The 144,179-nt window shown below is 39.0% G+C and overlaps 6 protein-coding genes and 4 pseudogenes across 27 annotated transcripts; 7 read left to right on the forward strand and 3 right to left on the reverse strand.

Annotated features, from left to right (window-relative positions):
• The first annotated feature begins 7,160 nt into the window (after nt 1-7,160).
• LOC147499265 (scopoletin 8-hydroxylase-like) lies at nt 7,161-14,594 on the forward strand (annotated as a pseudogene). Its single transcript, XR_015195767.1, has 3 exons — nt 7,161-7,683; nt 13,746-14,091; nt 14,237-14,594. The product of XR_015195767.1 is annotated as a scopoletin 8-hydroxylase-like (transcript).
• Nucleotides 14,595-23,421: 8,827 nt separating this feature from the next.
• On the forward strand, nt 23,422-30,558 carry LOC147499266 (sugar transporter ERD6-like 7). The gene is made up of 18 exons (XM_086561097.1): nt 23,422-23,803; nt 23,887-23,949; nt 24,568-24,657; nt 24,767-24,825; nt 27,069-27,134; nt 27,310-27,375; nt 27,466-27,541; nt 27,643-27,707; nt 27,797-27,889; nt 27,980-28,060; nt 28,679-28,763; nt 29,078-29,121; nt 29,202-29,264; nt 29,349-29,408; nt 29,492-29,545; nt 29,631-29,690; nt 29,789-29,903; nt 30,228-30,558. Exons 5-18 carry the CDS (start codon nt 27,114-27,116, stop codon nt 30,344-30,346), a joined length of 1,002 nt encoding a protein of 333 aa, XP_086417223.1. The 5' UTR covers nt 23,422-23,803; nt 23,887-23,949; nt 24,568-24,657; nt 24,767-24,825; nt 27,069-27,113; the 3' UTR covers nt 30,347-30,558.
• Nucleotides 30,559-32,691: 2,133 nt separating this feature from the next.
• On the forward strand, nt 32,692-51,173 carry LOC147499267 (sugar transporter ERD6-like 7; annotated as a pseudogene).
• Nucleotides 51,174-53,069: 1,896 nt separating this feature from the next.
• On the reverse strand, nt 53,070-61,519 carry LOC147499268 (uncharacterized). Of its 12 annotated transcripts, none has more exons than XR_015195772.1 (9): nt 60,545-61,519; nt 59,645-59,725; nt 59,356-59,433; nt 58,107-58,277; nt 57,087-57,236; nt 55,604-55,668; nt 54,300-54,441; nt 54,068-54,181; nt 53,070-53,976 (listed from the first exon to the last, which is right to left on the reverse strand). XR_015195772.1 is itself a non-coding variant. In XM_086561103.1 (9 exons), exons 1-2 carry the CDS (start codon nt 61,111-61,113, stop codon nt 59,674-59,676), a joined length of 333 nt encoding a protein of 110 aa, XP_086417229.1. In that variant the 5' UTR covers nt 61,114-61,519; the 3' UTR covers nt 53,070-53,976; nt 54,068-54,181; nt 54,300-54,441; nt 55,604-55,668; nt 57,087-57,236; nt 58,107-58,277; nt 59,356-59,433; nt 59,645-59,673. The 12 variants fall into 12 exon arrangements, 7 of the variants coding, with proteins under 7 accessions (XP_086417229.1, XP_086417226.1, XP_086417228.1 ...); XR_015195771.1 differs by having other exon boundaries at nt 59,356-59,529; XM_086561103.1 differs by having other exon boundaries at nt 60,833-61,519.
• An 896-nt stretch (nt 61,520-62,415) lies between these two features.
• LOC147499269 (sugar transporter ERD6-like 7) lies at nt 62,416-68,077 on the forward strand. 7 transcript variants are annotated; one of them, XM_086561109.1, is made up of 19 exons: nt 62,416-62,682; nt 63,504-63,766; nt 63,843-63,905; nt 64,648-64,737; nt 64,854-64,913; nt 65,069-65,134; nt 65,322-65,387; nt 65,476-65,551; nt 65,624-65,688; nt 65,791-65,883; nt 65,962-66,042; nt 66,236-66,320; nt 66,677-66,720; nt 66,804-66,866; nt 66,956-67,015; nt 67,098-67,151; nt 67,230-67,289; nt 67,386-67,500; nt 67,748-68,077. In XM_086561109.1, exons 2-19 carry the CDS (start codon nt 63,536-63,538, stop codon nt 67,864-67,866), a joined length of 1,491 nt encoding a protein of 496 aa, XP_086417235.1. In that variant the 5' UTR covers nt 62,416-62,682; nt 63,504-63,535; the 3' UTR covers nt 67,867-68,077. The 7 variants fall into 7 exon arrangements, 6 of the variants coding, with proteins under 6 accessions (XP_086417235.1, XP_086417231.1, XP_086417237.1 ...); XR_015195775.1 differs by having other exon boundaries at nt 62,534-62,682; nt 64,854-64,928; nt 67,098-67,158; XM_086561105.1 differs by having other exon boundaries at nt 62,534-62,682; nt 64,854-64,928.
• Nucleotides 68,078-81,640: 13,563 nt separating this feature from the next.
• On the forward strand, nt 81,641-104,625 carry LOC147499270 (sugar transporter ERD6-like 5). 4 transcript variants are annotated; one of them, XM_086561114.1, is made up of 18 exons: nt 81,641-81,954; nt 87,483-87,545; nt 101,006-101,095; nt 101,203-101,262; nt 101,393-101,458; nt 101,622-101,687; nt 101,774-101,849; nt 102,119-102,183; nt 102,261-102,353; nt 102,430-102,510; nt 102,598-102,682; nt 102,757-102,800; nt 102,890-102,952; nt 103,032-103,101; nt 103,216-103,269; nt 103,744-103,803; nt 103,984-104,098; nt 104,174-104,625. In XM_086561114.1, the coding sequence occupies exons 1-18, from the start codon at nt 81,823-81,825 to the stop codon at nt 104,244-104,246; spliced, it is 1,356 nt and encodes a 451-aa protein (XP_086417240.1). In that variant the 5' UTR covers nt 81,641-81,822; the 3' UTR covers nt 104,247-104,625. The 4 variants fall into 4 exon arrangements, with proteins under 4 accessions (XP_086417240.1, XP_086417241.1, XP_086417239.1 ...); XM_086561113.1 differs by having other exon boundaries at nt 81,694-81,954; nt 103,754-103,803; nt 104,174-104,488; XM_086561112.1 differs by having other exon boundaries at nt 81,699-81,954; nt 103,042-103,101.
• Nucleotides 83,245-85,935, reverse strand: LOC147499271 (E3 ubiquitin-protein ligase UPL1 pseudogene; annotated as a pseudogene).
• Nucleotides 90,398-91,785, forward strand: LOC147499272 (uncharacterized). The gene is made up of 2 exons (XM_086559113.1): nt 90,398-90,889; nt 90,980-91,785. The coding sequence occupies exons 1-2, from the start codon at nt 90,554-90,556 to the stop codon at nt 91,562-91,564; spliced, it is 921 nt and encodes a 306-aa protein (XP_086415239.1). The 5' UTR covers nt 90,398-90,553; the 3' UTR covers nt 91,565-91,785.
• Nucleotides 104,626-106,484: 1,859 nt separating the features above from the next.
• LOC147499273 (uncharacterized) lies at nt 106,485-107,593 on the forward strand. The gene has a single exon (XM_086561116.1). It carries the CDS (start codon nt 106,659-106,661, stop codon nt 107,217-107,219), a length of 561 nt encoding a protein of 186 aa, XP_086417242.1. The 5' UTR covers nt 106,485-106,658; the 3' UTR covers nt 107,220-107,593.
• A 31,361-nt stretch (nt 107,594-138,954) lies between these two features.
• Nucleotides 138,955-144,179, reverse strand: part of LOC147499274 (polyadenylate-binding protein RBP47B'-like) — a 9,419-nt pseudogene continuing 4,194 nt past the window's right edge.

Below are 144,179 nucleotides of genomic sequence, written 5' to 3' on the forward strand. Positions count from 1 at the left end.
TGTAAAGAGGGAGACTAAAAAAATTAAATCACATAATCATCCAAGCATGCTTAGTAAACACGAAGTATCCTCTTACACTTTGCATCAATGAGGTTTAGAAATTACTGCCCAAGGTGTGCATACCCACCCTTTGGGGTGAAGGTGACGTGGGGTTGACAAAGTATTTGGTGTCTTGAGTGTCAACCCACCACTCGAGCTTTTCTTTACGGTTACAAGTTTAATCTAACTAAGACCCACAAGTCGGGTCAAAATGTTGGCAAAGTCAATAAGTTACAATTGATTGCCTTGGGGTCGCCTAAAACAAATTTGCTTTCATGGGCTTAAAACTATGAAAACGGTAACACGAAAATTTAACTACGCTTAACTAATTAACTATTCCGTAATGATTAATTTAAACAAAATGCGTAAAAGTTTGGAAAGTGTTCATCAAAGATTGGAACTTCAACCCCAAGTTGGGTTGTGATGTAATGCGATGGTACTACTCTTTTCGCGGCCTCGCGACATCCAACCGGGTCCAAGTTGGTTGAATCCCCAACTCTTGGTAAGTAAACTTAAACAAAAAAACTAACTTCCAAAACTTAAACTAATTTTGTATTTATCCTAATTAATTTTGTTTTGTTTTGTTTTGACTTATCTATATGATATTATCTTAATCTAATCATGCATAAACAACAATTAATGAAAACTAAAACATAAACATGCTACTAAACTAATTTTAATATTTAACTTTGCTGATGGATTACTAATTCATTTTAATTAATAAAACTTTTAATTTTAAAAAATGCTTTTTAATTGAATTTTGGTTTTGAAAACTCAAAACTTTGCAAATCTATCTACTTTTTATCTACTAACAATTATATTAAAAATACAGGGGGTATTAAAGTGGACTTCCACACGAAGATTCCATTGGACGAAATCTTCGTTTGAGAAAAAGGAGGTGCGGTCACGTGTCATTTGCGGGCGCGTGTGAACGGTTAATGGGGGCGTGTCGACATGTCGCGATCGCGATTACGCAGCCTTGGGCGCTGTGTGTGACAAAGCGCCGTGGGTTCTTTTTATCCGTTTGCGCTCGTTTTTCGACAGTAAGTTTTGGTGATTCGTCTCGTGCTATTCTTGGGCTCCGTTTGCGCAGAAATGTGCTGAAAACATACAAAAACGAAACATCAGTAATGAAATCAAGAAAATAAAAACTAAAAAAAATGAAATTAAGATTGAGAAGAAGGGTTCAATGAGTGTTGCTTTTCTCCATCTTCCCCTTCCCATTTGAGTCCATGACGGCGGCGCCATTTGTTGGTGATGGAATAGTGGTGTGTAGGGTGTTGTTCATCTTAAATTCTTATGGGGGGAGGAATGGTTTGATATATGGAAACAACTTTCTCTACTATTTTCTAGTCTCTCTTACTTTTTTGTTCCTAAGTTTTAATGGTGGAAACACTAATTCTTATCTTAAACTGGTTGAAATCTTAAACACATTCAATAGAGAAATATGGAATAAAATTGGTTTTAATTTGATGATTGTCTACCCACAAAGTTATACTCATTTGAACTAGTCAAATAAGTATGACTTGTGTTTAATGGGATTAATCAATATGAGATAAGTAGAGAAAACTTGTATATAAGAGAGGATGAAAAACGTGTATTGAAAGAACTAAGAACTTGTATTGAAAGATTAACAACTTGTATTGAAAACACTAAAGCTTGAAGAACATAAAAATGGAAAATAAGTAAATAACAAATTAAATTAAAATATTTTATCTAATTCTAATGACCAAAGATTAGCTTTAGGGTTTCTACTCCTAACAAACCAAATAGTTTGGATCCTAAAACATTGGATAACTAATTATCTACATCTCTTTGGTTTATATAGGGACGCCAATTACATATTTGTCCTTCTTTCTAGAAACAACCTTTAAGCTTTGTGGGCTTTTCCCTTAAGCCCATACAATTGAAGTCTTGATTTTGGCTTTAGGTCATTGAGTTAAGTAGCTTTCGGCTTTGAGTCCTTGAGTCTTTGATTTGACTTTTGACTTTTTAAGGCACTTTTGCTCCTAATTTGGAATCTTTCCAAGCAAACAGTAAATAGTAATTTTTTGCCCTAAAATGCACATATTAAAAATATCGTCTTAAATGGCATGTATCCTACAAATGGTAGCAAAAACTATAAGTTGTCTGTTCATTAAGTATAAGAATGACATAATTGAACTATTGTAAAGGTAATAAAATGCACATTTGGGGATCGATCATGGGTCCACGTCTTTGCGTCCTAGTGGTGGATCCGTAAGTCGATATTGCAAAATCTGGCCTGAGGGAAAGCTTGTCGTACTGATTGTCTGGGCAGCTTACTCGCAGAAATTGGAGTCCAGGTTTAAGAGATATGAGCTTCGGAAGTTGGATGTTTTTCTGCACGTAATTCCGTTCTGACATAATTATGTCATGTTTGAGTCCCCGGCTTTAATCCGGCTTTGTTGAGCTTCACATGGTCTGATTAGGAAGACTTCAGCTGTATATACTATTCATGTGCTTTAATGCATGTTTAACCATTATTTTTACATTAACTATAAAAACCTGCAAAAATATGAAAATCTAATTATTTCACGTGTTTATTAAACACATAATTAACCAAATTGCTTTATGTCTCTACGAGGTTTAATATTACGGTTTTGGGGTCTTTTATCAAGAAGTCCCTTTATGATCCTGGACACCACACCATTGTCTTTCCCTTCCACTAAAAGTTTGTTCATGACTTCCAAGAAATCCCATGGTTGTGCGGCAGTTTTTGAAGTTATCGGGGAGGTCTCCAATCACTATACCAAAACAGGATATTAGTAACACACACTATTTTTGGTTCCTAAATTTTTTTAGGCGTAACTAAATTCCTAATGTTTTCTGGGCGTTATATTTGTATATAAAATAGTACTGGCCCTTCACTAGCAAATGACTGACTGACTTTAGCAGTGCATCTTTTAAGTACAGCTTAACACTTGCTTAAGTGAAAAATTACCCAACCAATTATCCCTCCATAGATTGATACATTTGCCATTACCCACCACCCACCGTGAGTTGGGCTTTATCTCTTTTAGTCTCCATTTTATACCCTCCATACAAAACTAACTTACAAATTGGACTAACAAGGGTATTATTGAGGGTACACCGTTTGGAGCACTTATCAATCGGCTGAACAACTTTTTCCAATGGCAGAAGTGCACAACAAGTTAGTGGATCAGGAAAAACTGTTTTTCCAATCCATGATCCATTACTTTAACTTTGACTTGGTATTTTTATTCCATACCGAACATACTGAACAATGATAGGTTCAGTCGTTCAAATAATAATTATTACTCTAGCAAACTACTACTAGTTAAATCAAGGATGATCCTTACAAAGACATGGAAAACGACATTTTCAAAAGGTAAAGATATATATGGGCCACATCAAACTCACCTTATTGAACAACCTGTTATGCTTGTAAGAGTTTTTGTGGGCAACAACCCAAGTGAGAATCCCTGCAAAAGTTAAAGGGCATACAAACCAGAGAAGTTCCATGTTTTTTGAGCAGGTGAAGATGTGAAATAATTGATATATCAAGTATATAAGTTCAATTATGCACCTACAGGCTACAACTGAGATACAGAGGGAAGCGAAGCACTAGACAACCCAGTTATTCCATTTCTAAGGCAAGCGTCAAATGAACTTGTCAAAAAACCTGGAGTATTCGTACCTTTCACAATTATGAGTTTTCATAAAATTGGGATATGCTTTCATTTCATCATTTGATGTATCAGAAAATTAGTACTCTATGCCACGTGGCATATAATCGTCTGAGATATACCTCTTTAATTGCAACCATTAGTAATCGATCAACAAATGAAATAATTCGTCCACACGTATGACATTTAAAATGTAGGAATAATTTCGATGTAATGTAATGTAATATGTCGACAACGTATGACATATTAGACAGAGTGTGAGAGGTAAATCGTTTTTTAACTTTTCATTCTAATTATTTTTTGAAACATCCAAGGTGTAATAATTGTAAGAGTAAGTCCAATGGGGGCTATATGGACTGCTAAAGACAAATATAGCACCCAAACCACAAAAATATCATTCTAATAGGACTGTTAAAAGGGTCTTAAATTTGGAAGGAGTTAAAAACCCAGCCAAAGTTAAGACCTTCGCTAATGAACCGCTATATAATAAGTTCGAGAGATGGGCGGCATAGTTGGGCCGTCAGGTGTGTTAAATTTCGACTCGACGGTAGAAAGCAGGTCCGGTCCAAAAAATTCAACTTAAGTTACAAAATAATAGACGGATGGCAGAAACTATGTCGTCCGCATCATTTAGCGGATTGGTTTTTTTTATTTTGGGGTGCCAAATTTGGTTGGGCAAGCTAAAAGACCTATGTGACACCTTTTAGCAGCCCAATTTAGTAGCTCTCCATTGGACTTGCTCTAAGGGACATCCCATCAGTCAGGTGATGTGCACGCACGATAAATCCTTTAGCATAATGCGATCCCCAGACATACAAATGCCCATCGCACTCACCATATTGGAACACTTACATACTCAGCAGATCAGTGACTCGTCACTCGACTTAATCTCGTGACATCATCACATACTATTGTCATCATTACTAGCTTATCCTTAAGCCCCTTTCCCGCCGTAATAGATGCACCATTACAGCCATATACCATCATTACGGAGAACACCATCATTACATTTTATGCTAACTCAGATAGACCTACAACTGCTATCCACGTGTCTCTCACAGGCACCTGTCATCCATCTCGACCGCACATCTCTACATATCAGTACATGTTGTCACACCCGATACTCACTCTCAATGATTATAAAAGTCACCATTCGGATCTATGTGTGACTTGATTCCAATCTCACTAACGTTGCTAGATACATGACATCTTCTTACTTATGAAGAACAATCATTAACACCACACCAAACCATCCCCTCGTTATTATCCGAACTTAAGAGCTAAGAACTAAGTATTAATCCTTAGTGTAAATTTAGACATTTACAATAATATATACCATACATAACAAAAAATGGAAGAGAATTAAAGTCTCAAAAATTATACATACTTAAGCAAGTTGAGTCCCATTTGATACCTTGAACCATTGCTAGATAAATTTCCACCGATTGATGTGAATGTATCTTGCATTCCTGCACAATCTAATGGGAAGGGATGGATTACATAGCCGAATAACCTAGACTGCTTGGTGCATCACTCACCAAAAATCCCGGACACATAAGTTGAATACTTGAATAGGAAGGAGCGAGAACAGGGATACCAATATGAAGCCGAAGGTGTAAAAATGGAGCATTACATACATAAATAAATGGCAGTTACATAGGGTTTGGTCGATCCTACATCATAGTTGATATCGAAATATGCATTGTTACTAATCGAACCACCTTTTAAAAAATGACACTATTGCCTATTGGAAATTCTATAGGAAATCTACAACAAATTGAAGTAGGCTCGTTGCTTGACCAAAAAGATATTTGGACTAAAAGTGCAAGAGTCCGAATTTGTGGACAGACTTGTCCACAAACAGCAGATTTCTATTGGTTAAATCCATTTTCGGTCAGTTTAACAGTGTTTTTGGGCAGTAATACAATTTTTTTGGGCAGCCACTCCACCAATCAGAAGCTGAGGTCTTGTGGACAGCAAACAGTTGCTTGTCCACAAACTTATTCTGAAAGTGCAAACAAAGTTTCCACGTGCTCATTCAAATGGTAGCTTGGAACTTTGACAAATTTTGGGTATATACTTTCACCTCAATAATACTAGTTGGAATTGCTAAGAACAACATAAATTATTTAGGGTTATTTAGCTTTTGGCCCCTTTATATATGGATATTAGCGTTTGGCTCTTTTAAGTTGATTTATTCGTTTTTTGCCCCAGTTCTGTTAGTTGAATAGGTCAACTTTAACTACATCGTATCATATTTTCAAAATGGCATTTTTACCCTTCACGTGACTTGTATGTGAAATTCATAAATACCAGTTTTGTTTTATTTCGATCCTAAATTCCATTACAATTTTGTTTCGTTGATTTCATGCAATTTAAATGACCATGTGGTAAGTATCTAATTAAAAGAAAAAAATCAACGGTTTGGATGTTAGTTTTTACATATCATGAGAAGGTGTTAGTTTAAAATTAAGGTACTTAAACTACTAATTAACAATTACCCTAATAATTAGGGTTTGGGATTACTTGCAAAATTTGGGGGGGTTTTTTTTTTTTCCAATTACAGTTTATTTGTAAAGTTGAGCATAAATTAGCCAAAATTATGCCATATAAATTGGGATTTTTGTCAAACTAGGATTATATTGTGCATAATGTACATAAAATTAGCCCCAATTACATGTAACAAATTGGGGCTTCCATCAAATTAGGGTCTATTTTGCATATTGAACATAAATTGATTCTATTACGTGTAACAAATTGGGGTTTTGTCCAATTAGAGCTCTATTATGCAAAGTGAATATTATGGAGGTATGTTGGATTGTGGGATTTAAATATATTTAAAAAGTCATTCTATTTGAATATATTTTTTTTTTATCCTCTTTCAACAAAACTTTTAGGTTTTAACCCTCCTTTATTAATAGACTTTGGGAGCAACATTCAAAGCTTCAAGGGCTAGTTATCAACAATCGTTGGATGTTAACCTTAAGATTTAGACAAGTGTAAATTATATTTTGGTTTCAAAAAATAGTCACATATAAGGGGTATTTAGGGTATTTAGAAAGTATGAGGAGCAAAACTTAGGTTGAAGTTAAATTGACCCTGTCAATTAACGGAATTGGGGCCAAAAAGGGATAAACAAACTTACAAGAGCCAAATGCTAATTTCATATAAAATGGGGCAAAAGCTAATAAACCCAATTATTTACCTCTGTCAGTAAATTTAAAATGCCTTTGGGAGTATTTTTATGAGAGAAATATTTGTTTTGGACGAAGACGTTTGACCAATTTTTTATTTGTATTCCAACGTGTTTTCTGTAGATTCCTTTCGATGGTGACTTTTTTAGTGGAACTATTGATACGACTTTTTGTACGTAATTCGCTTGGAGCTCTTGGAGGAAAGAACTCTGGGAAAAAAAAAAAAAATCACTCAACATTCTACAGGAGTTAGATTAGATATTAGTTCACAAGACAAACGAAAACTCAATGGCACTGCCTATAGAGCTGTTCGACTTTGTAGTCAAAAAAGGAAATGGCGTGAAAGGCATGATCGATTCGGGACTATCAGAGGTCCCAGATCGATTTATTCAACCTGAACATGAGCGAATCAACAAGAAAAATATGGACTCGCATGTCGTGTCACTCTGACTGATCGATCTTTCTGAACTTGACGGCGCCAAACATGATCAAGTGGTGGAGACACTTGTGAAGTCCGCTGAAACTCTTGGATTCTTTCAAGTGGTGAACCATGGTTTGTCTATCCAATTACTTGAGGAGCTCAAGGATGCTGCGCATCAGTTCTTCAACCAACCTCCAGATAAGAAGTCAGTGTATCTGAATGGGGTAAGCCCAAGTCCATTGGTCAAATATGGCACAAGCTTTTTGCCAGAGAAAGAGAAAGTACTGCAGTGGAGGGACTATGTTAGCATGATTTATACCAGTGATGATGATGCTCTTAAACACTGGCCAGACCAGTGCAAGTAAGCTTTATTAAGAAGCACATCCTTTTTATGAGTTAATAATTATATATAATTTTAGATTGGTTTATTAGTCTAACTATTAACTATATTAAAGGAAAAAATGATTTTCTGGGCATAGCCAAAATTCAATACAATGGGCAACAAATTTTCTAAATTTTCTTTCAACACTTTGGCCAATGTGGTTTCCAATTTTAACAATTTGGGATTACGTATGTTGCCGTTCAAATTAGGTAATAGAATGAAAATTTTCTATTTTCTTAAATATATATCATTATACTTTATTTACAAAATGTTTTTAAGTCAATGTTATTAGACTCGGCAAGGGGATCGGGTTACTAGGTTGAATCGCACAAATAAATAGATATACATTAGTAGATTGTTCTGTGAATATTAACGTTGTTCTTGTTGGGGAAAACAATATCAATCGATCCCCTCTAAGATAGCTTGAATGAACATTCTATACTGCAATCGAAAAATCTAAACTTTCACTACAACCAATTTAGCAAGTCCAATTCTTTAAGCAATTAACAACTATCACAAACAAGTAATAATAATGCAAAGAAAGTAAAACATACCACAACACAAGATATAATGTGGTTCAACCAATGATACCTAATCCACAAGAGCAAATCCTTTATAAGATTGGGAATAAAGATTACAATCACTCTTCACAAGTCTCTCCAACATTTACAAGATCTCTTCTACAAATCTCTCTCCTTATAAGCTTTATCTCTTTTAGAGGGTTTTCTCTCAATTTTGGTCGCTCTCAAAATTGGTTTTTCTCACTTACGTGTTATACTAACATATGAAAATATTTATAGACTCCCAAGTTCCAATTTTGTTTCCTAAAAAAATTAGAACCCCAAGTCCAATAGGCAACTCCAATTGGTTTCCAAAACGAAACTAGTTTCCAATACTTCACGAGGTAAGGGACTGAACAATCTCCCCCTCCCGAACCATGAGGGATAATACTTCCACGCATTCCCAAATCAGTGGGAGGAGTGTGCCACCAATCCGGCGGTAGCACAACAAGCATCGAACTTGCCTTTGGGCAAAACCTTGGTCATCATATCCGACCCATTCTTGTCTGTATGGATCTTCTCTATGCACAATTGCTTCTCTTCGAGAACTTCTCTAATCCAATGATAACGCACATGTATGTGTTTAGATCTAGAATGAAAACTTGGATTCTTGTTCAACTGGATGGTGCTCTGACTGTCACACAGAACTACAAATTGTTTCTGCTTTAGCCCTAGTTCATTGAAGAACCTCTTCATCCATATCATCTCTTTATAACACTCAGTGGCTGCAATATACTCGGCTTCTGTAGTGCAGAGGGCAACACATTTTTGTAACTTCGATTGCCAAGAAACTGATCCCCCTGCAAATGTAAACAGATAACCGGAAGTAGACTTCATCGAGTCAACATCACCTGCCATGTCTGCATCTGTGTAGCCTTCAAGCAAGATTTTACTCCCACCAAAATACAAACATGCCTTGGAAGTGCCCTTGAGATATCTCAATATCCACTTAACACCTTCCCAATGCTCTTTATCCAGATTTGACAGAATTCGGCTTACAACACCAACAACGAAAGCAATACCCGGTTTTATACACACCATTGCATACATTAAGCTGCTTATTGCGGATGCATAAGAAATCTTTTCCATTTCATTCTGCTCATGCTCACCCTTTGGACACATACTTTTGGTCAAATGAATCGCCACCAAGGACAACCGACGGCATCGTTTTATCCATGTTGAATCTCTTCAACACCTTTTCAATGTAGTTTTCTTGTTAAAGCCACAACTTCCCACTCTTTCTGTCACGAGTGATCCGCATCCCAAGTATCTGCTTTGCTTAACCCAAATTCTTCATCTCAAAGGACTTACTCAAGTCTTTCTTTAGCTTGGATATCTTATTGATGTTCTGGCCAACTATCAATATATCATCCACATACAACAAGAGCACTATGAAATCCCCATCTAGAAATTTCTGAACAAACACACAATGGTCAGAAGCGAACTTTATGTAGCCATGCTTCACCATAAATGAATCAAACTTTATGTACCACTATCTCGGTGTGCCTGCTTCAACCCATACAAGCTCTTTTTCAGCTTGCATACCAGGTGCTCTTTGCCTTTGACCTCAAACCCCTCTGACTGGTCCATATAGACATCTTTTTCAAGATCTTCATGAAGAAAAGCTGTCTTGACATCTAGTTGCTCAACCTCTAGGTTCATTCTTACGGTCAGACCCAGTACAACCCTAATAGAAGTCATCTTAACTACAGAAGAGAAAATTTTATCAAAGCCAATACCTTTCCCTTGATTGAATCTCTTCACAACAAGGTGAGCTCTATGCCGTGGATGTGGATTATTCTCCTCATGCTTGACTTTGAAGATCCACTTATTTTTTAGAACTTTTCTTCTTTTCGGTTTTTCAACTAAGTCATAAGTGTGATTCTTATGCAAATAATCCATTTCATCGTGCATGGGCTTCAACCACTTCTCATTATCTGTACCTTCAAGAGCCTCTTGATAGTACATAGGTTATCCACCATCAGATAGTAAAACATACGTATGTGGTGGATACCTGGTGGAAGCTTGTCTCTCTCTGTCGGATCTCCTTACCCTATCTTCTTATGGCTTAGGAGGATGCACTTCTGCTTGCTCAGGTGGTGGTTCATGCACTTCATCTGTATCTTCTACATCAATAGGTTCTATCCCATCATAAGCAATAGGATCATCATCATGAGCTTCAAACCCCATGGTTCTCTCTGATTCTCAATGCCTTCTTAGACGTTCCACGCCAGAACTTCTAGATTTAAGTCAACAAGATCATTTGTGAAAGCTTCTAGCTTTCACCATTCTCAAAGTCCGCTATGGTTTGGTCTTCTAAAACACAACATCTCGACTTCGGATTACCTTCTTGTTGATCGGATCATAAAGTTTGTAGCCAAACTTCTCATCTTCATAACCCGGAAAAATGCACTTCTTGGCTTGTCATCAAACTTGGATCGCTTCATCCTGGGAATATGAACAAATGCCCCGCACCCAAATACCTCAAGTATCCATAATCAACATTTACGCTTGACCATACTTTCTCTAGATAATCACTATTCGAGAGGCTTCAAAGGTGATAGGTTGATCACATGTACGGTTTGCACATTGCTTTTACGCCGATAACTCCTTGATAACTTAGAGTGAGACAACATGCATCTCATTCTTTTTCTGCAGAATGGTCCGGTTTATCCTCTCGACTAGACCATTGTGGTTGCAGCCAGTATTGGAAACGGTTTGCTCATGATTTAATCCCATGACTCTTGCAATACTCTTCAAACGGCCTATTGTACTCACCCCCATTATCTGAGCGAATACACTTCAAATGCTTCCCTGTCTCTCTTTCCACCATGCTATAGAAAGTCTTGAACACACTGAGAACCTCATCTTTGGTCTTAAGACTATATGCCTATATCTTTCTTGACGCATCATCAATGAAAGTCAAGAAGTACAAAACTCCCCTGTGGGACATCACTTTCATAGGACCACATAAATCTATGTGTACTAGCTTAAGGACATTCTCATTTCTATGAGAAGAGAATCTTTAGAAAGACACCTTGTGTTGCTTTCCAACCAAATAATGAGTGCATCTATTTAAATACGTACCTTTTATGTTTGGCAAGGCCTTTTGCTTGGCAAGAACTTCTATGCCTTTTTCTTCCATATGACACAATCTCTTATGCCATAGTTTGGAGGAAGCTTCTTCTTCAGGTTGCAAGATTCAACTCTGCTTTTTACACAAACTATAGCCTCAGATCTTGTAAAGCGAGCAAGTTTTCTTTCCTTTTGGCTACTTCAATGGAACCTCCTTTCGGTTTTCATACCCCATTACCAAACGAGTTTTAAAAGTCATCATCATTTAACTTCCCAGCGGAAATTAGGCTTAGCCGGATGTCAGGGACATGTCTTACATCCTTGAGTGTCAAGGTGTAGCCAACATTGGTTTTTATATGAACATCCCCAATGCCTATTATCTTTGAGACGCCACTGTTACCTATCTTTACCTCACCAAATTCACCACAGCTGTAGGTAGTGAAGAATCCTCTGTGCGGGGTGAGGTGATAGGATGCTCCTGTATTTATCACCCACTCTGTATCCTAACTTGAGGTGCTAACACAGCACTCATTACAATCTGACACAATTCCCACTAGACCATCGTCTACTAGTGCGGTAGTATCTCGGCCCGTGCTTTTGTTCCTCTTTACCATGTCTTCATGTACACAGTTATTCTTCTCATCTCTCTTCAGTATTCTACACTCATACCTGAAGTGACCCTTGGTGGCACAATAGTAACATTGTCTATCTGTCTTAGGAGTTCTAGCTTTACCCCTAGATTTGCTTCTGTCATCATCTTTAGAATGAGATGGTTTTCTGCTCTTACCTCTTCCCCACTTCTCTGTGACAAGGATCTCTGAGTGAGAGGAGCTGCTTCATGAACCCCTTCTTGTTTCCTTATTCAACAATGCCCCGGTAGCCATCTCTATAGTAATTATTCCATCCTTAGCGGCTCCGCCAAAAGAAACTGCTAAAGTTTCCCAATTGTCGGGTAAAGAGTTTAATAGTAACAAAGCCTCAACTTCGTCACCCATATCAATCTTTGTCAACTGCAACTGATTGATGGTATTTTGTACTTCATTAAGATGCTCAGACATTGAGGAACCTTTTTTGTACCTCGTGTTAGCAAACTTTTTAATGATAAGTACCTTGTTTCCAGCTGACTTCCTCTCATAGAGGTCTTCGAGTTTCTTCCACAAGAAAAAAGCGGTAGTCTCTTGGGATACATGGTGGAAGACACTGTCATCAATCCACTGTCGAATGTACTCAATTGTTTTTCTATTAAGCTTGCTCCATTCAGCCACCGCTATTGCATCTGGTTTTACTCCTCCATTCTCAATGAGTTGTGCCAAGTCCTTGCAATAGAGAAAGTCTTCCATCCTGGTTTTCCAAATAGTGTAGTTATCTCTATTCAGACTAGTCATGTGAGTGTTTACAGAATGGTTCATCTCAACAAGCTATTTTAACTCAAACCTCCTCTCAGGAATTTTATCAAACACCTTTCGAGCAAGATTTGGATAACTATCTTTGTGATTAATCTAACCACGGCTATGATACCACTTGTTGGGGGAAAATGATACCTATCGATCCCCTCTAAGATAGCTTGAATGAACACTCTATATTCTAATCGAAAAATCTAAACTTTCACTACAACCAATTTAGCAAGCCCAACTCTCTAAGCAATCAACAACTATCACAAATAAGTAATAATAATGCAAAGAAAGTAAAATATACCACAACACAAGATGTAACGTGGTTCGGCCAATGATACCTAATCCACAAGAGCAAATCCTTTATAAGATTGGGAAGGAAGATTATAATCACTCCTCATAAGTCTCTCCAACACTTACTAGATCTCTCTTCTACAAATCTCTTTTCTTACAAGCTTTATCTCTTTGCAAGGGCTTTCTCTCAATTTTGGTTGCTCTTAAAATTGGTTTTCTCTCACTTCTATGTTATACTAACATATGAGAGTATTTATAGACTCAAGTTCCAATTTGGTTTCCTAAAAGAATTAGAACCCCAAGTCTAATAGGCAACTCCAATTGGTTTCCAAAACGAAACCGGTTTCAATACTTCACGAGGTGAGGGACCTAACAGTTCTTTCTCCAATGGTTAGTGGGTGTAGTATTATTTTCTCAAGATTCATAGGTTCTCCCACCAAACAACACTAATCTCTACCATAGTACAAAATATCGTGATATAACATAATATATCGCTATATATATCGAGATTTCAACAAAAGATATATAAAAAACAATGTTGCCCATTATGTGAATTTTTCCATATTTGGATGCCCATAAATTCATCTTTTCCAACTATCAATATGTTGGACCACACATCTATTTGTCAATATCTTATCTCATCTTAAGTATATTGAAACTACAAATATTTGTCAATATCTTATCTCATCTTAAGTATACTGAAACTACAAATATTGTGCAGGGGGGTGGCTCTTAAGTACCTACATGCATCAACCAAGATAGCAAAAACGATATTGGAAGTTTTAATGAAGGGTCTTGGAGTGACAATGGATACCTCAATGGCTGATGCATACATGGGGCTAAGGTTGGTGAATATGAACTTTTATCCAACTTGCCCTGCCCCAGAGTTAACAATTGGTGCTACTAGACACTCAGATATAGGCACACTAACTGTATTACTACAAGATGGTGTTGGTGGTTTATCTATCAAAGTAGAAGATAACGGAAATACTGGGAAGAAGGGAGAGTGGATAGAAATCCCACCTATTGATGGCGCATTAGTTATCAACATTGGTGATACATTGCAGGTGGGAATGATAATATCACAACCTAGGCGGTCCTCAATATTTAGTGCATGTGGACAATGGATTTGCTTTCAAAGGGTTTTGATATGTGTATTAATTTATGTACATAGACTTGATCTAATTTACGTTATTAAGTCTTGTCTTGCAGATACTAAGCAATGGAAGATACAAGAGTGCAGAACACCGAGTTCGAACAACGAGTACACATTCAAGAGTATCCATACCATTGTTCCTGGGACCAAGACCAGAGGTGAAAATAGGACCACTTCCCGAAGCAGTTGACAAGGACGGAGGGACCGAGTACAAAGAATGCTTGTTTGGGGAGTACAAGAACAATTTCTATGGGGAATTTCACTATGGCAAGAAGTATCCGGACTTTGCAAAGATCACTCAACCTTGAGGCTTGCTGGGCTTTGTACCTAGCAATGGAATAAGGTCCCCTTTGTGTTTGTTCAGAGTCTTCCATTATGTACAGTTATGATCCTCTGTATTTGGATCTTGTACTACCATCTTCTTCGTTCTAGCATAATAACAAGGGTTAACTAGTATTACCCCCACTAGATGACCCAATTAGGACCCCTAGATGGGAAATTAGGGTCTTCCCCCTAAACACACGGTCAACTTGGATTGACTGTTAACTTTCAAGTCAAGCAATTGAAAATGACATAAATGGCCCTCATTGTTTTCAAGAAGAAATGTTTAATTTTACTTAGGTGGGGGCAGTTGTCTCATTTTCAGTTATTTGACTTAAAAATTAACAATCAAACCAAGTTGACCGTGTGTTTAAGGGTGGGAGACCCTAATTTCCCATCTAGTGGAGGGGGGAATCCTAATTGGGTCATCTAGTGGGGTGATGGTGGTAATACTAGTTAACCCTAATAGCAACCCTATATGTAATAAAGTTTTCTTATAAATAAGCATCTCCTCAGTGCTTTCTGATCAAGATTATAAGAACAAGGTCAATTTAGAATATTTGTTGAGGGGGAAAAAATATAATTACATAATCTATCTAGATGATACTAACAACAAACTCATAGGATCATTTGGTGCAAAATTTTTTGCTAAGGGGTGTAGATGCGTGCAACATATTTTTTTGCACACAAGTAAGATTAGTTTTATTAAATGATCTAGAGGAAAAGTGTTACAATTATTAATGGACATGACAATTACAACCAAGTATTTCTTTCTCAAACGTATAGTAAGTCATGAAAGCTCCAAATTAACTCTCGTTCATTAAAGGTGGCTCCTCTTTTAGTTGCACCATTAGCATCAAATTTGGTTTCCTGCCATGTGTGAGTAAAGTTCCCAATCTTGCCCACCACTAACAGAGATGAGTAATGAAAAATCTTTATCTCTACATTATATGATAGCCGACTTTCCAGAACCCCCGATAAACACTCAAAACCGTAATACTTTCCCATGTAGAGACATAACATTTTGGTTAATTATGTGTTTAATAATCATTAGTGGGGCACCATTAGTGGGGCGATTGGGTCTTGAGATAGCTTAAGCTATTTCAATGTTTCAATACTCCTCCATTTTGTTGCTTTTAGTTAAAAACAAGTTTTTCCAAACAAACTTATCCTCTTCATCTTCATACTACCTTCCTTTTTAGGTAAATTCCTCCTCCGCTAACGGTGAGAGTTCTCGAAGGTCGGTGTTCCTCCAATGCTTTTGGGTCAAATCCTCCATCGATAACAAATGTGAGTTCTAAAAGCTTGGATTCGGAATTGCTTCTCCACTCTCTCTTTTCCCAGGTTCCAAAGCCTTTCAGGTTAAATTCCACACTGATACACAGTGCGTGTTTTGAAAAGGTTTACATCCATGGACCTTTACGAATTCGAGAAGCCCAATTAGATGTTGACAGACACACTGCCACAACATAATCTGTCAACCCACACCAAGAATGGCGCTGACGCAGCTCAAGCAGAAACTCTGAGAGTTTCATACGCGGATGCCGCAAAACATCAACTTCGGCAACCGGTGGAATTCTAGGAACTCCCAATCCCCGAAAATATGGGAGAATACCCAGCAATCACTATCCCAGAGAAAGCTTACGAAAAGGGTTTGTTGTTTTGCAAACACTTTTTGGTGGGAAGAATTGATTAGCAAAAAGTGTTGCTGGAGAGAGTTAGAGCCATTGCCTCACAAATTTGGAAACCAACAAGAGAATGGCTTATTACTCCCATTGGAAAAGGTTTTCTTTTTCTCCGCTTTTCGAATGCAGATGATCTAAACAGAGTCTGGGCGAAAGGATCATAGGACTATGATAAAATGCCTATGAGAATAAGCCAATGGACTACAAACTTCAATCTCGACAGCCAAAAGCAATCTCATGGCTTGGTTTGGATTAGATTGCCTGGCCTCGGTCAAGAATATTGGGAGCCAGAGGCACTGATGTCCATTGCTCGGGGAGTGGGGTACCCTATGCAAATCGATGAGAAAACCCTCAATAGAGAGTATGGATACTATGCCAACATTTTGGTTGACATGGACCTCTCCGAACTGATTTTGAATCAAATCTATGTCAGGACGAAGTATACCAACTTCTAGCAAACAGTCGAGGTGGGCAAACTACCAAAAATATGCACACATTGCAAAATTGTGGAACATTTGGTAACAGAATGTAGGAGGCTTAGAAATGATATGCAACATAACAAAGACAAGGGAAACAAGGATAAAGAGGTTGTAGTGGATGCCACTCCCCCCTTGGAAGTGATAGGAGAAAAACAATGCAGAAGACACGGAAAGAAAAAGAACACAAGAGAGTCCAGTAAGCAAGGGGAGTCCTTGTGGAGGGCGAAAAACTCTAACAAGCCCAAAGAAGTTCAGACACATAATCGGTTTGAGGGGCTTGAAGTGGACGAGATACACACTATTGAGGATAATGACCAACTTGTGGCTGTTCATGAGGACCAGGAACACATTCCAGCATAGAAATCTCCTGAGTTTACCACGGGGAAAGTAGCGGCGTTTTCCACTACAGAGAATTTTTCTTCAATAGGTGCGCTTGAAGATATCATTGCAGCAAAATTTTCTGCAGAGGGTGTGACTGAGCATATCACAGCAGTGAATATTTCTCCAGAGGGTGCTTCTGAGAAACTCTCTTTAGATGGCGCGAATGAGAATACTCCTACAGAGGGTGTGGATGCGCATACAAAAGTAGCGAATGATCAGTTGGTTGGCAGAATTGAGAATTTAGTAGTGGAACATGAGATAAACCCCCAAGCAGCAGGCGAGGTGGCTGATATGGGATTGTCTGAGACCGAGGCCTCTCTGGAAGAGCTCTTTGTGGCAAGAGGGATTGCAACTCTAGCAAAAAATGGGACTAAGGTTACTGCGGCAGCAACACCGTTTTTATCTAAAGTCGCGGGGATTCCGGCTTCGCTACTTCAAAAAGAACTTCCAACTAACATAGTGCCCAATTTTTGATCAAATCTTGAAGAGGCTGTCGGTTTACAAGTATTGAATACTCCTCCTATAGGTGAGATTTTCGCTTCCCCTCTGGCACATGGGCATTCCCCCAACATAGTGTCTAACTTTACCCATGAAGAGACTGTTGAGGCAAATTCTTTTACAGAGGATCCGGTTGTCAAATGGGGAGAAGATTTGGACCAAAAAGCTACTAACTTAACATCTCCTCCTGATAAGAGCATTACAGTCGATGGTTCGAATAGTCGAGGATTAGACTCCTATTCATCTACATTGACAGGACATGATGAGCCAACCATTCATTCCTCTGGAGATGGAAACATGTCCAAATTAATAAATAAGGCTAATTCTCTACTGAGATCGGTCAACTGGGCTGATTTTGCGGATGATGAGAATGAAGAGGTTGGTGAAGAACCATAGTAGACCATAGCAAAGAAAAAGCATAAGCCGCAATGGATGTTACAGGAGTACTTTCCTCCATCTACAAGGGAGAGGAAAAATAACTCAACATAATCAATGACGAATGTCCTATTTTGGAACATTCATGGAATGAGAAGAACATCTCCTAAGTTATACTTAGAAAAAAGCATACAGAAGTACAAGCCAGACATGATTGGTTTGGCGGAACCTGTTATAGCTCCCACTGTTACTCCTTCATGGCTGACTAACAAGAGCTACAATAATATTTTTGCTCATAACCACTCAGATAGCAAAACAGGCAATATCTGGGGTTTTTTGGAAGAACGACTTGGCGGTGAATGTGGTTGCCATTAATGACCAGTATATCACTATGAATATGAATCAGCATTTCATATCTTTTGTCCATGCCAAATGTTTCTACATACAAAGAAGAGCCTTATATGAAGAACTTGGGGTTATTGGTGCACTAAACACTTCTTGGATCGCAATTGGAGACTTCGACTCCATTACCACAAGAACTGAGAAAAAAAGTGGAAGGTACCTGAACCAAAGAGCAATGAATGAGTTTGTGGATTTCATAAACAATAATTCTATTTTGGACACGACCACTCTGGGTCATAGCTTCTCCTGGTGTAATAGGCAAATAGGGAAGAAGCGGATTTTGGCGAAGATAGACAGAGTACTCGTTAGTAATAGCTGGCTGCTGGCGAATCCTAACTGGAGATGTAAGATATTCTAACAACATTTAATAGCAAACGAAGATAAAATCTTTCTCCAAATGTTGGATGAGCATAATATAATCTTCCAATTTTTCTTCCACTTTTCCTTCTTGTCCATATTTTTTCATCCTTGTGCCAAACCTATTTAATTGGAAATTCGACATACGTGAGTTCCCTAGCATCTTCATATAAAGAGTTTGTATACATCCACTCTGTAAATATAGTTTTCTCGACATTTGGCCTTGTGACTACATCAACTGTGTGGTCTTTATCATGGAAGATAACCATATGTTCACCTTCTAAATGGTAGGAAAGTCTCTCTACAGCCGGTTCACAGAACTGAATTGGGAAATTAAATATTCGCCAACATGCTTTGTGAGCAGATACATATCTACAATCAAGATAAGTTTTGATTTCATCCACTTCTTGAATGGTAGATTGTTTCGCTGGTTTGACATTAGACAAATTCTCTTCAACCACAACTGTAGCCCTATCACTGCCTTTGTTTATGTACTTGAATAAATATTTCACCCCCGGTTGCAGATTTCTACATTGATATGAGCATCAAACTTTATGACCAAGTCTCTATTATAGGGCACTACGAAACCGTTGTTCAACTGAATCCCACTCTTTGTAGTTGTTCTTAAATCGTCTTTTCTTTTATACGCAACAAAACCGGCATCATCAAAAGAAGTTTCATTGCAAAATTTCTTTGGAAAATGCTTAGTACATTTTCCTTTTACCGTGCAAGGTGCATCACTCTTCAATAATCCACATGGCCCATGCATCATGAACTGAACAACATGTTCATATCCTACTGGATCAGTTATCTTATCAGGTAGTTCTGCTGAAATTATTTTATCAACATCGGCAATGGTAGTTGGTTTATCATCACGATGAAGAAACAATAGGATGTGCCATCACGATGAAGAAACAATAGGATGTGCGCAAGCGGCAATCCCCTCTTCTGAAATTCTACTGTGTATACCGCTGCAGGGAGGGGGAAATTATACATTTAATATAGTATGGTACCTTAAAAAGTGCGAGTGTAGAAAAAAGATATATATAAGAGAATCTATGATATACTTAAGAAGAACCGACCAAAGCTGACCTCGCTTTTAAGTCTTTCATAAGTGCATCCAGTTTCATCTTGTAAACGCGCGCAACAACATCTGGCTTATCCTCTGCCTTCTGTCCGTCTATACGTTTCAACCCCTCTTTTATTTCACGCCAATTTGGATTGCAGGTAAACGTAATAAAAAGATCTGGTGTGCCCGCCCACCTACAAATGGCAATGGCATCCTGATAATTCTATATCTTATATCGTGGACCACCTGTAAATGTTGAAGGCAAGGCAATTCTCTTCCCAACAAAAGCAGTTGTAGTGTCTCCTGCAACAACTGCATCCATTAGTCCACTGTATAGCTCTGCTCTGACTTTGGATTGATTATCTCTATACCAAAATAAGCGATCTTCTTCAATGCAAGCATAAGCATCTACAACATACTGTTGAAACAAACGACCTCCACGAATCAATGTCTGACCTTCTTCAAACCCTCAATGAATCCTATATGCATAGAATTCTCTCATCTTCGACCCTTTGACGCTTGGTAGTCCTTCTTCCACCAGTGTCACGATAAGGGATTTTGACTATAAACCCATCCTCCCCATAAGGAAACAGTAATGGATATTGCATAGCCATAAAACTTGGATACAAAACACTTATTCTTTTTAATCCGGTATCCTTTCTATCAACAATAATATCCCGTCCGTCGTTGTGTTCCAAACCGTTGCCCACCATAATAGCGGCAACCTCGGGGCGAAGTTGCAGTTATATTGCCTTGCATCCCTACTACGACTTCCAATAATCCACAGCCTAACATCTAAAAAATGACATTGTTGAAACCTGTCTCGTGCCATTCTAAAAGTTCGTGCAAGATGATTATTGTCATTTAATACCTTTATAAGACCTTTAACAATTTCAGGATCCAAGTTGCCCTCCCTGTCATCTTTTCTGAGTGAATTCAACCTGTTTTGTACCTCATTATGCATATCATGGATGTATAACTGTGCGAACTTGGGTTTATATCCTTCGCTTGGTAGTAAAGTACCAAGCCTATGATAATTATGACCTTTAAGCCGAAAGGCATAGGGTCCCGGGCCTTTATTTATCTTCCTATCAACCTCCCCACCCATTGATGTAAAAGCAAACATCATATTTTAAGCGCAAATATTCCTCTTGAATTCCTGCGTACTTCTCCCCCCGCCATATTCTAAAAGTTGACCCAAAAAGTGAGGTGGGTCTTTTAGTAAAGGTAACTAGAATTTTCCCGCTTGGCAACAAATCGAAAAAGATAGACAAGGTGGACGTTTCGACTTCTGGTTCCTTTCTTCATACCAGGCAAATGCTCCACAATGATGGCAGATTTGATCCATTGGTCCCAAATAATGCGTTTCCAACAGATGGCATATAATGAAAGTAAAAATTAAAGTCATATCTATGTTACCTATACATAACTCCATAACTAAAGAAAGAACATAACCCATTCATCATAACTGTGCCTCTTTCACTAATATGTGAACATCCATTAGACTGTTCATGGCGCAAGGTCACATTAACTTCATCATTTGCAACAGTGCAACCATGTGTCTGGCTTGTGGTTGTTGTAGTTGTGCCATCCTCACGAACAACAGTACGTGAATGCGAACAAACCTTAGGCGTAGAACGTTTAGAAATCGGTCGGGACCTTTTATTTAAATGTCGATTACATAGACACTCAATATTCCGCTTGTTGTATCTCTGCTGAAGAATCCTTCGACGAAGGAATCTCGACTTTCTCGCCTCCTCCCTGGTAACAATATTCATTCATTTGTGCCTGAACAAAATTAATATTAATAAATAAGGATATATCACAAATAATCGTAAGCTTTGGGTGATAGAATGACTGAACACACTTTTTTTTTTATAGAGTCTGTGTATGGATGTAAATGAAAATTAAGGGGAAGGAAAAAATAACATATTAGAAATCAGTGAGGGATCGAGTAGTTTCTACTCAAGTGTTGCAACGCTCGGGGAAGGAAATAGAGAGAGTGAGTGAAGCGGATGCGCTTTGCAGTTTTAATATAATGTTTTGCGAGGGAAGAAAACAGAGAGTGAGCAAAACGGTACGATTTAATAGAGAGTGAGTGAAATGGTACACTTTGCGGCTATTACTAAAAAAAATTTGCGAATTTCTCTCTTAATGTTTGTTAAGATGACGTGGCGCTATGAGAACACGGTAATTAAATGACAGCCCTTTAGTAGTGTTAATAGATTTGATAAGGACTAAGGAGGACTACTTTATTAAAATATTAGTATGTTGTATTTCTATGAACCTGCATGTTATATGAGCTCCACTTATACGAATTCTAAAAAAACTCCACTATGAAAAACAATGAAGCTGATTGTTAGTAGAGACAGTCTCCTCATAATATAAATCATTTTTAGAAAAAATTAGTAAATTTGAAGATGTCTTGATGTATCAATATAGTACTGTTGTGGCCTACTAAAAAAAATATATAGTATTGTTGTGTGTTCAAGTACAAACAAAAATATTGTTGCGTGTTTAAGTATTTTTGTTGTAAAACTAAAGTATGCTTGTGCCGTACGGAACAAATCGACTTCGCACTGCCTTCTGCGTTATCTTAAAAACCGGAGATTAGCACAATTAGAGGAGATGTAATCTGATGTTTGAGAGAGTGACAAAATTAAGTTTCAAAGCAACGTAGCGACGAGGGAAAAGTAAAAGGTGAAAATAGGAGAGAAGATCTTATGGGGTCACCTTTTTCTTTTTTCTTTTTTTTTTTGAGAAAGTTGAATACTTGAATACGACCCAAGAGATATCAGATTAGCCACGTTATAACAACAAGAGAGAATTGGAACCATAGGATGAGGGCCTGTCAGACCCCACACATCTCTATTTCACTTGGTTGGAATGTCGAATTAGTCCGACCATCTTTGATTTTTCTTCTTGTTAGTTGTGGTCCTACACTCCTACTACCCGCCGTACCACCTTGATAAATCATCCAGACGAAACAGACGCAAAATTGTGGACGGCAATACTTGCATGCTGCATTATACTGCAGTGAATTAGTGCTATATAGCTAATCTTACTAACATTACTGAATTAGTGAACAATTTACTAGATCAACTTTGTTATGTATGTCAAGTTTGTTCACCAACATCTTTTCGATCTCTCCCGGGTTTAAGGCTTTACGAAACAAATCCCACCCAAGGTAACATAATGCACATGTATGTAATAATAATCCATCAATAAAGAATTGAAACACCAGGCAAAATCAACTACGTACTCTATATAAATGACAAGACATCTATGCCGTAATCTTAAGCACATGCTAATCTTTCAAGCATCAACTTGTGATTACTCGTCAAAAAAAAACTTGTGATTAGAACAAATCATGTGCTAATTATATCATCCATATCCTCATACAGTCATACACACGAATTTTTTTCGAGATTCCACGACATAAATTTAGTCTTATCTGAATCATTTTTCTTAGATTAATATGGAAAAATCATAGTCCTGCTTAGAAAAAACATAGTAACATACGATATGATTTGATTCTGATTCCTAATGAACATGTGTTTACATAAAAAGGACAAAGATTCAAAAGAAATCCATGTGGAATTCATACTTTATAAGGACAAAATTAGTAAAATACCATTATTCTCACGTGCACAAATGACTGGTTGGCTCATTCTGTTGTAATGATTCCACAGTGACACGTACTATTTTCTCTCAAAAACACAACAATATAAAACAGGAAGAACGTAAAATGAGCCATCTCTTTCTTCCTGTCTTCGCATGCAGAAGTCCTTGATTCATTTCTGATATATCATATCACATATCTTCTTGTGCAAATTTTACATACGAAGCAATAAGTACATAGTCATGGCTGCCGATAAAGATGTTGAACAAGGTGACAACAGGTTAGAAGCAGAAATAAGAGAACCACTTATTCAAGAAAGAAAGATTGAACCACATGAAGAAGATGGGATTGAAGAAGAAAGTAAAGGAAGTGACTGGATGGTTTACTTGAGTACTTTTGTTGTTGTGTGGGGGTCTTTTGCATTTGGATCCTGTGTATGTTATCAGTCTCAGTTATAAGTTTGCATCTGTTGTTGTTATATTGTTTTTCTGTGAGCTGAGTTTCATAAGTTTTGTAGGCTGGTTATTCGTCGCCTACTCAAGCTGCAATCAGGGGTGATCTCAATCTTTCTTTAGGAGAGGTCAGTATCTTTCACTTGATAATGTAAAGTTTTTATGACTACTGATTGTGGTAATGGAATTCAGATATCTTTTTTGTGTCTTTATTAAATATGTGGTAGCACTGGCCTAGTTTTGTAATTGTAACAGAACTAGGTGAATTCGATCTGATTATGGAAAATATGCTCCGAAGGTCTGAATTCCGAGTATAAGGAACAAGCGAAAGTTTCTAGTGGGAATAATCTGGTTTAGTCAGACTTCGAAATGGAGGACAGAATTTGTCGATCATATTAATTAAAGTGAAATATGGACTACAATAAGTCCTGGTCTAGAGTCACTACTCAGCTGAAATTAGGCGAACTTGGTGTAGATTGAATACAATAAATGGTTATAAGGATTAAACAGAATGGATATAATCTAACCATGTATAATGGGAAATTGCAAACGAGCATATGCCTTAACAGGGAAATAGCATTAGTTAAAACCAAGAAATAGGATTCCTGTTTCTGACCCCAGAGTGGTAATAAGGCAATACTTATGATGATTTAGGAATGACAGCACCAGAATTTTTTTTGGTGAAAGCACATGTTATAAAACGCATTAAACTTTTCTCAATTTATTTATGTTTTCTTGTTTTGCAGTATTCAGTGTTTGGTTCCCTATTGCCAATTGGTGCAATGATTGGTGCAATCACAAGCGGACCTATAGCTGATTTCGTTGGTCGGAAAGGGGTAAGAAAAAAAATAGATCTAATGTATTCAAGTTCCTCATCACTAGCGTAGATGGAAATTTTGTGTTTATGAGATAATTATTCCTTTGTTTTTGTTGGAATGGAAGCAGGCATTGAGAACGGCATTTACTTTTGCGTTGCAGGATGGCTTTCCATATACTTTGCAAAGGTTAGCTGAACTTCTTCTTTAATGACTTCTTTAGTACATTACAAAATAATGCTATATTATGTTTAACATTATATTAGTTTTTGGAGTCGGTTACCTAAATATTTGAGTTTAAGGATTAGGCCTTAGATTAGAAGAGGGGGGCATCTGATTATGAACGCCATTATCTGGTTTGCTGTTAGTGTGAGTAGCATTTTGATGATAACGGAACCATCATGTATCTTGGCGAGGAAAAGAGTAGTGAAAAAAGAAGTGCAGCCATGGGAAGAGAGAAAAAAAAAGACAATTGGTGAAGCTGAAGCGATTTCAGTTTCTGGATATAGTTTGGAATATGGGGTTTGTGATGCTGGCAGTTCTAGGTTTGAAGATATCTATGATCAGAAGTGGGGAAAAAGTCTTTTCTGTTCCTTTGATGTCGTGGACCTTCGTGTCTGCTTTCCATTTCGTTTTTCATCTATTTACGAGTGACCCACCCACGGGAAGAAAATGGTAGTAGCATGACTTGTAACCAGGAAGATATGAGCGACGCCTGTGGTGATTATCTCCGTGGGTTTCAACAGGCTGTGGAGCAAACAAGAAGTGTTGCCAAACATCTGGCATCTGCAAAACACGATGTTGTTGCTCAGTAGGTGGATAATTGGATTGTACTGGGCACGCTGGCAGCCCAGACTTAACTCATGGATCACCTCAACTTTACTGGCTTTGTATTGTTCGTCTGGCATATGGCGTCTTCTTTGTCGTTTCTTCTGCTGTTGCCGGGCTTGCCGTTTGCTGTTGTCTTCCATTTTATTTTGCAATTGATATTATATTTAAGGATGTGAGTGTGTTGCCTCCTAATAAAGGATGAGTAAGTACTGAAGTTATTGGTGGTGAGCAAGCCATGGATTCTATTAAGCGAGAGGAAAGTGGGAATGTTGCTGGGACTAGTGCTGATAAACAGAAGATTGAGGAGAATGGAGTACCTGTCAAAGCACTTCTGCCTTTGGCACAGTGGAATGTGTAACCGGTCTGCTGTCCCATTCAACTACATTTGATCCTGTAATCCATAGCCTCAACTGACAAGGAGAAGGTTGAAATTGATGGTTTTTTCTTTGTCCAAAAGAATCTTGCACTATACAACCAGCTTTCTGAGATACATGGATCGGATCATTGGTTTCTGATTCTTTTTTGGGAGACTGAGTTGTGAAGGCTAGCTAGGTGAAGAGGTTGATGCAGACAGTGGTGGAGATCATCCTGTCAAGAGGTAGGGTACTAGGGTGTCTGATCATTGTTGGAAGAAATGGGAGCAGTCTTTGGTGTCTGCTGAAAATGTGAAGTTCAATGTTGGCTGGTTGAATTGAGTGCTCCTCTGATTAGAGTGAAGGCCCAGTATGATGCATATGTGCATTCACTCCATGCAGAACTTGATGCAGCTGAAGCAGCTCGGGATGCAGCTGTGGAGGCAGCTAAGGCAGCTGTGGCAGCTTTGGATGCATCCCATAGTCATCTGATTATGGCTCAGATTGCACTGGATGAGACTGAAGGAAAAGTGAAAGTAGTGCAGGGTGAAGTGACCAATCTGGGTGGAGTACCTTTGGCAGATTCTTTATTGTTTCTTCAAGTGTGGTGTCTCAACTCTTAAGTTGGCTGTTGTATAGTTAAGCATCACGAAAGCAAAGAACGTGTAGTTTGGAGTCATTTAGATAGACGTAGCACAGGTCATAGGGGAGGTTACAAGCTGTTAGTAATTCCTCGAACATATATGCCTATACATCTTTTGTCATCAGCACGGAGTGCAAAAATCTATTCAAAAAAGAAAATAAAAACTCAATGGTATAAAGATGTTTCCAGGATTGTTTTGTATCTTGGCAGAGAGACCCATTAGGAATCACACCATGGTGATCATTTCCTGTAGCCACTAAGATAGCCTTGAAAATGGAAAAATCTGTAGAAGGACTGGACATCTTCACCTGGTAGGAGTTGAATCCGAGACCTCTCAAAAACCAGTGACTCTGATACCATGTTAAATTGCCAATTTCTCTATAAGCTCGAACAATTTCAAACTTATGTGAAGGGTGAATTCTATTAATATATTAGAGGCTCATATATGTCAACACCTCTCTCAATTTGCAAACCCTGATATTAGCATTTAAAAAGGAAGGTCATTTGGCAAGCTTGTAACTCGATATCTGCATTTACTTTTAAGCAAGTTCTGTCATCTCCTCACATATGTCCTGACATATCTCCATGTTCTTACTCTTACAAAGGGAACCCTAGCACTCGACATTGGAAGACTTGCTACCGGATACGGAATGGGAGTCTTTTCTTATGTGGTAAGCTCTATATTTTTTTCAATTGATTGGTTCAGTTCAAATTTATTATTCGCCCAATGTAACTGCTTCAAGTAACATTAGAAAAGAATGAACTGATTGAGCAACACCACCAACCTCAAAACTTTGTGATACTTACATATCTCCAGATCACTCAAAAACTCTTCAACATAAACAGGTACCTGTGTTCATTGCTGAAATAGCACCTAAAAATCTTCGAGGAGGCCTGACGACGCTCAATCAGGTTTATATTACATAAATGAATGTATAATCACGCTTTATTGGCAGGAAAAAGTATATGATGACATGTACATGCCTATTACCTCTTCTACAGCTCATGATATGCTCAGGAGTGTCTTTGTCATTTATAATAGGGACGGTTCTACAATGGAGGACTCTGGCTCTAATTGGTGAGATAGCAAAATGTAGCTAACATCATACTTGTGAAACAAGTTATCTTGAAAAGTTTCTGTATATAGCAGCAATACTAAATAGTGGAGTCTGCTTGCAGGATTGATCCCATGCATTATTCTGCTTGTTGGTCTATTTTTCATTCCAGAATCTCCAAGATGGCTGGTACGAAGTAAATGTCTGGATGAGATTTTTTATTTTATAAGATACGGGAAATGATGAGAATGACAAAATGTCATTTACTGAGTTTGTAGGCAAAAATTGGACGTTCGAAGGAGTTTGAAGTGGCACTACAGAAGCTCCGTGGAAAGGATGCTGATATTACTGTGGAAGCAGCTGAAATCCAAGTTCTTCTCAACTCTACTGGGTTATTTTAAGAATATAAGAATCTTAGAAGACAAGTTTGAAGTTGTTCTAACTAACATGTTGATTGGCAGGATTATATAGATACACTTGAACGCCTCCCAAAATCTGGAATGCTGGATTTGTTTCAAAGGAGATACTTGCGTTCAGTAATGGTAAGTATCCGTCTTGTCTGACAAAGTATGTTTCACTTGTTATCATTTAAAGTGCTGAGGTTTTACACAGTACGTAAATCACCATCAATATCAACACTAAAGCCTTCTCAAAACTCTTTGATTCGACACGTGTTCCTCCATTGAGGTCGATGTGCTATTCTGAATACATTTATTTGTTTCAATTGTGTGTCTTCCTGTCTGCTCCCAATACCTCAATGCTGTCGTTTTTTCATATCCTGTTACTCCTTAGTGCTTCATAGCCGGACTGGCTGATGAAGCGCAGCATATTAGTTTCTCTTATATTCATCAGCCAAATACAGAAATACTAAACCAGAAGCGTATATTCACTGTTATATCATGGACGGTACCAAACACAATCTGCAACTTTTGTAAAAACAGGACAATGAGCTAAAAAAATCTACTTAGCTTCCATCGACTTCGCTACAAGTCTACAACTTGTATTTACCGATTGTGACTCTAATAGACTTGCACTCCTATATATTCTATATATTACTAGAACTCTTGGACTTCAAAACAGCAAGCCAGATTCCTAATACTCCATTATCATTTCTTATTATGATTTAGTTTTTAAATTTGAAAGTACTCTTTGATGATCAGATTGGAGTTGGATTGATGGTTTGCCAACAATTTGGAGGAATAAATGGAATCTGTTTCTATACGAGCGAAATTTTTGCTTCTGCAGGTAAGTATATAGTTATATACCTCCTGAACTTTGTTATTAGTAGATCCCTTACTTCATGAGAATAATCAAACCTGTTTTGAAAACCCCTGTTTTGCTGCTGACCTGTTCCAGTAATTTCAAAGCAGATATTCAGACATAATGCCCATTACTGCACGGTTTTATCAATCCTTTATAAATTCCATCGCTAGAGGCTAAAACCAGTAGACATGTTTTCCAAACAATTGCTTTAAGTTTTATTATTAAGATAACCAACTTACCAAGCACCTGAGTTTTATTTGAAATAGTTTACTGTACATGCTTATTCCTTTTCACAGGGTTTCCTTCAAATATTGGAGCGATAACCTATGCCTGTCTTCAGGTACTTTTACTCTTCCTTGAAATATCCATTATCATTCTTTATCTTCAAAGTTGCTAATGCATTATAATACTGCTTTACAGGTCGTAGTAACTGCAATTGGTGCAAGTTTAATCGATAGAGCTGGAAGACGAGTCCTTCTTTTGGTACGTGGTAGTAATAGCCTCTAGCTCAGAACTTTAAAATATCACTCTTTGATGAATATAAGGCCTGATGTTTTGCACTTGTAGACTTCTGGAACAGGGTTGGTCGTTGGCTGTTTGATAGCTGCTCTTTCATTCTATTTGAAGGTGCTGGTGCTAAAGTTATTTATGTTTTTAAATTTTTTGCCTTTGAGATCCCTAATATAATGCATCTTAATTATGTGCAACAGAGCCATGAGTTATCACTTGAAGCAGTCCCTGCTCTTGCCGTGACTGGCATACTGGTAATCGAACTATACTATTTCTAGATAAGCTCGTTTCCACTAGTCAACTTAATAGTACACTCAAAACCTTCTCTGAACTCATCAGGTCTACATAGGTTCATTCTCAATAGGAATGGGAGCAGTTCCTTGGGTTGTAATGTCTGAGGTAACTATAATTTTTTATAACATGTTGTTCTCATATATCAGATCTCTACCAATGTAATGTTCAACCAGATCTATGACCTCTACTGTTAATTGTTCCAGATATTCCCAATAAATGTTAAGGGAGCTGCTGGAAGTCTAGCAACATTAGTCAACTGGTTTGGATCATGGCTCTGTTCCTTTACTTTCAACTATCTCATGAGCTGGAGTTCTTATGGTAATGAGTTTATATCCTATATCCTCTCTTCATCTAAAAATCAGTATGTATCAGTGTGAATTTATTCAGTTAATAACATAGAAAAAAGCTAACAAGCATCGTTCTTGCACTAACACTGACACCCTTTTATATTTAAAAGAAATTTTAGTGAAAATTAAATAACTAAAGATAGCTAGTAGTATCTGAGCTTAGATATGTTGTAGCAAAATAAATTTTTACTAGAAACTACAGTTAGTTTGAAAGATATTGTTATGACTTGTGATTATTTCAATGTCAGTTAACTACAAGATTAACTGGACTTACAATCAATTTTGCGGTCTTCAGGTACCTTCATCATTTACGCTGTAGTTAATGCCCTGGCAATAGTATTCATCGCTATTTTAGTACCTGAAACAAAAGGACGAACTCTGGAACAAATTCAGGCTGCAATTAACAAATCATAATGGATACCAAATTACCAAGAGGAAAAGAGCATCAACGATTTCCAAGAACATGTGTCATTCCAAAGTAGATAGCATTACCATTGTTTTTGTGCTCCAAAGGGTAAATTCCGATTAAGCATTGCAAGAGTGATTGTAAAACTTCATTCTGAAGAATCAGATGTAGCAACATTACAATGTGATATGTAGTTCAATGAAGTGCAGAATGCTTGTTAGGACATTGCATTGTGGTTCAACAATAAAATTAAAAAAACAAAACAACAAGCAAAACATTTAACTCTGGTCCAACAAAAAATTTAAGAATCCGTATTGAATTGACCACAAGTTAGATAAGCTATCGATGTCCACTTCCCTCTCAAAGCTGTCTAACTTAACATGTTTCTTTGTCCAGGTCTGACTATTTGACAGTTAAATTTCTCAAAGGTTGTTTGCTGGTATTGATAAACCAGGACCACGACTCCTCAAGTGTCTAAAAGCAAGTTGATGTTTCAAGTTTTGCAAACATCATGAATTACTGGTGCTAACCGCAATGGAAATGTAACTATGATTAACGCGAAAGGCTTTGAGAGATTGAAAGCCAAAGCCCAAGGACAACATATATGACAGATGCGTTAGGGAGTTCAATCTCTATTATGCGGTAGTACTGTAGTATAGTAGTCTGTTTCATCTTTGTATCCACTTTCTAGTACAATGATTACCAAGAGCAACATGGATATTGCATTGAAAGGCAACATCCATATTTCTGATGCATCCAAAATCTGGAGCAGAACTTTATATTTACTTATTTAACACTTTGGTAGGAAACAAAATATGAGGCCATACAGACTTTAATTTAGTCACAATGTCCTAAATTTGAATGAAAAATTGATAATAAAATATCAAAGTTCACACAGCAGATTCTAACAGCAGTAGTACAGGAAAGTACCGAAACTACATAATTCAGCAGCTTGAAGTTGTCCACGTTAAAATTGAGGCACGTCACTGATCAGCATACCTAGCAGCTTGATTCAATGTAGGTGGGGCTTCACTCTTTATAAGTTGGTGACATTCAGATTTCTATACTGCCTCTGGTGAATAACTGAAAAGGGAAAATTGTGAAAAGAAAAGAAAAAGTTAATTGTCCGGAGCAGTAAGTCCACGATTGTTGTAATGAATAAATAAGACATTCGTTTCCTCAGCATGCATGTTCTTAACCATATAAGACTGTAACAAGATAGGAGTCATCTCTTTCTTCTACATGCAGAACACGTACATTACAGAAATGGCTATAAATAAAGATGTATGTGGAAGACGGTAATTATTATTATTTTAAGCAGGACCACAACTCAACAAGTACATGTCTATAAGCGAAGTTGACGTTCCATGTTTGCAAACGTCTTGAATGCTTGGTGTAATGTGCTCAACAACAGTGGGATTATGGGAATATAAGTGCGTGTGGTTTATGCAAAATGCTTTGGGAGGTTGAAAGGAAAAGCTTAAGGACATGACGGTTGAGTTGGGGATCGAGTTCAATCTCCATCCACTACTGTGACTCGATCAGTTTTGTGTAATTGGCAAGGGGGGATTCTAACATGTAATGTGGTAAAGCAGTCACCGTGCTTTCAAATGGCACAAAGGCGACATATATCAGTGACTTTCAATACAGCATCCATGTTGCATTGAACTTGTTGGTGCGACATCCATGTTGCACTACTGACTTTTTAGTACAGCAATTCTCAATGCAACACGAATGTTGCATTCAAAGTGACAAATGCAACATCCATATATGTTGTGTGGAAATTCTGGATACAACGGTGAGGCCATGAGGCCATATTCCACAGACATTAATTTCATCACAATATTAGAAATTCCAATGAAAATTTCTGATTTTCAACTGCTTCACACGAATCTAGCTACGACAGACGATTCAGGTACTGTAGTAAGGGAATGTACCGAAATTGGTAAGAGTTTTGAGGTTTTTACCATAAAAGTGAGGCGCATCATTAATGGTGTGGGGAGTTGGGCACCACAGGGTGTGTAGAAGTAATAATGCTTATGATGTGGGCCATTCACATTCGTTAGCGTTCAGAGATGCCAGTTGCTTCTCTTTAGGTAGGGCTTCTGTCTTTAGGAGTGGGTTAGAATTTAAGATACTTGCTATTCATAATGTTAGTAACAACTGGCAAGGATATAAAATTTTGTAAAATAACATTAAGTTGTCAGGTGCTAAAACGTAAAACTCCATGATTGATGTAATAATTAGCACTACAGATATTGTTTTCTCAGCATGTCAACCATATACGACTATAAGACCATATGCCTTTCTCTTCTTCATGCAGAACACCTTAAAGAAACATACATTTAGAGAAATGGCTATCAATAAAGATGTTGAAACTGGTAGTTATAACAGTTTGCAAGCAGAGATAAGAGAACCACTTATCCAACAAGTAAAAAATCAATCACATGAAGAAGATGGATCTATACGTGAGTATGGGATGGATAAAAAAAAACAACGAAAGTGCATGGATGGTTTACTTGAGCACTTCTATCATTGTTTGGGGGTCTTTTGAATTTGGATCCTGTGTGAGTACTCAATCTTAGAAAGTTGGTGTATGGTGTTACTAATTAGGCTGTTCTCTTTTAGCCACATTCTTGCTTTTGCAGGTGGGATATGCGTCGCCTACTCAAACAGCAATCAGGGAGGATCTCCATCTTTCTTTAGGAGAGGTTAAGTTCTGTTGGTGTTTTTGTTTTTAGTTTTCAGCATTCAGCAGTACGTGCAACGTAAGTGATTCAGCATTTAGCTGTGAAGTTCTTGTTTGTTTCTTCAGTGCACCACCAACTTTTAGACACACCAAGTCACCAAGCATTTAGCTTCCAGCGCCAATTCTATGGTCTTGCAGCATGCTTGTATTCCTCAGAATGGAAAATGTACTTCCATATGAAAAATTCTCTTCTACTTTTTGTCTAACCTTACTTGACTTCAAAATGGATGAAACCATTTAGTCATAAAATTTGATGGAACGATAGTCGATCTCTGGCCTTGAACCAGTGCCACTGTCACCAATGAGATGCCCTGAAGTGACGGGTTGAAGATTCTGAAAGGTAAAAATGATGAGACAAAAAAAAAATCTAATCCGACTATAGTTGGAATTTTCCTAGGCAGATATACTCTAACTTCAATTAGTTACAAATTTAAAACACAAGACTAGGATTCGTGTTACTGACCGATCTGGGAACAGATTGCTACAGAAACGTTTTTGGTGAATACCCGTGTTGTTTGACACCACAGTTTCCGACCATTACCATATATTGCTTTTGTGACATATTGCAGTTTTCAGTGTTTGGCTCGATATTGACTATTGGTGCTATGGTTTTGTGCAATCGCGAGCGGTCGTATTGCTGATTTCGTTGGTCGGAAAGGGGTAATATAAACGATTTCCAATTTATTTAAGTGCAAGTCAACACCCACTCTTTTTAGTTTTTACAAATATGCAAAATGTGCTAAGCATTGGTTTTTTTAAGTTTAGAAACATGTCCCTCAATATCAATAGTTAGTATGATTTCTTTAGATTCTAATTATAAATGGTAATTGTAATTATATAGGAGAGACTCATCTATTTATTTTTTTAAAATAAAATGGGAAATAATTATGTTATTTAAATGATATGAGAGAGTTTCTTTTAAATTATCAATAATAAAATAGGACTTGTTTTAATTTCAATGTGGGAAATTAAGATAATTATTTAATTTAAGTGACACTAAAGAGGTGTTTCTAAATTATTAATAAAAAAAAAATCTTATTCAAATTATATTAATAAAAGTGTGGCTTATTCTAAATTTAGTAAAGGAGGTATTTCTAAATAAAATAAATAAAGAGATTTAAATTTGCCTACTCGAGAATTGAGGAGCTTCCGAACCGACTATAATACAGTGTAGAGATCTTATCCTTCGCCTAAATGGGCATTTTGTGTCAGACACTCATCATAGCTTTTTGTTGATGTGGTTGCAGGCATTGAGGACATCAGTTGTTTTTTGCCTCGCTGGATGGCTTTCCATATACTTTGCCAAGGTTTGCTAAGCTAAACTCCTTTTAGAACCTGCTTGGTACATTCCTTTTTTTTTTTTTTTTTGTTTTTAAGTATTGGTGGTATTATCAAGTAATATGTCCTCTCTAAAGGCTTGTAACTCCACATCCACATTTACATCCTAGTAAGTTTTCCCATCTTTACAAATGTGGCCTGACATGCCCCCTGTGTTTTTCCTTTGCAAAGGGGGCATTAGCACTCGACATAGGAAGACTTGCGACAGGATATGGAATGGGAGTCTTTTCTTAGGTGGTATTATTTTTTTCTCTCTTTTAGTAGCTTGATTCTGTTAAAATGTATTATTAGCACAAAAATAAATACAACTACTAAGTAATAACTTCACGACGAGTAAGAATGAATTGAAGCCTTTAAATGAGTAACAACATTTGGAAGCCAGCCTCAGAAGTTTCAGGATTCAAATACTATTTTCCAAATCGTTCATTACTCATTTACCACACCATCAAATGGATACGCAGGTACCTGTATTTATAGCTGAAATATCCCCTAAAAATCTTCGAGGAGGCTTGACAACACTGAACCAAGTAAAAATTACATAAAGAATTCATAGTCATGCTATATGAGGAAAAAAGTAAGTGCCTTCTGGTTTAGTTGGTAAAACTTTTGGGTGATGATACCAAAGATCTGGTACCCACACATTTTCTGTAATTGCCACAATTGAGTTACTGATCTTTTTAAATGTCCTTTAGCTTACTTGGTAAAACCTTTGGGTGATGATACAAGAGGTATGGGGTTCGAACCCTTCTAACTTAGTTGGTAAAACTTTTGGGTGATGATACAGTAAATATATATATGACTGAAAAATGGTTTTACAGGAAAAGGTACTTACCTTCTATATCTTATCCAGCTCATGATCAGTTCAGGAGTGTCTGTTTCGTTCACGGTAGGGATTTTTCTAAGATGGCGAAGTCTGGCTCTAACTGGTGAGAGTTTAGAACTTAACCTAGCTACATTCATGGTTTGCAAAACAGAGATCTTACTAAAGGCCCTCCTTTTAAACAAGACTGATTAGTGGATCCAAGATGGCTGGTATGAAGTAATAGTCTTCATGCAGTTTTTTCATTCTATAAAAATGAAGCGAATGACAAAATGGAGTTTGCAGGCCAAGATCGGACGCTCTAAGGAGTTTGAAGCGGCACTACAGAAGCTCAGAGGAAAGGATGCTGATATTACTATTGAAGCAGCTGAAATCCAAGTTATACTCAATTCTAGAGTCACTTTACGAACATAGAGGACAATTTGAGAATTCCCTAATTATAATGTTCATTAACAGGATTACATAGATACACTTGAACGCCTCCCAAAAGCGAAAATACTGGATTTGTTTCAAAGGAGATACCTGCCTTCAGTTATTGTAAGCATCCATCTTATTTACTAGATATGTTTCTATTGTAGCTGTCCCAAGTATCTACCTGTTCTAAGAATCGTCACCATCATCATCAAACCCATCTCAAACGTCAAAACTCTTTTTCTGTACACCAGACTTGCACTTCAATTTACGCCATCTACGTCTTCATTTGTTGTTAAACTCTTGGACCTGAAAAGCAAGATGGCAAATTCTTCGTACTCTCCATTATCATTTCTTGTTACAAATTAAGTTTAAAACACTACTCTTGTATGATCAGATTGGAGTAGGACTGATGGTCTGTCAACAATTTGGGGGAATTAACGGAGTCTGTTTCTATACAACGGAGATTTTTGCTTCTGCAGGTAAGTTATCCCACCAGCACTTGTTACACTGGACAAGGGAAGACTGATCTCCATACTCCAGTGAATCCTTTAACGTCTCCCGGAGAATAACCATGCGTTCTTCCGAACAAAATACATGTGAACGCCCTCCATTAATTTACTCTTGACACATTCCTGTAATAACTTCTAAGCAGATATTCTCATACCCAATTTCCACCAATGAGGGTTTTATCAACCCCATCGTTTCCAAAACACATCACAGAAGGCCCACTCCTAGGACCGGTAGTTTTTTACCAACCTCACCATCTCTTCTTGTTTCTATATTTCATGGGATTTCCACCAGATATTGGAACCACCATCTACTCTTGTCTTCAGGTATAGCATACTCCACTTGAAATATTAATACCTTTCTTCATCTCCAAAAGTAACTCTACATTTCACTCTGTTTTACAGATAGTTGTAGTTGCGTTAGGTGCAGCTTTAATAGATAAAGCTGGAAGAAGAGTCCTTCTACTGGTAAGTGGGAGTACTGGTAGCTCAGAATCTATTATGTCATGAAAGAAACCACTCTTTGATGAATATTCCTGAATCCTGATGTTTTTCCATTATAGACTTCTGCAACAGGATCGGTCATCGGCTGTTTGCTAACTGGGCTTTCATTCTATATGAAGGTGCTGGTCTAAAACTAGTCAAGTTTCCAACTCGTTATACCATGAGATCCATAATTTAATACATTGAAATGTGTGAAACAGACTCACGAATTAGCAGTTGAAGCAGTCCCTGCACTTGCCGTGACAGGAATAATGGTAAATGGATTGTACCAAGTTCATTTGTTTCGATCATAATTTGACTCGTGTACTCAAAACCCTCTGTTCTCTGAGCTCAGGTATACATAGGCTCCGGTGGAATAGGAATGGGAGCAGTTCCTTGGATTATAATGTCTGAGGTAACTATAATCGTGTGATACTATACCAATCTATAGTTTGTCTTGACCAGATCTTCCACTTAAAATGTTCTTCACTGCACATATTCCCAATAAACGTTGAGGGAGCTGCTGGGAGTCTAGCAACATTAGTTAACTGGTTTGGATCCTGGTTTTGTTCCTATACTTTCAACTATCTCATGATCTGGAGCTCCTACGGTGTAAAGGAGCTTTTTGGTTTTCCTTAGTGTTTGCGAAAGGAGAGGGAAGAGAGTTGAGATTTTCTAGAGGGACCGAGTTCGCTTATGAGCGAGCTGCCTACGTATCCTCTTTTGGTTTTTCTTTTTCCAGGGGAGAGAGGAATCAGGTCCGACGTAGTTCAAATAGGTGGTATTTTTAGGCTTTAGGAAATGTCAATCCGGGAGACACATGTGTCTCTTGCACACGCGTGTAAAGGTGGAGATCGCGGAATGAGTGTTGGTTTGGTTATATTATAAGTCATGTCTTTGATTGGGAGTTGGCGCGGTCTCCCCTATTTCGGTGGTGGGGAAGTACAAGTAAGATTTTGGTAATGATTACCCCGGTGGTGACCTTATCCGGTATGTTACGTCTCGGCCATGCGTTAAATGCAGAGACATCTTTGTTCGTCACCACCTACGAAAGGAGGCTGCTCACGAGATCGGTCTTGGAGGTCGATGTCCCGAAGTTCGATTATCTGCGCGACATGTGTGTTCACAAGGGAGCCGCTTCACGTGTCGGTCTTGGAGGTCGATGTCCCGAAGTTCGCTTATGCTCCACGCGTGCATGATAACTTTATGAAGATATCACTCCCCTACACAACCCCCTCGTAGAGTGTTTATGTCACGGGAAACGTTATCTTGGAGAGAAAAATGGAAGAACGTGTGGAACATGAGTGAAGCGTGGTGGACGATCCATTTGGGATGGCGCAACTTTTGAATCATGTGGCCCGACAATTTGGCGGGGAAAGGGAAGTTGTGGCGTAATTTGCACGCGATTTAATCGAAGCGGTGATTGAGGAAAAAGCGTGTCGGGCGTTATATACGGGCTGGCGAAAAGACGATATCTTGGAACACGTAATGCGGGCTAGAGCATAAGTCGTAATAATAACTTCTTGGTAACCGAAGCGGGCGGTTTATACAAAATCAAATTGGGGACAATCAAAAAGGTATTTTGTGTTTGCTTCTTCCCGCAAAACGCTAGGGTTCCTCGGTGAAAGTGCTGGCCGCTGGCATTATATCTTTCCATTTTCACTTTGCATTCCTCTCTTTCAAGTCGCGATTTGTTAAATAATGTAGGTCATTGTAAGGTTGTAGGGTTTAAGCTCGAGTAATTGATAAAAAGACTCGTTAGAATGTCTGATTATGATGATACTCGATCAGAGGAAGTTCGGGGAGATATCATTAAGTCGGAGAGTATGAGGATGAAGAAAGCGGTAAGTGTTGGCGTTGAATTTGAGTTGGATGAGGAAGCTAGGGTAGATGAGGGTAATACCGATCTAGGTCGAGAAAGGTGGCGGCGGCCCGATTACATCAGTCGAGGGAGATGTCGTCATCAAGTGATGTGCCCCTTAGAAGTGTAAACCGTCGTCTTTGCAAACTCGTTCCCGAACCGAGGGCGGCTTATGGGATTAATGTCCCCGACACGGAGATATACGAACCACGGTTGAGTGAAAATGTTAAGTAGTGAGGAGTACAACCCGCCCGAATGGTGGAATAATAATCTGTGAGGGCTACCGAGAGCGATATGCAAATACCGTTTCGAAACCGGTATGTGACTTCTTGGCCCATTGTTGGAAGTCTCCTTGTCAGTTCGTTGGTAACACTCGACGATTGTTTAAGGTGTTTGACTTGTTGAATGCGAGTGGGGAATACGACATAGGGGTATCTGACATAGTGTAGCACTATGTTGTAAGGCGATCTGGGAATTTGAACTTTAGCTTGCAAACAATGACGACGCGTTCTGCTGTGATCGATGGTGTAAGCAATGAGGCCTGGACAAAGAGGCCGTTGTTGCTAGTTGGCAACTACTGTGCGAACGGGTGTAGATTGCAAACTAGGATTTGTAACATATCCGGTGGGTAGGAATATTTTTCTGTTGTTGCTTTACTTAACGACTGATAGTTGTTCTAACAGGCCTTTGTTTTTCTTTGGCTGCAGAGTTTTCTGTGAAGAATCGAACTAATCATGGGGAGATAGAGAGGTTCGCGCGGCTGACTCGTGAAGAAAAAAAAGCGAAGTTGCCTGAAGTTGCACATTTCTTTGTGGAGAAGGGTGGGCCTGCGATCCGGGGAAAAAGGAAGGCATAAAAAAGATCGAAGCTTCGAGGTCGGACAAAGGGAAGAGGTGATGAAGACGCGAACGAGTGACTTAGTAACGCGAGAAGAGAGGCAACGGGCGCATGGTGGCGCGAGGCGACCTGCTAGAGGTGGTGCCTCAGGAGCTGGAGGATCGAGCTTCCGCCCTGAAGGGGGTTCGATCGATGCTCCTGTGGAGTTGGAAACGGTGGTTTTCAACCCTCGTGTAAGGAGCAGGTCGGAGAAGAGGACGCGCAATGCCTCTGAGCAAGACGCTGTCCGAGTTACGAAAGTAGCACGGCACGCTCTTGGGGAAAGCTCCAGCGCAGGGGGCGGTTTTGATGGTGGCCCGGCTGGGGCTATTGTTTCGCGCCGGAGTGGGGCGCGACCTGAGCAGGTCATGGACTTGGCCACTTTTGGGGTGGGGTCTAGTGCGCCTCGACGGGGGCGTGAACCCAGTCCGCTGGCGAAAGTGAAAGCTCCACGTAAGGCGAGTGGAAAGGCTGTTGTGGTTGCTGACGACCTAGAGGGACAGTTTGTGTATCTGGATGAGCATGGGGCACAACGAACTGTGAAGCGAAGTGATTGTAGCTTCAGATCGAGTAAGATATCGGGTTGCCTGTTAGAACAGATAGCTCACGGATGGCAACATATAAAGGAAGGATTTGGATGAAAGGGTCGGCTGATAACCCGAGGCGAATGGAAATTGCGCAATGCTTGGTGCAGCGTGTTTATCTTCATTTGATGTAATCATTTATACGTATACATTTGTCATTTTGTGGCTATTAACCATGCGTGTGTTTTTGCAGCTGGTAAGTGGGTTTCAGAAATTGAAGGAGATTGCCCAGTTTTCGCGGAGGCAGATAGAGAAGCGGTGGTGAAGTTGTCTGATGAGCTGAAAAATGTCCAGGAGGTCTCGAAGATGGAACGCGAGGAACTGGAAGATTTGAAGAAAGCTCATCAACTGAAGTCCGCCAAGATCTTAAAAAGACAATCGGGCGTAAGAGGCGAGGCAAAACTCTGAGGGGATTTTGAAGAGAACGCCCCGGCCACCGTGGAAATTGGTAGGCTGAACGAGTATGTTTTACATTGCAAGAAGGTTGCTCAAGACGCTACCAAAGCCTATGACGTTCTGGATGCAGACTTCGTTGAACTGGAGGCGGACTATAACACTTTGAAGACAGATCATGCACGTTGTATATCTCACATCGGGGTAGAACAAGTGCCAGGAGGAATTAGTGGCGCTCCTGCTACTTCAGAGGTCATGCTGAAGATTGCGATACCGCGAACTGATGCTGCTGCGTCTGATGGTGCTTATGAGTTTAGACTTAGATGGAGTATCTGTTATGGTGACTGGGAGGGATGCTGAGATTGATGAATCACTCATGCCTGGAGAACTAATTGTTGAGCCCAGAGATGGCGAGTTGTAAGTTTGTTGTGTTATCTTTGTCGGCTTATAAGGCGTGATACAATAAGCCGGGTTTCAGGGGTAACCAGGGCGATTCGTCTTTTATTTGTATGTGCCCGATCTTGCGAGTGATCAGGTACCCCGTTCTGTTTTGGGGTATCCATGTGAGGACGAATATTGCTTAGTCGGGTTGGATTTCCTGAGTAGTCTCAGCAACCCGGCTAACTTATTATGTTTCAAGCTTGGTAGGACAAGTCGTTGTTTGTTGGTATGCCACGCTTGTTGTTTGTTCCCTTATTATGTGTGAGTCGCTTGCTTGATCATAGTTATGTGTGATTATACTGCATATAACCAAGCATGGCGGGTGCATTGCAGTGACAACTTCCCTGCACATGACTGGTAAGCTTGTATGAGCGTCTTGTGGTTAAATTGTTGTTAGCTGCGAGGTGTTGCTCATAACGAGGCCACCAGATCGCTGGACTCTGGTTCGTGAAGTAGGTCGAATCGTGTTGTGTTCAATGCTGCTAATGGCAGTAGTCCCTCGCGTGCGTGACATATGTAGGGAGACGAGCGGTGGTTCAAGGAACATAATGATGGCGGGCAGATGGCGTTTGGCGTCTCAAGGTAATTATGAGGCGCTTAGGAAAAGACGTTTCCTATTGAATAAAAACTGCTCATCAAATACCAAAAAGGTAGTTGCTCATCTTCTTGCCTAAGCTTAACTTTGTCTTCTCGCTCTGCCCTTTTGCTGTGCACTACCATCGTTGCTACTCCGTCAGGTACGTTCATTCTCATTTGCGAATGTTATTCTGTTGAGAAGAGCTTGGGATAAAACGTTAACTCATGTAACAGTACGTTTGTTTCCTAGGATTTATCATGGCAAGATGTCGTCCATACACAAGGGGAGAAGAAAGCACGAGGGAAATGTCCCCTCGGATAATGGAGAGGATGGAGTTTGAACCCCACGTGCATGGCGATCGATCGGGTAAAAGAGGAAAAGCTTCTTTGTAGAGTCGGGCGGTCATAAAAGCGACCGAGGAGAATTTTGGGCGTCATACCGGGCGGTATTGTGTTTGTGTCGCCGTGGAAAGGCGTGCTTGATCGATCGCCATAGCGGGAGGGTAGCAACTGAGGCAAAGGTCGCCCGGTCGGTGTTGGTGAGAGTTCGTCCCCGCAAAGGTGGGGATGTGGGGGGGCCGAATTCTACTACATGGGGAAGGCGGGGAAGAAGCGTATGGTGAAACGCCAGATCAGAAGCTTCCACTTTCGGCCCATAGCGACCCGCGTTCTTAAAGGGATCGTCTTTGGATGGTGACAAAGGCAGAGGTGAAAGATGAGGACATGGAGACGGCTGGCGGGGACGATGGACATGGCGCTTGTTTGGTGAGTTCATGACACACTAGGTGGTTATGTCGGTTTCAAGGCAACCGATTCTTTAACCGTTCGCTGCGGTTTCTTGCAGGATATGATAAGTTGAAAGATGTTGTACAAAACACGGAGACTGATGACAACCCGCACGTCGAGCTAAGGTGTATGCGAGCTGCGTGGGGGGCTGACAGGAGAAAGTTGGAAGTAATGACTACCAAGTACCAGAACGTTACGGCTGAGAATGCTGTGTTAGTGACAGACGTGATGGAGCTAGAAAGGGAATTAGCTGTAGTGACTGCTTATGCTAAGAAATGTCAGAAGGTGGCGCGCAAAGCGAAGAAGGCGTATACCAAAGTCTATGTCGCCTACGCCGCTCTGGAGGAGAAGTATGACGCTTTGAAAGAGAGCGATCGTATGGCGATGACCAAAGGCGGGGATCGTGTGATCTTTGAGATCCGCCCGACATCGCTTTCGACCCGGTAGCGGCACGAAGATAAGCATGTAAATGGCGAGAGTTGATGATGTAATCTACCTTTGTCTCTGTCAGCCATAAATTGTAAGTGTTGTTTACATTTTCCTCTCTTATATGAGAGTTAACAATAGAGCTGTGTCTTCAGGCTTGCCTGAGCAGTTCGCCTTTGTTATTCAGAGAACTGGTTTCCACGAAAGTGGCGGATTCGATACTTTGTTAATTTTGTAATGAACACCGATCCGGATTTTCCGGGTAATCCCAGCCAGTCGGTGGATGTAGTTGATGATGAAAGTGGTCATATAGTGTTATTGGTTATGCTCCGCATGCATGTTGTCGTGTACTTGTGTGTAACTAGCGTCCTGCTTATGATTCTAGAAATATACGTCCTGCAGTTTAGTTGACCCTAGAAATATAGGTCATCGACGTGACAGGAATTGGAGAGGCTATGTAGCCTGTAAGCTCCAGAGAGCTGTCTGCTCGCGGAAAGCGTTCTCGTTTAGTCGATCCTAGAAATATAGGTCCTCGACGTGACAAGAATTGGAGAGAATTGGAGAGGCTATGTAGCCTGTAAGCTCCGAGTATGCCTTTCTTGAGAGGCGTTCTCGTTTAGTCGATCCTAGAAATATAGGTCCTCGACGTGACAAGAATTGGAGAGGCTATGTAGCCTGTAAGCTCGAGAGTATGCGCTTTCCTTGAGGCGTTCTCGTTTATGAGAGTGTATGGCGCGTTAAGCGTGTGAGAGCGGGGAAGTAGACTGGTCGTGCATCGGATGCGAGCTGTAGGACGTTTGGATGCCAGTAAATGGAATAACTTATACTAGGTAACATAAAAAATTAACCTTAAACGTATAGTGCTTAAAAAATAGAATATACAACAACAAATGTTTTATTGATAAAATCTTTTCAGCAGATAAGTATTCCATGGGCGAGGTAACAATTTCCCTTCTTGAGTTTTTATCCAGTACGGTCCATTGCCCACAACACGTTCTACGATGTACGGACCTTCCCAATTAAGGGCTAGCTTGGAGTCGTCTTGCGTCTTTTTGAGCACTAGATCGCCAGGCTGGAATGATCGAGGATGCACTCGTTTATTGTAGGAGTTCTTCAGGGTTTGTTGATAAGATGTGACTCTGATGGTGGCTAAGTCACGCCGTTCTTCGAGCAAATCGACCTCTCGTGCTAAGACAGAATCATTGTGTCTTGTCTCAACGAGCTCGGACCGAGTCGTAGTGGTTTATCATTTCGGTGGGAATGGCCTAACATTGCCATATAACACAAGGAGAATAGAGATTCGCCGGTACTGGACCGGGCTGTGGTGCGATGAGCCCACAAGATGTTCTCCAACTAGTTCGGCCATTGGCACTTGTTCTTTTCAATCTTTTTCTTCAAATTTTCTAAGATGGCCTTGTTTGCCGGGCTTACCGCTTGACCATTACTCACGGCGCATCTTGTGGAGTAGAAAATGCATGAACTATCTTCCACTTTGCTAGAAATTCTTTAACTGTTCTGCCTTTGAATTGGGGTCCATTGCACATTACAAGTGTATGTGGCAAACCAAATTTGGTGATGATATGAGTCCAGATGAAATTGCAGACATGCAATTCTTTGACATGTGCTAAAGGAATGGCCTCGACCCACTTAGTGAAATAGTCGGTTGCCGCTAAGACGAACCGAAAACCAGTGTTTTTCTGGGGGACGAATGGTCCCATGATGTCCATGCCCCACATGTGAAATGACCATGGGCTTGCTATATTGATCAGCTCGCGTGCGGGCTGAATGATGTTATGGCCGAATGTTTGACATTTTAAGCACTTGAGGACGTACACCTTGGCATCGGTCTTCATACGGGGCCAAAAGTAGCCTTGGGAAATTGCCTTGTGGGCTAAAGAGCGACCTCCGGCATAGTTTCCACATTCTCCCTCATGGATTTTGGCAAATATCAATTGTCCCTGCTCTGGAGTAATACATCGCAAGTGCGGTCCACCAGCAGATTTTCTAAACAACTTATTGTGCAACACGCAATAACGACGTGTTTGATATTGGATTTGTCTAGCTTTGACACGCTCTACAGGGAGCGTGCCCTGATGGATGTAGTCCATGATGGGCTGCATCCAGGTCTGGCTCAATTGATCTTCGGAGAGAGGGATCAGATCGGCTATAACGAGGGCATGCTCGACCTGGTATGCAGGTCGGTCGACTACCTCAATGAGGAGTTGTCGTGGAACGCCTTGACTTCGGTGTTTGAGTGGCTAGGTAAGCTAGGCTGTCTGCGTGACGGTTCTCATCACGCAAAAAATGGTGTATAGTAGATCGCAGCAAAAAGGCAACAAATGATGAACGACACGAAGATACTTGAAAGGTTACCTTCTGAGTAGTGTACTCTTTTTTAATCGGCAAGCGACGGTTCGCGAGTCACTAAAGACTTGAAGTTCTTGCACACCGAGTTGTAGCGCCATATGAAGGCCCATGATCAGCGCTTCGTATTCCGCCTCGTTATTGGAAGATGCGAAGTCGAGTCGAACTAATTTTTCAACCATAAGTCCTCCGGGAGACACTAAGACGACTTACTTCGATGCCACTCCCTCCGGGGTTGCTAGATCCATCCACAAAGAGAGACCAGATTGATTTGACTCGCTCTTTGTCAACAGCAAGCTCCATCTCTGGTTCCCAGTGTGGGTCCTTAACAGGGAAATCGGCGAGGAAATCGGCGACGACTTGACCTTTCTGAGAGGTGCGAGGTACATACTCCATGTGGTGTTCACCAAGCTCCTCGGCCCATACGGCCATATGAGTAGTCTTGTTTTCTTTGTGAAGAAGTTTCTTCAATGGGAGGTTGGTCAGTACATTGATCGAATGTGCTTGAAAGTACGGCCTGAATTTTCTTGCCGAATACACCAAAGCAAGTACGGCTCGTTCAAGGAAAGAATAATTCTTCTCAGCTGGCGTGAGCGTCTTACTGGTGAAGTAAATCGGCTTTTCTGAGTTGTTCTCCTCTTTGAAGAGAATCGAGTGATTCGCGAAATCGATCTTGCGGTATAGCCCGGTGTCTCTCCATCTACTGGGCTGGCTAAGACGGGAGGCGTGGTGAGGTATTCTTTGAGAGTGGTGAATGCTTGGTGGCATTGATCGGTCCATGAGAACTGCTCGCCTTTCTTGAGGAGTTGTAGGAACGGACGACATTTGTCTGACGCCCTAGATATGAATCGATTAAGTCTGTGCGACCATGCGACAACCGTATCCGCTTCTTTGTGCGTGGATCGGGGGCATGTCTAAAACGCATTTCGGATTTGGTCTGGATTTGCTTCGATCCCGCGCTGTGACACCTGATATCCGAGAAATTTACCAGAGGACGCTCCAAAGAGGCATTTCTCCGGGTTCAACTTCATTCGAGCGCGGCGCAATCTGGAGAACGCTTGCTCAAGGTGAGTAATATGGTCGACTGCTTTTCTACTTTTGACGACCATGTCGTCGATGTAAACCTCCATGGTCTCTCCTAACATGTCCTGAAACATGTTAGTTACCAGCCGCTGATATGTTGCTCCGGCGTTCTTAAGGCCGAACCGGAGGACGTTATAACAATAAATACCTTGTTTGGTAATGAACGAGGTCTTCTCTTGATCATCATCAGCAAGTGGGATTTGATTGTATCCGCTGTACGCATCCATAAAGGAAAGAAGTTCATGTCCGCAAGTCTGGTCGACAAGTCGGTCAATGCGTGGTAGGGGAAAACTATCTTTCGGTGTTTCTTGATTGACATTCGTAAAATCGACGCATGGGCGAACTGTTCCATTCTTTTTGGGGACCGCCACGATGTTAGTGACCCAATCGGGGTATTCCACCTTCCTGATGAAACCGACTTGCTTGAGTTTGTCGACTTCGTCATTAATGGCTTTCTGAAAACGCAGAGATAACCGGCGAGGCCGCTGGCGAACTGGTTTAGCATTAGGATTTACATTTAATCGATGACATGCTACACTAGGGTCTATACCGGGCACATCGATATACGACCAGGCGAAAACATCTTTATTCATAGCCAGAAAGTTTACAAGTTGGGCCTTGAGTGTAGGGTCAAGGTTAGCCCCTACATATACAAACTTGGGGTCATTATCAGTTCCTAAGTTCACCCGCTCTCTGTCGACCTGTTGGGGTGCTGGCCTGGGTGGCGACGCTTCTTCGTGTGGTGGCACTGCAGCGACTTGAGGGAGAATGCATTGATGCACCCGAACTGGATCGGTATTTGTGGTGACGAGGACAGGAGCAAGGGATGGAGTGATTGGTGGCATGGAAACTTGTTGTGCGACACATGGCTGGGAATCCATTGGGATGCCAACTGGTGGGATAACAATAGTAGAGAGGTCTTCCGGGGGCGTGACTGCGGTATTAACACCAACTGACGCGTCTTTGGAAATCCGTTCTGATGGGGCGGTAACGGCTGAATTGACTTCTGGAGTGTAAGTAGACGACTTCCTCTTCTTATTGGAGCCCCCAGCGTGCTGCTTTGATGCGTTGGCTCGGACCTCTGCAACTAGGTCTTTGGCCATGGTATAACTGGTGGGTTCGCTACTTGTGTGGAGTAGTCTACTGTCGATCTTTCCTGCTGACAAGATTTGGTTACAATGATATGCTTCCAGTTGATTGCTTCTCAGCTCCATCAGTCCTCTGGGGCCCGGGAAACGGAGAACTTGATGCAATGTCGAAGGTACAGCTTGCATTTGGTGGATCCATCGTCGTCCTAATATGGCATTATAGGACGACTGGATGTCCAGGACGCTGAAGTGCGTATTGCAGCTGACTTTGTCCTCTTTAGATCCCACTGATACTGGAAGGATGATATCACCGACAGGGTCGGCTCTGGAACCATTGAAACCATAAAGGGGGGCAATCGGATCTATCAGAACTGACTTGGGTAAACTCATTTCTTGGAGAATGTGGTAAAATAAAATGTCGCAGGAACTCCCCGGGTCGATCAAGACGCTTTTCAATCGGTCGGCCCGATCTTGACGTGGACGACTAGTGCATCATTGTGAGGAAGGCAGACCTTGTTGAGGTCGGCCTCTGTGAAAATGATATCTCCTGAATGGCGGCCTGAGCGACGCGGAGCATGTTCTGCTTGGGAAGTAAAGTGATACACTTCTTAAAGAGCACCAACACGACGTCTTTTCTCTCTGGATAAGGTAACTGAATTATCGGGGAAAGTAATCATGTGAATTGTTCGAGCATTGTCACGATCTGAGGAGTGTTGTCTTCGCTCGTGACGAGAACGCTCTTGGGGACGTCCTCTACGGTGGGGGCGAGCTTGAAAGTCTTGATGGTGACGGCGAGGTGGAGATCGACTGCGCACTCGGCGAGGTGGAGATCGGCTGTGTACTCGGCGAGCCATGAGCTTATGACGCAAATCACCGTCAGGAATGTTGGTGTACTGTTTAATGTGACCAGCTTCGACAAGGTCTTGAAGATAGTGCTTAAGCCCCCAAAGACGATTCGTTTCATGACATTTGGCTTTGTGGAATGCGCAATATGGCTTGTCGTCGATCTCATCGGGTCGCTTCACATCCGGGCGGAAGTCTGAGGCTCGCCGGATCTTGTCTAGGATGTAACTAGGAGAGCGTGTCAAGACAGCAAATTCTCTGTTGTTATCTTGTCGGGTTCCTGTCTTTGGGGCCAGCGACCTGGATCGCTTTTTGGCACGCGGGTATGATCAGAGATCGCTGCGACCTCTTGGTTCTCGGCTAAACCATTGGACTGCAAACTTTCTTGCAACTTGATATACTTGTCAACCCGGGCGTACAGTTCGGATAGCATTTCTGGGCGTTCCTTCATCAGCGATCTGGAGAGGTCGGTATTACGCACTCGACAGGCGTTAGAAAATGCCAGTGTGGCAAAAGATTCTTTCGATCGCTTTCCATACACAACGATTCGACCTTGAACCGCCTCTAAGAATTGGCGAATGGTCTCATCTTCTCGAATGATAAGCTGGAGCAATAATCAAGATCCGCCTTCTTTCGTCATTTGTGGCACGTATTGGCTAGCAAACAGTCGATAAAGCCGCTCAAAAGTTTTAATAGAATCGGGTTCGAGAGAATAACCAATCAAGTCGCCATCCTTGAGATCGGCGTAAATAGTCGGCGGTGAAGATGATCAAACTTCGGAAGAACTGTAGAGGGCCAAACTTTGAATGTATCGAGCCACATCCGAAGGGTAGTGCTTTGCCATCATACATGGGGAAGCGTGGGCTGGATAAAATCTTGAGGAGAGGGTTTATCGAGAACGTCAAGATCGAACGGGACGCCAGCGGTATGTCTTGAGCATCTTTTGAACAATTTGGGTTGCATCCTTTCCGATCGCGACTCGGCCTATTCTATGTGACAATTCGTTAATCTGGCCGATTAACCTCATTGATGCCGTTTTTCAAGCAACATTACCGACCGGGTTTGTTGATAAGCGTCGACTTGGGCTCGTAAAGTAGCATTTTCTTTGTCCGAGCAAGGAAATGCTTTCGCTTTGTTACACCCAGGTTGTTCGCAAGGTTTTGAACCGAGCCGAGTGACCGACCATGCTTTCGTGGGCTTGAGAATTGCAGATTTTTAGTTAGGTAAGCGTGATTTCTCAAAGTAATCGAAAACCAGGGCCTAGCCAATGTAAAGGAGCTTTTGGTTTTCCTTAGTGTTTGCGAAGGGAGAGGGAAGAGAGTTGAGATTTTCCGGAGGGATTGAGTTCGGCTTTATGAAGCGAGCTGCCCACGATCCTCTTTTGGTTTTTCTTTTCTAGAGGAGAGAGGAATCAGTCCGGCGTAGTTCAAATAGGTGGTATTTATAGGGCGAGGAAATGTCAATCCGGGGAGACACGTGTGTCTCTTGCACACACGTAAGGTGGAGATCGTGAATGAGTGTTCATTTGGTTATATTATAAGTCATGTGTCGATTAGGAGTTGGCGCGGTCGCCCCTATTTCCCGGTGGTGGGAAGTACAAGTAAGATTTTGGTAATGATTACCCCTGGTGGTGACCTTATCCGGCGTTACGTCTCGGCCATCGCGTCGCATCGCAGAGACATCTTTGTTCATTACCACCCACCGAAAGGAGCCGCCACAGATCGGTCTTGGAGGTCGATGTCCCGAGTTCGCTTATGCTGCGCACATGTGTGTTCACAAGGGAGCTGCTCACAGGTCGGTCTTGGAGGTCGATGTCCCGAAGTTCGCTTATGCTCCACGCGTGCATGATAACTTTATGAGGATATCACTCCCCTACATACGGTAAATTTTTTTTGTATCTCTGTTCAGCTAAAACGATATATACTACTACGAGTATTCAGCCAAGATATAAAGGAAAACATGCATCATTATCGCAGTAGAAATTAGTAACTAAAGATACCCAGTAGTGTATTAACTTCCTATATTGCAAGAACCTAGCGCTGGCACGTGAATTTTGGTGTTGCGTGTTTGAGTAAGGGGTTCCCTTGAGTAAGTGCATCTTGGTATCTACTGAAACGCCCATATATGTTGGACATATTTCGTAACAAACCCACCGAATATAATGGACAACGTAGATATGCTTCATCTAATAAAGGGTTTCCAAAGTTGAGGGGGAGGGACCGAGGTTTTATAAGGGGTTTCTATTCTCAAAAGGAGGGGGCCGAGAGTTAATAGAAAAGAAAAACCATACCTTTGTGTTTCGTTGATGAGCCGCAAGCTTTAGAGAGGATTGTTTGCTGATTTGTTTGTTCTCAATTACCTCTTCTCATATATGTATCTAGAGTTGTGATTGCTTGTGATGCTATCTGGAGAAGATTAAAATTCCCAAATCAAAATATTAAAGGTTTTCCTGTGAAAAGAAGAGGTCTGGTTGCTTGCTGAGATTGCAAGACGAAGGTTTTAACGCCAAGGACTACAAGTGGAGAAGTGTGGTATTCGAAAGAGTCAAAGATAAAAGGAATACTGCGGTACGGGACTTGATCCCCATTGTGAGTATTTCTTTCTTTGTGTCTTGATACTTCGATGTGAGCATAAGTCTACTGCTTGTGCTTGTGAAAGGCAGTGGCGTGGATGTTTCCCAGTGATTGGGTTTACCACGTTAAAAAAATTCTTTGTGTCTTGTCTCATTTCATTTTTCAGTTTGATTATCATAGATAATTGTTTGTTTGTGCATGATTAAATATATTTGGGAACATTGAATTCATCGAGATTACTCTGTGAAATCGAATTTGAAAATTTCATCTACAATACCAACAGGGCTCACTCAATGTTGTGGTTAATTCCCTCTCTGTGTTATTCATCGCTGTTATGGTACCTGAAACAAAAGGACGGACTCTGGAAGAAATTCAGGCTGCAATTAACAAAGGCTAGAGGATATAGAGAGACAGTAGAGCATTACCCTGAAAATTAATAGTGGCCGGTGCCATTCTTTTTTGCGCTCCAGTTTAAGCATAGTAGATTGTAAAATTCATCTCTGAAATTGAAATAATCGAGTGAAGCTACATTAGTTCAATATGTTTATCATCGCAAATTGTTTTACTTACCAAAAACAGAATTACTTCCTATGCACGTTGAACAAATCTATTGAAAAGAACCTTAGTAGTATATAACGTCCCCGAATTGAATACTAAATTTATGGCCTATGAGTAAAATTTCAAAAATCAACGAAGGGAAACAGAAGTGTAGGTAAAAATTTCTTTTGAGTAGGGGATCGAAAGTATCCCAAATATCCAAGCATGGTCTCCGCTCCTATAAATGAGCTAGTTATTAGAGTCTAAGGATTGATCCACCCGAACAAAAACAAATTTGCAACTCGTAGTGGATCAATCCCTGTTTGCGCAAATGCAAAATGTTAAATTTCTAGACAGTTTAATTAGTTGTCTTCTCCTAAAATATATACAAGGAATTAAATTTCGTTTTCAGTCACTATTTCAGAAGTGATGAGTCTCTCAAATATTTGGATGGCTAAGTAAATGTTTGAGAAAGATTAGGGCTTTAATGTTTAGTAATACTAAATGCTAAATTGACAAAACTAGTCTCTATTTAAAACTAGCCATTTGGCCCGGCCTATGGCCGGACTTGCTACATAGATAGCTAATTACTCAAAAACCTAAAGTCCACTTGAGTAAATAATATATGTATATTAATAGCTAATGATTCATTGCATACTTTGTTTGAAGGGTTTATGTTTTTCTAATATTTTTTGAAGGGGATTGCAAGCCAAACCTTGATCTAGTAAGTGTAAAGCGTACATATATCTTTTTTGGCTGATACATCAGCAGTAGTGAAAGACAAATCGATGTCAATTTCAAATCTAGATGAGAGTCCTACCTTAGCTTTCTCCCCGAGGGGAGACAACTCAACTCAGGCCCAGAAAGCAGGAGTCTCCTCGCCCGCATCAACACCACTCAACCTCGTATTTCCATGGCCATCAAAACTATTCGGGCTGACACCTTCAAAATCTTATATAAAGCATAAACCGAGTACCTTCCCAATGTGAATTTGAATTGAAGAGAAAATTGGCAAACAGTAAATTTAACGCTATTATCTTAGAACGTGTTCTAATTTAATAGTTGGAATAATTATAAAACCTTGTTTGTTGTCTGAAATTCAAAAAAAAAGAATATTTAAACTTAACACAGACACTAAAGATAACTGCACTTACTTTGATTGCCAAATACTCTTAAGTTGTGAATTCGACATATAAACCCTCTTTGTCTCAAAGTGATGCTATGATAAAAAGTATGTCTCGCACAACACAATGAACGTAAAACGGAAGCCCAGGGATTGAGCAAAGTTGAAGGCTGTGTTTTGGACACAGACACACACACACAGAAAAAAAAAAAAGAAAAAGAAAAAAGACTTGAGTTGAGTAGCTGATGAAGCACTACGTTTGAACTGAAACGTCTATGCCCGTGTTTCCTCTGACACCTCCTTTATTTGGTGCTTCCTTTGTTTGATGTCCATTTCCGAATCAATATTAGTTAGTTATATACCTAATTTAACTGTTTAGAAGTAACTTAGCACGAATTCATGCATTCTAGATTTTTTTAGCTCTTGCAGGGGCTTATTAACCCAAGGATGAAAGATAAAAGTTGGGCACTGCAAAACACACTTTTAAACCGAAGATAGCTTGACAATTGGTAAGTCGTGTAGTAGGTTAAAACACCCCCTATGCTCATAGCAACTACCAACTCATATTAAAGCACATAAGAATTATAACCAATCACAGCATTATAAGCTTAGTCATAGGAATTTTCATCTCCAAAAATCTATATATGCCTTTGAAATCATTCTTGTGAACAATGAGTAAACCAATTTCACAGTTCTGGTGGTTTGTATGCATACTATAGTTACGGTCCTGTTCCTCTATTTCTAAAACCTGAACTGAGAAGATTCAATTCTTTCAGTTTCTCCTAGATTATCAAAAGACACATGCCTTAATGGAGATTAATTAGCTCCCAGACATTGGACCTGTGAAGCATCAAAATTCAACAGCCATCAAGAAACTATGCATTAATATTATTGATAAAGTTGTTTAACATTATGTTCACGTACATACTGAATGTAGCAAAGGAGCTTTACATGTTTAAGACAATAAATTACCTGCGAATGTGAAAACCAGTTTTAAAATTCAAACCACTTTTAGTAATCTGAGGTTCTGGGCTTCTGAAAGGCAACAATGACTCCTATCATTCTTTTGACCATGAGCCATGTTGCTATGATGGACTGCCTAAGTACTTGCTTCTGCCGGTCACAGAAGTAATAACCTCTCCCTCTGGTGTCGAGTTCAACTCCGGCATTGGTGAGAATAGCTTTGATATCCTTCTTGACTCCCTCACAAATCATAGTTGACCCCTTACACTACCAGTATCAGTCTGAAATTTTAAGGTGTTTCATGGCGTCAGTAGCAAGAGAAACATGCTTTTTGTGCTGTGGAATCAAGGTTTGGACATTTGAATAATCAACTGGTTTCACTGTGGATAACATGTGTGAGTCTGCGTGAAGGGTAGCAATTGAGACCTGCTTTCTGTGCTGATGAAACTTAGTTAAAGCTTAAGGAGGCCGCACTGCAATTGAGACTTGCCTTGGTTGCATCAGAATTTTGGTGTTGCTTGTTCTCACTGTCCCAGAAATATTATCTTTTTCAGCTATTGATGATGAGGAGGTATGATGGGCAGAGCCTGTTTTACAGGGGATCTTGGGCATTGAAGGAAGGCTAGTGATGCCTCTCAATGGAGGCCTCAACTTGGAGCGTCCAAGTGGCGACTTTTTCTATGTCCAGACTTTCTGATTTTGGTATGAAAATTCCAATGAAAAAGATGGTTTAGCTGGAGCAACAACAACCCTATTTTCCTGTTGGAGTCTGGCTTTCCTCTCCTCTGCCAATTGACTCTCGAGATCTCGTCTATCAAAAGTGCAAAAACAGAAGTTCACACTTTGAGTTAGATCACAAATAAAAAATAATATCATCAATATTCTCAAGTCGTTATCTTTACCTTCTCTTGAAGACTTCTGAAGAGTTGTTCAAGGGCAGCAAACCTCAACTGCAATTATTGGAAACTGTTCTGTAATTTCATTATTTCCCTCTCTTCCTGCCTTTGCTTCTCAGCCTGTTCAGAATGTAAGAAAGGGACGGATTCATACAACCATCAAGAATAGGTACCTTTGATACGAACATCCCTTTTGATACCTTTTGATATTATTAGTGTAAAGATATAAGAAGCATACCATTTGCTTGTACTTGAACAACTCCTGAGGATCTACTTGTTTATGTTCAGGTCCATGCTCAACCCCTCGAAGTGGATTTGCAAAGTTCAGCGAACAGAGGGTCTCTACTGAGTTCGCTAAAACTTGGGTTGACTTGAACAAACTGTGATTATGGAACTATATTATTATAAAGTCCCGGCTTTTAGTGCCAAACTGTGATTATGGAACTATATTATTAGAAAGTCCTGGCTTTTAGTGCAATTTTCATTTTCAGCATGATGATTTTCAATCTCATGATCAGTGTCAAAGATATACAGCTGCAAAAATCTAGGCTTGTTACCAAGTGTTGGTAAGAGGCTCCCTATTCTGTGATAAATAGAGCCCCATGCACGATATGAAAAAACACCATCCCTATCACTTCCAATTTTTTTTATCAAGGTCAACACCCATCGAAGTAAATGAAAAAAATATGATTGTAAGAATTATACAGAGATTGTAAAAAATATGATTGTAAAAATATGATTAACTTCTTTCTTATTCAGAGATTTCTATCTAAAATTAAATTCTTCTCTGCATTTGGAAAAAATACAGATGCCAGATATACCTATATAGCTCCGTATGCCTCCGTATAATTTAGTTGTCAAAGAAGAGCACCCAGGAGCCGCCCACTATGCTATGCCGCTATGATAGAGGTTAGGATTAATATAGAATCCCTACTTAAACTGATTGTCCACTGGCCGTGGTTTGAGACCTTCCTATTTTGCAGGTAGGTCCTATGGTCTAGTAATGTAGGTTAGTGGAGATAGATGAGAAGAATGGAGAGTTTTGATTAATTTCGACATCTAAGGAAAAATGAAACACTTCCAAATCAATGATGGCAAATTATTGGCTTGCTGAACTACTTAAGTCGATACAAATATATCACAGTCGAAGTTCAACTCCCGCATTGTTTACTATGATATTTACTTGATACTATGTCTTACGATTATACTTGATATCAATTAAAACATTTTTAGTGAGTTTCATCGGCAAATTCAAGGCATACTTAACCTGCAACCTTCAAGTCATAAACCAATTGACGATTAGGCTTAATACCCATAAAGCGTAAAACCTAGAATCAAAGTCAACCATTTTCAAAACCCCTAACTTCCATGTCCCTAATGAGATTGCTCCTAAACATATTTAGAGAAGGCAAATAGATCCCTTTTAGCTAATAGATCTTTTTTCGTAAGTGGAGAAGTTGATGATAAGCTTAATAGCAAAGAAAGGAAAGCTAGAAAACCGCAAACTAAACTTTAAGAGCAAAGAAAGGGAAGAACATTAACCTGTTTTTCACCTTAATGATTTAGACATGGATGCTAAGCTTAGGCCACCAAGGGAAGCACATAACCTGTTTTTCACATTAAAGCACATAAGAACCTCTTTTAACATTGTTAACAGGATCCACATGGTCATATAAAAAAATTGACCGCCGATAACTCTCAAGTCTTAAGAGAGTCTCATTGATAGCAACAATATTGTGAAAAAATAATTTAAAATATCATTCTTTTGTGAAAAAAATATTCTTTTAATAAGAACATTCACCACATTATTTTGTTTCTCCACTCATCATATCATGGAGAGTGTGTTATCGACCATATTTTTCACAATTACAACACTATATGCTTAGACATAAGAATTTTTACCTCCAAAAAATTATATATATACACCTTTGAAATCAATGTGATGATCAACTTTTGTAAACCAATGCCATAGTTCTCACGGTTTGTATCAATATGATGCACAACTATCCCACTTATGGAGTATATCCTAAAAAGAAGAAAAAAAAACTCAATTTCTCTCCTCAATTAAACTTTGTAAAGCTCAGAAAAAAAAATCAACATTATTGAGAAAATAGACAAAAGAGGTTCAAGTGGCATGGAAATCAAAATTCATTTTAGTTCCTGAAGATGTCATCTACGACTTATTTTTGCATACCTTGGATACCCTTCTTTGCTCATATGTAAAGCCTCACAAACTTGGAGTGAAGTTTGTTTAAGAAAATGGAAGTGAAACTACTTATGGTATAGACTATAGGAAAATGCACTATCCACATGAGTTCAATTTCACTCACCAGCCACCACCCAATGGTGTGTTTTCAAGTGTCAACTTCTCTCTACTTGTATTTGTTTTGAGAAGCTATGCACACACACTCTTAGGTCTTTGTGGAATCACATTCATACTCAAACAATCAAGTCGGTCTTAACCTTACTCTTTTCAATTACACCTCAACAAAAAAACATCCCATGAATAAATGGGAAAAAAATCCTTTCAAAATATCTCATATGTAATAATATAGTGGTTTAACGACATAGAAAAGAATCAGTGAGAGAGGTATTACCAAGTCGTTTATGAATGGAATATAAAGCAACGGAATAAAGAAATACAGTCGGTGATCATCTTGCAAAATCATCTTAACAACAAAAATTGTTCTCTTATAGCTGCAATAACAACAACTTTATAGCAACAATAAAAGATATTGAAACCTCCCAAATAATGACTAAGATACGGTAGAAGTCTTCTGCATAATATGTAAACCATTGAGTGACATCATGTGACCCCAATCAGAACCGAAATCAAGAATTGGAACATAGATACGAAAGACCCACACGATACACTTACCTTTAACCATAAACATTTCGAATTACTGGAGCACGGGCAATAGAAGAAGATTGAACTGACGCATGCTTTTTTTCCATATAAGTATTTTGATAAAAGCATAAAGAGAGATATTGTTAAGGATTAAGAAGAAGAAGATATGGGCCATACCTTAAATCTCAATGGGATTGTTCTCTGCGCAAAGAGAGTTGTTCTTCGATCAGTCATGTGCTGGGGGTGAATTCTTTGTCGCTACCGCTGTTATTGTCATACCCGAGTGTTGACACGATCATTTGTATGTGAAGAGTTGTCCATGTTCGACTGATTTGAATCACGCGGTGGTCAATAGAATGCATTCAACTCATTTTAAATAACAACAATAATAATAAGACCATGTTGATACCAATTAATTCAGCAAGAACAATGCTAACACTATCCTCTCAATTAAGAGTTTCTTTTTTTGTTTTTCCCAAGGTGTCAATCCTAGCATATGGGGAGAGTTTTGGTTTTATGTTCCTATTGTTGAGAGTTTATGTTTTTTGTTTCTCTGAAAGTGTAATAGGGTTACAACCTAACAATTGAAAAGGGTGTGTTTCCTTTTGTTTTGCCAAATTTGCACCTCTTTCATTCCTTGGCTAACCTTACAAAAAGGAAAGAGAATTTGATAAGTATTTGTGCTGGAGTGATATGTGTCATATCATAATATCATAATCTGATTACTCAGTTTTGGTTACAGCTGAAGACCTTATCAAAAAAAGACTAAAGTTAACGCAATTATCGGCATGGAGACATGGCAGGAGGCAGCATTAGTTGCTGAACTTGCACTTTTGAGAAAAAAGGGGGAATACGTGTCCACTTTTGAGAAAACAGGGGGAATGACATGGCTTCTAATCTTCTGAGGAATCAAGTATATCATTTGGCCATACTCCAGTTCTTAAAGTCAGTAAACATGCAAAAGTGAGCACACAAACGTCAGTAATTATTGTAGACAAATAAAGGATAAGTTGGACCAGACAGGTAGATCATAAAAGTCAGGGCCACACAGAAATGAGAAGACCAACTATTAATCCTAAAGATTCACATGCAGAAGGACAAAGTATATTGCATATATTAGCACATAAAGAAAGTTGCACGGTTGATGGACAAATCAAACTTAGATGCAACACAAAGGTGGATAGACATAAAACTAACCTGTGGATTTGTTCCCATATGTGGTGCTGGAACATCAGAATGGACTCCCCAATTAAATCATGTATCGCTCATGATGGCTTCTATAGCTCCATTATTTATTTAAGCACCGATTTTTTACACATAACTATTGAACTTTGTCTGTGTGTGACCTCTCCCATTCATGCCTAGAAACTGTTAGAGGTTAAGAAGAATATTGATAAGAAATAATGAAAAGAAAATGCCCCATGTATCCACTACTTGGGATAGTGAAATTTGATTCAAAGCACTTTCATTGAAATAAATATGGAAGAATGTGCTGCGGAATTACACTTTTAGTATCCTATGAACAAATAAACACACAATACTAATTTATTTAAGGCCAGGGGACTAAGGAAAAAAAAAAGGCTAAGGAAATTACCTACCCCAGTAACTGGGATTTCAACAGTATTTCTTTTGCTTTTTTAAAAACACTATTGAGCATTGTACCTCTATCCTCTCGACATTTATCTCTACCTCATTACTTTATTTGTGCTACATAAAAGCAGCTTCATTCCATCTATTACAGTGTACCAAATGTAAAATCTTCTGACATACTGGTAAGTCTTACAGAAACTTAAATAACCTTATGCACCCATAACAAAGCAATTGAGTCATGGACAATATGCATGTTTGTCAATTATCTTCCAAGACAAAAACAAAGTGGCTATGACTTAAGTAAGTTTTAATATTTAAGTTCTTTAAGTGGCTTCAACTGAACATGATTAGTTGATTACACTGTGCAATGAAAATACCGGTGTACAAACACTAAGGGCAAGAAACATCTTTTACTCCACAGGTAGAGAGGTACGACTAACTTAAGGTGTAAACTACCAATACTACAATAGCGATGTTGACAATTGAAATTAATTAATTCATCAACTTTACCAAGCTATCATTATCCACAAAGTTAGTGAGTAGTTAGCAAATAAAAAAATAAAAAAAAAACAATTTGGGAATTTCATCTCGTGGGGAAAGTATTAAGATATCGAAAAAGTCCCTTTTGATTTTTCACTTAATTCAAACACTTTTAATCACCAGGAATCTATCTCTACAAAAATTCCTAAGTGTTCTATGACCAGGGATGCCAAAACCAATTCGTCCATTGCAAAGTATGTCTGTGGAAGTAAAAATGGGTATAAAACGGTGCCACCTAACTCGGAAAACAATCAGCAACAACCGATTAAAGTATTAATTTTTTAACCAACAGAAAGATAAGAACATTTGAGAGTACCTCAAAGCATTGTAATATGATGCGACTTCGAACTTGGGCGTAACCAAGGTTGAATTTAACAGACTCGCAACACCAACACTATCACACCACAACAATCACCATTATAATATCCTAACACTGCCTTTTGGTCTTGAGAAATTCTAAGAAAAAATTGAATGAAATATCTGCATACAACTATAAAGGGAAAAGGCTTTCACATATCAGTTTACATACTAACCTCTCTTTTAAGAATCATCCAATCAAGAATCGTCTAATGAGTGTATTAATAATAAAATAAAACTGGACTTACTTCTTCGCAGATTTGTTGGCAGTATTACTTCAGATCAATCTGATCAGAAAAATCCCTTTAGCGGAGGACGACAATAAATCCCTGGTAGATTATATTGAAACAAAGAGTAATCATCCAAGTGACTGATCATAACTCTATTTCACAATTTCCAGAAAGGTCCTTTCTTATCAAAAGGAAACTACAGTCCTTCAGTACTATCTAATATCTAATTAAAAAAATATTTGACCACTACAGCATGAACTTCCGTTGTGCAGTTGGGTGGACTATCACACCAAAAATTCGCAAACGACATGGGATATTTACCATATATATCAGATATAGTTCCATCAAGCTATGAGCTTGTTTTCAGAGTAAACATTTAAAGAGCAAGTGCAGTATCTGGAGCACGCAACAAAAATCCTACACCCTCAGGGAGATGAAAAACACCAAATTCTTCACTGAATTGTCTTAGAAAATATATATGTAACAAAAAAAAAAATGTACCCAATTAGCTAACAGGTTTTATGTTGACCTATTGTTGTTAAAATGTGAGACGGATACATGTGTATATCTCTATCTCCTATAGAAATATAAAGTGTCACAAAGCAGATAGAAATATACTACTAAAGCATGTGGGCATGTCAACACTGAATCCAGAAAATGGAGTATCCTTATTACATCGGTCACCAAGTCTGGAAAGCACCAATACAATTGAATCAGTCATGTTAAGGGCTTAAGGCTATGTGTATGCCACAGAATTGTATTCCACAAACATCTTGTGTCAATGCACATCAAACTATTATACAGGTGTGAGCTTATATAGTTGGCAAAAAGAGAAAAAGAGTTGTGCATCGTGTTTTCAAATGTAAATCAGTAATTTAAATAGAAAAGTGTTAGAATTGAGTTAGGGTTTTCACATACCTTGTTTTGACCAATTGTAGTCTTCAAACTACAGATTGTTCAAATCATTTCTCATCTCAAGAAATTGAGGTTACAATCTTATCTCTGAGTATTTATAAATCTTCTCCTCATTAGTTCATAAATCATACCTTTCTTCTTTTTCTGGCATTTTTCAGATCATATTGCACTTGTGGAAAGGTAGTGTTGAAAAGAAGTAAGAATGGATTTGGATTATTATTTGTAAGGAGGGAAGGGGGAAGGAGCATACAAAATTGGGTAATTAATTAATAAGAAAGGAAATAATAGTACTTGAAAAGGTCATCCTCCAAAATGGCCTGCTCATCGGGAGACCACTCAACGGCCAGCTCAACATCTGGATTGAGTCCAGACGCCATCATCATGGGAGCTTTGCTGCTCGTTCCAGCTCCTAGTGGTCCTGGTGGGGATTGAAACGACATGGAGTGCCGGTAATGATGAAGATTCAATGCTGGAATAGAAGAATCTCCTGTCACTCTGTTGAAACTCCCTCCTCCTCCTCCTCCTCCTAACCCATGATCAACTTTCCTGTTCCTGTCGTTGTTGTTGGACATATTCTTGAACCAATCAATAAATCAGAATTCGTTCATTCACTTTTAAGTCAGTCCCCCGTAAAACCCATAGCCAGATAATTGATGGGTTACTTTGATGGGTTACTTTTGTTTTTTATTTTTGTGATCACTGCGAATCCCAACAACAATGGAGTTTCTCAAGCCATTGGGAACGCAGTTACTAACTTGGCAAGGAAGATTGAGCCAATAGTCAAAAAGGTATTTAGTGGAAAGATTTTGATTCATTTTCGAATACAGGTGAATTGGAATAAGAGAAGAATAAGAGAGAGGGTTTGAACAGATGAATTTTTTTTTGAGAGAATAAAAATATCTTTGATTTGTTTGGTCTTCGGAATCAAGCGGAAAATAATGGAGGTTTCCTTGTTACTACTTAGCTCTCACTTTTCAGGTTTCTTTTTGTTTAAGAATGGAGATAAGATTTAAGATCAGATGTTTTTATCTACTTATCTATTTTGGGTTTTTATGTATTTTGGGCTACGAACAATTGAAATCGCAAAAAAAGAGATGTGTCAGTCTTAGAAAAAAAAAGGGGGCTGACGTGGGTCACTGGGAGCATTCTCAACTACTCAGTATTAATGGTCTTTGATATTATTGCACTTGCTACCATTTCAAAATTTTCTCTAAATTTCATGAAAAACTGCATATTAATGTATATAATGAATGAAATAAAAAAAAATCGAAATTTTGAAAAAAAACTTCGAAAACTCGCAAACAGAAAATGTATAGTCCAAAATGTTCCACCGACAATGGAAAATTTTGCAAAATTTTCACAAAATTTTAGAATCGAAATTTTTACAAAAAAATTTCAAAAACTTGCAAACATAAAGTATATAGTCCGAAATGTTTTGGTGCCCACCGAAAACAAAAAATTTTGTGAAATTTTCACGAAATTTTTTGAAATTTAGTTCCTTGTATGTATACTTCATGACATTGTGTCAAAACTCTCTTCACCAATTTACCTATGAGCTTTCTCTATCATTTGCTTTGATATCGATCATTTTTTCACCTAAAACTATAAAACATGATTATTTTTCCCTCTTTTACCCAATGCTGCGTGAACAACTCAACAACCTTGAAGCGTAAATAAAAAATTTATATATAAAAAAAGGAGACAAAATGTGCTACTGTAGAGGTAATTCCGTTAAGAATGTGTGACAGTCCACACGTGAGTAATAATGAGAGGAAAGAGACAATGAAAAGGACGTACTAAAGACATGGAAGTCAACACCAAAAGTTGGAAAGGTCCATATATAGCTTTGTCTTCTTCTAAGGTAGTGAACTCCTGAAAACTCATGCTATATGATGCTCCCCGGCCATATTCTGTTGGACTGTTGTTATGTCAACCAAAGGACTTTGCGACTCTGTCTATAACACATTAAAACCCACTGACCCACACCCTTTTACCCAAACTTCTCTTCTCCTCTCCCTTATTTTCAGTTCACTACTCTTTTCTCTCGTTTTAGCTATACTTCTTCATCTAGCATTCTAGCTACTACATCAGTCGTTATATTTTCGGCACTTGCGGTTCCCATTTTTATACGTGTTTGGGCTGTAAGTATTAAGATTTTAAACACCTCGAGATTAGATGAGTTTTAGACCTATATTCTTGTCCACCCTTGGTAGGATTTTACCATAGCATGATATATTGATATTTCGTTTCAAGATGTCGAATTTTGACTTTTTGAGTAATGGGTCTGATTATGGGCCCATGCTGCAAAAGCTCATGATCTACCACTTTTCCATCAGAAAAATATTTGCATATGGAAGCTCTAGGCTCGAGTTCTAGAATGTAGGCACAATGATTTAATAAACATGTAGCCTTGTAGGTAGGTTAATTTTTTATTTTAAAGTGTTTATTTAATTTTTAGGCTTGCTTTTCCATGCACATACACTAGAGCTCATAGTTTTATGCACAGATGCACAGGGACTACAAGAGCTCGAAACAAGTCAAAGGGATTGATGCCCAGTTCTTTGAGGAAAATAAATTGTTGATATATATGAGTCTCTAATATATTAATAGAATTGATTTTTCAAATAAGTTCGAGTTTATGGAGAAATTGACAATTTATAGTGGTATAAAAAGTGATGATGACTCTCTCCTAAAGTAGTGGGATTGTAACACTCTGGATTGGGTTTAGTCCCACATCGGTTAGGAAGTCATCTTGGATTCTGGTTATATTGGATCGACTACCACTTACATACTAATATCGAGATCTTTTGAGTTAAAACCTCACACCCATGTTTGGGTGAAGTACCACTGCACAGTTTAGTTCCTGTTAGTCTGTTACTATACATCCAACTTTGAATATGAAATAGTTTTATGACTTTTAGCGCATAACGATTAATAGTGTTTTTTCTCTCTTCTCATGCAGAACTCCTTTAAGATAAAATACTTGATCATTTAATGATAAGTGCGTTTACAGAAATGGCTCTTAACAAAGATGTTGAAAATGGTAATAACAGTTTGCAAGCAGAGGTAAGGGAACCACTTATCCAACAAAGAAAGGTGCTATTTCATGAAGAAAATGGACCTGTCTCTGAAGATGGGACACAAAATGGAAGCAAAGAAAGTGCATGGATGGTTTACTTGAGCACTTTTGTTATTATTTGGGGGTCCTTTGAGTTTGGGTCCTGTGTGAGTAATCGATCTCAATATGTTGGTATCTGGTGATACTAAGCTGTTCTTCTTAACCATATTATTGTCTTTGCAGGTCGGATATTCTTCGCCTACTCAAGCTGCAATCAGGGAGGATCTCAATCTTTCTTTAGGAGAGGTCAGTGTTTTCATTATGTTACTCTTTACAGAAACCAGATCTATTCTGGTCTCTATGCTTCATATATGGTATTGATAGTAACAGGCTAGGTGTAAGTTATAAGGAGAGTCCTTATAAATCCTATCAGGTATTACTAGGCTAACATAGAAGGTGGACATTCTTGAATATGGAAAGAGAATTGCTAGCATGAAAATTTACCCTGAGATTCTCATAAAAGTACTTAATGTTTTGATGGCGTTGCTGCATGCTATTGCTATCTACCACTCCTGGAATGGAGAAGGTGTTTAGATGAACTATGTAGGTAAATGTACATGCAACAAATCCTTTTCGTCTAATCCACTCAACTTCAAAATGGATTAAACAATTTACGAATTTAGTAATACAAATTATTAAGAAGAACGACAACAGTGATAGTTTGTGGTGTACAGTGCATGCAATGAGGTTTGGTGGAAGTTGAAGACTCTGAAAGGTTACAAAGGATGAAACAGAATGCATCTAATCTGACAGTACATAATGAGAAGTGGCCTAGGGATATATGCATTAACAGGGATATAGCTTTACTTCAAAGTTCAAACACAAGATCAAATAGGATTCATGGTGCTGAACCACATAGTGGGGATAAGGCAATACTAATGACGAGCTGAGACAGATTACTCCAGAAGCTTTTATGGGTGAATACACAGGTTATGGGACACCACTGTTTCGAACCTTTTGATAATCATTTCTGTAATATTGCGTGCAGTATTCGGTGTTTGGCTCGATATTGACTATTGGTGCTATGATTGGTGCAATCACGAGCGGGCATATTGCTGATTTCTTTGGGCGTAAAGGGGTAAGAGAAATGAGTTGTAACATATTCAACAATTCAAGTACATCAAAACTAGCCTAAATGGGCATTCTGTGTTTATGAGAGGCTAATCGCTGTTTTGTTGGGTGTGGTGGAACCAGGCATTGAGAACATCAATTGCTTTTTGCCTTGCAGGATGGATTTCCATATACTTTGCCAAGGTTTGCTCTGTTCAAGTAATGCATTTCCATATACTGTCAATTAATAAAGAATCTGTGTAAAGATTGTATCTCTACATCTACATCTACTTCCGAGTAAGTCTTTCCACCTTTTCAAATTTGGCCTGACAAACTCCTGTAATTTTCCACTTGCAAAGGGAGCTTTAGCACTTGACATTGGAAGACTTGCGACGGGATATGGAATGGGAGTATTTTCTTATGTGGTAATCTTTCTTTCTCTTTTAATAGTTTGATTTTGTTATAAGCACACAAGTAAATACTACTACTATACGACGAGTAATAATGAATTACAGCATATCAAGGCAAACTCAAATGCTCGGGAAAAAGTATAATTATATTCGCTAAATCATTCAATACAATATTTATGTCACATTTCAATGAATAAGACAGGTACCTGTATTCATCGCTGAAATATCCCCTAAGAATCTTCGAGGTGGCCTGACGGCACTGAATCAGGTTAAAGTTACATATAGGAATAATCATGCTTTATGACGGGAAAATATAAACAACAAATAAATGTACTCGCCTTCTATCTGTTATCCAGCTCATGATCACTTCAGGACTGTCTGTTTCCTTCATGATAGGGAACGTTCTAAAATGGCGAACTCTGGCTCTGACTGGTGAGATTGTAAAATGTCTTTCATTTTCCATCCCTTCAGAAACAAGACTAACTGATGGAGATCTGACTGTAGGATTAATTCCATGCATAATATTGCTTGCTGGTCTTTCTTTCATTCCAGAGTCTCCAAGATGGCTGGTAAGAATTAAGTAAACGTTTTGATAAGCTTTTTCCTTCTATATGATACAAGAATTAAGACATGAAGGATGAAAAATGGATATTGCCAAACTTTAATTGCAGGCCAAGATCGGAAGCTCGGAGGAGTTTGAAGTAGCATTGCAGAAGCTCCGTGGAAAGGACGCGGATATTAACGTTGAAGCAGCTGAAATCCAAGTTCTTCTCAATCTAGAGTCGCTTAAAAGGTGTACAGGACGGGTTTGAGAATAGCCTAATTATATTGTTCATTGGCAGGACTACATAGATTCACTTGCACGCCTCCCAAAAGCCAAAATGCTGGATTTGTTTCATAGGAGATACATGCGTTCAGTTATTGTAAGCATCCATCTTGTTTGATTACATACACTTGTGACTTCACTAGACTTCCAGTTGACTTGGTTTCATCTACATCTCTATTAATCCTAAAACTCTAGGGCTTCACAAGCAGCATGCCAAGTTCTTCATACTCAATTCGCATTTCTTACTGCAAAGTTATTTGAAATTTGGAACACTGCTCTTTGGTAATCAGATTGGGGTTGGACTGATGATCTGTCAACAATTTGGAGGAATTAATGGAATCTGTTTCTATACGACCGAGATTTTTGCTTCTGCAGGTAAAAAAATCCCACCTGTACTAAGTTTTTCTTTTCTTTTGAATCAGTTATGAAATTATGGCAGATCTCTACCTTACCTAAACCATCCAGAATCAGCGGATAAAGCTTATAGTCCTCCCACTTAGGTTTTTACACTGGCAAGAGGAAAATCTTTTACATCTCTGTGGGATTAAACAATATGATTTTCCAAACCTGTGAACAACCGATTTGCTCTTGACCTGTTCCACTATTCTAAGCATCTATTCTTGCCCTATATAGGGGTTCAAGATACCTTCGTTGTCTGAAAAAATCCTTTGCAGATAGTTCTCTTATCATATATGTTGATAATAGGTACTTCGATTTTATTTTTTTCATAGGCTTTCGACCGGATATTGGGACCACAATCTATGCATGTCTTGAGGTATAATATACACCACCTTGAAATAACAATACCTTTCTTCCTCTCCAAGAGTTTTTCCTCTACACACAATTCTGTTTTTACAGGTTGTAGTAGTTTCCGTAGGTGCAATGTTAATGGATAAAGCTGGAAGAAGAGTCCTTCTACTGGTAGGTGGTACTAATGGTGTTGTAGATCTGAATCTACTATATCACAACACCACTCTTTGATGAATTTTCCTGATCTTTTGCCATTATAGACTTCTGCAACAGGGACGGTCATCGGCTGTTTGCTAACTGGGCTTTCATTCTATATGAAGGTGCTGGTGTAAAATTTTATTACTTTCCAACTTTTTATCCTTTTGAATCCATGATCCAGTGCATCGAAATTGTGTGAAACAGACTCATGAGTTAGCACTTGAAGCAGTCCCTGGAATTGCCGTGACTGGCATAATGGTAGATGGTTTGTACTAATTTTTTTTTTCATTAATCGTTATTTGACTTTCATACTTAAAACCTGTTATCTGCACTCAGGTGTACATAGGATGCGGTGGAATAGGAATGGGAGCAGTTCCTTGGGTTATAATGTCTGAGGTATTTTTAATTTTGTTGAACATGCTATGCCAGTCTATAAGATGTACAGATGTAACTATCAATCCCGTCTTCCACTTAAAATATTACTTGTTACAGATATTTCCAATAAATGTTAAGGGAGTTGCTGGAAGTTTAGCAACATTAGTTAACTGGTTTGGAGCTTGGTTTTGTTCATATACTTTCAACTATCTCATGAGCTGGAGCTCCTACGGTAAGTTTACCAATATCCTCTGTTCAGCTAAAAGTTAGTATCAGCACTTAGAATATTCAGCCAAGACATAAAATAACATAACATATATGCATCATTATGGCAGTAAAACTGATTACTGCATTGGAGACTCCAAAAAATTCTAGTAGAAACTTACATAGGGCATGAGTCTTATTGTTATGTGTTAGTGTAAGTGTGCAACTCAGTATATACAATATCAACTGGACTTACTCAATGTTGTGGAATTCAGGTACCTTTTTCATGTACGCTGTGATTAATTCCATATCTGTCGTATTCATCGCTGTTATGGTACCTGAAACAAAAGGACGAACTCTGGAAGAAATTCAGGCTGCAATTAACAAAGCCTAGAGGATATCAAGGACAATGCTGTAACTGAAATTTGAGAGCATTGCCATTCTTTTTTTTGTGCTCCAATTTATGCATAGCAGATTGTAAAATAATATTCCTCTCTGTAATAATCGAGCGAAACTAAATTAGTTCAGTCTGTTTATTGATGCAAAAAATTTGTGGTATCAAAAAAAGAACGATTAATTACTAATGCTTTTATATGCTTGTAGAATTGTGTTAATTATGTAATACAGTTCTAAGCTGTCCAATTCTAGATTCACTTGCTCTTAAAAATCTAACTCAACCACCTGGTTCGATTCCTAGTCAACTTTGTGATTGGTTACTGTAAAGGGGTGTTTTGGATTTTCTGTTGGGACCGAGTTCGCTTCTGAGCGAACTGCCTACGTATCCTCTTGTTGGTTTTCCTTTTCTTTTCTCTGGGAGAGAGGAATTAGGCCCTACGTAGTGCAATCAGGTGGTATTTATAGGCTTAGGGAAATGTCAATCTAGAAGGCACGTGTGTCTATGGTACACGTGTAAGGTGGAGATCGCGAATGAGTGTTGATTTTGGTTATATTATAAGTCGTGTCTTTGATTGGGTGTTGGCGAGGTTACCCCTATTTCCGGTGGTGGGAAATACAATCAAGATTTTGGTAATGATTACCCTTGGTGGTGATCATTACCCCGGTATGCTCGCCTTTAGCCATGTGCTCGCATCGAGATATCTTCGCTCGTACCACCTACCGAAAAGGAGCTATTCAGAGGTCGTTCTTGGAGGTCGATGCATTGAAGTCGTGTATGCAATGTTTCTTAGAGAGCTGCTTCATAGACCGGTCCTCGAGGTCGTTGTATTGAGATCGCTTACGTTTCGTATGCAATGTTCCTTAATGGGGATATTGCCCCCCGCTGACCCTCTCGAGATTGGTTGTGTTTGTGCAAGCGATCTGCTGAGAGAAGAATCAACACTTGGGTGAAGTATGAACGAACTATGGTGATCGTTCTGACTGAGATGGCGCCGAGTTCGAATCTTGTAGCATGATGGTTTTGGCGGGAAAGAAAGATTAGGGCGTGGGTGGCACGCGACGTAATCCTAGCAGCTTGAAAATGAGTCGGTCGCCGCGTTATTCGAATCCGTGAAAAAGACAGTCCTTAGACACGTGTGTGGGCTATATGATAGGCCGTAATCATAACTTCTTGGGAGTTGAACAGCGGTTCAGGCAAAATCAAATTTGGGATAACCAAAAGGCATTTCCGTGCTTCTTCTTCCCGAAAACGCAGTTTGGGCTCTGCAGTGAGTGCTTCGCTGTCGTTTGCTTTTCATTTTCACTTTGTCGTCTTCTCTCCAAAGTAGGGTTTGTTAAGTGGGTAGGTCGGTGTTAGGTTGTAGGGTTTAAGGTTGGGTAATTTGAGAAAAAGGAAATACTACAATGTCGGATTCTCGACGACACTCGCTCGTAAGAGGTTCGGGGAGATTTCACCGAAGCCGCTGGAGAGTATGAATAGGAGAATGAAGACTCGTGAGTGGTGGTGGTGGTGGTGGACCGAGGTGGATGAAGAAGTTAGGGTAGAGGAGGTTAATAGTCGATCCGGGTCGACGATGACGTGGCTAGTACGTCGGGTCGAGGGGAGATGACGCCAGCAGGTGAGTTGCCCCTAAGGGCGGTAGAGCATCGCGGTTTGCTAGCTCATTTCCCCGATTTCCGCGAGCGAAAAGCTTTATGGGATCAATGTGCCCGACCGGAAATATACGAACCCAGCCGAAAGTGAAGATGTTCAGAAGTGAGAGGTACAATCCTCCGAATGGTGGAATAATCATCTGTGAAGGTCAGCTGAGACCGCATGCAGATACCGTTCTCGAAATTGGTTTGTGACTTCTTGAAATTGGTTTGTGACTTCTTGAGTCACTGTGGGAAATCGCCATGCCAGTTCGTTGGTAACACCTGGTGACTATTTAAGGTGTTCGACCTGTTGAATGCTAGTGGTGAATACCACATAGGGGTGTCTGACATAATAGAGCACCACGAATGAGGCGGTCCGGGTAATCTGAATTTTAGCTTGCAAACCATGACGACGCTGCTTTTGCAGGCTCGATGGTGGTAAGCAATGAGGCCCGGACGAAGAGGCCGTTCGTTGTCGCGCTAGTTGGCAACCACCGTGCTAGTGGATGTAGGTTGCGAACTAGGATGTGTAGCCTAGCCGGTGGTAGGTTTGTCTTGCTTTTGACACTTTAAACGGGTGAGCCGAATCGTTGTTCTAACCGGTTCATCTCTTTGTTTTGTTTGCAGAATTTCCGCGGCGGACATGAACCGATCGCGGGAGATAGAAAAGGTTCGCGGTTGAGTCGAGAAGAAAAGCGTCGCTAAGCTTCCGGAATTTGCTCATTTCTTTGAGGAAAAAGGAGGTGCCGCGATCCCGAGAAAAGAAAGGCTCAAAAAAGCGAGCTCTAGGTCGAACGGCGGGTGGTGATGGAGAAGCGCATAAGTGATCCGATAACACGGAGGACCGAGATCGGGGGCGCATGCCCCGGTAGGCCCCCCTTGGCGGTGGTATCGCAGGGCCGGTAGTTTTGAGCTTTCGCTCGGGGGTTAACAATTGACGCCCCGTGGGAGCCGAGATCAGAGCCTTCACCGCTTTGTCCTGGGGCAGGTCGGAGAAGAGAAGAGCTGAAGCGGCCGAGCGCAGGGGGCTCGAATGGCTAAGGTTGTGCGCACACCCGGGGAGAGCTCTAGTGGGAAAAAGTAGCGGTGGGGCCGGAGTCGGGCGAGGCCCGAAAGGTGTCATGGACTTGGGCGACCTTCCGGTGTGGGATCTAGTCCGTCTCGACGAGGACGGGAACCTAGTCCGCTTAGCTTAAAGCGAAGGCTCCCGCAAAGCGAAAGTGGGGAAGGCTGTTGTGAGTGCCGATGACCTGGAGGCCCAGCCGCGGTATTTAGATGAACACGAGGGCAACGAACGATAAAGCGCGCATCGACCGCAGCCAGTCGAAAAGGTATCGGCCCGCTTGCTGGAACAGATCGCGTTAGATGGCAATCGCAAGGAACTGGATGAGAAGGGACTGGCGGATAACATACGTCGGATGGAAATCGCGCAATGTCTGGTACGTGGGTTTGTTGTCCTTTGAGATAGCGTGTTTTGTTATGTTCGTTGCTTTGATTTGTTTATATACGTGGACTATGGCAGCTTGTCAGTGGTTTCCAAAAGTTGAAAGAGATTGCGCAGTTTTGGTCAAAACGGATAGAGAGTCCGTGGTTGAAGCCGCCGAGGAGTCAAGAATGTGCGGGGACGCCGCGAAGATGGAGCGCGGAGGAGCTTGAGGACCGCGGAAGGCTCATGAAAATCTGAATCGGGCTAAGATGCCGAAAGATACCGGTTGAAGATCCGAGGCAAAAGCTAGAAGCGAGTCGGGCGGAACATTCGCGGCCGCGAACCGTGGAAATGGAAGGTCGAACGATTATGCCCTTCTCGCAAGAAGGTTGCTCGTGACGCTACTAAGGCCTATGATGATCCGGATGCGGACTTCGGAGATCCGGAAGGCGGATTACAAGGCTTTGAAGGAGGAACACACGACGCTGCGCTGGCCTCGCACTTCGCTGGAACAGTAATGCAGGAGACGGGTGGTGGGGCAATTGCCTCCTCCTTGATCATGCCAGAGGCCGTAGTGTCCGTCGAGCCGTTGCGACCGACGCTACCGATGAGTTTGGAACTGGATGGCATATCGATCGTAGTGGACGGGAGGGAGGCTGAGGTCGATGAAGCTTTTGAGGCTGCAGAACTACCTGTGGTGCCCGGGGAGGGTGAGTTGTAAATTTGTTGAATGTCTCTTATCAGCTTATATGCTGCGATACAATAGAACTGGTTTCCTGGGGTAACCTGGGCAGTTCGCCTTTCTTGCATTTCTGTATTCTGTTTTGTTGAATGAGTTGGTATCCCGCACTAGTTCGGGGTAACCATATGAAGTTAACTTTTGCGTAGCCGGGTTGGATTTCCTGAGTAGTCTCAAAGCAACCCGCCTAAAGAACTTAACCGTATGAAAGTGCCGTTTTAAAGAAGGTCGTTATTTGCTTTCCGCGATGTTGGCGACTTGTTTCTCTTTTTGCGCTTTTTTCAGATCGATGATAGCAGATCGCTTTGATGGGAATGCCACGTGTAAGACAAATGAGCTGCCTCGAGGGGCGAATGATGGCGATACTTTGGCCGACGCTTACGCCTCAAGGTAATTATGACGTGGTTTGGAAAAGACGCGTTTACTTGATAAGAGAAACCGTTTCGCTGAATACCAAAGGTGTTTGAACGTTTGTTCCAGCCTTCTTCTTCTTCGCGACTGCATTTCCACTACCGCCGCTTTGAAAGGTAACGTTGTTCTCCTCTTTTGAATATGTGTTGCTAAGCATAATCCCCGCCCCGATCTTTAACCCGATCGCGGTGTTCTTTGTTCAGAGGTGTAATTATGGCGTAATGCGCAAAACGGAGTAAGGGAAAAGGGCATTTGAGAGAAACTTCTCCACGGGTCATGGAGGAGATAGAGTTCTCCCCTCACGCATGGAGACCGTGGAAAGCGGAAGGTCGCTTTTGTGGGGGGCCGAAGCAACAAAACGACCTAGGAGGGCTGGTCGTCCGGCTGGTGGCGTTGTGATCAGGTCGCCACAACGTGTTGGTGAGAACTCGTTCCCGCGACCTGGGGATGTGGGGAGCGAGTTCTACTATATGGGGAAAACAGGGAAGAAACGCACAGTGAAACGTTCAGACTGTAGTTTCCACTCCGCCCCATAGCGAAAGTAGCCTTACCGGGCGGGGCCGCGGCCGGATGGTGATAAGGCGGAGGTGAAGGATGAAAGCATGGAAACGCTTCTAGGGACGATGGATATGGCGGCTTGTCTGGTAAACTCGTGATGCAGTAGGTGTTTATGTTAGTTTCGAATGTCTTTTCGGTCTGTTGACTTTGGTCAGGCAGTTTCTGCGTGGTATGATAGACTGAAGAATGCTGTTCAAGGCATTGAGGCTGATGATAACTCTCATGTGGAGCTGGGCTGTATGCGGGCTGCGTGGAGAGCTGAGAAAAGGAAGCTGGAAGTAATGACGACGAGATATCGTAACTGTTGGCAGAGAACGCCGCTACCGATTACGGACCGACCGAAGCTAGATAAGGAGGTGGTTAAAGTGACTGCTTATGCCAAGAAATGCCAAGGGGTCGCTCGCGAGGCAAAGAAAGCATACACCCTGGCTTGTGCCGAATATGCCACGCTGGACGAGAAATATCATGTCCTGAAGAGAGCGGGTGATGGTGAAGCGCAAGAACAAGGTATGCGGGTGATGCTGAGGTCTGCGCGACACGGTGCTGGCAGTAGTGCGACCCCCAAAGATAAGCATGTTTTAACCGATGTTTGATGATGTACTGTATTTCTCTTTGTGGGAATTTGTGATGATGTGTTGATTTTGCCTCTCTTATATGGGAGTAAACAATAGAGTCAGTACTTTCAGCTTGCTCGAAAGCGAAAGCTATTAACCGGTACCGGTAGAACCGGTTTCCACGGAAGTGGCGTTCATTGTTTTGTTTAATACGCACCGACCGGATTTTCGGTAGCCCCGCCAGATCGGGTAAAACGAGCTGTAATGGCTATGGCCAAGCACTAGTATGGATTGGATTTAGAACGCATGGCTAATGTTGATTGTTTGCATCGATTCTCCTGCTTACTATGCGCGTGGTTTGTAGTTCAATGCTCAGCGCGCAGAAATGTTTTTCATGTAACTGTTACTATACTTCGTTTGTCACCTTGTTTGTAAGAGAGAAGTGCTAGGAGCCTGCTTAGAGGATATGACTCGAGGTTGAAGAGTTCTTCGTTAGGTGTATTCTCTCTGAATTTATAAGTAATGCTGCCGGGAATGTCTTGCTTAAAGGTATGTTAGCGATAGAAGCGTAATGCCCATTGGTATTGTACTCATGGTCAACTCTAAAGCAGCATAGGTGTTCGACGAAAGTGATAAGTGAAGAGACCGTGGAACCCGAAGCTCCAGAGAGTTGTATGGGCCGAGAGAGCATTCTCATGTGGTCGAAGTCTAGGAATATAGGTACTTAACGTATAACAAGAGTTGAAGAGGTCTGCAGAGTCTGTAAGCTCCAGAGAGTCAGATGATTCATGAGAGCTGCTCTCGGTGGTCGATCCTAGAAATATAGGTCCCTCGACGTAACAAGACTTGGAAAGGGTCAGAGCCCGTGAAGCTCCGAGAGAGTGATATTCGCGAGAGCATTCTCGTGGTGGTCGATCCTAGAAATATAGGTCCTCGACGTAACAAGACTTGGAAAGGTGTAGAGCCCGTGAAGCTCCCAGAGTCAGATTTCGCTGGAGAGCGTTCTCGGTGGTCGATCCTAGAAATATAGGTCCTCGACATAACAAGACTTGGAAAGGTGTAGAGCCCGTGAAGCTCTAGAGAGTCAGATGCCGCTGAGAGAAGCGTTCTCGCGGTGGTCGATCCTAGAAATATAGGTCCTCGACGTAACAAGACTTGGAAAGGTCAGAGCCCGTGAAGCTCCGCAGAGTCAGATGCTCGCGAGAGCGTTCTCGCGGTGGTCGATCCTAGAAATATAGGTCCTCGACGTAACAAGACTTGGAAAGGTCAGTAGAGCCCTCGTGAAGCTCCCAGAGAGTCAGATATTCTCGGAAGGGAGAGCCGCTCGCGGTGGTCGATCCTAGAAATATAGGTCCTCGACGAACAAGACTTGGAAAGGCTGTAGAGCCTATAAGCTCTAGAGAGTTGATATTCGCTGGAGAGAGCATTCTCGCTCGCGGACAAATGTCGTTCCGGGCCGAGGATGGCGGACCCAAAAAAACGGTCGATTATCTATGCCGTGGTAAAACCGCTTGACTTGTCAATACAAGTAAATAAATTATATTGTATTAGTTAACACAAGAAACTTAGTTTTCATTAATGTGAACAAAATGATATACAACATGAATGCGCCACCGGGTAATTTTTTTCAGTAGATAGGTATTCCAAGGTCGAGGCAACATCTTCCCCCTCGGGTTCTTAGCCAAGATGCTCCATTGCCTAATTTCCACGCGTTCCACGATGTAGGGGCTTTCCCATGTGGGTGCTAACTTGGAATCGCCTTTTTGCGCCTTTTTCAAAGACTAGGTCGCCAGTTGAAAAGACCTAGGATGAACTCGCTTTATTGTAGGAGTTCTTCGTGAGTTTGTCGATAAGATGCGACTCGATGGCAGCTAAGTCCCGCTTTTTTCTTCCAACAGTCGACTTCTCGCGGCTAACACGGAGTCGTGCGGTCCCGACTTGACAAGTTCGACGAGTCATAGTGATCGGCCACCGGTGGGAATTACGGCTTCGTGCCATAACATAAGGAAAATGGTGATTCACGGGCAGATCGGATCGAAATGGTGCGGTGAGCCCATAGAATATTCTCCAATTGATTTGGCCATTGGCTCTTATTCTTTTCAATCTTTTTCTTCAAGTTTTCCAAGATTGCTTTGTTACTGGCTTCTGCCTGACCATTACTCTGAGCGTACTGTGGAGTAGAAAATGCGTGAACGATCTTCCACTTGGCTAGAAACTCTTTAACCGTTCTGCCTTTGAACTGAGGCCCATTATCCATTACTAATGTATGTGGCAAACCAAATCTGGTGATGATGTGAGTCCAGATGAAGTTTCTGACATGTGACTCTTTGACGTGTGCTAAAGGAATAGCCTCGACCCACTTGGTGAAGTAGTCGGTTGCAGCTAAGACAAAGCGGAAGCCCGTGACTTTTCGTGGGATGAATGGTCCCATGATGTCCATGCCCCACATATGGAATGGCCATGGGCTTGCTATAATCGACCGGGCCATGAAAAGGTTCGATGATATTGTGGCCAAATGTTTGACACTTGACACATTTGGAGGACGTATGCTTTAGCATCGACCGCATACCGGGCCAAAAATATCCTTGCGAAATGGCCTTATGGGCTAAAGAGCGCATCACGCGATGATTTCCACATTCTCCTTCGTGGATTTCGCTAAAAACTAACCGACCGCCTCGAGTGAGGCACCGCAAGTGTGGGCCACCAGCCGATTTCCGAACAATTTGTTATGGAACAAACAATAACGCCGCGGCTTGATAAGGGATCCGCTTAGCCTTGGTACGCCTCCTCGGAGAGCGCGCGGTGCCGGATATAGTCGATGATAGGTCGCGATCCATGTTTGACTAAACCGACCGGGCCGAGAGAGGGAATAGGTCGCTTATTGTCGTGGTGTGCTCGACTTGGTACGCAGGTCGATCGACTACTTCTATGAGTAGTTGTCTTGGAGTGCACTCGGGTCGGGTTGCTAGGTAAGTTAACCGTCCCTGCGATGGACGGTTTTCGCCACGCAAGAAATGATGTATGTGTACCGCTTAAAAGAAGGCAATAATTTATGAACGACCTAAAGATATTTTGAAAGATTACCTTCATGGGTAGTGTGTACTCTTTTTGCAACCGGGCTTAACAACCAACCGCGAAGTCACTAAAGACTTGGAGCTCTTTGACACCGAAGCCGCAATGCCATATGAAGTCCCCGATCGACGCCTCAGACTACCTCGTTGTTGAAGTTGCAAAGTCGATGCTTAACCGACTTCTCCATCACCGCTCCATCGGTGAAACTAATACAACCCTATGCTATGCCGCCGTGGTTGCTAGAACCATCTACAAAAGAGACCAGTGGACTTGATGTGCTCTTTCGAATCTGGGAGGTCGGTTTCTTGTTCCCAATTGGGATCATCAACGTGGAAATCCGCTTAGAAAATCGGGCGACGAATTGCCCTTTTCGAGAAATCCGCGGTACTTAACTCCGGTGGTGTTCGCCTAGTTCTTCGCCCAAACCGCCATTCGAAAGTAGTCTTGTTTTCTTTGTGGAGGATTTTCTTCAATGGGAGGTCGGTAAGAACTTTGATTTGATGCTGAAAGTAAGGGCCCGAACTTCCGCGTCGAATACAACAAAGCAAGTACGGCTTTTTCCAGAAGGAGTAATTCTTTTTCGCCGCCGTGAGCATCTTGTTTGTGAAGTAGATCGGTTTTTTCAATTGTTTTCCTCTTTGAAGAGAACCGAAATGATGGCTAAATCGATATCGCGTGATAGAGCCCCCAGAGTCTCCATCTACGGGCTTGGCTAAGAGGGGCGTGGTGAGGTATCGCTATTTGAGAGTGGCTTAATGCTTGATGGCACCGATCATTCCATGAGAACCGCCGCCTTTTAAGGAGTTCAGTAGAATGGTCTACACCTATCGGATGCCCTTGATATGAATCGGTTGAGTGCAGCGACCATGCTTGACAATTTCTGTATTTGTTTCTTCGATGCGTGGATCGGGCATGTCTAAGAACGCCGGATCCGGGTCCGATTCGCTTCGATCCTCGCCGGAGACACCGATACCCTAAAAATTTGCCGGAGGACGCTTCCAAAAGGCATTTATCCGATTCAGCCTTCATGCCCGCATCGCGTAATCTAGAGAACGCTTTGTTCAAGGTGGTCGAGGTGATCACCGGCTTTTTGCTTTTGATGACCATATCGTTGATGTAGACCTTCCATGGTGTTGCCTAACATGTCTTGGAACATGTCGGTGACTGAAGCGTTGATACGCTGTTTCGGCGTTTTTTTCAGCCGAACGGAGAACGTTGTAGCAATAGATCCCTTTGCTCAGAATGAAAGAGGTCTTCTTGATCCTCCTCCGCGAGTGGGATTTGGTTGTACCCAATCGTGACGCCTGGCCCATGAAGGAGAGAAGCTCATGACCATTGTGTCCGGGTCGACAAGTCGGTCAACGCGAGGTAGGGAAAAACCGTCTTTTGGTGTGGCCCGATTTACATTCGTAAAATCGACGATAAAGCTTAATCGGGTTCTTCTTTTTTGGTATCGCCACGATGTTAGCGATCCACTCGGGATAGTCTACTTTTTCTCGATAAAACCGACTTGTTTGAGTTTGTCGACCTCATCGTTGATGGCTTTTTTGAAAACGCAGGATAGTCGTATGGGTCGGGTTCGGATTGGTCTAGCATTGGGATTAACATTTAATTTATGGCATGCGATCGCGGGATCTATTCCCGCACATCGATATACGACCAAGCAAAAACATCTTTATTCATAGATAAGAAATTTACAAGGTGGGTCCCGATTGGGTCGAGGTTAGCCCCTACATATACAAACTTGGGGTCGCCTTTCGATTGCCTAGGTTCACTTTTTTATCTTTTGTCATTTGGAGGTGTTGCGATCGATGGCGGTTACCCATTTGGCGATTCGCTATCGGGGAGGTCCGAACACTTTGTGGGACGACATTACATGACCGGTCGCCGAGGGTGGAGCGACTCGCGGCGTAACGCCGATGTGGGTACCCACGACGGGAAGTGGGACTGGCCGCATGCACATTGATGGTGTGGCTGATGTCGTCATCCGTAGGCGCCTAACACGAAATGAGGCGACCTCCGATACTTTAACCGACGGTTATCGGACGGTGGATCATCGCCGGAGATCTTTGTCGGGCGGTAAGGACTCGGGGAGCGAAAAGCGGTATCCGTGATTGAGAGAAAATCTGCTTGCTAGAGAGCCCCCGCTCTTTTGGCGTTCATGGACTTCGCAACTAAGTCATGTGCCATTCAGGTAACTGGTGGGTTCATGTGTGGCGGGGTCGGTTCGGGCGATCTCACTTGTTGACATGATCCGTTACAATGGTACGCTTCAAGTTGATTGCTTCTAAGTTCCATCATTCCTCGAGGTCCGGGAAACGGAGAACTTGATGCAAAGTTCGATTTCGCATCACCAGATCCGATGGATCCAACGCCGTCCGAAAGTATGGCATTGTATGGCTTAATTTGTCGCCTAGAACGCAGAACCGTGTATTGCGGGTGATCTTTGTCCTCTCTAGATCCCACCGACATTAATCGGAAGTATAATATCACCAATGGGATCGGCCCTGGAACCATTGAACCCATAAAGGGGGGCGATCGGGTATACGAGGACGGACTTGGGAAGATTCATCTCTTGCATGGTGTGGTAGAACAAGATGTCACAGGAACTGCCGGGGTCGATCAGGACGCGTTTGATTGTCTAGTCGCTAATTTTGACATGGACTACCAATGCATCATTATGAGGAAGGCAGACTTTGCTTAAGTCGGCCTCCCGCGGAAAGTGATATCGCGACGCGGCCGCGACTGAACGACGGGCGTGAGCTGCCTGCGTGAAGTGAAATGATAGACTTCGAAGAGCGCCCGACACGACATCTTTTTCTCTGGATGAGGTTACGAATCGTCCGGAAAGTAATCACGTGAATAGTTCGATCATTGTCACGATCGGATGAGTCTTGCCGCCTTCGCCGTGGGCTTAACGATCGGCATCCTCGCCGCGAGGACGAGCTTGAACCTCTTGGTAGCGACGGGAGGTGGAGATCGACTTACGGACTCGGGCGAGCCATCGGTTTGACGCAAGTCGCCGTCGTGAATGCTAGTGTATCGTTTTATATGGCCGGCTTCCACTAGATCCCGGAGATAATGTTTAAGCCCCCAAAGATGCATCGGTTTCATGGCATTTTCATTGCGGAAATGCATAAAATGGCTTGTCGTCGATCTACCGGGTTGCCTCACATCGGGTCGAAGAATGGGGCTCGCTTAATCTTACCCGTAATGTAACCGGGGGCGTGCGGTCGATAGCTTAACTCTCTCTCGTTTGTCCGATCGGTAATCGCTTTTGGTACAAGCGACCTATGGCTTCTTGGCCCGTGGAGTACGACCAAACCGCCGCCACCTCCCCGGTTCTCGCCTAAGCCATGGAGTTTCAAAGATTCCCGCAACTTGATGTACTTGTCCACACGGCGTAGAGTTCTGGACAAAGGTCTCCGGCGTTCTTCATCAACGACTGAGAGGTCGGTGTTACGACTCGGCAAGCATTGAAAAGGCCGATTGTGGCGAAAAGATTCTTTCAAGCCGCTTTCCATGCATACCGTTCGGCCTTGAACCGCCCTAGGAACTCTTAATAGTTTCGCCTTCCTTGAATGATAATTGAAACAAAGAATCAAGATCTGCCTTCTTCCGCTTGTTGTGGACGTACTGGCTGGCGAACAAATTAGTAAGCTATTCGAAGGTTTTGATAGAATCGGATTCCAGTGAAAAGAACCAATCAAGAGCGCATCCTCGGAGACCGGGGGAAATAATCTGCAGTGGAGATGATCAAACTCGAGCGAGCTGTAAAGTGCCAAACTCTGAATGTAGCGAGCCACATGCTGACCAGGGCACGTGCCGCCATCGTACATGGGAAAGCGTGGCTGGATAAAGTCTTGTGGAGAGGGTTTATTGAGGACCCTCATACCGAATCGGAGACGCCAGCGATATGTCTTAAGCATCTTGTGCAATAACTGCGGTCGAATCCTTCTTTACGGCGTTCGACCAATCCTTTTGTGATAATTCGTTAATCCGTTGATTAACGCCGTTGATGTCATTTCTCGCTCCATTACCGAACTTGTTGTTGCCGGTAACTATCCACTTGAGCTCGTAAAGTAGCATTTTCCTCCCCGAAAGCAAGGAAATGCTCGTTTGTGATTCCTAACCGTGGGCAAGGTTTGGACTCGAGCTTCGAGTGACCATGCTTCGTGGGCTTGAGAATTGGTGATGTATGAACCGATTTAAGGTGGTTCTCAAGTAATCAAAACCACGGGACGGCCAATGTAAAGGGGTGTTTTGGATTTTTGTTTGGGACCGAAGTTCGCTTCGGTTTAACCGCCACGATCCTCTTGTTGGTTTTCCTTTTCTTTTTCCGGGAGAGAGGAATCGTGCCCTAACGAGTTCAATCAGGTGGTATTTATAGGCTTAGTGGAAATGTCAATCTATAAGGCACGGTGTCTATGGTACACGTAAGGTGGAGATCGCGAATGAGTGTTGAGATTTGGTTATATTATAAGTCGTGGTGTCGATTGATTGGGTGTTGGCGAGGTTACCCCTATTTCCGGTGGTGGAAAATACAATCAAGATTTTGGTAATGATTACCCTTGGTGGTGATCATTACCCGGTATGCGCTCTCGCCTTTAGCCATGTGCTCGTACCGAGATATCTTCGTTCGTACCACCTACCAGAAAGGAGCTATTCGTAGGTCGTTCTTGGAGGTCGATGCATTGAAGTCGCGTATGCAATGTTTCTTAAAGAGCTGCTTCATAGACCGGTCCTGGAGGTCGTTGTATTGAGATCGCTTAAGTTTCGTATGCAATGTTCCTTAATGGGGATATTGCTCCCCTACAGTTACCTTTTCTTGTTAGAATATAGATTTGTCAAAGAATCAATTTACTGGTTGTATTCCATCTGAACTTGTTAATTGTAAGTTTTTGAATAGTTTATCTCTTGGTGGTAATCGGCTTTCGGGTACCATTCCTTATCAGTTAGCGCCTTTAGATATTTAAAGACGTTATCGGTGCTGATAATGATTTATCTAATGAGTGTACCCTATATTCCAAAGCCTTCAAACTCAAAACAAAATTGACAAGTAGTAGACAAAGCATTAGTGATGGCTTAACCGATGCACCCGAAAGAAATTGACAACCATAAAGGGATATTAATACAGTAGTTGATCGGGACAACACAGCTACACATGAACCTTCCCCATCTGGCCATCTACTTAGATTAACACCTTCACTCACCTACTAATTTTTCAAAACATATATCATAAACCTACAATTAATTAGCATGCAATACCTCAAATCTTGTAGAGTAAGAAAAGGCCGGACAATGTGAAAGAAAATAATCCGGGTGTAAAGACAAAGAATGGACGTACATAAAGACATGGAAGTCAGCACAAAAAGTTAGAAAGGCCCAGATATATTGCCAGTCTTTTTCTGAGGTAGTGTAACTCATGGTTTAACAAACCAAATGAGTAATGACTATATCGATAACGAGATCTCATCTATATATACACATTAACACCGACACCCTTTCACCCAAACTTCTCTTCTCCTTCCTTTTTCTTGCTTTCTATAGTTTCAGACAATGGATGTAAGTAGTATGGAAGAAGGAGAACTCAAGAGATCTCTGGTCCAACCAACTTCTGTATCTAGAATATGGGTCGTTGTATTCGGCACCTTTGTCGCGGTTTCTGGCTCCTACGTATTCGGCTGTGCTGTAAGTATTTAAATATGGGCCTTTCGTGGGTCCATTTAAGTTAACAATCACAGTAGTATTATTAGGGGTGTCTTTTTCTGAAAACCAATTTTTTTCGAATTCCGATTTGATATTTTTTTAAATTTGGCAATGATATTTGTGTTCCGATATCTGAAATTCCAATATCTAATTTTTCTAAAAAATAATTGGATTGGAATTAGATATGTTTTCAAAATCCGATCCGATCCGATTTTCGATTAATTTCCGAATTTTTAACATATCCGGTCTACTTCATATAGTTACTAAATTAAAACTACATATAATTTACAAACCAAATAAAAATCCTAGAGAAATAGAATATTGTCTCTCTCATAACTTCAAAAAATCAATATTTTCATTCTAGTACATGTTTTAATTTATCCCATATTTGTATTTACTGAATTAATGCATTAACATGCATGAAGAAAAAATTTGCTGAATGACCGAGTTAAAAGGTTTAAGTTGTTTTTTAGAATTAATACATTTCAAAATGATTGCTAAATGAATGTATTAACTGGATAAAAAAAAAATGGTTATTCTAAGAGAATCCGATTATATAATTTAAATTTCCGATTTACTTCCATATTTAACGGATTTCAAAATTTCTAAAAAATTTCTGATTTTCCGAACTTTTTGAATTCGGAAAAAAAATTGTCATCCGAAAAATAATTGGATCGGATTTGGAAAGGATATTGTTATCCGAAAAAAATTAGAAATTTTTCCGAAAGCCCTTTATCCGATCCAAAGTCACCCCTACTAGTTAGGGCATCTCCAATGGGGGGTGTAAACCATATAGAGTGGAAATTTTACACTTCAAATATCAAAAAATTCTCTCCAATGGGGGTGCTATACCGTAGGTAATAGTGTATTAGCTAATAGAGAGGGTGGGGAATTCCCCCTCTCGCTATTAGTTAATAAAAAACCCAGGCGACACTCGAACTGACGTCTGAGTGAAATAATTTTCGGACATCACTTGGAGTAACGTCCCTTTCTAATTCTAAAGTAATTTTTTAACTCGGACGTCACTCCAAGTGACGTCCCAGTTTAAATTAAAGAGAGCGTCACTTGGAGTGACGTCCGAGTTTAAAATCTATTTTTTTTACACTCTCACTACTAAAAAAATGGCTTATAAGCTCAGCTAAAAGGTGAGATGTTAGAGTTTTTACCTCGGTTTTCTAAGAAAAACAAACCGAGGTAAAAACCACTGAGATAATAGAGTTCTATAAAACCGAGATAATAAAAAGCTACTAAATTATCTCCGGAAGTCTAACATCTTATCTAAATTTTATTATCTCGGTTTTCTCAATAAAAAAGAGATTATATGGAATAAAACCGAGATAAATTGTGATTGAAACCAAATAGTATAGAATAAAACTGAGATAATTAGTGATTGGAATCGAGATGATAATAGAAACAACCGTGATAAATTCTTATGGAAAGCCGGTTTTACGTACAACCTTTTACCTCACCTCTTTAATTAGCCGACATAACTAAACACTTTTTTTTTTTTGAGAAATTGTGCTGGTATTGTTCACTTAATCATGACAACCTGCAGATAAAAACCACTTTTCCAACCACATTCACCTTCATATTCATAAACATCAACACCAATCAACAAAAGTAAATTTCTTTGAAGAATCAAATTTCATTGAGAATTGAACAGACAATGTGGAACATGAACATAACTAATAGTTACATCAAGTCATAAAGTAGCTAAGCTAAACAGTTATTTACATTAAAGTTTTGCTAATAAAACTAATAAAAGCTCCAAAATCTTCTCTTTTTGAAAGTGACTCACATGGAACCTACCAAGCCAAAATGAAGATATTAATTAAATGATTAGTTTGACAATTAATATATTTTATTAATCCAAATGACAAAAAAGTATAACAAGCTCCATATGCCATGTGAATCTAAAAATGTTGAGCGCCAGAGATACCTTGTAATGCTTTAAAACCCTCCAAGGGTACCTTAGATGTTCTAGTGACAAACTGAAGAAATCTTGCCATGTCTTCCTTGTTGAATGCTTTGACAACCTCCTAGAACCCTTTGTTGTGTAAAGATACTGATTATTAGCCGGATCATCCAAGTCAATCTCTGGAAGCCCACTGATAAGAAGCTCAAGCTCTTTATCATTGAATATTGAAATAAGCTCTCTCGGTACTAATTCGTTGAAACCTTCTAAAAAGGAATTGATTTGAGGGCCGGATGGCATTTGTCAAGATATGCTCAACAAGGTCACATACTCGCGTGCTTTGTTTATTCTTTTACGGAATGTTTCTTCCTCAGGGTATGAGCTCATAATCGGTAACCTCGGTCTTCTCATAAAGAATGTGGCATCCATGCTAAATGTCAAATTAGGTATATCACTAACATCATTCTCCAAAGATCTATTTCAAATTCTTATAATAATTTAATTTTCTATATCATGGTAAGTCACCTTTGCCCCAAGAATGTGCTTGTAGAAGGAGCGAAAGTGAAGTAAATGTCTAAAAGTTGGCCATCAAACAATGCCTTGGCAACCACTCGACCCACAAATTTGAAGTAAGAAAGATGCTTAGTTTGGTATACCGAATTGGGGTTCGGTTGGAAAGTTGCATCACGCTGCCCACAATGGTGAACAACAAAGCTCCTTTGTCAAATATGACCCTAGACGAATCGATACCATTCTCTAGTCGGGCCACCGCATCAATGCCCTCCTCACCTTGAAACCGCCGCGGTCGGGCGCCCTTTCAAGTCTTGAGTAGGATGCATTCTTAATCGATTATAGGAGTCCTCCAACACATGCACAACAAACACTAATATGCATAGGTAAGGGTGTTGTTCGGTGTTCAACGCCGATTCTCGGCGAAAATATGCTCTCTTGTTGTCAAAATCAATAAGTCTTGGTGCTTTAAGCACCATAGAGTGATTTTTCCAAAGCAAACTGGATTATCGATGAAAGCATTCAATAAGCGCCAATGCTTCTCGACAAACCTTGCAAATGTCACGAAGCATCGGGGACGTCCTGAAGTGCACCACCAAATTTAGTAGATGATTCGGTTGAACTCCCATAATTCTTTTACTTCTAGCAATTGACATTGGCATTATCTTGAGGCGAGAATGGAATGGTTCGCCTAAAGCTTCTCACAAAACAAAGAAAGCCTCAATAAATGGAAGAACCTGCTGCACCACCGGGGAAAGAGGTGGGAATCGAGAAGAAGCGCCTCGGCGCAAAATCGCCAACATTAGATATTTACTAGAAGAGGTAGCCCCTGCCCCATTTTTTTGTTCGGTGGTGCATATACAATCGCCGGTTCATGCCCGCGATGGTTCAAGAGCTACATTCAAGTTCCACATAATGGTTTGCTCCTCCCCATCATTACATTTTACCCTTATTTGCATATAGTGCGGTTAGTGCACCAAGTGCTTGTAGAAACATGAAAATAAACCATGGAACTAGCACTTTCGAGGCCCAAAGATGTGTACACTTTAATGTGATGAGCTCACCAATAGCGGGAACTACTCAAGCCATGAGCTAAACCCGCCAACTCAAATAAAGAACTTCCTATGGGGACTAGCAACGGAGGCCAACTTCTTTAGGCCTCCCGACGCAAGCAAATAGACTTTATCCGAAAAGCCTAGCAATTTTAAATCAAATGACATTTTAGAAAAGTTGACCAAAAGCATACTTAAGTCAATCATATCATACAAAACAAAATAAAATTTTAATTACCCCTCACGGGCAAGAAGCCCGCATCTCGGGGAGCTTGAGAAAGACATCATACATATCAACAGTTCTCTTAATGGGGCGGTATCTCGATAATTACTCTTATCCAACTCTTGGCAGAAATCTACATTAGCTATAGATGCATGTTGTTGACTATCACCGGGTCGGTAAACTTGGTACATTTGTTGCACCAAATCGAATGCCGACAATCGACCTTGAAGCACTGTATAAACAACCACTTGAAGCAAGCCCATTATATGGTCTAGATGAGCATTCTTTCTGCGTAAAGAGTGGTTGATTCAATAGCTTCGGGAATAATACTACGGGTATATCACGATTGAAATGTTTACCATTGAAACAATAGTGAACTAAAACTAAAGTGAAACATGTTACATGAGATGTTAACGGAATCACGAGATATTTACATGATTGAGGTACATGTATTCAGTTCAACCCCAAACAACCAAAACTTATAGTTCCCAGAGAATCAAATTGAATAAAAGATGAAAAAATGATGGATGCCACTATTTTATTCTCTAAGGAAATTCCGAGCAAATGGCGTAACACGACTCTAGTTTTCGTGATCTATTTTTAAATAGAGATCAAAGTTTGAAAAATGCGATTCTTAATAAGAAAATTGCAACAATTCTTTTCCAAGCAAAATACAAAACTGAAAATTCTTATGGTATTTGTCAATGAGAAAAAAATTGTGAAGGAAAAGCTTACTGGGGATTAGGGAACATATAATTGTTGCTTCCAAGAGAAACGGTTAATTTCAAGTTTCCAACCGTATTTGAGGCTTGCTACTTCGATAGTATGAAGTTGAAGAAGAGAACAATTAGTGGAGATTATAGTTTCTTCGAAAGCAACGACTGAGGATGTATTTTTTTTTAAAAAAAAATTAGTTAATTGTGGGAGATTGGGTTTGGACTTTGGAGAGACCATGACTTAGTGGACAATTCGTAAGATTGTGTTTTCTACTTTTCACTCCCGCCCCTATTACATCAGTCAGTAAGATAATTGAAAGATAAATTATCTCCGATAAAGATGTAGCTGAGGTAACCGAAATTTATTTTAATTGACTCTTGATGAACCGATATTTGCACCAATTTTCATCTCGGTCAAGAGTCAACCATGGTAATATGTTTGTTGGTTTTGACAAAAACAATATGAAACCTTATTCAGGTGAGGTATTATCTCGGTATTGAGTACAATGGAGATAACGCAAAAATTGGAACTGAGATAAAAGAACCTTTTTTTTGTAGTGTCTTCTATTGGAGAGTATAGAGTGTGGATATTTATAAGCTATACAATACTATACAATTAGAAGTGTAAAATCCTAATAGCACCTACGTGGAGCCTAGATGGAAGTGTAATTTTACATCCTCCATTAGAGATGCCTTTAGTATGTTTTGCCAAAATTAGGACGTTCCATTATATGTTGCAGTCGTAATTTCCTACTGTTAGGTAAAAAGAATTGTTAGAGTGATGCAATCATACGGTCACCCAAAAAAAAAAGAGGTATGGCATAGGCACTAGAAATATACATGTCCAACAATTTTTTATTTATTTATTTATTTTTTTTGGTAGCATAGTCCATACTCCATAGTAGCATGCTTATGCCACATGGAGGTCCCGAGTAAAGAACCAAACCGAAGTTGGGAATGTAAGTCCAAAAAATAATGTACAATTACAATTGTTGCAAAAATGGTTCCCTCTGCTGCCTGCACAGTCTGAATTCTGTTACTAAACGCTGAACATCCCTCATTATTATTATAATGTAAATGTGATTGTTATGCAGGTGGGTTATTCATCACCTACACAGTTAGGAATTATGAAGGACCTCGGTCTTTCCCTAGCAGAGGTATGTATCCATTCATCATCATGTTTTCAATCAATTAATAAAATCATGAAAAACGTACCATTGCATGATATTTGATAAAGGACTACGAATCACAGTACAAAATATCAGGATATGGATATTTATCGATATTCAATTTCTCGATATGTATCGTAGATATATCTTTTTCTTTAGGGATATTTAACATTATTTCACATGTAAATATTATAGATATATCTAAAATATCAATAAATATCGTAGATATTATAGATATTTTTTGATATATCATAATACATTATTTATATTTATTTGAAATATAATGGTAAACATTAAATAAAATTGTTACATTCACAAAATATCACCAAATATCTCCAAATATCCCAAAATATCCCAAATATCACTAATATTTGTAGTCGTATATATCTCTGAACATATCGTGATATTTATATATCTTTCTATGAAATCTCAATATATATCGACAAATATCGCGATATATCGTGATATTTTGTACTATGCTACAAAGATTGTTTTGCTTATTCATTATCAAGAAATACATTGTATATGAACTTATGAAGCATGTTTTAAACAACATTCGAGGTGTTGACATATATAAGCCTCTAATATATTAATAGAATTGACCATTCACATAAGTGAGCTTATGGAGAAATTGGTAATTTAATATGGTATCAGAGCCACTGGTTTATGAGAGGTCTCGGGTTCAGCTTCTACCGGTGAAGATATCCAGTTCTTCTACCTGTGTATTTCTAGTATGTCCCGTTGAGGGAGAGTGTTGACATATGTAGATGTTGGTTATTTTGGGACTACGACCTGATGATTTGTTGGATAGGAAGTGGTTGCACTTTTCTTGGGATAAGAGTTACCTACGTATCAAGTTTTTTGGGGTAAACTTGAATCAAACCTTACGTAGTTCATCTCTCTCTATTTATAGATGTGTGCTTGAACTGTTATGCATTGCAGATCCATCTTGTATGCTATCTTGATGATTCGCCATTACTCTGATGTTACAAAGTAAATGACTCCTTGATTGTTGCGTTGACTGAGCTCCACGATTGCGCTAGTTTATATCTTTTCATGAATGGTTGTAACTACTGTTGGTAACGACCTGGGTGTTGGGTCGTTGGTACGATCTGATGTTGTGGGACGAGCTGAAGTAAGGCGCCCCGCCTTGTGGACATCTTTCAGTGTAGTGTAGAACGGGGGTACTTTACACCCCTTTACTTTTCGTTTGTTCTTTGGACAGCTGTTGCGTGGAACAAGAACGGTTTAAAAAATAAAGTTTGAAAGCACGTGTCTGACAGCTGGTTTGTTTTGAATTTAGGTTTTGGGGAATGTACGGGAACTGGCGGCCGGAAGGTTCTGGTGAATAGTAATGATTTAAGTTTTGAGAACACGAAACGTTTTGATTGTCTCGAGGTGTATGGGCAATTGAAGCGTTTTTTACTTGTAGAAGATTTTTCGTTTGTTCACTTTTCAACCAAAGAAAAAAAAAAGAATCCAGAGTGAAAGAAAAAGAAAAAAGAGAAAGAAAGAAAAAAAAACTTCTCGTCCTTCTTGAATCAGGTTCGTCCTTCAACTTTAAAAATTTGAGTTTTCTTTCTTTCTTTGATTGTGTAATGTCTATGACTAGTGATAGTTTGAGTGGTGAGGTTGAAGTTAATGAATGGAGAGAGAGAACTATAAGTGAAGCAACTGAGGAGAGCTGAGGGTTCGTAGTGGTGATGAAGGCTTCGTCGTCTTCCTCGTTGGAGACGGTGGATGAGAGGAAGCCTAAGTCGGTGAATTGTTATGCCGCTTTGAGGAAGGAGTTTCGTTGGGTGAAAACCGATATGTCTGTGTACGATTTGGCTGGGAAGAAGAATTTGTATACTAACGACTACGTTCCTTGGGGTAGAGGAGTAGTTGTTTGTTATGGGCAGATGAAGGCTGGGATAAGACTGCCCTTTTCCCGTCTTACTGTGGAGGTTTTGAACTTTTTAGGGAAAGCCCCTTGTCAGCTCGTAGGGAACAGTTGGAGGATTCTCCATGTGTTGGACCTGTTGAATGATAGGGGCTACAACATCTGTTTGAACAATGTAACGGAGCACTTTGTTGTGAGCAAGGAGGACTGGGGGCGTAAGTCGTTGTTGGCTGTAGGTAGATATTGCCCTCCTGGTTTGGAGATTGGTAAACGTGTTGTACAACCTCGTGGTAGGTCGTTGGTTGTAGGTCGTAATGTGTGTGTTGTAAATTATAATTTGGACGTTCTGATTTATTTGGTTTGTTTTTGCAGAGATTACAATACGCGATCATACGAAGAACGGTGTTATTGAAAGGTTTGCTTCTTTGAGTTTGGAAAATAAGCGTAGGCTTTGTTGGGTGAGGTTGCGCATTACTTTAAGAGGCGTGGAGGGAAGAAAATCAACCGTAAGAGGTTGGAGCAAAAAGCTAGGGCTCGAAAGGTAGTGGTTGAATAACTTTCTGATTCTAGCTAGGAATCTGCCATGGAGAGGGAGAGTCAGAAGAAAGCACCTGTTTCTGGAGTGAAAAGGAGGGAGTCTTTGGTGGGTGAATGTTTCTAGTGGAGCTAGGACGCCCGGTGGGATTCTTGAACACCGTTCGAGCGTGAGGCGGCCGGAGGGTGACACCTTCCAGATGTCCTGAGTTGGGTGACGCAAATCGTTTGCTATTCCAACATTCTAAGTTGGGTGATGCAAATCGTTTGGCACCCCAACGTTCTGAGCTGGGGGGTGGAGGGTGTTCTGCGTCCAACCGCTTCTCCTCTAGTGATGCAGATCGTTCTGCATCTAACTGCTTCTCCTCTGGAGATGCGGGTGTTGGAAGTCTTTGGTGGTCTTTGCAGTGGCGATCTTTGGTGGGGAGGGTGATGCTCCCACTTCGTTCTGGAAGCCTAATTTGAAAAGGCGTTCCGAAGTGGTTGAGTCGGAGGGGCTAAGAATGCCCGATCTGAGTCTAAAGACAGACCTGGCTTTGTTGAAGGTCATGCGACTTCAGGTCGGGTTCCCTTGAAGAGGATGAACCTGATTGATTTGGCTGACGATGCTGGGGTGGCTGAGGCCCGTGGAAAGAAGAAAGTTGGTGAGGTTAAGCCTGTTGCTGAGCAGGGTAAGGGGTCAGAAAGTATGAACCCAAGTAAGAAGAGTGACCGTGCTGTCCTTGATAGGATGGTTATGTATGAGGACCCCTATAGTGGGTTGAAAAAGTTTGTTGAGTATGGTGACTGTAGCTTTAAGTCCCTTTTGGTAGGTGGGGCGTTGTTGGAGAGTATTGTGCTTGTCGGGGATAGGCGCAAGCTGGATGGTAAGGGCCTGGACGTGAACTTTGTGGAGATAGAGCGGTCGTTGTGCTTTGTGAGTATTCTTCCGTTCTGAGCTTGCTCCTTTTTGGTCTTGTTGATTTTGATCCCTTTTAATGTCTATATTTGTTATCTTGTTTGCTAGGTTCTGGCGATGTATAGAAAGCTGAAGGATATGGCGTCTATCTTCGACCGCTACAAGAAGGAGCTGGATGTCAATAAGCAAACTTGTAGCAGACTGGTGGCTGAACAACAAGTGGAGAGAACAGAGGTTGCAGGGCTGAAGGATCAAATGCAACAGCTTGGTGGTAAAGTGGCACTGCTGCAACCCGCTCTGGATTCCGCAAAGCTGGAGGTTCAACAATGGGTCGATGAGTGCAAGAGGCTGCGCTCCATTGCTGAACGAGCTGAGACTGCATATAACGACTTGGTGGACACAGTGGAGAGTGGCGATGTGTACGTGTTGTTGGATGATTATGTTGAGGCATTGGATAAGTATGATCGCCTTAAGATGTCTATTGAAAGTGGGGCTGCAACAGTGTCTGCTGCAAATGCTGGTGTAGATGCTGGTAGACCATCTAATCTACCGTCTGACCAAATCATTGTGCCACCGTTTGCTCCAGTTGTTTCTTCTGTTATTCCTGTTGTTTCTGGGTCAGGTGTTTTGAAGTTGTTGTTGATCAGGCTACTGGTTCTGGTGTTGTGGAAGGTGGTGATTTGGACCTTTTGAATGTCGATAATCTTTTTGTGTGAATTGATTCTGGACGTCTTGTGCTTGTTCTTGGGTTGGGAAGTCTTTGAACAATATTTACACAACTCGTTCTTGATATTGATACAATATTATTTTTGATGGGGATACTAAGGTCGTTTTCCCAGGATAACTTGGGGGCCTCGGTATCTAACGGATTCTGTAATTAGAAAAATTTAAATTACTTGTTGAAGTCGGCTTGAAGTATGCATGTGATTGTTTTTGTTTTGACTGATTTGTTGTTTGACGACCTGTGTTGAGTAGTACTAGTCCTGATGGATTGCTTGACTTTGCTAGGTCGTCTTTTGCCACAGGTCGTAGAGCGTTTGAGTACGACCTGATGCATTTGCGTAGTTGTCATCTAGGTGTGCGCCTTGATTCATTCCTTTTGGGGGAACTTCTGATTGATATAATTAGCCTTTGAGTGGCCATTATATTTGAGACTGACTTAAACCTTTTGTGAGGTCGTAAGTTGACTTGGGGTCCTTTTGGGGGTCCCCAGATTGAGTTTGCCTGATAATTGGCCTTTAAGTGGCAATTACAGTTGAACCATACTTAACCCTGGTGTTGGTGTTTAAGTTGGTTTGGGCCTTGGTTTGAATTGATTGAAAATTAACCACTACGTGGCTGTTGTTGAGTCGTTCTGGATTCCGTCTTTGATATCCGACCTGACATTGTGATGTCTTAGGTCGGGCTACGTAGTGTGAAATGTGAGGTGCTCATGTAATGCAAAAAGATAGCTGCACTCAAAGTGTTGATGAAATTTCATTTATATTGACTTATGTACTTAGAGAAAAACTTATTGATAAAAACGCTTGAGGAGAGTCTGTATTCCAAGGTCGGGGAATTCTTTCACCGAGCTGGGTTTTGATCCAGTATGCGCCATTTCCAACGACTTTGTCAATAATATAGGGGCCCTCCTATGTTGGGTCGAGCTTGGCTGGTGCTAAAGTCTTTTTGAGGACTAGGCCGCCAGCTTGGAAAGATCTTGGGACGACCCTTTTGTTGTAAGAACGTTAGATTGTTTGGTGGTACCGATTTAGGGATATTGCGGCAGTTTTTCTACGTTATTCTAGGAGATCAACTTCTTTTGCCAAGACGTTGTCATTGACTCCTGATTCAACAATGTCAGAATGTGTAGTTGTGATTATGAGTTCTGATGGTATCACTGCTTCCGTTCCGAAGCAAAGTGTAAAAGGAGACTCATTTGTACTGGCTCTAGCTGTTGTTCTGTATGCCCATAGAATGTTTTCGAGTTGCTCTGGCCATTGGTTTTTCTTGCTCTCCAGCTTCTTTTGGAGGTTTTCTTTGATGGCCTTGTTGGTGGCCTCTGCTTGACCATTGCTTTGTGCATATCTAGGTGTAGAAAATGCTAGAGTGATGCGTCATTTTTGTAGAAAATCCTTGACTTATGTGCCAGCAAATTGTGTTTCGTTTTCCATGACTAGGGTGTGGGGTAGACCAAATCTAATAATGATATTAGTCCAGATGAAGTTGATTACGTTGACTTCCTTGACTTGGACTAGTGGGATTGCTTCAACCCACTTGGTGAAATAATCTGTGGCAGCTAGGACGTATTTGAGTCTTGATTTTTTTTGTGGGATGAACGGTCCCATGATGTTTAGCCCCCACATGTGGAACGGCCATGGGCTAGCTATGTTCATCAATTCCCTTGCTAGACTTAGGTGATTGTGGCCAAAAGTTTGACATTGGAGGCATTTAAGAACGTACCTTTTGGCTTCAATATGCATGTTAGGCCAATAATACCCTTGGGTGATTGCTTTGTGTGCCAGTGATCTTGCTTTTGCGTGGTTTCCACATTCACCTTTGTGGATTTCGTCGAAAATGAGTTGTCCCTTCCTTGGAGTTATGCACCTTAGGAGCGGTCCTCCTGCTGATTTGCAGAACAGTCTTCCTTTGACCACTGTGTATCTTGGGGCTCGGAGTTGTATTGCACGAGCATGCTTTGTTTCTGATGGGATCTCACAATGTAAGATGAAATTGAGGAATGACCCCATCCAAGATTGATAGATCTCTTATTCGGATGGAAATGGAAACTGCGTGAGGTCATTGATATTTTTCTTCACGGTAAGCGTGTCGCTCTAGAATGTCAATGTAGACTGTGGTCAGACATGCCTCTTGTGATTTGGAGGCTAGGAAAGCCAACCTGTCTGCATATATGTTGTCTTCTCGAGGAATGTGGTCTAAGGAGAATGTTTTGAATGAGCTGATTATGTCATAAACGACCTGAGCATATTTTGCTAAGTTTGCTCCATTCGTGACATATTCTTTGGTGATCTGCTTGACGATTAGCTGGGAATCGTTGTAAGCTTTAAGCTTTGAGACTTGTAGTTGTTGTGCCATTCGGAGGCCTGTGATCAATGCTTCGTATTCTGCTTCATTGTTGGACGTTGCGGAATCGATTTTGATTGATTTCTGTAGTTGGGCTCCCTCTGGTAAAGTTAATACAGCCCCCAGCCACTACCACTGTTATTGCATGCACCATCTACATGGAGCTGACATGTGTCTGGAGTGGCTTGTTGATGGAGTGATGTGATTGGCTTGGGTTCCTAGTTGATGTTTTCGATGGGGAAATCTGCCAAGAAATCAGCAATGACTTGGCCTTTGTGAAACGTTCTGGGAACGAACTCGATATGATGTTCTCCAAGTTCTTCAGCCCATTTGGCCATACGGGTTATTTTGTTTTTAGAACTCAACACTTGTTTGATGGGTACATCAGTGATGATCTTGATGCTGTGTGATTGGAAGTAAGGTCGGAACTTCCGAGTTGAGTAGAGTAAAAAAAACATTGTTTTCTCCATCGGAGAGTAGTGCTTTTCTGCATCTGCCAACGTCTTGCTGGTGAAGTAGACCGGCTTTTCGATTCCATCATGCTCGCGAAGGAGAACTGAGCTGATTGTGAAGTCGGTAGTTGCAAGGTACAACCCTAGTGTTTCTCCTTCTTCTGGTTTGGACAGGACGGATGAAGTTGATAAATAAGCTTTCAGGTCGGTGAAGGCTTTATTGCATTCGTCTGTCCAAGTGAATGTTGCTCCCTTTTTGAGTATTTGCAGGAATGGTCTGCATTTGTCAAATGCTCTTGAGATGAACCTGTTGAGGGCTGAAACCATGCCAGATAACTTATGGATTTGTTGCTTTGTCGTAGGTTCTGGCATTTCAAGGAGAGCTCGTATCTGTTCTGGGTTTGCTTCAATGCGTCTTTGTGAGACGAGGTAACCTAAGAATTTCCCTAAGGCTACTCCAAATACGCATTTGGCTGGGTTGAGCTTCATCTTGTTTTGGCGAAGTCGTTCAAATGCCTCTTGTAGGTGGGAGATTTGATCACTTGCCTTTTCACTTTTGACCACCAAGTCGTCTATGTAGACCTCCATAGTGTCTCCTAACAAGTCTTTGAACATTTTGGTGACCAGTTTTTGGTAGGTCGCTCCTGCGTTCTTCAAGCCGAAAGGTAGGATGTTATAGCAGAACGTATCTTGCTCGGTTATGAATGACGTCTTTTCCTGATCTTCTTCTGCAAGTGGTATTTAGTTGTACCCACTGTATGTGTCCATGAATGACAAAAGCTCATGGCTGCAAGTTTGGTCTACCAGTATGTCGATTCTTGGTAGGGGAAGCTGTATTTTGGGCAGTGTTTGTTGACGTTGGTGAAATCTATGCAGAGTCGTACCTGACCATTCTTCTTTGGAACGGCTACTATGTTGGAACCGGTACTCGACTTCTCTAATGAATCCAACATTTTTGAGCTTTTCTATCTCTTCGTTGATGGCTTTTTGAAACTTGAGTGCTAGTTTCCTAGGTCATTGTTTGATAGGCTTGATGGTTGGATCTACATTTAACTTGTGGCAAGCAACCTGAGGGTTGATTCCAGGCATATCGATATACGACCAAGCAAAAACATCTTTATTGAGAGATATAAATTTGACAAGCTGCTCCTTGAGCTTGGGGTCTAAGTCAGCTCCTACATAAACAAATTTTGGGTCATCAATTGTGCCCAAATTGACTTTTTCTCCTGGTTCTATTTGAGCTTGTTTTCCCATGAGCTTGTTTGATGTCGTTGCTGGAGGGCTGGATGTTTGAGGATCTTGCCTCTTTGGGACGTCTTTGGCTTCAACGACCTGAGGCTTGGGTAAGGTTGTTGTGCTGACCTGATTGCATCGGTGAGCTTCCAGTTGGTTGCTTCTGAGCTCCATGATGCCTCTGGGACCGGGATATCGTAGGACCTGGTGTAGGGTTGATGGAATTGTTTGAATTTTGTGAATCCAACATCGTCCTAGAATGGTGGTGTAGGACAACCTGACATCGATCACACTAAAGCGTGTTGACATTTTGACCATGTCATCTTTTTTGCCAATTGAGATAGGTAGGATAACATCTCCGATGGCAAATGTACAATCTCTGTTGAACCCATAGAGCGGTGCATTGGACTCTATCATCACCGAGTCCGGCAGGTGCATATCCTTGTATGTTTGATAGAACAGTATGTCGCATGAGCTCCCTGGATCGATGAGGACTCTTTTGACTGTCTAACCGTTGATTTTTACATGCACTACCAAGGCATCATTGTGAGGTAGGCACACCTTGTCTAGATCCTCTCCTATGAATGAAATTGTTGTTGTCCTCTTAGGGTCGGTAGGGTTGATCATCTCGGCTTTGTGTGAGAGGTGGTAGATTTCTTGAATTGCTCCCACTCGTCTGCGCTTCTCCCGACCTGAGGTTTCGTCGTTTGAGCTGTTTGTAATCATGTTGATTACTTTGTCCTCATCTTGGTCGGAGGAGTCTGTCTCCTGTTGTGTCTTGACCGACCTGAAGACTTAGATCGTCAAGTTGATCTACTCTTGCTTCTGTTTCTGTTGTTGGCAGGTCGTTCATTGCTGCGGCTCCTGCTTATGTGGCGTTTGGCATCCAGCTTGTGCCTCAGATCGCTTTTTGGCAGGAACTTTTAATTTGCCTTCCTCCACTAGGTCTTGGAGGTAGTGCTTGAGGCTCCAACAATCATTGGTGTCGTGGTGGTGGAGTTTGTGGAAATGGCAGTATGGACTCTCTGGTATGGCTATTACCTTGTTAATGTTTGGTTTGAAGTATGGTGCTGTATATATTTTCTTCAGGATTTGACTTGGCGTCCTGGAGAAGTTGGAGAATTCACTCTTTATGTATGAGGGTTTGCTGGCGTTGGCTCTCTTGTTGTTGTTATTGTTGTTGTTGTTGTTGCTGTTTTAATATTGCTTGCTTTCCTTGGGGTCTGGCTCGTTGCTAACTGTGAGGACCTCTTTGCCTTTGCGCTTGGCCACTCTTCGTACTTGATGTATTTGTCGACTTTGTGGTACAGGTCGGCTGAGGTGTCTGGCTTGTTGCGCATGAGGGACCCTGCTAGGTCGGAGTCGTCTAAGAGGGCGTTTGTGAACGCAGAAATTGCAAAACCGTCATTGAGTCCTAACTCCAGCGAGAGGAGGTCCTTTTTAAAATGTCCTAGGAAGGCTCGGATCGTTTCGCCATGAGCTTATTTGAGTTGGAACAAGGAGTCTAGGTCGGCACGCTTCTTTCTGTTGTGGACGAACTCTGCTACGAACGTCTCAACAAGGATGTCGAAGTTGTTGATCAAATCTGGAGGGAGTGTGTAAAACCAGTTTATTGCTCCGCCCTTTAAACTGGCTGGAAAAAGTTTGCACTTAAGGTAGTCGTAGTCAGGATGGCTGTAAAATGCTAGGATTTGGCTGGAGCGAGCTACGTGGTCGCCTGGGCAGGAGGTACCGTCGTACAATGGGAACTTTGGTTGGATGAACTCTGAAAAAGGTTGTTTGTCTTGGATATCTTGGATGGATGGTGATGCTTTGTACGTCTTTTTAGCATCTTCTGAGCGATCTGGATCGCACTGACTCTTTCGCTTGACTTGTCTAGTTTTTGTGTGAAGTCTTCTAAACGATGATTGGTGGTGTTGGTTAGGGCTGCAACAGTGTTGTGCTCCCCGGCTTCTGTGGTGCCATTGTTGGCGTTGGAGTTGGCCTATTCTCGCATTGCCTGGTTTTCTTGTTACAAAGTGATGAAAGCTTCTTGGAGTGTCTTCATCTGGTCTGCCAATGCTTGTAGGTTGGGCTCCATTGTGGTTTTTCTGACTAGCTTCGTGGGCTTGAGAAAAGAGTGGTTGTTCTTTTTAAGGAAACGAACCGGCAGACGGCGCCAATGTAGATGTTGGTTATTTTGGGACTACGACCTGATGATTTGTTAGATAGGAAGTGGCTGCACTCTTCTTGGGATAAGAGTTGCCTACGTATCAAGTTTTTCGGGGTAAACTTGAATCAAGCCTTACGTAGTTCATCTCTCTCTATTTATAGATGTGTGCTTGAACCGTTATGGATTGCAAATCCATCTTGTATGCTATCTTGATGATTCACTATTACTCTGATGTTACAAAGTAAATGACTCCTTGATTGTCAAGGTTGATCGAGCTCCACGACAAGGGCTAGTTGATATCTTTCCATGAATGGTCAGAATCGCCGGGCCTGGTAACGACCTGGGTGTTGGGTCGTTGGTACGATCTGATGTTGTGGGACGAGCTGAAGTAAGACGTCCTGTCTTGTGGACACGTACTTTGTAGTGTAGAACGGAGGGTACTTACAACATATATGAGTATCTAATATATTAATAGAATTGACATTTCACATAAGTTCAAGTTTATGGAGAAATTGACAATTTAACAGCGTATGAGGTGCGCCTCAAAACTAGGCGTACCTAAAACGCCTTAGAAGCAAAAGCCTGTATGCATCGGAATTGAAGCATACGCTTCAGTGTGTGAGCCCACGCCTCAAAATGAGGCGTACCTAAAACGCCTTAGAAGAAAAAGTCTGAATGCATCGGAATTGAAGCATACGCTTCAGTGTGTAAGCCCTTCCTAAAGTGTTGATGCGTTACTGGGAGAGTGTTGACATATATGAGCCTCTAATATATTAATAGAATTGAGGTGCGCCTCAAAACGAGGCGTACCTAAAACGCCTTAGAAGCAAAAGCATGTATGCATCGGAAGCATACACTTCAGTGTGTGAGCTCTTCCTGAAGTGTTGAGGCGTTACTAAAGTGTACGCTTTGTAAGCCTTCATTGCATAGATTTTAGACCATGTGTTTTTTTTTTTTTTGAATATATATATTATTTATATAAGTAGACATCAAATTTAAGTGATATTGATGTACCAACTAACCCATCTTTTTACATTTCTCAAAATTTAATTTGTGCATTTATTCTTGTTGTACACCATAGAGTGCAAGAAATGCGGCTCACACCCCTGCTTCCTAACCGGTTTTATGGTCGACGGAGATTATACGCAAAACTTGCAGTGGAGTGCACTAATAGCCATTAACTCTTAACGATATGAAACTATGAACAAATCTCAACTTTGTGAATAAGTTCTCGTGTATAATATTGTATCATATAGTTTACTTCACTTTATTTATGTTTTTTTGTGTTACTTTTAATTTGTACGGCTTAGAATTCTACTAGAAAGTAGTCCAGTGCATACACACCAGCTCTTTTGAAAACATGTTCAACAATCATAACTATATACATATAGAAATTTTCTAACAAATCGTGATTCCCGTTTTAGTCGCTAACCTATTGTAATTTCATAACAAATCATTTTAATTAAGTTTTAAAAATCCGTTTTAATTTTCTAACAAATTATTTTAATTAAGTTTTATAAACCCATTTTTTAATTCCGTTTTAATAGTTGACTTAATTTAGAAATATGATTTCCGTTTTAATAGGAGAATGATTTCCATTTTAATTAGATATGCTATATTTTTCCTTTTCAATAGGGAAAGAATTCCCGTTTTAATAGGAAAAAGATTCCCGTTTTAATTTGAAGTGTTAGAATTTCTTTTTTCTAATAGAGGAGGAATTTCTGTTTTAATTAGAAATGTCTAATAAATAGGAAAGAAATTCTCGTTTTAATAGGAGATGATGATATTGAATTTTAATAGAGCTTGAAAAATACCCCTTGTGGAAAACTTGCTCAACAATCATAACTATATATATTGAGTTTTGTCGCTAACCCATTTTTATTTCCTAACAAATTGTTTTAATTAAGTTTTAAAAACCCATTTTTAATTGGGGGAGGGATCCCGTTTTAATATAGTAGTGCAATTCCCGTTTTTAATAAGAAAAGGATTTCCATTTTAATTAGAAGCGTGGAATTTTTAGATTTTTTAATTTTCAATAGAAAAATAATTCCCATTATTATAATAGGAGAATGATTATGTTTTAATTAGACCATTTTTAATTTCCTAACAAATTGCTAAAAAATTTCTCAAATTGTTTTAATTAAATTTTAAAACCCAATATGAGAGAAATCCCCATTTTAATAGAGAGTTTTAATGACAATAGTAAATTTTATAAAGAGAGCTAAAAAAATGTTTTAAAATGAGGAAAGCTTTAATATTAATACTGGAATTTTGTAGGAAAAATACCCCTTGTGGGCTTTAATATTAATATATAAATACGCTTGTAAAAATGACCGCATTTCTTTTGAAAACATTTAGATTTTTTAGAAAATTGGGACTACCATTTTGGGACTACCGCTCCATTAATCGCTAACCCGATTTAATTTTCTAACAAATTGTTTTAAAAATTAAAATTTTAATTAAATTTTAAAACCCGATATGCTAGATTTTCAATTGGAAGAGAGAATCCCCATTTTAATAGGAGAATAATTTCCGCTTTAATTAGATAATGCATTATAATAGATTTCCTCACAAAAAAAATTTTTCAAATAGGAGAAGAACTCCCAGTTTTTTTAATAAGAGAATGATTAATTTTCCGAATTCTCATTTTACAATCAGGATTCCGCTTTAACTTAATTGGTAATAAGTGTTAGAATTTGTTTTAATAAGTTATAAAGGAATTCAACAATCATAACCATTATAATAGGAGATGAATTTGTTTTAATTTTCTAACAAATTGTTTTAATTATAAAAATCGACTTTTTTTCGCTTTTAAATTTCCTTTTATAAGTGTTAGAATTTCTTTTTATAAGAAATTTATGTTTTAATAGGAAATGATTCCCGTGGAATTTTAATAGGAGATGATGATGTGGAAAAAATAAAACCCCTTGTATGAGCTTTAATATTAAGATATAGATATAGATATAGATATACAAATAATAGAAATTCTTGAGAATTGAAAATTGAGGTTTATGCCTTACACTTCGCGTCATGGGCTAGTCAAAAGTCTCGCGCTGCGCTTTCGCGTTTTAAAAACTAATACAGGGAGAAATCCACAAGGCCATATTTAATTTGACTGGGTTTCATATGTACGTGCATGAACTGGCCGGGCTCTGATTATTCAACTGGCTGCATAATTGCCTTCGTCTTCTCAGCTTAAGTTTCTATCTTACTGTTGTTTATTATATTGTGCAGTACTCAGTTTTTGGATCCACATTGACAATTGGAGCAATGCTAGGTGCAATCCTGAGTGGACGGATTGCAGATAAAATCGGTCGAAGGGGTGTAAGTCTTTTCTACACTCCATCAACCTCTTTTGCTTAATTTCAACTCAGACTCAATCTCTTGATTCTCTTCACTCTTTTTCCAAATTGTTTGCTCTTGCAAAGTAGGCTATGTGGTTCTCAGACATTTTCTGCACTATAGGATGGCTTGCAATATTCTTTGCTAAGGTTTGTAGTACATCTTAATATCTTATTCAGAAGGACAAAGTACAAAATGATCAGTTCCTAGTCACTCTGCCATTTATTTTACAAATGCAGTTCTAGTATTTTAACATGTATACGTGTTTCAAATGTAAAGCGAGCATGGCATCTCAACCTTGGAAGATTCTCTTTGGGATGTGGAATAGGACTTCTATCATATGTGGTAAGTAACTTCAAGCAGCTATTCATTAACATGCTAGTAACTGGATCTGCTATATATCTGTGCATGCAGAAACTTTATAGACATATAAGCAATGCAGACATTCTTGCAACAAGAATAGGTGAAAGATTCACATATCATGATTATTTAATGGCTATCTATACAGGTTCCTGTATTTATAGCAGAAATAACACCCAAGGATATTAGAGGGGCTTTTACAACTATTAATCAGGTAATTAAATTGACACAACACTATAAAATGTGGTTTGCAGGACAAGCTGTTTGTGATCATGCTTATATTGTTTATTCGATCTGCAGTTAATGATATGCTTCGGAGTATCTTTGACTTACTTGTTTGGCACGTTACTGTCTTGGCGTATGCTCGCACTTATGGGTAAATTGCCTTTTCTCATTAAACTGTTTCACTCCACTTTTTCTCTTTCTTATTAAGTGATTATGTGCAAGCTGGAGTGTTTTTATTTCATTTCATAAGTTTAAGTTTCTCATATTCATGATTCATCTAAATGTGGATTTTTTTCCCTTACAACATGCTCCATTAACTGTCATGATGCTGATCAGTGTTGTTGTGCACTAAACACTACTTTTGAATTTCTCACTGAAAAGAGAGATCAATGAATATAATGCAATTTTTTTCCTGGGCAGGAGCATTTCCATGCCTAGTGCAGTTTCTAGGTCTCTTCTTTGTTCCTGAATCACCTAGATGGCTGGTTAGTCAGATGCCACATTCTGTTGAAACTGTCAATTGAGATCGAGACAAACTTACAAATAAATACTTGTCCAACAGGCAGAGGTTGGTCACAAGAAAGGCTTTGAAGATGCATTACAAAGATTTCGAGGAAAGGACGCTGATATCTCTGAAGAAGCCGCTGAGATTAGAGTATGTTGTTCATTCGTAAGGTTATGAGAAAATGATTGGCAAGACATGATTAAACCATCTCCCTTTTTTGATACAGGATTACACGGAAACCCTTCAGTGCCTCTCAGAAGCTCGTGTATTAGAGTTGTTTCAGAGGAAATATGCTCATTCCCTCCTTGTAAGACTTATGCTTTGTACAAGCTGTGGCCTGTTGACTATACATGATGTCTCTACTGATCTTCTGTTTCATTCAAATTTGGTTTAGATTGGAGTTGGACTGATGGTTCTACAACAATTTGGTGGTGTCAACGCAATTGCATTTTATTCAAGTGCTATTTTTGTCTCAGCAGGTAATAACTAGATAATGTATATGAATTTATTATGTGTATGGAACTCAATAATTAAACCTTTGCGATATTCCCAGGTTTCTCCGGTAGTGTTGGGACCATAGCAATGGTTGCAGTTCAGGTCCTTGGCTCTGTCAATTTGATTCTGAGTGCAATTATCCTGATATATGTGTCCTGAAATCCTTACATATGCTGTGTGCACTTCTGTAGGTTCCCATGACAGCATTAGGTGTACTCCTAGCGGATAAATCTGGGAGAAGACCACTTCTCTTGGTAGAAATCTAACCTGGAGTGTCAGTTTTTATGTTCTGCGATACTTTTGACGAATACTTCCAATTCAGCTACTGTTAAGTTGTTTCCAGGTTTCTGCGGCTGGAACATGTTTAGGCTGCTTCCTAGCAGGAATATCTTTCCTCTTACAGGTTTATATTAGAAATCTAAACACCCTCTATACCTATCAGTCAATTGATCATTGGAAATTTTACAAAGGATGGTTCTGTTTTTCTTGAAATATGATTTCTTTTTTCATGATACAGGGTCATCAATGGTTGGAGGAGGTGACACCAATATTGGCCCTCATAGGCATACTGGTAATGCAAGAAACGCTTATGCTTAATGCAAATCCTAAATTTTCATATTCAACTTGACCGAATTACTTGGGAGTTGGGCTTGTATGAACGATGAATCCTATTCAAACTCTCTGTAGCCAACTTTTAGGTATGCCAACTTCAAGATCAAAAGCCTTGCCCAAACCATCTCAAGAAACTTCGTTAGTATTTCAATTATTCTTGGAATATCTAGCGTTGCTTGAACAGATTCATTCCTGATTCTAGACTCTGCTTGATTGGAATCCATGTAAACTTGTGAAGTTGACCTATTTTATAATAAGAGCTAAAACAGGGGTGGCTCAAGGGATTGTAGGGGGTTCCACCACCAAAATCCCTACCACAAAATGAATATCATAAATCATAATCCTATTGCTATCATTGAATATTAACTTAATTTAGCTCACCAAATGAACCTAATTTAAAAGTTTTTTGTTTTAATTCTTCTTATGGTGTTAGGTGTATACAGGATCATTCTCATTAGGCATGGGTGGAATACCATGGGTTATTATGTCAGAGGTACATTATTTCACAAGTAGATTCAGTATTTTTGCAAGTACCTTTTAGTTTTATTTAATAATCAGACTAATTATTATGTAGAGGTACATTATTTCACAAGTAGATTCAGTATTTTTGCAAGTACCTTGTAGTCTAATATATTAATCAGACTACTTAGAGTCAGCTTAATTTCTGCATTAGATATTCCCTATAGACACAAAGGGAGCAGCAGGAAGCCTAGTGACACTAGTGAACTGGTTTGGTTCATGGACAATCTCATACGCTTTCAACTTCCTGGCAAGATGGAGTTCAGCAGGTGATTATATATGATATTGTTATGCTGATGATGTTTATAGATTGAGATTACACTGATAACTTATTTCTCTGCTAGGCACGTTCTTTGTGTTTTCAAGTGTTTGCGGCCTAACTGTTATATTCGTAGCAAAGTTGGTACCAGAGACTAAGGGGAGAACGCTGGAAGATATTCAAGCTTCTATGAGTTAGTCCTACTTAGAAAAATGTTGACACGACTGCTACGGAAGCAATTTGGAATGATCTTATGCCTCAATCAATAGAATGATCTTATGCCTCGGGTGGATAATTTCCAAAAGTTGGATAGCACTTCAATTTTTTCTTCCCTGGGAACTCAATAGTACGCGACCTTTCTATTGGACTAGCCGGCCTTTTATAAATTTTCTTGACAAAACAATGTATATAGTTGATTGAACCAGCTCATTGCTTCCACTTGTGGGAAAAGAATTTAAGCATATGCTAGGGTATAAAATATATGGCTTTAAAGTATGAGAAAAATTTGCATCAATAATCAAATCTATATTTAACAAAGTGATGTGATTAACAAGATGTAGGTATAACAAAAGACAGCAGACTAACAAAGAAAGAAGGAGAAAGGTAGCTGAACTAGTACTTGGCCTTGGCACTCAATGTCTGAAAAACTCATCATGCTTCCAAGATCCTTCCCTATCTTTTATTTATTTGCTTTCAATTTTCTTCATGGGCGTGTTTCCACTACCCGGCTCAGACAATAATTAAAAGGCAGAAAGAGACTCGAGAGCATTATTGGCTTATTTAGCTTCCTTTCAATTTACTGTAACACATACCCCACGCTTGAGACAAAGTCCCGTGTTTCCTCTTGATACTTCTTTCTTTTTCTCTTTTCCTAATGGTGGAGAATATATCAACTTTTTTTTTTCCTTTCACATAGGTTTTAATTATAGACTCCACTGTTATGTCCTTTGAAGCTAAAATATTAAATTTTCTTTTCAACTATAATTATTGAAAAAAAAAAAAAATTTATGGTAGGGTTCTAAATGTGTTAATTCAAAGAAAATTATTGAAGATATCAATCATGAATAAGTGAAATTAAAAACAAAGTGCACCGAGATGTATAAGCAAACTTGAGATGTGTAGAACAGCGTGTATCTCGATGAACTTTGACAGTGGATAAAAACGGTTGCAGAAGTTTAATCCATGCAACAAAAGTGTAGTCTGCCAATTACTTCTTTTTTCAATTCAGAAGATGATAGTTTAGCAGCTGGTGGGTGGATGGCAGTAGGATTAAAAGGAAGAATGGTTGCCAATTTATTGACAGCTGGGTCTGTCTTAGGACCACATATAATGGTCTGGTATGTGGTCATGTGGATATGGTCAATGTCCAATTTGCATAAGACTCATTATTGGTTTATTAGAGTGGTTTCTTTTGCATTACTGAAATCAACTACATGCCAACTTTGACTTGACTTCTGAAATGAGGTGTCGGTTGTTTTTTTTTTTTTAAGGTGTTGTTTGCCTTTAACTAAAAAGTACTACCGAGTACCGACCGATCCATTTTAACTCTTTGTTCCATTAAGTATTTTCCCATTAGTACATTACCACATTTTAATATTGTTACAATTTAGTATCAATCCACTCACTTTGTTCCTAGCTATCGTCATCTAAACCTCTTTTCATCTCTTCAATGTGGAGTTAATTCTTTCAGTCGAACAATTTTGGCATATTCCGCCCATTTCACAACGTACACATTAGAGTTCACTTGGCTGATATTGCATTGCAAATGGAACAAGATATCAGTATAGGAAGAGGAGACTGGCACATGCTGCAAGGGAGCCGTCAAAGCTGGTTGTCCTATTTAATTCTATACGGCCATATCTCTCAAATCTCAATTGTCGTCTTTTAATTCGTTAAAAAAATTAAATTGTCCATTAATACAAAATATCAAATAATATTAAAGATAAAAACAAAAACAAATTCATAAAAATCTGCTAGCAAAAACCTTGCTACACCTGGTTACTAGGTCAGCAATTTATGGAATCATGTCAGAGTCATGGTACCACATATTTTACCTCAAAGAAATGCAAACAACACGAATGAATGATAACAACGACTCGTGATCTCTACAACCGGGTACAGAGATCATTTCTATAACCATATTATCTCGCTATTGATCCGAATCCGAAATGTATGTGTAAACCGATATGTGTGTGTGCGCGTGGTACAGAAACCTGGTTATAGAGGAACCGGACTCTCGTAACAATATTCAAGTAAAAAGACCCAGTCTAAGTCAGCCACAAATTTCCATCTTTACGTAGAAAGAGTGAAAGACTACCGAAGGACGGTGCGAACCCCACTCTTCTCTGTAAAATTCCCAAATTACCCCTCACCCCTTCCCCATAAATTCCATCCCCTCTTTCTTTCCTCCCTCAAATGCACCTAACAGAGCATACCATACCTCAAATACCCATTTTACCCCTCCCTCTGGAGGAACAACTAGAAGAAGATTCATCTTCCAAGCCATAACCAGAGGTGAGTGGGTAGCTCAAAATCTAAATATATCATACCCATCTCTTCATTTCCATATCATGGGCACCGAGGTTTTACGTCCACAAGATATCTTAAATGAAAGGTTTAGATTACCTTCTGTTTCACGTAAAAGTTTCCGGAAACAAGCTTTAGAGAAGGAATCTAAGAAGCCCGTGGCTGCACCTGTGAAGAATTTAGTTTTGGGGCAGGTGAAAATATTGAAAAGAGGTGAACCTTTAGATTTGAAGAAGAAAAATTCCCTTGGGAAAAGCGAAAATGTTTTGAGGAAATCATTTTCTGAGGAAATATTTTCTGTGGAGGAGAAAAAGAAGGAAAATGAGAATTTGAGGAAAACTTTTTCTGGGGAAATAGTTGTTGGAAGAAGAATAGGTCCAGATCCAGAACTTGTACCGATTCGACTCAGTGATTTGAAGAAATCGTTTCCGAATCGGTGTTCGGATAATAATGATGACGTGTATGCTGGTTCTGTTTGTTACACGTCACCATCACCGAGAAAATTACCTTTACCAACTTTTAAAGTTAGAAAAGAAGGATTAGTTTTACCAGCTGTTGATGACTCAGCAACTAAAGATCTGAGACGTTTACTTCGCATCGATTGAAGTAAAAGATTATGGTAATAGTAAAATCTCGAGTTTACGGGTTTTTTTTTCTTTTTGTGAATTTTTAAACAAGGGAAAAAAAATCTGGATTTGGGGATTTAGAGATTTGGTAATTAAAAGGAGGGGTATTTTGGGATTAATAAATAATTTCCTAAGGGAAATTTGGGTTTGGGGTTAATTATTACTGTGTAACTTTTCTATGTTTGTATTGCTCTGTTGTTAAAAAAGAGTATGTAATTGAGGAGTTTGTTGGTTCTGTAATGTATAAAGGGTACAAAATTAGGGATGAACAAAGCATGTTTTGTGCTGTTTTTTCCCTAGTGGTTTGTTTTTAGTTGGTGTGAATATACATGAATTTAGTAAGTTTATAATCATTATGTATTTTTTTTAGTTTAATTCGTTTGGATTCATAGACTTTGTTTAGAAATTATAATAATCGAGTACAATTTTTCCCGATAATACCATATATATTTTGTTCCAGCATACAATTATAAAATTATGTCTGATTACAGACTTGAAGCTGGTGGTTAGTCATCTAGCAATAGCAATCAAGTGTGCATCTCGATAGGTCCTACTAATACACTTAATTTACAAAAGGTAAAGAAAGTTAAAAGGTTTGTTATATAAACTCTCAACTTTTCAAGCTCTCTAAAAACCATGAACAGATAGAGCTATTAAAAACTTTGATAATTTATGTAGTCTCTTTCCAAAAGTAATTCAAAGCCATGAACGGATAGAGCTATTAAAGGTTTTGATAATTTATGTAGTCTCTTTCCAAAAGTATTCAATCCACCCAGAAGAGATAGCAAACAAAATTGCAACTTGAGCTGCTACTATTTCTATTTCTATTTCCTATGTAGATCTGGCTTTAAATCTTTTAGTTGTTGCTCCTACTACCTTTCCCATCCCACAGTATCCAAAGCTATGCATCCAGCTGTTGCTCTTTCTGATGTTGACGGAAAGAGGCATTGAACCTGATATACAATCATTAGGGATAATATGAGAAATCAAATCAAAATCAGTATAGAATGTTTAATAACAGATTTGGGGGTTTCAAGCTTTCCTGTTGAGAAAACTTTTAAGCATTTCTCTGTTTCCAGAGTACTCCTCTTGATAGTCTTTTCCCTATTAGACATTCTATATGCTCAAATCTGGTTCCAATCCTTGTAATCCATGTACAATTGATTGCACAAGAGTTATTGTTGTGGACTCATTTATACCGGAGAATGGTAATCTCATTTATACCGGAGAACGGTAGGACTGGTAGTGGCGTAGTGCAATCGAGCTTCAATATATTCATGCGAGCTTCAATATGTTCATGCTCGTTAGCGCTTAGAGAGTTCCTTATACATTTTCACATGCTCCAAACCTCCAATTATCTACCTTGAACACCTATTTTCATAACCACTATTATTAAGCCTTAGTCGGTTTGATGTTGTATTGAAAATGGACATAGATTGATAGTACAAATATGATATGTGCTTCATATATGTCTTTGATTGCATATTGACCTGTCCAGAGTGGCACAATTTGCATCAAGCCTATTTTAACTACTTTCAAAATTCTGACTCCCACCTAAAGTATTGTAATAGTATTATAATATTTTTTTATATGTGACTCTTGGTCTATTTTTTGTGACCATTTTGTCTCTCTATATATATATATTTTAATTTAATAACTATTTTGCCCTGTTCTTCTTTTATGATTGTTTTGCCTTCTATTGAATATTAAATTTCACGAGGGCTTCTAGAGTACGCATGCCGCACTATAGATGTGGTGCACAACCTTCTGAGCCATATGTAGTGCGAGGGTAAAATTGAAACAGGTTAACGAAAAATTCAAAAAATAAAATAGAAAGAAAAAACATGAAAATGTCCACTTTAGCGCTAGTTTCGTTTAGTGTTCTTACATTATCAAATCCCTAATTCTAATCATCGAGTGTTATTGCCACATCAACCCAGAGTCTGCTCGCAAAAGGTACTCTCTCTCTCCCTCGATCTCTTTTTAACCCAAATTCTTCATGAATCAATTGTTTTTTTGTTTTTGTTTTGTGGCAATTAGTTAAACTTACTGTTTCAGTCGATTTTTTTTAAAAACTATGAGTTTGATTGGGGATTGTTTGGTTTAAACATTAGTTGGTTGTTGGGATTGGGGGTTTGTTTCTGTTATGTGTGCATAATCTAGAATCATAGGTCTAATGTCTATAGGAGTCTGAATTTGTTCACCAGTGGCTACTGCCAGTGAAATCTACCAGCGCTAGTAAGAGCCCACGTGTGTTAGCCAAATAGTTATTATTATTTTCCTTTTTTTTTTATCAAATCAATTAGTTAATCTCGAACAGAAACTTCTTACAACTTATTCCCTCCAACTTCTTTCTCTCTCTCCGTTCCTCTTTCCCATTGCTTCTTCTGCTACAACTTTTTTTTTTCTTTCTATCCTTAGTCGCTGGTGTTTGCTGTAGGATGGAAAGAGGTTGTTGCAATTGAACCAAGCCGGCTCAAGTCATTGGAATTGGCAGCTTCCTCTTACGACTAAGTCACAGTCTAAGTCTAATCGTTTTGTGAATGTTCTGGTTTCAATGTTTTATATAACAAATGTACTCATCATGTCTCAGAAACATTCATTATATTGCGAGTTCTCTAAGCTTTCATTTACAATATGTTACTCGTTGTTTTTTATCCACCTGTTGGTCATCACTGTGAATAAAACGGAAACTTTATTAGAAATGATGATAAAAAATAGAGGAAGGGAGAGAGAGAGAAAGAAGTAAGAGAACCGCAAGGTTTTGTGGAGAGAATAAAGGAAAAACTTAATTTTCTATTTATTTGGTATTATTTCAATTATTAACTAATTGATTTGAAAAAAAAAAGGAAAATAATGATAACTGTTAATGCATACACGTGGGCTCTTATTAGCTGGTAGATTTCACCAAAGAAGTACATTGAGTGAACAAATTCGGACTCTGTCTATAGTCCTGTTTAGTCAGTTGGTTAGTTTCCTTCATTTTAGGCATTATCTCGTAAGTAAGTTAGTGGTTAGCTATTAAGCAGCTAGTGCTATAAATTGTAGTGTATCTCATCTATTGGGAGGAGAGAAGAATATTATTGTAGTTTGCACTTGTGTGTGGATTAGGAGGTCAAAGGCTCCTCAATAAACCTTAATGTTATGTGTTTTTTATACAATCACTTCTAGATTGTATCAATTTCCAGTGAATATTTTGTGGTAGATGTTGGTTTGCGCATTGATATAGAAGCCCTATTTATTTGATTGATTGTTGGCCTTTGGTTTTAATAATAGCGATTCTAGAGTGCGTTGGATGCACCGGTGCGTTGGATTCAGGACTCTTGATTCAAGACTTTGTGGGGCAGTACACACGTACCTTTGCTGATAGGAGGGCCCAAATTCGAGAGTACAGGTACAACCTGTGTACTCTAGATTTTGCATTTTAATAATTGTTGTTTATTTATTTTTTGGTTAATATTATTCATAATAGTTTATTGTTTTTCCAAAATCTAGAAGCTCTATTAATCTATATTGTTTTCTTCGAGAAAAGTAGAAAGGATTAAAAGTTATGTATAACTTTTTTTTTTTTTTTTTCTTCCAGTTCTATTATCAGTTCATCACCAAATCACTGTTGAATATTAGTGAATATAATTCGAACATTACTTCTTCCAGTTTCTCAAATGAGTATGTTAAGTTGTGTATTTACTTTGAAGCAGTCATGATCTAGACCAATTCATAGTCTTATCTAGTTATCTCATTGTTTTGGTCTTCAGTAGGATAGAACAACGATTTAAACAAATAGTGATAGCTTAGCATTATCTACTATAAAAACCGGAAGAATGAGTGAACAAGTTGTCAAACAAGTTAACAAAAAAAAAAAACATGAAAAAAAAAAAGGTTTTCCACTTTAGCGCTATTTTCGTTCTCCTTCCGGTCAAACAGAAAATCCAACCGTTCACTTCAATTTCGATGGCATTCTCTGATCAATTTCACCCTGCACATAGTAGAAGCTCTATAAAAATATCATCATCTCTTTCTTTCTTTTCTTTACACTTTCTTGTCTCAAATCCCTAATTCCAATCATCGAGTTTTAAGAGGGGTTCATCACGACAAGTATTAGATTTTTCTTATTTCTTATTGGTTTCAAGTTAGTTTGTTTTAAATCAACAGGCCTAATTTTTTATTTCATTTGTTTTCAGTATTTCAATATAGTATATAGTATTTATCTGGGTTTATTCTCGAGATCTGTGTATTTGATGTTTATATGCAAATTAATGCCATAATCTCGATATAAACACAAGTTATAGTATAAATGGATCTAGACACACATTGAGAAGAAAACAGTATCAATCAAGGCACATAGGTTATTGGACTGCTTGTATGCATAGGTTAAGGCACCAACTATGAGTGGATAGAAAGAAATATTTAGGTTTATGGGATATCAGTTGGAAACTTGTGTGAATGCTACATTTGTACTCTCCTCTTTGCAAATGGTAGACGCCTAGATGAAAGGGGATGGAGTCGCCACAGAGAAACATTGTTCTCAGGTGATTTGTAATTGAAATTAGGAATGTAATGCGTGTTAGTAATTGAAATTGTCTCGGCAATGTTTGAATTAGAAAACTAACTTTGTACTAAAGGTTGAGTTGTTACGCCTTGTTTTTTCAATTACTTTTATATTATTAGCAAACTAATAATATATGCATGTTTAGTAATAATTTTTGTTCGTTCTTTCTCGGTTCATACTTTTATCCATCCTTCTGTTGGGGTTTATACCAATACCAATCGATTCCCTACTACACAGATAATTTGTATTTGAACAATAACAACTCCAGACAACAATCTAAATATTTCCTACAACCAAACTAACATGCCCAACTCGCTAAACAACTATTAACAACAGATAATAATGTATAGCAGTAAAAGCATACCACAACACAAAGATATACCGTGGTTCGGCCAATGGTGCCTATTTCCACAAGAGCTAACCCTTTTATAAAGTGGGAAGGAAGATTACAATCACTCTTTGCAGTCTCTCACCTTACTAGATCACTCTTCTCTCTTTACAAGCTTGTCTCTCTGTAAATGTTATCTCTCAATCTTGATTGCTTTTAAGATTGGGTTTCTCTCTCTGTTCTTGTGTTTTTTCGTGTCTCTTCTAAGTGTTAGGTTTTGCCAAAAACCCCAACCCTTATTGCAAACTTGCGGTTCCACAAAAATAGAATTCTTCTGAATTTAGACATGGCTGGCTTGGCCAAGGCAAGACAAAGTCGGCGCCCGCTTAAAAACACCTTTGGAGGCCAAAGGCATGGGCGCGGGTCACGCCTTGAGCAAGCCTACTCTGAGCGCGTGCGCGCTCAAGCTTCTCTACGCAAACTGAACTCCTTTTCTCCTCATGTGAGGGATAACTCCAACAATCTCTCCCTCCCGAACAGTGAGGGGTGATATGTCACACCCCAAATTTCCAGAAAATTAAAAATAGGAAATTATCCACACCCTATTCCATCTTCTGAAAATCCAAGATGAAACAAAACCCTAATAACCCATTATCAACCACGATATTAAAATATGAGATCAAATTAAAACCAAACGAACAACTCTTAATGTACAAATTCAAGAATATACTAAACCACTCTATTACATATGTTTCAAATCAAGACTTTATACTTCATAAAACTTATACCAGTAAGACTCTAAGAGTGAATCCCAATCAAGTGTCTTCATCCGCTGCATTCCACCATCTATGTTCCCAAAAACACACCCACGTTGCAAAATAAAGCAAACATGGGTCAACAAATTGAATTTGTTGGTATGAGTAGACTAATAACAAAATATATATAATAATCTTTTAAATTAATAAATATAACATTACCAACCATTTCAACTTGGAAGACAATATAGTTTCGTTTTCCAAAACGGCGTAGTTTCTTCCTAAGTAAGATTTCAATCCCAATATACATTTCAAAGATAACTCACAACAGAAATACCACTTATTATATACACATATGATAACTTAATTAAATATTGGTTTGATACACATTACCTTTAAGCCAGCACGACGTCTCAGGGTAGGATATTTACGTCCCTGCATAAAAGATTAACAGATCCTACCCTCCTACAAAAACAGAGTTAGATAAAAGGATTTATCTCAGCCAGTCAAATTTTCATTCATAATCAAACCTCATTTAAGACATTGAAGTCTAATTAATACAACATAGTTCGTCCCGCATATTCGGGGAAAACTATTTATCATACCACCTATATTAAGGGTAGTCATTCACATGACATCATTACGTCATAAAGTTTCCAAGTGCATAACTATATATCTCAGACTATTACAAGTCATTAATGCTTTCATAATAACATATCATTTTAGAGTCATTCCACAATCACATAAAAGATCACAAGCATTCAATAATATTATTCCCAGTCACACTTCACATCCATAACCTCACACAAACCACCTCTATATTTCTTTGTAAGGAAGCATATACATTATAATACATAAATATTCATAGGCACTAACTCACTCATACGAAAAATCAATATTTCACTTTGCTTATTAATTATCTTGTTGACTCATTTATAAACAGACTCAACCCAACCTTTAGTTCCTACTCCACGATTTGCACTCCACACATTTGCCAAATCACACATACACGTGTGCCTCTCTCCCACCGAGTATCACTATATCACAGCCATCTATGGGCTTTCCATACACATAATCACAACCTCTTTGGCCATATAATCTCAGGTCATTCATGGCACATTCAATGAATACCTTGGGTCATTTCCGCCACATTCAAGGAATACCCATCATAACACTAACGAGCCATTCATGGCACATTCAATGAATGCCCTAAGTCATTCCCGCCACATTCAAGGAATACCCAAACATACATTTTCGTACATTCAAGGAATACGACCAACTCGCAAGGTGAATACCTTAGTTCCTCTCTAGGGAAGTCCAAACTATTGGGTCATTCATGGCACATTCAATGAATACCTGGGTCATTCATAGCACATTCAATGAATACCCATCTATCATATGATATCACAAGTCATAATATCTCATTACCAAATCTTGAGGCATGGAGAATTCTAAAGATGTGGGCGACACATTAAAACATTATTATCACTTATAATTATAGTAGCATTACTCATGTCAAAACAGACCACACATGCAGAGAGTCATTTTCACACGTCAAGGCAAATCAAGCACTTAAATATTATTGAATGTAAACAAACTTATAATCGAACAAATACAATTTACATAACCACACTCATATACACAATATCGTAAACAAATAGTTCATTAGCCCAAATTCAAGTCCACACACACTAATGTCCAAAACAGATCCACATATACTAAAGTCTATATTCATATATAACTTCTATCTCACACATATATATTTATGTAGTCTCAAAACAACAGTAATTTCTAACACAATCACATAGTTATCATACAAACTAATATATATATATTATAGATATAGTGTAGTGTAGTATAGTGGCTGCACTTTTGCTCAAAACTGCCTACATATCCAAATCTTTCAAGATTGGAATCAAGCCTTTGTAGTTCTTACCAGCCACATAGTCAATGCTATAGTTTTTCCTACATTCATCCAAATGACATGTAACTTAAATATTTAGAAACTAGGGTATGTAGACATACTTTTTCATGTAGAACTCGAAGTCCCAACCTCAGCCCATATAGAAGAAAACTTAAGTTGAAAACGGTAAAAATCCTAATTTTTCAGCAAACTAGATTTCTGACGGACTATCTTCCGAATGACACAACGCTTTCCGCAGGTGTCCAAATGCATTAAGGCTTTTTGCGTTGAAAAGCTAACACATATAACTTACTTTCTTATGTTTTACAAAAATACTCAATCTCATTCTAAATATTCGATAACTAAGCTCGAACACAGTGCGCAGAAACTGATTTCTGCCAGTCAAACTTCCAAACACCAGAATTAATTCCACGGGACTTGGAATGCGATGAGGCCAATTGGAATAGAAAGCAGACTTCCAAATCTTAATTTTTTATGTTTTATAAAAATTCTAACTCTCACCCTAACTATTTTAAAACTAGATTTGAACACAGTGCGCAGAAACTGATTTCTGACGCACTATTTTTTTGTCAATCAAACTTCCAGACCTTATATCTATCTCCACAGACCTCAGAATATGACGAGGCCAATTGGTTTGGAAAGAAGACTCAGAAAACTCACTTTTTCATGTTTTGGAGAGAGTTTGAATCTGACCCTAACTATGTGAAAACTCGATTCCAAACCAGTCACAGACTGGATTTCTGCAGTCAGAAAATTTTGACGTGCCAACTTCTGAACACCATAACCATATCCACAAACCTCAGAATGCAACGAGATCGATTGGGTTGGAAAACAGACTTCCAAACCTTACTTTTTCGTGTTTAGAGGAAAATCTAACTTAAACTCAAAGTATAAAAAAATCAGCTCTAAAACAGGATGTAAGTATAAGTGTTTCAGTTTTTAGTTTCATGAAATCAATATATGTATGAACCCAAACAATTAAACCAACTAAGCAATATTCATTGATTCAAATACCATCTCCACCTCAGTCCATGTTTCAGTATGACAGGAACCATATATAGGTAAAGGCAATTGATATGTGTAAACCCAAAATTTCAAATTTCAAAATCCACAAGAAATTGGTAGAATGATTACTCACGACTTCACTTCACTAGCGCCATTCTACCATATGGTGTGTCAAAACAAAAGAGACAACATTGAATAAATTCATGGAACGGAATAAAATGCATGTACATCAGTAAATCATTTATACTCATGATCACATATCATTAATTGAAATAGTATTCGGTAAGGTTTGCACCTGTAGCCATCTCATGCATAGCATTCATATCAATCATTACCACTTATACAATTCATTACTAGTTCCAACAGTAGCTATAGTCGAAGCCTTACAAAAGAAATCTAAACTTCTCACATATATAATGAAATACTTCAAAGCAACCAATAACATATAGAACACCCATGGGTACAACAACATACCTACAAATATCTAGATATGGCAGAAGTAAACCTTGAGTCAGTAACTCAGTACGCCATTCATCTCTATTAATCAAATTAATAATTTTTCATCCCAAAATTCTAATTAATAAATTAAGTAAATAACTAAAAGAAGTTATATGCTCATCAATCAAATAAGTTGTAAAGAAAAGATTTAGACTACTCACTTGTGAATTGATCAGAAAAGCGAAAACCAGCGAAAAGAAACGAAACCAAAAGTCACACCGTTGCGCGTATATGAAGGTTATCTTCTCCCTCCGGCTTTTATCTCTCTCACAATCGTAAGCTCTCTCTCTCTCTCTCCCTTTTAGAGCACGTCTCTTCTTTTTTTGTTTTCTTTTTCTTTTAAAAAAACTCTCCTAAAAAACAAGAACGAGTGTTTAGTAAAACCAAAACACCCGAAACCCCCATCCTTTATTTCCAGCAACTACTCATCCCACTTCCCACGTTTTTATGATTCTATCTTTATCTTTATCCTTTCTTTTTATTATTATTTAATTTTATATATATTTAATAAAAATGGAAATGAAAAATAAGGTTGTTATATGATACCTCCATGCAATTTCCAAATAAACAGGAAGAGTCTGCTACCATTCTGGCGGTAGCACATCAAACATCAAACTTACCTTTCGGTAAGAGTTTGGTCAACATATTCGACCCGCTCTTGCCGGTATGGATCTTCTCGATACAAAAATCTTGTCTTTGAGTACTTCTCTAATCCAATGATAATGCACATGTATGTGTTTGGATCTAGAATGAAAACTCGGATTCTTGCTCAAATGGATGACACTCTGACTGTCACATAGAACTACAAATTGTTTCTGCTTTAGCCCTAGTTCATCGAAGAACCTCTTCATCTATATCATCTCTTTGCAACACTCAGTGGCTGCAATATACTCAGCTTCTGTAGTGAAGAGGGCAACACACTTTTGCAACTTAGTTTGCCAAGAAACTGCTCCCCCTGCAAAAGTAACCATATAACTGGAGGTGGACTTTATCAAGTCAACATCATGTGCCATGTCTGTATCAATGTAGCCTTCAAGTAAGAGTTTACTTCCACCAAAATACAAACATGATTTGAAAGTGCCTTTGAGATATCTCAATATCCACTTAACACCTTTCCAATGATCTTTCCCAGATTTGACAGAAATCGGCTTACAACACCAACAACGAAAGCAATATCCGGTATTATATACACTATTGCATATATCAAGTTGCCCACTGTGGATGCATAAGGAATCTTTTCCATCTGGCGACTCTGCTCATCCTTACCCATTGGACACATCTCTTTGGTCATGCAGAACTGGCCACCAAGCGGACAACTGATTGGCTTCGCTTGATCCATGTTGAATCTCTTCAACACCTTTTTAATATAACTTTCTTGAGAAAGCCACAACTTCCCACTCTTTCTGTCACGAGTGATCCACATCCCAAGTATCTGCTTTGCTTGACCCAAATCCTTCATCTCAAAGGACTTACTCAAGTTTTTCTTCAGCTTGGATATTTTGTTGATGGTTGGGCCAACTATCAACATATCATCCACATACAACAAGAGCACAATGAAATCCCCATCTACAAATTTCTAAACAAACACACAATGATCGAAAGCAGACTTCTTGTATCCTTGCTTCGCTATAAAGGAATCAAACTTTATGTACCACTGTCTCGGTGCTTGCTTCAACCCATACAAGCTCTTTATCAGCTTGCATACTAGGTGCTCCTTGCCTTTGACCTCAAACCCCTCTGGTTGGTCCATGTAGACATCTTCTTCAAGGTCTCCATGAAGAAAAGCTATCTTAACATCTAGCTACTCAACCTCTAGGTTTATACTTGCGGTCATACCCAATACCACCCGGATAGAAGTCATTTTCACTACAGGAGAGAAAATCTCATCAAAGTCAATCCCTTTTCTTTGACCAAATCCCTTCACAACAAAACGAGCTTTGTGCCTTGGGTGTGAATTGTTCTCCTCATGCTTGATCTTGTAGATCCACTTATTTTTGAGAATTTTTCGTCCTTCTGGTTTCTCAACTAACTCATAAATATGATTCTTATGCAAAGAATCCATCTCGTCATGCATGGCCTTCAACTACTTCTCTTTGTCTATACCTTCAAGAGCCTCTTGATAGTACATCGGTTCTCCACCATCCGATAGTAGAACGTACGTATGTGGTGGATATCTGGTTGAAGCTAGTCTCTCTCTGTCTGACCTCATTGCCCCATCTGCTGGTGCCTCAGGAGGATGCACTTCTGCTTGCTCTGGTGGTGGTTCATGCACTTCATCTGCATCTTCTATACCAATAGGTTCTATCCCATCATGAGCAATAGGATTCTCATCATGAACTTCAAACTCATGGTTCTCTGCATTCTCAATGCCTTCTGCACGTTCCACAGTAGGAACTTCTGGTTATGAATCAACAAGATCATTGGTGAAAGTCTGTAGCTTCTCACCCTCCTCAAAGTCTGCTATGGTTTGGTCTTCCAAGAACACAACATCTCGACTTCGGATTACCTTCTTGTTAATCAGATCATAGAGTTTGTAACCAAACTTTTCATTTCCATAACCTAAAAAAATGCACTGCTTGGCTTTGACATCAAGCTTGGATCTTTCATCCTTCGGAATATGCACAAATGCCTTGCACCCAAATACCCTCAAGTATCCATAATCAACATCTCTGCCTAACCATACTCTCTCTGGATAATCACTATTCAGAGGCTTTGTGGTGATAGGTTGATCACATACACGGCTGTACGCATTGCTTCTAGGTAGCTTAGAGTGAGATATCATGCATCTTATCCTCTCTACAATGGTACGGTTCATTCTCTTTGCTATTCGATTCTGTTACGGTGTCTTGGGAACGGTATGCTCATGACGAATCCTATAACTCTTGCAATACTCTTCAAACGGCCCTATGTACTCACCCCCATTATCTGAGTGAATACACTTCAAAAGTTTTCCTGTCTCTCTTTCCACCATGTTATGGAATTTATCAAACACGCCAAATACTTCATCCTTGGTCTTCAGACTATATGTCCATACCTTTCTTGATGCATCATCAATGAAGGTCATGAAGTATAAAGCTCCCTCGTGGGACTTCACTTTTATAGGACCACATAAGTCTCTGTGCACTAGTTCAAGGACATTGTCCTTTCTGTGAGACGTGAATCTTTGAAAAGATACCTTGTGTTGCTTTCCTACCAAACAGTGAGTACATCTATTTAAATGTGTACTTTTGATGTCTGGCAAGGCCTTTTGCTTAGCAAGAACTTCCATCCCTTAATTTTTTTTCGCCCATATGACACAGTCTCTTGTGCCACAGTTTGGAGGAAGCTTATTCTTTCGCCGCATTCACTTCTGCTTTACACAAACTAGCATGTGTTTTGTAAAGAGAACAAGTTTTCTTCCCTCTGGCTGCTACAATGGAACCTCTGCTCAGTTTCCATACCCCATTACCAAACGAGTTTACAAAGCCATCGTCATCTAACTTCCCAGCCGAAATTAGGCTTAGCCGAATGTCAGGGTCATGTCTTACATCCTTGAGTGTCAAGGTGTAACCGATATTGGTTTTTACATGAACATCACCAATGCCTATAATCTTTGAGACTCCATTGTTACCCATCTTCATTTCACCATATTCACCACAGCTATAGGTAGTGAAGAATATCCTGTGCGGTGTGACGTGATAGGATGCTCCTGTATCTATCACCCACTCTGTATCCTGGCATGAGGTACTAAGACAACACACACCATAATTTGACATAATTCCCACTAGATCGTCGACTAGTGCGGTAGTATCTCTGCCTGTGTTTCCGTTCCTCTGCACCATGTCTTCATGTACATAATTATTCTTCTAATCCCTCTTCAGTGTTTTGCACTCATATCTGAAGTGACCCTTGGTGGTACAATAATAACATTGCCTCTCTGCCTTAGGAGTTCTAGCTTCACCCCTAGATTTACTTCTGTCATCACCTTTAGAACGAGATGGTTTTCTGCTTCTACCTTTCCCCCGTTTCTCTGTGACAAGGATCTCTGAGTGAGAGGAGCTGCTTTTTGAACTCCTTCTAGTCTCCTCATTTAACAAAGATGCGGTAGCCATCTCCATGGAAACGATTCCATCTTTGGCTTTTCCGTGTAGAAAAACTGCTAATGTCTCCCAACTTTCGGGGTAGAGAGCCTAATAGAAACAAAGCCTCAACTTCGTCTCCCAAATTAATTTTCATCAAATGCATCTGATTGATGATATTCTGTACTTCGTTAAGATGCTCAGTCATTGAAGAACTTAGTATTTGTGTTGGCAAACTTCTTAACGACCAACACTTTGTTTCCGCCTGACTTCCTCTCATAGAGGTCTTCGAGTTTCTTCCACAAGCCAAAATTTATAGTATCTTAGGATATATGGTGAAAGACACTATCGTCAATCCACTGTCGAATGTAGTTAATTGCTTTTCTGTCAAACTTGCTCCACTCACCGCAACAACCGATTCCGGTCTTACTCCTCTATTCTCAATGGGTTGTGCCAAGTTTTTGCAATAAAGTAAGCCTCCCATCTTGGCTTTCCAAATAGTGTAGTTCTTCTTATTCAGACTCGTCATGCGAGTGTTCACGGAATTGTCCATCTCTATAAGTTATTTAAACTCAAATCTTCTCTCAGGAGTTTTGTCAAACACCTTCCGACCAAGATTTGGATAACACCTTAGGCTAATCTAACCTGGCTCTGATACAACTTGTTGGGGTTTATACCAATACCAATCAATTCCCCACTACACAGATAACTTGTATTTGAACAATAACAACTCCAAACAACAATCTAAATATTCCTTACAACCAAACTAACATGACCAACTCACTAAACAACTATTAACAACAGATAATAATGTATAACAGTAAAAGCATACCACAACACAAAGATATACCGTGGTTCGGCCAATGGTGCCTATTTCCATAAGACCTAATCTTTTTATAAAGTGGGAAGGAAGATTACAATCACTCCTTGCAGTCTCTCACCTTACTAGATCACTTTTCTCTCTTTACAGGCTTGTCTCTCTATAAAGGTTATCTCTCAATCTTGATTGCTTTCAAGATTGGGTTTCTCTCTCTATTCTTGTGTATTTTCGTGTCTCTTCTGAGTGTTAGGTTTTTCCAAAAACCCCAACCCTTATTGCAAACTCGCGGTTCCACAAAAATAGAATTCTTTTGAATTTAGACATGGGCACGGACGCGCCTTGGGCATGGCCAAAGTAGAGCGCGCGTGCGCTAAAAACACTAGAGGTCGTTAAAGGCATGGGTTCAGGTCGTGCCTTGAGCAAGCCTACTCTGAGCGCGTGCACGCTCATGCTTCTCCACGCAAGCTGAACTTCTTTTCTCCTCATGTGAGGGATAACTCTAACACCTTCTAGTCATATTAGTTGATTTTACTTATCCTTAAATAATTTTGTTTGTTTTGTCTCAGTTCATAATTTTGTTCATGATTGTTGTCATATTAGTTGATTACGTGTACAGTGGTTGGTTTGGTCTTGTAAATACATATGAAGGTTGTTTGTCATTGTTAATATGTTTCTATATCAGCTGGCATAAACATCTTGGATAAGGTTGGTCACGATCTCTTTGTGCCATTTGTTTAATAAAGTCTTTTTTTTTTCCTTTAGTTTTTCCACTACTACTTTCCTCTACCCACAATACTAACGTACCACTTTTGGTTGTTTGCTATTCTGCTCTTAGGTGTTAATTTCAATAATTGATTTTGATATTAGTGAGTTAGATTTATTTATTTAATTTAACTAGGGTTTGATTTTTTTGTAAGTCAGAAAAGGATGGCCGAGGAAAATATAATCCCCCCCCCCTCCCAATTTTTAAGATGTTATTGTCGTCTTGACGCGTCATGTTTACACGTATCAAGATGCAACGACAATCCAGGTCGGCAGTACTACAACTACCCCAATTAGGTGAGCTATTTTTGTTTATTGTTACTAATTTGAGTTATTGAAGAATTATATCACTACACCAAAAGGGTGATTTTGTAACGCACTCATTTTTCGCTTAGTAACGTTTTTTAACCGTTACACAATTATTAACGTTTATAAGGCGTTAGTATGTCACTTTATCCGTTACTTAATTTAAGATAATTATCGGAATTAATTTGTCATGGTTGACTAACACATGGATACCGTTAGAAATAAAATAAAAAATAAAAAAATCTGAAAAATAAAAGACAATATAAAACCGAAGGTTGGAATCCCGCACTCCTCTCTCTCACTTTCAGAGAGGGCGAAGTGGTTGGCTTAAACCAACATTTCCTCATCTAAAACGAAGGTAAGGTTTTTTTTTCTTCTTTTGTTAGTTCTTCGTCTCTTTCTTCTTCTTCTTATTCTCTTTTTAGGGTTTAGAAAATTTAGGTTTTTATTTTTGTGTTTTCCTCTTCAATTCTCTTATTTACTTTTTGTGCTTATATACTAACGGTTTAATTGAACTTCAGATTTTGGTTGGAGAACAAGTTAGGTTTCTTAATGTGACGCTCAACTTTTCTGATTTAGAAAACTAATTTTGGTAAGGGATTTGTGAACATAGGTTTGATGTTTTGTTGATTATCTCTTAATGTTCGTTGAATTTTTAAATTGTTTGATGAAAGTTTGAACTTTGTTCAACAGTTTTAATCTCTTCTATTTTTCACTCTTCGCAGATCTTGTTTCAATCTTATGCCAGGTCAGATTTGATAAATGATTGGTATTTTTACTAGGAATAGTTGTTTGTTAATGTTCACGAAATAACGTATTGATTTTTTATGTTATACCTAGTTGGGCATGTGTGTTTATGGGTTCTGTAACATGGGGCTCAATTGTTATTAGCATTTGAAAGACTTTGAATGTATGATTAGTGAGGCTTTGTCAGCTATGGATTGTTCATAGAGATATTAGGGAAAATATAGCCTTGAATAATGAACAAATTTCTTCTGCTCATTTGGTAACTTTTCTAAAGTTTGCTTAGTAGCATGGATGTTTAGAGTTGCGCCCTGGGCGTGGGTATTTGCTAGCTTGTGTCTCCGATCTGATAAGCTCAAATTAGAAGCTACTATATCAAGTTCAACACTCCATTTAAACTATTAACATTAAGAGCCTTTGAATACTTACTTAGTTTAGGGTAGAAATGGAGTGAAGTGTAGAATTAGGGAATCATAAATAGAAGGGATGGAAGTGTGAAAGGAACTAGTGAAGTTTGTTTGTGAGTTCTATGGTATTTGAAAGTTGACGTAGCTGATAGAATGTAGGGTTAGTCCTTGAACAGCTAAGAAAAATATGAAGTTATGAACACACTTCTTCTACTCATGTAGTCCACCCCGTTTAAAAGTTAAAGATATAGTAGCGTGTGCGTTCAGAGTTGCCCTGCTGGAATTGGCATTTGCTAGCTTGTGGTTCCTATCTAGTAACTCGGTAGGGTCAAGGTAGAAGCTACTGTATACATAATTACAGATCCACTCCCTTTAAACTAAACTATAAGATCTTCTCAGTGTAATTAAGTTCGGGAGGATATTAATATATCGAGATGGCCATATATATTAATCCTTTGAGCCATCACTGTTTCTACCTCTTGTTACAAGAGGGTTTGTTAATGACTTCGGTGCAAAGACTAGCAGGCAGCAAAGAAGACAAGTAGCTGATGTCTCAAACAAATTACAAACAAATGAAACAGAGATAACCATAAAGGAAAGCAATCTTGCTAAGATCAAAGATGTGGTATGTTACCTCTTCACTTGTAATTCTAGCTCTTTAGCATTTGTCATAGTCTTATATTGTCATCAGATACTCAGACAGTAGCTTGGTAGTATAAGTTTTGTTGGAGTGAACTACTGGTTTAGGTAGATCAATTTGGAGCACCTCAAGGTTATAACTCTATAATTGCCTCTCCTTTTTAAGTCATTATTTGTTTATTTACTTTTCTCATTTATTTACTTTTTCTTTTACAGTACTTATAACTTCTAGTACTATATAACTACCACTACACCAAAACAGGGAATTAGTAACGTTCGCTTTTTTTCATTAGTAACAGTTTTTAAGCATAAGAGAGTTCCTCTCACTTTAATACCATTAGCAATTATGAGGAACTGTTACAATGATTTTCCATTAAAATTGAATTAATTTCTAACATTGTTTTGGAATTTTCTTACGAAATATATGCGTTGTCAAACCGTGAACACTACAAAAAAACACAAAAAAAATTAGAAATTTGGGAATTAAGTAAACTAAAAACTCGCGCTTTCTTGAAGTTTCACGTATTCACTCTTTAACTATGGGAAATAAAACTATCTTTAATCGATTCTCTCTCACAAATCTGTTTCGATCTCTCGCAACTAAATCTCTCAAATTTCTTTCAATCTCTCTCAAATCTGTTTCATTCTTGACATTTCTTTTCTTTGCCGCCCGCCAGGCGCCTTCCCTTCCTCTTCCTTTCAATTATGTAGGGTTTGGTAATTCTTCGGTAGCACTAATTAACTTATCTCTCTCGCTTTTTAATCCATTATGATCTAGGGATTTGCTCGGTTTGTTTCAGTCCAAGTTCGGTTTGAGTTGCTACAAAAGGTACAATTTTTATTTTTGCATTTGTGCGTGTTCTTCGAGCGAAACTACTATCTTGTAGTCTGATTGTTCTTGTCTGCAAAGGGGATGATTTTAGGGCTTATGATTTTTACTTTTGCATAAGAATCGGGCATAAAAAATAATTGTTTTTGGGTGTTGTTAGTTCTCTGTTTCAGTTTGTTGGGTTATTTTTACTCTTCTGCTACTACTACTACTAGTACTAGTATTGAGTGTAAATTTAATGTGCTTGTGTCAAATACAAGTGAGACTCATACATTCGGTGGTGGGTTGTAGAGCCACGTACATTCCATATATATCAATAATAAGCTCTTGATTGGAGGCAATTTTAGCTTTGGACTACGATAAGTTTAAAATTTTCATGTTTACTGGTGCTAGTTTTGCATTTTATTTGGTGTATCCAATTTTTAAATCTAATAATGTAAGTCTCAAGTAATTATTGTTTTATGAATTTTTAATCTAGTTACAATGAGTTACCTCCTTGTTCATTGTGTTGATTTGGAACTATTATTGAAAAGTGTGGACTGTGGAGGTAACAAGTAATTATCTTGCTTTGAGAGAACTTGCATTTCTGAGTGTTAAGTTGAGATAGGTTGTATAGAGATCAATTGTGAGTAGATGAAATTGTTGTTGTATCTCTTTGCACTTTAGGAATAGCGGTAGCGACTATGTTTTCTGAAACTTAAAATTTGTCATGCTACTAAAGTCTATGGTGGATGTCTATGATTTTTTTACGTTTCACTTTTTTTGGCTATTATATAGAATCTCTCCTTAGCTTATTTCATGTTGTTTTTTCGAGAATCGAATTGAGCAATTGCCTCCCTGAGAAAAGTCTTATATTGATGTCTCTGATGCAAGTAATTTAGTTCATGTACTACCTGAATTTTGAGTGAAGGATACAATTGAGTATGGTTTAGAGTTCATTGAGTCGGCGTTGAAGTGTTTAAAGATATGTTTCACCCAGTTCTTTGGTGTGGACAAGTGTATGCTCTTTGGTGTGGACAAGTGAACTTGAGACTTTCAAGCCTGATTCACCTTGGTTGGTGATTGGGGATTTCAATGTAGTCTTGCAGAATGATGAGAAAAAAGGTGGCCTTCCTCCGAGAAGAAATGCTACTGCAGAGTTTTTGAATTGGGTTAACACCTGTGAGTTGCAGCAAAGTGATCATGTGGGGTTGAATTATACATGGTGTAATAATCAGCATGGACATAATAGAATACTTGCTAGATTGGATAGAGCTTTCTACAATCAAGCATGGATTCAGAAGTTTGAAGGGTGGAGATACAAAGTAGGTACAAGGGAGGGTTCAGATCATGCTCCCTTGCTGGGGGCTGTGGTACACATTCCTAAGCCCTACAATGTACCTTTTAGATTCAATCAAGCCCGGATGAACATCGGGACTTCACGGACTTCATGAGAATGGGTTGGCCTCATTATGTTGAGGGTACCCCTATCTTCAGATTTAGTAATAAACTAAAAATGATGAAAGAGGCTCTTAAGGCGTGGAATGTTAATGTTTTGGGGATATTGAGCGGGGGTTATTAAGGCTCGGGCACTTTTAGAACTAGCTCAAGTGATGCGGATTGACCCCTTAAATGAACTATATGCAACTGAAATGGAAGAAAAAGAGGAGAGCTTGTTGCAAGCTATGAAGACAAAGAGCTCTTTTTTGGAAGATGAAAAGCAAGGTATCTTGGTTAAATGATAATGAGAAAAATTCTGCCTACTTTCCAGGATTTGCCAAATCAAACAAACAAAGTCCTTTATCATGGAGTTAAAGACAGAAAATGATGTATTCTTTGCAAAGACAAGAAGATATTTCTCAATTATATTATACAATATTATGCCGAGAAATTCAGTTTTAAAGAGGGTCGACATGGATCTTTGAACTCCTCAATTTAATTCCAAATAAAGTAACCGTCAGGTAATAATAATAATATGGTGTAGTTCCCTCGGGCTGAAATTTTGTTAGCGAGAATGAGATGAATGCTACTAGTTCACCGGGCCCTGACGGGTATAATGGCCACTTTTATGTTAAGTGTTGGGATTTGGTCAAGAGAGATGTGAATTTAGCAGTCAAATCTTTCTTTAGGGAAGGAATAATTCCAAATGGGGCTAATGCAAGCTTCATCACACTGGTGCCAAAGGATAAAAGTGCAAGTAAGTTGTCCCAATACAGACCTATTTGTATGAGCAATTTTCTCATTAAAATATTCTCAAAAATCATGCAGCAAAGACTCAATACTATTATCGAGGACTTGGTGTCAAAAGAGCAAAGTAGTTTCATTAAAGGCAGATATTCTCAAGCTAGTATTCGTTTCGCGTCGGAAATGGTGAATGAATTGGATACAAAGAGATATGGAGGCAGCATCGCGATCAAAGTCGATATTACCCAGGCTTATGATACCATGAGTTGGAATTTCTTATTTGAGGTGTTGAAGAGGTTTGGGTTCTCAGATCACTGGAACAAGCTTGTTCATGCACTTCTAAGCTCAGCTAGACTCTCGATTTTGCTCAATGGAGGCCCTATAGGCTATATTACACCGGAGAGAGGTTTGAGGCAGGGTGATCCTTTATCACCGCTCCTTTTTGCCCTGGCTGAAGATACTCTCAGTAGAGGGCTTAATGCTTTGAGGGTAACAGGGTTAACTAAACCTTTAACTGTTGTCAAAGGCATGGCCAGTCCCACCCATCTTCTATATGCTGATGATGTGATCATTTTTAACAAAGGGGATGCAAGGAGTGTGAGAAACATTGCGGACTTATTGGAGAGATACCAAGCATCTTCTGGGCAGTCAGTGAACAAGAACAAGAGCAGAATGTTTGTCGGAGGCATGAGTATGGATAGAAGGCAGAACTTACAGCAAATCCTAGGCATTCAAGTGGGTGTTTTTCCTGAAAAATATCTGGGGGTGCCTTTGATTAAGGCGAGGGGTAACTAGAGCAGTCTTGACTCCATTACTTGATAGGATTAAGAAGAGAATTACATGTTGGAGGGGAAGTTACTTTCTTTTCAAGGAAGAAGAGTTCTCATCAATTACGTTCTCTCGAGCATCCGGTTTACAATATGGCGTTTACAAATGGCCAAGTAGCATAATTAAAGAGGCGAGAATGCATTATGAGAAATTTCTTGTGGGTGGCAACCCCGCCACAAAGAAGCTTATTCTGATGTCATGGGACAAAGTTTGTAAGCCACAAGAAGAAGGAGGTCTCGGAATTAGAAGACTTAAAGAACTAAACATGGCTCTTTTAATGAAGCTGGCATGGCACATACTTTACAAAGAGGATGACTATGCTAAATTCATGAAGCTAAAGTTTTTTACTAGAGATGGAGAGCTCATTGATTATTATATTAAATCCACAATCTGGTCTGGTGTTAAATGGGTGTTGCCTGAAGTGACTAGTAATTCTCGGTGGCTTCTTGGTACGGGGGAAAGGGTTGATTTATGGAGAGATGTGTGGATTGGAGAGCAGTCAATCAAACAAAAGCTCCAGCTGTTGCCACAACATCTAAAGGGGTGTAGGTCCAAAGTTAGTCACATTATCATTAATGGTGAATGGGCAATCCCCTTTAATTTGCGGCAATTAATGTTATATGCAGGGTACAATATGAATCAACTACCTACCATTGCAGGAGAGGACCATGGTATTTGGAAGCCAGATATGAAAGGGTTTTTCTCCGTCAAGTCTGCTTTTGAGACCATTAGAAGGAAAAATGCAACTACATGGTGGAGCAAGAAAGTGTGGTGCAAATGGATTCATCCAAAGATAGCGGTCTTGGCTGGAACCGGTGAGAAATTGTGCCGCTCTTGATGAAGGGCTGCAAAAGAGGGTTTAGAATGGCTTCAAGGTGTTATAGGGGTTGTGAGGTATCCAAGACATTACAACATATATTGTGGGAATGAAAGGACTCTAAACTCTTGTGGGAATGGACGGCAAGTCAGTTTGGTTTTAATACATCTTTCAACAACATGCGGATGCTCTTAGAGTGAATAGGGCATAGTCCTCTTATCAAGCAACTGTGGGAGGCAGCAGTATTAGTTGGTATGGTGATTAATTGGAAGCAGAGAAATAAATGGCTTTTTGAGGGCAAGAAGATCACTCTAACCCAATGCAAATGTCAGATGAGAAGTCATATTCAGAATTCTTTTTGGATGACTATTGGTTACATGAATAGAGGAGCTCATGATTCTCAAATTCTTAAGAAATGGGGGTTACCGGATAAGCTTGGAAGGGCGCCAATATTCAAGGACTGTAAATGGTATCCCCCGGATGGGGATGTTATTAAAATGAATGTGGATGGTGCTTCTCAAGGAAACCCGTGCCCCTCGGGCTATGGAGTTGTGTTTAGGGATAGTAGGTGTCTTTTTGTTCTTTGTGGTATGCAGACACATAGACTTTGCCACAAATTATATAGCTGAATGATTGGCTATACTTGAAGGTGTAGAATATGCGGTTCAAAGGAATTGGAAGAAGTTATGGGTTGAATCGGACTCGGCTGCAGTCCATGCTTTTTGGGAGTTCACAACTTCCATGGGGGATGAAGCAAAGATGGGATAAATGTAAGGAAAAGCTAGAGTCTTGCAAGATAACGCCTACATGGAGGGAATGCAACTTCTCCGAGAGATAAAGTGGCCAAATATGCAGCAGACTTTACGACAAAGGAACAACTAGTTTTTGATGTAAAACCACCATGGATTACCACATGGGAGGTTCCACAACAAGTTTACTTTAGATTTGACTAAAAATCCTAGCAGTGCTTCTTCAATTATTCAGATGGACTATAGGATACACATGTACCTTCTCCTCTTTTCTGTTTTTACTCTCATCAATACAATATTTGCTTACTTAGAAAAAAAAAAAAAGTATGCTCATTGGAGGGCTAGCATGATGGTTAACATTAGCAACAGTATTTCCCTCCTTTTGTTTGATGTTGGTACTCTTTTTGATTTGGCAATTAGCATTGGTGGTAGTAGTTAATAGTAGTAGCCTCTTTTGGTAGCAAAATTCTCACATCTCTAAGTTGCTCGAAGCCACTATGTTCAAGATTCCACTTGTTTGTAGCAGTCTTGATCGATAAGAACTTGGTAGTTTTAATGTCTTTGAAATTGAATATTTGGGGTGCTCAACTTGAGTGGGGGAAAATGGTTATGGGGAAGCATTATGCTTGTAGTGACTCGTTGAAGGTATTTTTTTTGTAACCTTTTCTTACTACTTCGAAATCACTTATTGTTTAGTCTATGTAAGTTCATTCATTGCTGGTTTTGTTCTTATTAATGGGTTGTTAGTTGTGGTGTTAATTAGTTTGTTCAAGGAATGTCCACACCCAAATGACAAACAACGTATGAAACTTAGCCAAGAACTTGGACTTAAACCTAGTCAAGTTAAGTTATGGTTCCAAAATCGGCGAACTTCGGATGAAGGTGGGTGTTCTTAGCTTTTATTTCTACTTTTTTTTTAATGCACGATTTCTAAGTTACAATTGTATACATGCATAGTAAAACAAACTTGTGGATGGATATGAATTAAGAAAAAGCTCATTAACTTGGCTCAACTATTTGGTTGATACTCATTAATGACCAATTCTCGTGCTTCTTCCTATTTAACCTTACTTAATGCGATAACACAACATAAGCAGCTTCTATTTTAAATTTCACAACATTCTATCTTGTTATGTTGTATGTTTAGGCACAACAAGACGAAGCAATTATGTGATACTTAAAGCCGAATATGAGAACCTAAAAATGAGGGTTTTTGGGTTACAAGCCGCGTTGAGGAGCATATCTGTCCCTAAGCTGTGGAGGTCCAGCAATTCTAGGAGAAATGTCATCATTTGAACAACATTTTCGGATTGAAAATGTCGGACTCAAAGAAGAGGTATTATTTATTCCTTTGCTCAATATTTTACTGATATATATATTGCTAGTTAGGCGATTCAAGTGACAATGAATGGTAAGTGCGTGTTAGTCTTATACATTATAACTTCTCGTGAGTTGCACATATGGCTAATTATGTAGCAGATTAAGTTGTGTAGTTGCAAAATTGTAATGCTCTTGCTGCACTTATCTTGTTTGAAGTAATCCAAGCATGGCAAAGATTTGTCCATGAAAAGATAAACCTTTATCATGTATTATGCTATTGGCAATACCCAATGCAAGTATGCAATTGCAAGAGGCAACTTTGGTTTTGTTCTTATAAACCTTTGTTAGTTTTTATATTGCACCATATATACTTTGGCTTTGTTCTTGGCTCAAATTGTTAATTACAGAAAGAATTTGGAAGGTGAAATGCTTTAGTACAGAAAGGTTTAGTTTCAGTCCTTAATATATGTCAAACCAAAAAGATAACACTACACCAAAAAGGTGATTTAATAACGCACTCCTTTTTCACTTAGTAACGTTTTTTCACCGTGACACACTTATTAACGTTTAGAAAGTGTAACTATGTAAAATTTTCCATTACTTAATTTCAGATAATTATCGAAATTAATTTGTCACGGTGAGTTAACACATTGATACCGTTAGAAAAAACAAATCAGAAAAATAAAAGACAGTCCAAAACAAAAGGATGTCGTACTCATCTCTCTCACTTTCTCACTTTCAGAGGACCGAGATGTGGATACCTCAAACCTAGACTACCTGATCTAAAAAGAATTGAAGGTAAGTTTTTTGTTTTCTTCTTTTTCTTCTCTTTTTAGGGTTTGGAAAATTTAGATTTTTTATTTTTGCTTCTTCCTCTTTGGTTTTTTAGTTATTAGTAAAGATATTTCAATTCTTTTCTTTACTTGTTGTCATTATTGGTGTTGGGTTTAATTGGATTTCAAATTTTTGTTTTAGAACGAGGTAGGGTTTTGCCAATGGTACGCTCAACATTTCTGATTGGGTAAGTTAATTTTGCTAACCGGTATTTGAACACAAGTGTGTTGGTTATCTCTTAATATTCGCTGAATATTTTAAATTGTTTCATAAAAATTATGTCGTTGTTCAAAAGTTTTAATTTTTACTATTTTTTCACCCTTCGCAGATCTTGTTTCAATCTCTTGGTTCAAGGGAAAAAGGTATGAAAATGGTGGATTTTAGAATTTTGTTGTTAGTTTTAGTGTGTATTCCCAATAGATTTTTCTTGTTGATCTCTGATTAACATGGTTGCAGACTTGACGCGGAAATAGTGATAAAATGATTCTACCTTCTGAAATAGGCAGCAAACATTATCTACCTTATCTTTAGATATGGGCATAGAGTTGTAGACACATAGTTATGTATTATGCTATGGCTTATTAGCCATCATTGCTTGATGCTATAACCGTGTGAACTACAAAATTATGAGGCATTACTTGGAGTCACTCTGTTCAGATTTGTGGTCGCATACAATTATTAGTGTACTGACAATGGCAATGTTAAATCAATGATGTGTACTCTTGTTAGCACCATCGTTTGTTAGCACCCATCTTTTATGATCCTTAACTTATTTATCTAATGTATGCTATACAATTTGCTTGAAAAGATTATATCTAGAGCTTGTTGTCTCGTGTCATTGAATTAATCATATTTCTCGTATTTGTTTCATTACCAACAAGAAGGAAAAGAAATACTTTATAAGTCTTAGTCTTAGTTTGCTTTCTTTGCAGCTGCCATGTTAACCATTGCACTTATATGTCGTGTTAATTCTTTAATTTTTTTCTGCAGTCCAGTCCACCGATCTAGATGTTTTCTATTCATAAGCCTGTTTAGATAGATTTTGAAGATACATGGCCTCTTCTTATGAAATATAGATTTGTTCATGAAGCAATGCAAGTAGAGGTTTTGAATAACAAATCTGCTGCTCAAGTATTCATGAAAGGACTCACTGTGTATTATTCATAAATTGTAACACTTGCATTTGACCTTCGTGAGGGTACTTTTTTTTCAGCATGTGCATGTTGCTAAGCCATATATGTCATGGCTTTGTCTAATGGGTGTTCTTGTATTGCATTTCACATATCAGGGATTTATCTTCTAATGATCTCATTGGACCTATGCCTAAGCTTAAGGTATTTCGTATAATATTTCTTTGTTGCATTTTAAAGTTTTCTCTATAGTCAGCAAATTGGGATGAACGGTCTATGGGGTAGTTGGCAGAATGTGGTTAGTGATAGTAATTGCTTCTAATGTATTATAGTTGCAGAAAATTACATGTGTACACACATCATTTGTCTTATTAGAGGACTATATTGATCACAAGGTTTCAAGAAATTTAGAATTTATGTGGTGTAGACTCATTTAACTTAGGTGACCAGAAAAACGTTAGTTTTTTTTTATCTTGTTTGAACTTTTCACGCTTTGTATGTTTCCCTCCATATAGCTATGTTTGGTGCAGCACAAAATGCCTTTAGCTACACTTTTCGTTGTTTCTACCTTCAAAAAGGAAAATTGTGATAAATGGGTGTCATGAAAACGTAATCTAGCTTATTGAGGATTTCATGCTTATATCAATGTTATTGAGATGAAGAAGATCCGTCAAATTAGGGCCTTTTTCTTTGTTTGAATATCCTTCCAAGTACAGACCTATAGGTGCACTTCTATTCAGATGTAGGCAGGCTTCAAGACTAGGTCTAACCTTGTTTCTTCGTGTATCAAGAATGTGCTGCTGTGAGATAGATTAAAATACGTTGCTGTGAGACTAGGTTTGACCTTGTTTTACTATTATTATTTTTATGACATCATTAGGTTGTCTCACTTTGAAATGGACTTAAACTATGTCAGGATGTAGGAGTCAGTTGGTGATAAAGATCTCACACCATTAATCGACCCTTGATACAACTGAGTAGTAATTTAAACACTAGCCCAAGACTCCAAGTCCGTGTTTCTTTTCAAGTAATATCTCTTTTGTGTGAATTGAATTCTATTTACTTATTTGAAATATGGTAATAAACTATACGATGTTTGTCCTGAATGGACTATATTCTACAGGTAATGTGATAATTTCTCACAAGCTCATTATACTAGTTATGGGCTCGAGCCTCGACCGATCTTAGGCTATGGGCAAGAGATAAAAATATATGGTCTAATGAAAAGCTTTAGAGGAAGCTTCTGTGAGGGAGAAGCGGAGTAAGTCTGTCTTGCAATAACTTGCTTTTCAGAGGTGAATACATACATCCATTTGTAATCAAGTTTATAGTTTACATCCATTTTTGTTATTTTTCCTACCTTCTAGACTTTTTAGAAGCTTGTGTAGCATTTGACTAGTAGCATAATAGCCTCAATGTGGGGTGCTTGTAACATGCAGGTCACAGCTTGTAGTCAATTGGATTCTTTGGCGGCACTTTCAGATAAAGGTAAATATTATTCTTATTGCTTTTACATGGCTGTTCAAGCTCATCCATATCATTTGGTTGGCTTCTCTTTATTTGGTGGTGCTTAACAAGATTGGATGGGCTGTGGTGGTAGATTTAATGAGTTATCTTCTTCTCAACAACTATAACAATATATAGAAATGTTTCAGTTCAGTGAGAGACATAATCAGTTTTTAGGACAAGTAGGGTGTTGATCCTACAAATAGTGATAGTTACAGATATAGTGATGTTCCTTCAATGGGGTTTTCTCAATCTTTATTAGCAAATGAGCATTGTGTTTTTAAGTTTTGTACTTGAATTTTCTTAACCTAGTTGTTGAAATATCTATTAGGGATAAATTCTGGCAAGCCTTTAGCTCCTCGTGCGAAATTTCTTTTCATTTTCGAGTACAGAAGGCTTGTATCTGGTAATATTATACAATGTTTGTTTTTGTATCTTTTTCTTTTATTCACTTTGGTCCAAGAATAGATCTATTCAAGGGTCTCATTGTATATTTGAACGGATGCATCTACGTTTGGTGATGTATTGGAACGTAGATGGAGAGCGACAGCGGGGAGACCTAGCAGTTAATGAAAGGTAAGGTCCTCGTGTGGTTTTCTTTCGTTTCATATGTCACAAGTGTATGCGGGTGTTGGAATATTCATGAGTTTTGTTTTGAAAGATGAGTTCTTACATATGAGTAGTGTGAATGTATGGTGTATATATATTCGAAGTGTGGTATCTATGGTTGGAACTAATAGAGGTGTATAACACTGATATAAGTGGAAGTGATGTATATGTTGTTTTCATTTTAATTTTGGTATATAATTTATAGTGTCCTTATGATTCGAGGATTGGTTATTTGACTTAACTGGCATTGGTTGAGATGGTTAAGTAGCTGGTTCTATGAATCAATAAATATTTGAGTAGTTGGGTTTATGACCGAAGTCTGAGGTTTTAATATATGTTATGAAAGTATATTATTTGATTTTCAGGTTATGACAGGATTTATGTCTATGAAATGTTGAAAATACAGAGGAGATTCTGCCGAAATTTTTATGTTTTTCGTCAAGGTGACAAGGTTATAGGGTTTTGGGGCGGTACATAAACTTTCGTGTCTATACTATGTTTCTATTGCTACTAGTCTGCTACCACTCTCTTTTTTGAATTTTGAAGTTTGAGTATAAGGAGCTACTACTTAAGAATAAGATATATATATATAAGTATATATCTATACATATTTGTTTTCTACTGCCTGACTCTCTTTTATTTATTTCTATTGGTGTATACGATGAAAGGGACTTTTTTGATGATACCATCCCAAAGTTATCCCCTGATGCTTGCAACTATTGAAGGTGGGAGTTCTGTACAAATGACGTGAGAGCTTGAGTTTAAGGACAAGTCCCATTTATTTGGAAAACAATGTGTATTTCATTCGTGGCAAGTCTTATTTATGAAAAGACGTTTTTGTGATATTATTTTAATAAAAGATTATGTGATTAGATGTATTTGTGAGATTTCTTGTTTATGTTATGGACGATTGTAGAATACCCAATAAGTGGGGGCATCTTTATGCAGGCTCAGTAGTCTCCCAGAAAGGGTGGTTTTGGGGGTTTTTTTTTTTTTTTTACATATGAAATAGTTTTGTAACGGTGGAAAACCGTAACTAAGCTTTGTAATATGTAACACTTACGAAGCAACAAAACCGTTACCAAAACGTTACAAATTCTATAAATCAGTAACACAAAAAAATGTTACTAATTTTATAAAACCGTTATTGTTGTTAGAAAAGAGTAACACAAAAAAGTGTTACTAATTTTATAAAACCATTATTGTTGTTAGAAAAGAGTAACGGTCAAAAAGCGTTACTAACTTTATAAAAACCGTTACTATTGTTAGAAAAGAGTAACACAATTAAGCAAAGAAAACCGTTAGCAAATATTTTTAGTTACGGTAAAAACTGTTACAATAAATAATTATGTAACGGTTTAAAACCGTTACGAATATTAATAACGAATTAGAAACGCCAAAACTGTGATGCAAAAAAACCGTTACAAATATTTTTAGTAACGGTTTCTGACCGTTAGGAATGTCCTGTTTTGGTATAGTGTATATTGGATTCTAACTGGTGATTTTAACATGTAATTTGCCCGAGATCAGTTGTGTATGACCCTTGAATAGATTGTATTTGCCCGAGATCAGTTGTAACGGTGATATTGTATTTGCCCGAGATCAGTTGTGTATGACAAAATTGTAAGGAATAAATTGTGTATCATTTTATTTTTATTTCTTATTAAACATGTTTATCTAATTGGGTTGTAAATTTCCAACATTTAACTACATGATCAATCAAAAGGTTGTGGGTTTGTCTATTGGGTTGATAGTAGAACACCAATCTCAGAACAAGGTTCTAGTTCTACTTCTGAAAGACGTGAACAAGAGTCCAGTTCTACATTTGAAAGGCGTCTATGTATTCGTGAAGCGGTTGATTGTACGGTACAGAACACCTTGGCTGCTGAACTTTGTGTTGCACAAGAAAGTGCTAGTGCATGCCGCAACCTGTTACTGCAACTTCATGATTTAGAATTGGACAAGTAATTAACTATACGTATTTGGTGAAATATTTGTCATTGGATGACAATGACTAGTTGGAATTGTGTGTCTTCGGATTACTGAATTGTTGGAATTATAATAATCGAGTAAATTTTTTTTCCAGATAATGCCATATATATTAATAATAAATTTAAAGGACTACTGTCACACCCCGAATTTCGACAGAATTAGGAAAAAACAATATTTGTTCCCGATTCTTCGATTTTCGAGGTGTGATGCACTCTCAACTTCCAAAAACCCATAAACAGTTTAAATATGCGGATACTTAAAAACCAATAAAAATTTAAGATAAACAAAAGTCTTATTCATTTCAAAAATTCACAAATTTGATTAACTTACAAATCTCCTTTCAACAACTCTTTAATTATCATTACAACTGAAAATACAAATTACATTTGTCTCAACTAAAATCTATTACACCTTAAGTGAAAACCAACATATCCTGAATGCGACGCTAATGCAAACCACAAGCAGCAACCAACCTTTCTTCAACACTAAACCTATCAAGACTTATCAACTATGTTCATTTAATGAACACACCCGATAAGCAAACATGAAAATTGGGTCAGCATTATAAACAATGCTGGTGTGAGTAGCCTTAAAATACAACATATACTTATACATATATTTACACAATAAATAAGGCAGTTAGTTCCTCTACCGAGGCGTCTTAACCTCCAACGAATAATACAACATCCTTAAGTACCATAATTAAGGCAGGTAGTTCCTCCACTGAGGCGCCTTAACTTCCAATAATAATACAAAGACATTTAGTTCCTCCACCGAGGCTCCTTAGGTTCTAACTAAACTAATAACCAGCCAAGCATATTCTATACTTACCGCATTTCATGCTCAATTATAGAGTGGGTCATCTCTACACAAGTAATTAGTTTGACCCACCCTTCTACAAAACCATATACAATCATATATTTAAAGATATATTATTAACCAACATATTACCATAATTATATTATTTAAGGCTTTCTTTGCGTGTCCCTAAAATCACGTCATATCTATGTCTTACCTAGTTTCCCTGGCTACCACAATTGCTACCCAACGCCGAACATGTACATCCACATGCCTCCCTTCACATAATGCACCACTCCGTGCATAGTTACCCTAAGGGGATATCGCATAACAGGTAACCCTCACACGACCGTCATTATGTGAGTACTGCCATTATTCGGCATAAAATATTGCGCGTCTCTTTCTAATTTTGTGAACAGAATAATTCAAGCCACTATTCGGCTACGCCAGGAGGGTCATTCAGATTCACTGAAACGCCAGAAGGGCCAATCAAATTACTTAGGCCAGAAGGGCTATTCAGATTCACTGAAATGCTCGAAGGGCCAATCATATCACATACGCCCATCACAAGGGCAAATCACATGAGTTGTGGTAGCTAGGTTCCAGGATTTTTGTTACGTAATTTATTAAGGTGTCATACATTTGTACCTCATAACCATTTCACTTTATCACGTGCATGCCAAATACATTATTGCACTAAGCCACAATATTTAGAAATATCTCAATATATAATAAATTCTTGTTCTATCTAATGTCAGTATACTTAATTGTACTGAATCTCAACGTTTTTCGTTATAATAAAAATCCACATTATCATGTGCCAATACTATTCATTGCACGCTAACCAAGCATCTCTATATCAAATCTCAAATATATTTTTATTTCACGTGCCAATCATATATTGCACTACCCCATAAGGAATATCTCCATCCTTCGTAAATACTACAATTCATTTAAGTAGCAACTCATAATAGTACTTAATCATGTTATGTATTCGTTCAATATAGTTATGTGAACTCACTTCACCGCCAGAGGCACACATTATTTTCACTAGCAAGATGCACGTGCTATGCACGCGATGTCAAACAAAACTTAAGGAAGAGTGTAAACATAATTTGCTTAACACCTTTCTTATTTGGTAACCAACTCGGGGGGGAATTGATGTACTGTTCGTAATTGTGTTTATGGTTGCTAAATTTTCTTGTTGAGGGAATGAACTTAATATTTAAAGAAGGATATAGGTAAGCGTCTTGCTCTTCAATATTGTATACCTGAATTTTGCAAGTTAACTAACACCATTTATTCAAATTGTAAGAAACATAAAGCTTCATCGAAGATGTATAATTTGAACTCCATAAAGATGTATATTCATCTTACTCGCAGAAGTTCAGGTAAAGGGAAACACAATCCTATAAAGAAAGCAGATGGGCTAGGGTTGTCGTGAGGGTGTCAAGGTTTTCAACTATAATGGTTGCCCCACCATTGCACTTCCAGGGACCTCAAAGTAAGCAGCATTTTGACCTATCAAAATTAGAAGTTCACAATAATTTGAGACAAACCAGATAAGAATTTCCTTGTAAAGACACCAAAGTTGCCTTCAAAATAAGAAAGACCACCAGAAGGATTTAACCAGAATACAAACTGCACACGGGTTAAGGTTGTTGTGACTTGTGAGACAGTGAGAGTGTTTTCTATAATAAAGGTTGCCCCACCATGGCATTTTCATGGACAACCAAGTAATAAAGTAGCATTTATTCTATCAAAATAAGAAGTTCTCAATTAATAGAGAAACCAGATCAAGATTTCCTAGCAACCACGCCAATAAGAAAAACCACCAGAATCATTAGGCTAAGCTTGTTGATAGAGTGCTAAAGTTTTCAACCACAAAGGTCGCCCAACCATAGCACTTCCATGGATGGCCAAATATGCAGAATTTAACATGGCATATAAGGGGTTAACAATGAGTGTAGTTTAGACACAAACCATGAAGTAAATAGTAGACCTGATTGAATAAAGTTATGAAAGCTGACAAAAGGGGAAAAAACTAACTTGTCAACGTTAGGTGTAGCCAACGGATCATGTAGTTCTTCTTTCTGCTCCACAGATGGGACAACACCTGCCATAGCTACCATCTCTTGTGTGCCTTCCGCCTGAAAATGTCTTGAGAACAGTTAGGTTACCAATGGAATTATATTCATGTATATTATACCTTCATGACTTACATAATTTAAATTTAAAAGGATGAAATAGGGCTCATCTTAAAGAAAATTAAAATGTACAGATGCAAAAAATAATATATAGAGTCCAAATATCAATAGATAATTTCTTCCATCATTTAGTCCTCCTTTGTTTGAATCTAGTATCATCACACACCTAATTTAAATTGACACGGGTACACATACCCATCCGACACCGATACAAAGTGTCCGATATGGCGAAGAACCAAAAATTAGGTATATCACATACAATACGTGTGTGTCATGTTTAACACAAATACATGGATACATATCTGACATGGATTATTTTTAAAATATGGAGTGTCCATAATACATAGACGCACACCAATTCTCGAGTGTTTCATAAACCTATAAATAAGAAGTAACACTAATAATCAAATTTTTAGGCCAATCAAACACATGCCAAAAAAATTCTCTAAAGAAGCGTTGAACATAAGGATTATTTGACAAATTAAGTGTTTGCAATATCTTGCCTATTGAGGATACCGCCCATATCTCGCGTATGCACCGTATGAATATAAAGAAGGGTTTGGAACAGCCCCATAACCATATGCATCATAGCCTTGCCCATAACCATAATAAGCACCATTCCACTGATGGGGATCTGATGGCTGATCCCAGACGCCCGGTTGATCATGTAATTTGGACAGTAAAACATCGGTCAATGGCCTTGTAAAAATGGAACTCCAACATTTTAGAATTGTATTTGGCAAGTTAAAAATCAAGAAAAGAACTTTGAAGGAAGTCGGGGTAATTGTGTTCCAGTCATGATTAATATGTGAGGAATGTGACAATAAAACATCATGCACTTGTTGCTTTGAAACTCGCCGGGGAATAAATCGTTCAAATCTTCAACCTCCTCAAAATGTTCATAAGTATGGAAATAGTTACATTAAACAAAATTCACTGGTTTCTAAGAATAAAATGTTATAGAGTTCATCCTCACACCATATATGCACAAATAGAAATCTAATTCAAGGCCGTCCCTATTCAATAGCAAGTATATATCATAGATTTACATGTTTAGCTGTCATACTTCTACCCCATGAAAGGCGTACGGTTTGCTGGCCAATCATAGTTCCATTCAATCTCTGTATTGCTACTTCCGCAGATTGCCTAGACAGAAAAACATAGATTTAAAATCTTAAATACTAACAAATAGATAAAAGAAATTGAATATCAATGAATGTAAATGACCATCCTGATTGATCACCAATGCAGAAATACAATATTATACCCTTAAATTGCTAATAGCAAAAAGAAAAGAATAATGTGCTAAAAGTAGCATGCTTCTAATGTTTAGAATTTGGAAGTCACAAGCAAGCAATAGACAATAGCTAAAGTCTAAAACAAAACAAAACAAGGTACTACATAAATTAATCAATAAACAAATATAAGAAAACATAAATTAAAGCAAAATAAAACCGGGTAATACAATGAAAAGGGGGATTCAAATATACCTAGTTCCAAACTGTACAAAGTCGCATCCTTTACCTGGTATTGTTTTTGCATAGACAAGATCACCAAACTGCGCAAATATTTGCCTCAGTTCCTCCTCTGTGACATTCGGGTCCAGACCACCAACGAATATCTACAGTAGCAATAAGACAATCATTAACTTTTAAAGATGGATGGGAATGAAATTCATTCAGAATATATTTACCTTGACTTACTGTTGTGTTGGTAATATCATTGTCTATAGCTGGAAATGGAAATGGCCAAGCAGTTGATGTTGAAAGCAGGTGTTGGATATACTGGTGCCACAAACAAATTGAGAAATTAGAGAATAAATTTTACTTGTATGTCTGTCCACAACCATAAACCATCCACTAACAATCTCTAAAGCACAAACTGTGCAATGGACAGCTGTGCACAATGCTTATCCTTTTTTTTATTGGTACAGCGGACAGTTGAGTACTATGCATATCTGCAAACTATGTAGGACCATTTTCAAGCAGAACTTAGCACCAATAACTCTAATGTTCAATACAACATAAACACCAATATAGCAGTAGTAGCGTTTCTTTCTTAGGAAAAAGATTCTTACCTTTTGGTGCAGTATACGGTTGCTGGAAACCAGTAGCCTTCTTTGGAGTACGCATTGGCCTACTTGAGCAATACACCCCATTCATTTCACTCATAGCACAGTTCCTTTCCATTTCATCAGAAAATTTAACAAATCCATAACCCTTAGAATGACCAGTATTAGGATCAGTCACCACCTTAGCACCTCTAACAGACGGATACTTAGCTCGAAAAGTCTTTTGTACTAAATAATCCGTAACGTCCGATGCTAAATCCCCAACAAAAATAGAATGCTTGGGTCCTACATCATGACATCTTTCTCCAATCCCAAAAGACGTCCAATTCAATCTAAATGGTTGGTCAGTCCTAGGCATTAGTGTATCATTACATGTTTGCAAAACTCGTTCCGCTGCCCCATGAGAAGCAAACTCCACAAAACCGTAACCCTCAGGCTGTTGCGTAATCTTGTTACGTATGATTTTTATTGACATCACCTACCAACATACTAAATATTAATTAAAACACAAAAAGATGAAATAAAAGAAGATGGGCATTGAGTTCTTTTTACCTCTCCAGTGTGAGCAAAGCAAGTATTGAGGTAATTTTCTTCGACCCAGTATTGAAGATCACCAATCCAAAGAGTTCTTATTTCTTCAAGAGTAGTTGGTTGGTAGTTATAATGATTGTAATTACTTGTTGGTGGTACTGACCATGTTGCTGCTTGTTATGCTCCTCCTCCACTCATCGTCCATTGCTGCTGCTGCTACTGTGAATCAAAGATTGATAAAATGTAAGGAAGAGAATATGCAACTTGACAAAGTAGAAAATAGTGCATTCCTTTCAATGCGCATGTGCTCCGCTGATTTAACTCAATGCTTCTAATCCATTCGGATCACCAACGATAGATGGTTTTTTTTTTTCCTTTGGTTTTACGGGGGATTTCAGACAAAATTTGCAACCTCTTCGTCGAGCTTTGTTGAGCAGTCAGTTGCTTCATTTTTCTTTTTCGGGTACTCTTAGAATATCCGCCTTTTAGTTGCCCTTCTTTTTCTCTGTTTCTATGCTCAATTAGCCGTCTTGTTGACCTCCTTTATTTTTTTTAGGTGGGAGAGGGCTTCTAAGAGATTCTATGTGAGACAAAGAAGGGGTAAGCATCGATTTTAGGCTTCTGTTCTAGTTCCAGGATATGGGAGAGAATGGAAAAGAATCGGTCCCTATTCTCTGATTAGACTTTTCCTTTTATGAACCTCTTATTAAATAACTCAATTATTGCTAATTAAATGGCATTAATAGTAAGGCGTACAATTGAGAATGGCGTGGATTTGGTTTTCTAATATACTACCACATGAAAATACCACATGAAAAGACTGATTGGTCCTATTTAAAGGTGTTAAGCAATTTTTTTATTTAAGGACAATATCGGTACTTAAAATTTATAAAGACATAAAAAGACAAAGTAGTCATCATTAATAAATATCTAGGCATCTGATTTTATTATTCATCAAGGGTATTATGCGTCAGAAAAAGTCCCGGATGAATTTAAGAGGCCACGATCATTATAGGCTATACTAGTAGTAGAGATTTGTGCACAATATAAATAGTATATAAATAATCAAAATATATGTCCATTCTACCAATGACAAAATGAAACAACTTTAAAAAGAAAGAATAACTCAGGTCCAAATATCACGGGCATGTCAAATACATTATTGCACTAAGCTACAAACCCGTGGAAAAATATCCACAAATACTATACTACCTCATAGTAGCATCTCATATATATAATAATGGAGCATTTATATCAATTTCTCAAAGATATTGCATTTAATAGATATCCTAACATATGATATCATTTAACAGAACAACAATTTCAACATACCACATAACGTCACAATAGCTCCAAACGTACCGCATAACATTTTTATAGCGGTTTAGGAATATTATGTCTCATAACATTTCAATCTCGTCACATGTCAAAAATACCCAACATCAACGTCAAATCTTTCTTAGATAATGACTAATCAATTATGCAGGCTTTCGCAATATTCTATCCTTTGGACTTGTTCATACAATTTACAATATAAAACGTAGCACAATTCAACAGTCAAAAGTCCACAATCAAAGCCCAAAACCAAAACCCAAAAGTCTAAACATTTAAAGACCCAATTGGACCCATATTTAAGTCATATAGACCGGTCCAAACAAAAATAGAACTGGCCCAAAACTAAATAATAGAATCTGGCCCAACAATTAACTCATATTTAGGCCCAAAACAATAGGAATGAATCCGGCGCAACAACTAATATT

This window comes from Coptis chinensis, chromosome 5 (genome assembly GCF_015680905.1).
Source record: "Coptis chinensis isolate HL-2020 chromosome 5, ASM1568090v1, whole genome shotgun sequence".
NCBI lineage: Eukaryota > Viridiplantae > Streptophyta > Magnoliopsida > Ranunculales > Ranunculaceae > Coptis > Coptis chinensis.

Bases quoted from the DNA above. Each gene is read 5' to 3' on its own strand.
- LOC147499266 (XM_086561097.1), top strand. From the start codon at position 27,114: ATGGGAGTCTTTTCTTATGTG. The intron at 27,135-27,309 runs GTAAGCTCTATA...CAACATAAACAG, and splicing joins TGGGAGTCTTTTCTTATGTG to GTACCTGTGTTCATTGCTGA. The intron at 27,376-27,465 runs GTTTATATTACA...CCTCTTCTACAG, and splicing joins GCCTGACGACGCTCAATCAG to CTCATGATATGCTCAGGAGT.
- LOC147499268 (XM_086561104.1), bottom strand. From the start codon at position 61,113: ATGTCCAACAACAACGACAGGAACAGGAAAGTTGATCATGGGTTAGGA. The intron at 59,726-60,832 runs GTACTATTATTT...ATAATCTACCAG, and splicing joins TTGGAGGATGACCTTTTCAA to GGATTTATTGTCGTCCTCCG.
- LOC147499269 (XM_086561105.1), top strand. From the start codon at position 63,536: ATGATAAGTGCGTTTACAGAAATGGCTCTTAACAAAGATGTTGAAAAT. The intron at 63,767-63,842 runs GTGAGTAATCGA...TTGTCTTTGCAG, and splicing joins CCTTTGAGTTTGGGTCCTGT to GTCGGATATTCTTCGCCTAC. The intron at 66,321-66,676 runs GTAAAAAAATCC...TTTTTTTCATAG, and splicing joins CGAGATTTTTGCTTCTGCAG to GCTTTCGACCGGATATTGGG.
- LOC147499270 (XM_086561113.1), top strand. From the start codon at position 81,823: ATGGATGTAAGTAGTATGGAAGAAGGAGAACTCAAGAGATCTCTGGTC. The intron at 101,850-102,118 runs GTAAATTGCCTT...TTTCCTGGGCAG, and splicing joins GCGTATGCTCGCACTTATGG to GAGCATTTCCATGCCTAGTG. The intron at 102,354-102,429 runs GTATGTTGTTCA...TTTTTGATACAG, and splicing joins AAGAAGCCGCTGAGATTAGA to GATTACACGGAAACCCTTCA.
- LOC147499272 (XM_086559113.1), top strand. From the start codon at position 90,554: ATGAACCTGATTGATTTGGCTGACGATGCTGGGGTGGCTGAGGCCCGT. The intron at 90,890-90,979 runs GTGAGTATTCTT...CTTGTTTGCTAG, and splicing joins TAGAGCGGTCGTTGTGCTTT to GTTCTGGCGATGTATAGAAA.
- LOC147499273 (XM_086561116.1), top strand. From the start codon at position 106,659: ATGGGCACCGAGGTTTTACGTCCACAAGATATCTTAAATGAAAGGTTT.